Raw genomic sequence first — 143,693 nt, forward strand, 5'->3', positions numbered from 1 at the left:
CCATCGTCGTCAGAGTTTCAAGGGGATTCCGTTTCCATCGTGTCGTCGATATCCAATTCGAACAAAAGACTCAAATATTCACGTGGCCACTCCATGTGTTAATAACGTCGTGAAACTCGCGGCAACGGAGTACAATTCGACTCTTCGAGTGCACGCGAAACAATGAATCGACGATGGCTTTTACCGTCGCGATCTGTTACGCCAATCGAACGAAGGGGATCCGCGTAGAAAGAAAGGACGATCTCGCGCGTCCTTTTCTTCGTGTTTCGTTAAAAAACTCGAAACGTTCTTAATTTCCAAGCGCCCAGTGCCCGATATTCGATAGTCCCGTGATCGGGATCGACTCGGCGGATCTGGATCGGTATGGAACGTCGCGCACATGGGCATCCAGCGATCGCATTTAGACAGCATTTCCCAAGGCGTTGATCTCACGAGAGGAAAAGAAAAAAGAAACGGCGCGTAAAAACACCGTATTGTACATATTGTAAATAGTCGTTTAACCGCGATAAACCGTGAAGTGTACGTATGTATATACACGCGTAGTACAGGAGGCTCGCGATTTCCGTGCAAAAACCAGGGAAACCGAGGAATCAAACGACTGAAAGGCGCGGAAGAAAAAGGGAGAGACGATCGATCTCGAACGGCCGCGCACGGCCCCGGGTTGCAACCCGAGCGACTCGGCATTTCAATTGACCCGATCCTCGTTCGGCTCGTTTATCCTCGGGGAAATTTATGGGTGAGATAATTGACTGGCTCGAAAGAAATATCCCCGCTGCATAACCGATGATTTCTCTGAAACCGATCCGCTAGAAAACCCGCTACCCTCAACTCGCTCAACCTTCACTCCTTCCCCCCCCCCCAAAATCATTCTTTAAGGGGTATATACCTTTGAGCTGTTACATAAGAGAAAAAATTAAAAAATTTCTTTGTATATGCAGAAGTATTGTTCGTTAAAAATTCAATATACATATATGTAACCCCTTAACGAGTCGGTGATCTTGATTCTGATCGGTTTGCTCGCGCCCTGAAACTTATGTCTTTAACGCGTCACCCACGATTACGAAATTATTATGAAAGGTTTTGTCGACCATCGAGGAATTATTTTGACCGCAGTCTAGATGGTCCGATTGGACGCGGAAATTCGCGCGTCCTCGGGAGTGAACGCGACTATGTCGCATAGCTGGTCGTGGTTTTATTTTTAAGATATATTTATATATATATGGAAAACGATACGAAAGTCGAGGAAATCGTGTACATACGCGCGCGCGCACGCGTGCCTGCGGGCAAGAAATGAAATGTAAATTCTGTACGTATACGTGTAACCCACCGATCGATCGACGGGGAATGGTGTGGCCCCGTCAGGCAACCACCATGGGAGGAAACGCGTGATACGCGAACCGGGCCCCCGGATGTACCTAAACGCCCTGTATAAATGTAACATGATTATAATTTATCCATGGAAGTATACCATAGCGAAATAAAAGTGATTTCAGTATTTATGTCGACACGTTTACCGATTCTTGAAACCAGGCACCGCGGAAGTTCCCTCTTCGTAGTTGCCTTTACGTCCTTTTTCGTGATTGAAAACTTTATCAACGTCACACGCGAGATTTACTAGCAGAGAAATTGAATTCCCATAGGTACAGTGCAACATTGGTGAACATATTTAACAGGAAAAGAAATCCTTTTCGTTTCACTGGCATAACATTAATCCTACTGTCAAGCGATGCATCCACTAAGGATGAATCTTTTTTGAACCCTTTTGGATGAATCTAAGTAGGACTCACGAATCGACAGGAGAAGTGAAGACAGGAGGAGGTAAGTTTACTGTCATCGAACCCGAATCGTCTACGAACGATCATCATCGCTGAATCGATTTCTGGGATGAAAAAGGAAAGGAAACAATAATCCCTTGGTCGACCTGTGTGTTTCGTGGGTAACGACCTTTTCTCAGCGGAGCGTGATCCCTCTACCTTCCAAGACGTATTATGTCCCACGGAACGAAAGACTGGTGGGTTTGGAGAAAAAGAACGAGATAGAAGGAAGAGTTTCATTGGTCGAGGCAAACGAAATGTATCGCAAAGTCATCGGCGAGGTAAGCTGCCACCCGTCGTATATGGGCAAGTAGTCGAGGTACCAGTATAGGGCGGCCGAAAGTGTCCGGCCGGATAATTAGAAATATGGTAATCCAGCGCAGCCGCTAATTGGTTTTTCACTAAATTTTTAATTAAGTCTTAAGCCCGAGCGGTGAGCTGATTTATCGAACCGGAGCGCCCCTGAGAACTAATTATAAAATATACAGGGTGTTAAAAAAAACCATTCAATATTTATATGGTACATAGAACACACTGTACTAAGTACAAAAACCTTAGTAAACATAGGTCAAAAGGTCAACCGCTTCTGAGGTGTAAAGTTTTTGTTGTCAAAACATCATGATTGAGTTATTGGCTTTTCGATATTTACAGAAAGTGTTCAACTTTACTTCACTTTTTTTTTTTCTCGAATCGATCTTTTATAGCAAAATCAAGGTGTCGTACAAATGCATAGGATTTAAGAGACCGTATCAACTCTACTGAATTGGCGAGTGTAATCTTATAGAAGGCATTTCAAAATTTCTGAATTGCTGTATCTAAACTTGTGGAAGCTGAATTGTTTCCACATTTTATAGTAACAGGGAGGGCCCACGATGAAAATTGAAACGGTGGTCAACAGAAGTAGAGATCGAACTGAATGTGGTTCCATCGAAACAGGTGGAAGGCCGACGCCAATGCAAGGATTCACGTATATTCTTACGCGGTTCCACCTTCCGTATCTGCAAGAACAGGGTAGCCGGACAGGAGAGAGCTAGCCACCAGTTCTCGGGCTAAAACGAGAAGGCCGGGGGATCCGTTCCACTGGCACGTCCGATCAAAGCGCCTCGCCGCCTTCTTTGAATCTCATCGGCCGCTCGTAACTGTCGTCCCATCGGTCTGAGACCAGTAGCCTAATTGTTGGTACCGAAAAGCTTCTGATATATCCACAGGTTATTAGAAAACGGGCCGGATCGCCGGAAGTTGTTCGTGATTTTACGACCCACCTCTCAAGAGTCACGGAACTTAATCTTTCAGGTCTTCCAATATCACCGCCGCATTTTCGCGCGGTTAAAGAACCATCGAACCGACGATTGGCTGAACGGACAACTACCCACGAATAGAGTTTCGTCAGTGGCGTGACTGGAGGCCACAAACTGCGAGACCTGGGCCCAGCGAACCGACTTTCCCCTCTTTATACGGAACTCCATCTTGCCTGGCGATCACCTACGTGAGCATCGAGCAGAAATATAGAGGAAACGAGGAAGAGAAGAGAGATACACAAGCAAAGAAATGAGAGGGAGAGAGAGTAAACGCGCAAAAGGGACCCTTTAGAGCGACGATTTACCGTTAAAGGGTTTACAAACAGGCGCCAGGTATTTGCTACCTCCGCGGATCGGAAGCTCTTCTCCGACTCTCTTTATTCCTCTCCTCGTCTATCTATCTCTCTCTCTCTCTCTCTCTCTCTCTCTCTCTCTCTCTCTCTCTCTCTCTCTCTCTCTCTCTTCTTCACCGACGATTCCCTCTATGCCCCGAGAGCCCGCTCTTACACGCGCTCGCCTCGCCGCTCCCATATAGATGAAATTTATGTACGAGGCCGACCGATCCTACGCATGCGGCCACATTGAGCGCTGACAATTAATTAAAGAATAATTTCTTGTCTTCGCGATACCCGGAGGAGCGTCGCCAGTTGGCGGCCAATTATGCCCCCGGACGGGAACGGAATACCAAGCAGGCCCTGTCGTCGACGCGACATCGAGAGAGGCCCCTTCGATGTCTGCTTCGTGCTGCTACCGCTTGCTACTCCTCACCGGTCTCTCCACGCTCTTAACTGTCGTCGTTGGTCCCGCCGCCGCACCAACCGTCTTCTTTCTCTGCGCGCGCGCGCGGTAGTTTTACGCTCAGAACGTGTGTGCGACAATGAGAAGAGCCGCTGATTTTCTAAACGGACCGGGAGGAGAGGTATGTATTCTCTCTATACGACACCACGTCCGTATCGGTTAACACCGTCGCCAGAAGGCAGGGGGGGGGGCTCTGTGTGTGATCGGTATCGACGAAAGAACCGGTGTGTGATTCTCGCGACAGTGTAACAAGACCGCGGTACCAACGACGGAATTATGAGGGGGATGGGCAAAAAAAGAACCTGGTTCGCCAGGGATCGCTTTCTCGATCGCGGTTCTACTCCAATTACCCGGTGGGAGAGACAACACACACACACACACACTGATCGTTGGTTGTTCGTGGTCCGTTGAAATTCGGTTTCCTTAAGCAACCGGTCGTCGTAGTCGTCGTCGCTTATCGACGATCAAGTCGTACACTCTCGACGACCGGAGAAATTACAACCGTGTCATCGGGGTCCGATCATACGGACGGCGGCGGTGCTGTTTTCACCCGGGGGCATCCAACAACCTGGTGATGTGCCCCCGTTGGTCCCGAAATGGTTCAGAACGGGTCCCCGAATGCGCTCGCCTCGCCGCTGGACCGGAAGGTTGACCAGGGTAGGGGCCAGGAGGTATGGGTGTGGGGAGATGGAGAGGTAGGAGGAAAAAAATTCACGGTTAACGCGTGCATCGAAAGCAGAGCTCCCCTCATTCAGTTTATCCAAATTAATTGGTCGTAAATTAAGCGGCCCGGTCTGACGAGTGCGCGGCGAGACCGAGCGAGAGGGAAACGGTGTGTTGGGATCTCTCGGGTGGAGAGGGTCCTCCGAGCGAGCTGGATAAGGAGGAGAGGATTGTCCTTAAATAGGTGGAACGAGGATGAAGCGAGGAGAAAGGCCGGCCGAAGAGGAAGACGTAGATAGAACAGAGAAAGAGGTACGAGAGTAAGAGAGAGAGAGAGAGAGAGGGGGGTCGGGGACGGCGACAGAGGGAGTTACCTGAGCACGAGGGGAAAAAGAGAATTAAAAAGGCTAGCCGGGGGACAGTAGCGCATCGACACGCCATTATGTGGCGGCTGGGACTAATTTATACAAGAGAAAGACGAGGATGCCGCGGAAAGTCAATCGTGCCAGTGGCCCGGCCGAACAGAGACCGAGACAGGTAGGTGCCACTCGCCCGGGCCGTGAAAGAAGAAGAGAAGGAGCGAAAGAGAGAGAGAGGGGGAAAGAGAGGGAGAGAGATGAAGCCAAGATCGCGGGCATTACTTAAAAGAGGGTTCCTAATTGGGAGCCAGCCACTGTTTCGACGGGTGTACCGATGCTCGGATTCGTGTCCTCTAGAAGGGAATTAAGGAGGAAGAAGAAAAAGGGACCGTGGATTCGGGGAAGGAAAGCTTCCTTTCTAGCCCCCGGCCCCTATATGTATAGCCGATACCTCGGTCGGAATACCAACGTCAAACGACGGCCGAGCCGTATCTTCCACTTGGCTCGATGGACTCGAAAATTGATGCTCCGAATCAATAACTCGAACGTTAAATAAGAAATATATATTGAGATCGTTGACTCTGAAATCTTGTAAAACCTTCTTCCTCGAAGTACAATAAATTGAACGTTCAGCGTATACTATGACGCTAACTCGCTATTTGCATACAATTGCACCAGACGTATAATATATCTGAAAGAAGTGTTGATACTCCTGATCGGAATACCAATATGGCCGTCGAGTGTTCCTTTGAATTGGTCTAGAGAACCCACAGAATCGACTATACGGTATTATTTCACAAGATAAATGTATTAACCCATTGACAATCTAATTTTTATGTTCTAAATCACTTTTATGTATTATTAGAAACCGTTTGAAACTAGTGAAGTCCCGAACAGAAATAGGTCTTGTGTGATCGGTATGAAAATTTGCATCATTATTAATTTCAAAAAACCAAATCACTTTTTCTCTTTCGAATGTTGGTACAGAATGCATTCAAGGCGCAATAAAATCGCAAAACTCCACCGAAACCCGGATAACCGAAGCACCCTTACGGACCCGCGCTGTCTCCTTTGCACACAATTATATCATTTTCTAGTCGAAATATATCTGAAAAGACGCCGCCGCGTCTGCAACTCCAGCACGTACTCGCCGACCGCGCGGGATAAGGACGAAGAGGAGGAGGATGAGAAGGAGGAGGAGAGAAAAAAAGAGTGAAACGGCAGAGGTATCGATCGTACGGCAACGATCGCCATGTCAAGTTCGGCTTTCGAGGGAAGCGGGCGCGCAAGTAAAGTAATCGTTTCGCCCGAAGCTTACACGCGTTTCCCCATAAATCGAGCGCATCGACGGAGGCAAGGTACGCGGATCATGTGCCGTTGCCGGTAATTGCCGGCAAGATGAATCGAGACGAAATCCCGTTTCCGACTTCGTAGGAAATTTACGAAGCCGACGGTGAGGCCCCACGGCCGCCACGCCGCATCGCGGAGAGCGTTTACGGCGAGGAAGTTCCGCGAGCAAGAAAAGGTTCGATGCAAACGGCGCGGCGCGGGCGCTTCAAAAAGCACGCGCGGGGATACCACCGTGCGCCTAATTAGGTACCAGACGCCCGATGGCTGTTCTTACGCGCACGAAAACGATAGAACCAGATCGTGGTTCGAGCCACCACCTAACCGAGAGACATCGTGATTAATTCCTCGCTCCGACGTGTCGATACGCGGACGACCACTGATTGCGAGATACTTAGCTGGACACACGCCTTGATTTCGCCGTTGGGCAGCTTGAACGTTAATTCGAGGTTTCGTTTGAAACAAGGCCAACAGCCTCTATTAATTAAACGTATACATTTTTGACAATTTTTTACATAGAAAATAAAATAACGCGTGTCTGGCTACGTACAGCCTTTTTCACTGTGGCAGTCAACGTGTTAAACTAAACGTGTCATTATTACGTTCCTTCAGAAAAATGTACAAAAATTTAGATTGTTAATAAAACAATTAGTGTGGCCTTTTGTCAACCGGGGGGTATTACCTAGTTTTACCCTGTACAGAATTTCATTATGTTTCAATTGCATTGGTACGACCATTTGGCGATGCTTCCCGGCGACAGGGCACGCTATTAATAGCAAGTTTATATACACAGGCAAGAAGAACCATAAAGTTTGATTAATTGAATGATCTCGGAAGTTAACACTCCATATAAATCGAGAAGATAAAGTAGCCAACGATCCTCTCCGCCTTTTTAACAACAGCCATAACCATGACCGATCCACAGATAACGGTTTACCCACTTAGTAGGCAATCGTTCATAAAATCTTATATTAAACATGCACTTGTAGCCGATTAATGTCAACCGATGACGAATATAAACTCGACGATTCGACCAATAATATGAATATTCAACGTTTCGAACCGTGCATGTCCTCTCCATCTCTCGTGCGTCGAAACGGATACTATCCAGGGATCTCTGAATTTACAAACCATAGCGATAAAATATCCCCGAAGCTGGCCATTCGAGTTCGTAATTTCGGGAAGTAAGCCTCTCTGTGGTCTTTGAGAAACATCGGGAAATCAAGATCACCGCGGTCGATAACGCACGGTTGTTTCTCTCGTTTTATCGTCGCGTCCGTTGGAGCGTTGAGCGACGAAGACGAATATCGTTCGCATCGATAAGACCCAGTACGGGGGGTGAAGGGGCAAGACGGAATTTGAAGAATTCTCCCGAAATTTCTCCATCTGCCCTGCACGTCGGATTCCTCGCGGCCGAACTACGTCGAATGGCGGTCCCACGTAATAAAAACTTTTATTATACGCTCGCGGACGGGATCGCGTTAAAGATCGTCGTCGGTGTGTCCACCCCGGGGACTACACTCGTAGCCGATGAAATTTATTCAAGCCGCGGGAATCCGATGTCGAACGTTAATATACCGGGCATAAAATTAAAAATTATCTCCGTATAATGCAATTGGCGGAGGGGGAGGGAGTAAGAGGGGGAAGGGGAGGTTAACTCGTTAACTAAATTACAATTTTCTAACTGCCCATAAAACGGCCCCCTAAAAAGTTATAAATTTCGGATCAGCGAGCCCCAGCCGCCATAGGGAATCGGTGGAGATCTTTCGTGCCGCCTTTCGGACCGACAATTTGTCACGATTCCGGTTTATCCTTTCTTCCCTCCACCGTACTCCACTCTTCTTGTTTTTCTCTGTTCCGTCGACGTTAACGTATTATCTCCGGCTATAATCATCCTGTAATCCCCGAACCCGTGATTACAAGAGTATCCATGTCAATCATCATTAATATCGTCACGCTATACGTATGTGTGTCGTGTGTATACATATATCACGTGCATACCGTCGTTAAAGGTAGAAATGGTTCCGTTTTTGTTGTAAAATGTCATTGTTTTAAAAAAAGTCGACTTAATACACTTTAGCTCTGGGATCCAGACATGTAATAGTATAAACATTTAAATCTAAATTAAATATTCTAACCAACATTCTCTTCGATTTAATTATATACAATAACAATATCTTCAACACCTTCCGCCTAGAACGTCACAAACAATTCCATCCGATAGACATAATAAGATTCTTCCACAGAAACCCTCGTTTCCACTCTACGGCAGAGTTCTCGCACACTATCGCCTCGTGTGTCGCGTCACTCCGAATTTCGTTTCCACGCCCGAATGAAATTGCTTCTGGGAACCGGAGGGAGGATTCGTGAGCCACTGTCGCAAACGATCAGACCCTATCGCCGCCGTCTGATATCAGCGAGGAGGCGAAACGACCAGCCGCATTACAAAATCTGCCGCCGAAGAGAGAGTCCCCGTGGATTGCACGGGCGAAAATTAGAGAGATTCGCGAGGCTCGTTCGACGAAAGAGGATTCGTCGGGGATCGGCAATAATTTGTCAGATATCGCTAGCCGATCGTGGTCGCCATTTCAATTATTGTCGCAGCGAGGACGGTTCGGCGGCCTCTTTTTACTCGAACGCGCGTTACGACGATCGTCGCGGAGAATGCCTAGTTTAAATAGGTGTTTCCCCACGAACAACTCCCGGCATTCGAGAGGCAATTAGCCGGCTGGGACCTCTTGGTGCACCTTAACACAAATTGAACTGGTCGTCTCGATGCTACTCGCCACCGACCGATAGGCACTCGTGAACACCGGTCGCAGGTAAAAAGGCGTGTCACCTAATGCGCGAGGTACTACTAGGGTTCAAGGAGCTGTTCCCGATCGGAATTTCACTTGGACGATTGTCCAACTGTATGGAGAGATGTAAGAAACGTATACGACACCGCGGATGTTACGATGGGATTCTTCAACTGGTCGATCGAGGATAGAATGGCACTTCTGCTCGTACGGAGAGACCGTTTTCTGCTGTCGGTAGGATTTTACTGAACAGCAGTTGTTCACTTGACAGGTTTGGCGAATTCATTGCTTAGATAAAATAACGAATCAACGAAGAACTCTTTTTAGGAATCGAAGTTCAATGCTTAATTCGACAACAGTACGTTATTTTGGAAGATTCTGAACTTTTTCTTGGGCTCGAATTGGAGTATCTAGTTTGGAGAAGGTGTGCGATTAATTTGTGGAACGTATCACCTGTACAATTCCAACGTGTGCTTTCGAATCAAATGAACGAGCATTATTCGCGCGTGAATTCACATAGAAAGCAGTTCGTTTGCTGTTCACACACACTGGCCGATATATCATTCAATTTGGGGTCGTTACCGGGGAAGTTTACCTACGAAGACCTTAATTCCCCAAACACCTGTTCAATCGGAGCGGGTGTTTGTTTTTAATTCGAGTAAATGAAAGTCAGCCGAGCGTAAAATTCCAGCTTCGCTTCTGTAACTATGCACGGACCACGTTCTATTGGCAATTGGTGGAAATCATCGATGTTTGTTCTTTTCAAGTAACAGGCAATTGCGATACCGAAATATCACGTCAATTTTGAGATTCGTTTCTTATAAAATAGACATTTCGGGGCAAAATATGGGTAAACTCGTACTTCCACATTTGGAAAAATAAATAAAGCTATGTACAATGTTACAGAAATATCTTTACCCTTTTCATTGCAATCGCATGAGCTTCGAGAATACAGTTCTTAAATCTTCACTCTCATAACATTAAAAACTTGAATTTCTCAAGATATTGATCTTCAAAGCTAGATCATCGAGGCTGAGTTATAAAGCTTCGAGAACTCGAGCTAGACAACTCACAAGAAGCTCGAAAATGGCACTACTATTAGTTCCACCATAACGTATCCACGCGAATTCCCGCGATCGGTCGTCTATACGTCGCCGCGTCGCGTCGAGACGCGACAAAATGTCGTCTCCCCTGGAATTCCTTTTAACGAAGCGAATCGACGTGGAATCCGAGCAGACGCGAGACAGATACGCGTGTCCCCCATCGTACGAGGTTACGTTTTAAGAGGTCTTACCAAAAAATGGCAATTTTTCAGGGCTTCACAGTCGCAAGACCTCTTAAGGGACGCACGACGGCTAGAATCGTTCGTTTTTCGATCGCACGGGACCGGTTTCTAAATAGGAACATAATGTCGATCGCGCTGTTATGAATTGTCCGCGGGGCAGCACGGTTTTCATCCCGCGATCCTGTTCCCTCGTCTGAGTCGCGAGGAAAAAGGGATCGCGATCAGTTATGAAATCGGCATTAATTGGCGGTCGCGTTTGAAAAGCCACAAAACGCAGGCGTATTTCTTAATCATCTGCGACCGGATTCCACGGATGACGAACATTTTTCGGACGCGGCACACCACGGAAACGGGTATGGTAATGCGTCTCCTTCGTCTCTACCACAAATCTGCTCGATCGGCCGGATTGTTTTACGGTGTGTTTTCGAGAGATTGTCCCCAAGGTTTCTGGGCTCATAATACGGGTGGAACTCTCGTGTCGCATGTTTACGGACCGATGGAAGCTTCCGTACCGTGAACTATTCGAGATTGTACACTACCGGTCAAACCGAATTATTATATTAGTCCTATTATACGAAGATTCTTTGTGACGGTTGAATGAAAGAAGAAACATTTAGTAAACATGGATCAATCAATAAAAAGGAATTGGATTAATTCTATTCGATGTAAATTAACAAACGGTCGTGTAAGAGGAAAAAGGTAAGCTGTCTCGGAAGGCCCGAAAACTCCCTGGAATTCGACAACCTCGTTAAATTCGAACGGCGTGGATCCAATCGGAATTATCATCTCCAACGAGAAAACATGCCATCGGCGCATGGCGACGACGGATCAACGGATTAAATAACGCGTCGCTCGTTAACTCGTTATTGAACTTAACGAACGAGAGAGTCATGATTAAAATTCTAGTCCCAGAAGGTGAACAGAGTACGTGTAATACCAAAATATACTACTACTCCTATAGATCATTATAAAATATAAAGAAAAGTATTTCCGCTGTATTTCTACTATTGGTGATGAAGTTCGTCATCAATTGGTCACTATTTACCGTACGATATATGTATCCCTCGTAGAACGTCCCAAATTTCTCATTTTCCAATCAGCGCTGTTAACCACTGCACACTATGTGATGACACGCACAAGACTAAACTACAATTCTAAAGGAAAAGCATCATCAGGTCACCTTAGAAACCGAAAGATACACCGTTTCGCGACGAATGACAGACGACTTCGTGATTTCGGGAATATTCGGTCGGCCGATCACGTCCGACAGGGCCAAGGATACGCGCACGAGGAGGGGGAGAGGGGGAAGGGTGGCAAAAACGTCGCCAGAATCCTGGGGCAATTAGTCGATATTTTAATGCGCAAAAAGCCGGGCCCTCGTTAGATCCACGCTGCGAAGGGCCGGGGATCCAGCACTTCCCAAAGGGCCATTGATAAAAACGGACTCGGTTACTCGACCGGTGCGGCACCTTGTTAGCGCAAGGATTCTCGGGTTGACAGCTCGCAGCAAAAATAACACGGACGTTAACCCGATTCCGAGGCGAACGCTGAAAGACCGCTTCGGATCGGCTCCGCTTCGGTGATGCTGTTCGTCGAACGGTCGAGATCTTCCGACCGGTATCGGTCGAGACTTCTCGTAATCTCTTCTTCCCCCTCCCTCGTTTCTCGCTTCTTCGGTCCATCTTCCTCTTGTTTCTTTTTTTTTTTTTTTTTTTTTTTTTTTTTTTTTTTTTTTTTTTTTTTACATTAATTTGTTCGACACACCGTCCCGTAAATCTTCATCCTCTACCGGGGCCGTTAATTCCCATATGTAACCGTTTAGCGTTACACTCGCTCTCTCCGCTTTATTCGGCTGTTTATGACCCTTTGCCTATGAATATTCAAAGCGGTTCGGACCCGCACTAGAGAAGAGGCGAACGAGCCCCCCCTTGTCCGCATTTTTACGGGGAACCTTCGAAATACTGTTTTGCGTGAATTGAATCAGCGCCTGTAAACAATCCTCCAGATCGTATCGTCGACGTGTCTTCGAGACGCCGATCTAACTTGGAGCCCAAATCGTTCGTATTCTTCTCTTTTACGATTTCCAGTACATTAATGCGTTTCCTCGTTCGCTAAAGTAACGAGTGTCGCGAGCGCTATCGGGATCAGACGTAAAGATTCTAGCGGTTTCCCGTAATTACCGCGACGTTACACACCGCGAAGGTTATCGTCTCTACGGTGACCGTACAGTTTTAAGTTTCTACCCCCCTGGTACCTCCCCCCTCCCACTCCTGTGGTGATAACGCGTTATTAAGCAACCGGGACGTTAACCCGGTCGAGGAGCTTTCAGCCTTCCTAGCGGACACTTCTGCGGCGGCGAACATTTGTATACAAAATGCACACGAACAGGAGAAGGAGGACCAGAGAACTCGACGTCCAGGCGGCGTAATCGCAGGCCCCCCTAACTGTTTCAACGATATTAAACGTACTTTATCTCCTTTATGCCGCATTACCCTCGAGAGCGCTCTCAATTCCGCCAGTTTTTGCCTCTACCCGGCGAGGGAGAGGGAGAGAGACTTTATAAAACGCCGCGAAACCCTCTCCTAAATCTTCCCGCCGCCAATTTAACGTCTCCTTCCACCTCCTACACTTCCGTTCCGCGTGTTCAATGAATCCCGCGAACGGTTCTTGCCCCTGTTTCGCGGATTTTCCGCGCGATATAGTTACCTACCTACCTACCTACCCCGTCCGTTACATCCGTTAACGAGCCCCTGACGAGAGTCGGGCGTTAATTTCACGTTTCACAGGTAACACGAGCTATCGGCCGCGCGAATCGAGTTGTCGACGCGGTGAACTACACGCGTCCGCTGCCCTCCAATTAGATACGCGGCCTACCGTTTCCATGCCACGATTAATTGCACGAGCGGTTTCGCTGTTCGCGAACCGAGCAGAGACCCAGAGATACGCGGGTCTCGATCTCGGAGCACACGGATCCACCCCTCCCTTCTTGTGTTCTCCTTGGACTGGCGAGGCGTGACAATAAAATTGTGAGAATAATTCGATTCAAATATTTTATTTTTACAATTAGGTAGACATGAGCCCATGGCCTTTTAAGTCAACGTACACTAATACCCGCGTTAGATTACAAGGCGTGACAATAAAGTTTCGCGAATAACTTTGCTTCAGAGTTAACGGAATCATTCTCGAAACTTTATTGTCACGCCTCGTATCTCGCCAGGTGAAACTATCTCGCGAATCTGGCTACGTTCACACGTCCGTAGAAGCAGACAGGCACCGGTCATACGCGGCGTTCGAAGATTTACGAGCCCCGGGCGATTTGCTAGGAGCGTAAGAAACAGTGCTGCGCTAGTATTTTAATTGCTCGAAAGTCGGTTAAGTTCCGCGAATATTTCCCAGCTGTCTTCTCTTCTAATGTTACGGTGCTAAATCGTTTGTTGGACGTTACACCGCTGAACGATCAACACATTCCTGTGCTTTAGGAAAATTCTCATCGAACGTTTCGAGATCCCAGCTACCAGTAGAAAGTTAAAGACTTGGATTGAAGATCGTATAAAATAAAACTCAAAATGTAAACGTCTTTCTCTTTGTTACTATTGTTAGAGAAGATGTAGAGTGAGATCTTGAATAGAACTACATATGTATCCGTATCCTATTAAAAATTTACTTTGCAATCACTCTATATCGTTCTCAGCAACTGTATGTCCAGAAGCGTTTAAGACACGTGTATTTCAGTTCGCGTTACACGAAAAGATGACTGTTCCGTGAACGTCGCGAATGGCACGGGACGGTCATTAGTCATTCAACGACGAGTCAGATCGGAAGCGGACACGGAATAAAGGCAAATCGAGCGTCTGGTCCGCAAGAAAATCGTCGGTGGTTCGTGTCGGATGCGAGGCACGATTCACACTTTCGTTTCGCACGGACATACCGGTTCCGAGTTATCGTTTTCTCGAGTGAGCCCCACGGCTTAGTGGCGGCGACGCGACGTATACATATACGCAAACAGCCAGCCCCCGTACGTGTAAGCAGAGGTCATTAAGGGACTTCCTACATTCACCGGCTACCCCGTCGCCGCCGCCGCTACTGCCGCCGTTGGGGCCGAAAGCTCTAATTATTTCTTGCTCGCCGGGATCGCTTCCGCGCGCGGCCAAGTACGACTACAGGTGTAACCGTTTACGGGAAGAACGGGAAGATCGCACGGTTAATTGGAATCCGATAAGCGTATGCCGGGACGTTTCAAGAACCGTTCGCTTCGATCGAGAGACATCTAAATAGTCGTACTATCGAGCTAGCCATGAGACTGGCTGTGTTCCACGGTGTTGAAAGAAACAGTAACTTCTTGCTGGTATGGACGATCTATACGGCCCAGAAGGAAATTACGACTTACCGTGCGATGCATCGTTATCGGTTAACACCGATCGTACAAATATTAGGCAATTTGTATGGACTGCATACGTATAGCTGAATCATCCTTTAAGAGCATATCGAAGAACAGGACGGTTCAAGCAGTTCTGATTGATTGTAGCCGGAAAGTGCTGGATCTGAACAGCAAGAATCACTATCGTTCATGGTTATGCAATTACTGAATGATTTTTGGGGTCTCTAGATACTATAGAATTACTTTTTTATTTTGTGTAAATAGTAAATATCCAGGACAATGACAATGAAATTTTCCCCAGAATCGTCGCTTTCGATAAACATCGACACGGAATAACGAACGGCGCGTTCGTTGGTTCATTTCACGCGGCGATACGTCATACGTTCTTTACCGCGTTCAGTGAAAATTAAACCCGAGAGATCGCACGATTAAGGCCCGGTAATTGCGAACGGGTCGATTAATTTGCCGAATAAACGTCGTTATGTGTCGGCGTGAGATAATTAAAACGGGAAATAATTAAACCGGGGCAAACTCTTCTGTAATAATAATCGACGGGGCACGGCCGTACGGGATGACGAGAAAATGATTAAGCCGATTAATTAATAGAGAAATTTCACCGGTAGCCGTACCCCTCCAACAAATCAGCCGTCGGCCTCGTGTCTTCTCAGTTTTTCATTCGCTCGTTAAATACGAATCCTCGTAAAATCCAGCCATATCTGACTCGTCTGTCGAGAATCAAGCAAAATAAGAATCACAGACATCCTCTGCAAAATCTCTTTAGAAAATGGGAATTCCCAATCGACCAAAACACTTTTCTAATCGTTTTCAGAAAAAAATGGTGTCTACCGAGGCTCGTCCAAAGATCAACTTGTTAATTTAGTTTATTATAATTCCATTAACTTGTTCAAATTTTGCAAACTCCAAGCAAAGTTCATATCATTCCCAGCTTCTACACCTACGCAGTTGTATAATTTCCATCATAACGACACGGTTGTCACCGCAGTTATCGCCTCTCTCCGTCCACGAATTTCTCCTGTCCGATTTCAAAAAAAAGAACGTCTCGCCTACTTCAAATGTAAATCGAGTCACAATCCGTATGTTAAACACATCGCGAAAAGGCTTCCGTCCCATCAAAATCGCCGCTCGAACGCCATAATTAAAAAAAAAGAACAGAAAAGAAAAGAAAAAAAGGAAACGAAAATGATGTTATCGAACTCGGGATCGTTAATTTTACGTCCGATAATAAAGTTCCCGTCCGCGTAGAAGAAGGTGGACACGTCCAGTGGCCACGATCGGTTGGTCGAACGTGGCGGCGACTGCGGCGGCGGCGTCGGCGTCATTCGGTAGACGCGATGACAATCTCTACCGCGGCCAGGACCGGCTAGGTGTGGTCCTACGTTCGAGCCACAGCGGGTTTCCAGGAACGTGAGCCATTAGACCGTCCCGGCTGGTGTTATAAATTGTACATCGTTTAATTAGGCCCTCTTTCCCGCCCGTGTCCCGGGGACGGCTCAGTTATTTACCATTTACTACCGTGTGCCCCTTACGCCCGGCTATCTCCGTGCGAGAGGCTACTGTGCATCAAATTGGATCGGGATTGGGGGTTACCAGAGGCGAAGCTCCGTTCTAGGAGAGACGATCACGGGCGTCTTTAAACGGCGAAAGAAGCGAAGGTCGGAGGGACTCCTCGCGTTCACTAGGCTGACATTATACATACAGTCACCGAGTAGTATCCACCAAGGCGGGAAAGTCGGCCCTTTTTTTTTTCGTTTTTCCTTGCTAGGTGAAACCGTTGGAAGATCGGGGGAGACTAGGAGTTGTTTGAAGATTCCTCGGCCGGCGGAACATCGATCCCGGGTATCTCTACCGGACGATAAAGTAACAGGGAACAAGCGTTCGAGCGTCAAGCGAGAGTGTTTTCGGCCCCGGGGACGATTAGGACAGAATTATTAGACCTGCCCCCCTCTACAGGGTACTTTCACGCCGTTTCGAACCGTTTGAAGATTGTCTACTGGTTCTAGTTTTTTGTAGCCTAATATGGTGTTCCAAAGCTGTACAGAGATTCTGTGATTTTCGACGGAGTTCACTGGTCCTATCAGAAAGTTTTTGGACTCTCTAATGTCTATTGGAGATATATTACAAATCCTCCAGGTGTTATGTTGTCACACGATTAACATATTCGCTACCAGACTTCACATACAATAACGGGCAAAAAAGTTATCATTTGTCTGACTCTTTATATTTCCATTATTTCTTAACATCAACTTAAAACCTTAATATAGTGGGTTTTATATAACGTTTCCGTTTCCAGATCGTTTTCACAACAATGTGGTGCATATTCGTTACATGTTAATTTCGTTTCTGTACAGCAAAACTTCCTACTTAAAAATGAAGATTTTTTTTAATCGAAGTGAGATCCACCTGAATCGACACACGTGTGCGATGAGAAACACCGGCCCGACGAGCCCCAGTTTTACGAAACGGTAAACGAAGTATCAAACGAAGCGCGCCGAACAACATTTATTACGCCTGTGTGTCGCGATAATAAAGAAATCTGATTCAACCGGATGAGACACGCGAGGCATTTTTATCTCTCATTAGCATACTACATTTTTATCAATATCGCGTTCACCGACGTAATCAGAGATACCGCGTGGCTCGCTAATTTCGCGTTATGTACAAGCGCACGACGAGCACAGGTATAGCGGCTGCGGTATAAAACTGCGGCCTAATGATTATCCCCTTCTTCCCACTGTCCCCTGGTTGGAATTTCCACTCACGAGGCCCCGTGGTCGTCGCGAAAATGAAGAAGTCCCCGCGCGATTCGAAGGCGGCTACCGGCCGCGGGACTGGCAAAAATTCCGAGCTTATCTTCATCGATGGCATCGAAATTAGTAGCTCAGACGATCGGACGCGCGCGGTTAGCGAGAGCCCAGCCGTCCCGCGTAGACCGAATAAAAACCGGAAATTATGCTCGCAATTATAGGGGATACTTCAATGGGAAGAAAGAGAGAGAGATAGAAAGAAGGAAAGAAGGTGGGCTCCGGTGGCGAAGCGATAAAATAATCAAATTTAATACGTTCATTTATTTTTTGCCCGGCGCCGACGCCGCTTAAATTATCGCTAGTTAGGCCCGGCTCCTTTTTCGATCGCGTCGCTTTACCTTCCACGGTTGACAAAACGAATCGCGCGATTATCATGCCTCCTCGTCCCTCCCAACCAACTACGTGTGTCTCCTCTGTCGCTCGGGGCGAATAAAAAATTTCGAAGATGTCAATTAACCACCCCTTTAACCGAGTGTCCCACGCTCGATCAAGATCTCTCTTTCTCTCTTTCTCTCTCTCCCTCTATCTCTCTTTCGTCGAGGCACGAGGAAAGGTTAACGATCTCGAGCGATATATTAATTTTCACTCTTCCACCCGAATCCTCATCCTCCTGTCGGCGCCTCGTTAACGTTCCGCCCCGCGTTACCACGAATTTTCATAACGACATCTCGTTAAACCACGGACGTGCTAAGATTTACACGATACAGCGGAAATTCGAGGGCCAATCAGAAGCTGTTGCTACAAGATCTTCGAAAAATCCTCTTTCTTCCAAGGAACACTATTACTCCCCTCTTCCGTATAGGAATTCAAAATTTAGGAACTACCAATTATCCCTCTTCTCCTGTCAATCGTTTAATTAAACGATCTTTGTATAATATTAATTTTGACTACGCCACTCGAACTCCTGCCCATCCACTTCTCATTAACGTTCCACCCGGTGTTACCACAAATCTTCGTAACCGAGTCTTCGACTTCTCGTTAAACTTCATCCAAAAGACTACCTGGCACGGTGATAAATTCATTCGAAAACGAAAAAAATAAATTCGACGGGGCAGCCGGTGTATTCCTTTAATAACTTCATAGGTTCTCGCGCTTCTTTCGGATGCTCGGATCCAGATACGATACAGAAATAGAATCTACTAATTACCGTGGACCCCTGAATGGACGACGCCACGATTCCTCTCGTGGAAACAAGCAGCAGCAGCAGCAACAAAATTAAGGAGTCCAGAGGCCCCGTGTTAGCGCCGGCTTCCCTTGGATCGCAGTGGCAAAAATTCCGGCCTTATCTCGGCCGATGAAGTCGAAATTAGTAGCTGGCTACCGTACACGGCCCCGGGCGGTGCGGTTGCCCGGCGAGCTGGTGAGAATCGGTGACAGGCCGGTTCGCCACGATCCTGTGGTAGTGAGAAAGAGAAAGAAGAGAGAAACAGGGAAAGGGAGGCTTGCGGTGGCGAGCGTAGCACGGGCCGAGAATGTGTCGCATCGGTGAACGTGACAATATTAATAGCCGGTATGCCAATAGCGGGGTGGTGTGCTGCTGTTCCGTGGTAACATCAACGGCGAAGTTCCGGTAATAGCGATCGTTCCATGGGGGAACGAGATCCCCTGAATTAATTGTCCTTAAAAATTTCACGATAACGAGGACCCGTTCTCCGCAGATCGGTACAACCACGTTTACGGGAACGAATTTAATGGAGTTCGTTTTGATAGATTTTCGTTGTAGATAATGTTGGGCGTGAATTCGATTCAGAGGGAGGGTCGTTTATTTGTGTAATTTTTTGCTGTGTCTGGATTAACCACTTTACGACTGTTTTTAACGACTGCACACTCTCGAGAATTACTTTATCGTTAATTAATTTCTATTCTTATGGCAAGTGTAACATTCAACTGTGAATCTTAACACTAGGACTACCAGCGTTGAACAGGTAGTAAATTAAATTGTATAATACAGTGATATATAATGTGAAATGTATAAAAAATCAAAAGTAAACATAAGTTTTACCAAAAATCTGGTTAAATCTGGTAGAACATAAGTGTTAAGATTGATTAAGATTAATTCTTCTATATGTTTAAAGAAGTTTGGCAAACCTACAACGAGTTATTGTTAGACATAAAATAAGGTATATACGTACTAACAGAAGCTTCCACCTGAACGAACCTCGTGTTAAAACAGGTTTAGATCCCAATTAAGCTGGATCGAGGACACAGTCAGATCCGACTCGTGTACAGAAGCAATTTACTAGTTTTCTGCCTGGATGTGCCATAATTCTAACGCTCGCGGAAAAACACGGCCCAGTGAGGTGCCTGAAAAATGTCACCGAAATTCGACCTGTAAATTACGCCCCTAATTCGAGTCGCGATCGGAGTTCCACACGGACAGGCGAACAATGCTACGGACGGCGGAGCAGCGAAGCGAGACCGCATTGTTAATAGCGGGGTAATAACAGTTACAGGCGACGTCAGTAGCGAGCGACGATCGGTCCCCGGTTGCTGGTGGTTGTAATCTCGGTGGTAATGGCGCTGGTCGAACCCACACAAATTTACCCCCTACGATGTAACATACACACAGGACGGCCAGCCGGTGTGAGAGTGGTGCGCGCTCGCGTTCGCGCACACGTGGACATCCGTAAGTGTTGGATTCTCGGCCGTTGTTAAGTAAATTGGGTCCCAACCGGTTTCTTATTTCGTGGCCACTGTCTTACTCTCCACGCTCGTACCTCGAGCACTCACGAGCAAGAACCGCTCGCTCTCGGCCCGATCGGTTCCTTTCTTCGGGTTCTGTTCAGGGCCGTACGATGGTACCCTCCTTTCTGTTTTCGATCCGCGACATCTTTAGTCGATGATTTTCAACATTTTTCTACGACGATTCTTCCTTGAATCGAAATCAAATGGTAACTTCAATTGATCAGAATTTATTTTCGTCGGTTAAGGTTTCTACTGTCCGAACATATGGAAGACGTTGTTCCAACATTAGGGGTTAAGATGATGGTCTAAGTAGCTTGGGGGTAACTGAAAATTCCCATATATCACTTGAACACGTGTGTAGTGTTCACAACTTATCTTTGAACCTGGCCCTTTATGCTACTACTATTGAATTTTCTTCCCCTTGTCCTACATTCTCTTCATGATTGTTGGCCCATGTTGCAGCAGTTGTAATAAAATCGTACCATTATTACGTGCTCCCTCGTATAGAATGAAACTACGTTTGGCCTCCGACTTTGTGCAACGAACAAGAGTCAACAGTGTCATTATCTTCCATTCGTAACACTAAACATGTTATAAACAGTTATACTTTGTACCACTGGCTCGTAACTGTTCATCCTATAAAGAACGTTAGCAGCGGGTAACAATCGCAACATAGGGAATTCTCCATCCGTTTCGAATTGTCTCTCCTCCAGCTCGGGTAACTCCGTGGAAAGAACAGTTCCACTTTGAAGCATTTCTTTCCTCGCATAAATTGCGGAAAGCAGCCAGATGTGTTCGTAAAGCATCAGAAATCCTCCTGCCGTCATCCAACCGGAGGTCGAGCAACGACGCTTATTATACGAAAAGAGCTCTCTCCACGCTGTACTTCCCCTCGACTATTCCCGTTTGAGGGACTCCCAGCGTGGAACGATCAGCGAAATGAAAACATCGTCGAGGCAACGGGTACGTGACGCCCGTGAAATCTCTCTCTTCCCCGGAAGCATATCGATCATAACATTCTCCCCCTGGGACGGCCATCCGTATCTACGAAAAGCATCGGTGATATCTCACTTAATAACGCGAACCCTTTCACCAAGCTGAGACAGCGAACGTGGAACACCGTAACCGGGCACCATCGCACCGGTCTCATTCGCCATTCCTAGAAGGCTCTGCCCCGCGAAAACTCGTTAATTGTTCGTGGTTCGTTAACCGACCGAGGAAAAATCCTTGGTGAACGTTAAAGTGTATCATGTTAATAGGGACACGCGGACGATACGGGGATGTACGAGAAAAAAAACGTCCCTGAGAAAAAACGGAACACTGGATGGTTGGTACCTATCCACATCAACCGTGCAATATTCGTTTCACCGCGAAGTGAAATCACAGAGTTACCATTACGCACCTATTCCTGGGATTTTATTTTGCAGTGACAGTAAAACGTACATTAACACACCATCGCGGGTCGGTATCGAAAACTTTTGTTCGACGATGCACAAGTTGCGCACGAACGTTGAAAACGAGAGAACACGCGTCTGTATGTGTCCCAGCGTGCGTGTGCCCAGAAGTATGTGCGCCGCGAGGTGGGTCGCCTTTTGTTTTAGCATGGGCACAGGCACAGCTAAAGGAGCCCCTCGAGTGGGTTACCACGAGATCTCGCCAGCTGATATCCCCGCTTTTTTGTCAATTTATAAGGATTTATACCAGCGACCCGCGGATACGCTGCCCCTTCCCCACTGTCGCTGCGGAGGAGGCCAACGTTTTACCAAGGGGTGGTCCTCGTGGCCGAGGATCGACGAGAACGGCCCGGGAAAAGGGAGAATAAAGCTTCTTGGAGAGGAGGACAAGCCAACAGGGAGGTGGAGGGTTGCCTCCCGACAAAAGGCACGCCGGTCGTCGTTAGCTTCGATTTTCGGGTTGTTGGTAATGCAGAGGACGACGACGACCGGGCACGATTTCGAAATGCAACAGGAGCTGGATTAATCGCTGTTCCGATCACGTGGTATCTCAAGATCTTCATTAGTCGGCGGATCAAGAACAAATGGTGGGGCTGCGGGAAAATCGAAAGATCTAGTTATCGGATAATTCGTGATAACTGTCGTGTAGTTTCTACCAGATTCTCAATTTTTCATGAGGTGTCTTCTCATTAGTGAACTTCGAATTGACTTCAGACTAGTATTCGTATAATTGTGGTTTCTTTCTTAATTAATTTTAGTACCTCCGTCAGGACGAAATAATCAGTTTCAGATCGGTTTCACGATCATTACTCAGGCCAGTAAGGTATAGAACCAAATTTAATGAGGTTCTTCGTGGTAGAACCTTTAATAAAGTAAACAGATTCTTTCGTGGATTACAGTTTCTATAAATTACTCCGTAATTACTGCACACTGATTACTACGAGTCTACATTCGCACCGACATCCGTAGTCGAATCACGACATACATAGCATTTTTAAAACTTAGACCGTAGCAATCCGAATCTGAATTGAAAAAACCAAATCAGATTCCCGCCATCTTCCCGCAGCAATTAATTACACGTAGCTGGCCGTCTGCTCCGCTTTACGCGATTAATCCAAAGCGAAATGAAGCTAAGGGAACCCGCAAAGTGTAAGGGGGAAAGGGGCTGGAAGGGGCTAAGTAGACGACGCGACCAGTTCTGGGAGAGCGTGATTCGCGAAACGAGTGGCCCGGGGACCGGGGGTTGACAATTAAGCAATTATCTTCGTCGGTGTGTTCCTGCAGAGAGCTTCTATCTCTCTCCCCCTCTCTCTCTCTAGTGTCCCATCCCCGTATCGCCAGCGGTTGAGGGAGCAAGCAGGAAGGCGACAAGAGGGAAAGTGTCGGACGAGAAGGAGAGAACGGAAGCGAGAGGAAAGGCGAATCGGTGGCGCAAAAAGGGGAAAAACGAGCGTCGAGAGAAGCCTCCTCATCGTCGTCGTCGTCGAGGCGGTGGTAGCAGCGATGGAAGAAAGAGGGAGAACGAAGAGTAGCTCGAGCGAGGGGAGGGACCGTATCTTAATGATATTGTAGCCGGTGTGCACACGCGCAGGCTTCCTCTAATTGCGCCACTGAAAGCGGCCATGTTACCTAGCCCCGACGGGGGTGCAACGAGGAGGGAAGACCCCGGAGGACCGCGATCACCCACGTGCGCACACGTTCGCCCACCACCAGACGACGAACCTACACACGTGAGTCGAACAAGGACAGAACACGGCGGAAGAGTCCCAATGAAAGAAAAGGACGCAAATCGAATAGGGGATGTACATTAGACGAGGACACAAACCGCCTAGGGGGGTGGGCGAGATTCGTTGCGTGGAGGGGCAGAAAGGGGAAAAGAGGAAGTGGGATAGAGGTGAATAGACGAGATGTTCCCGCAAAGAAAAGGACGGCTCGGGCGGCACGGTGAAAAGGAAACGCGACGGTGCACCTAGTTGCTGAAGGGCGAGAGAAAGAGGAACACGCGTTGGTTAGAGGGGAATGAGGCAGAGGGAGGGAAGGGGGAATGGAGGCGACACACGAACGGGGAGAACAGTTGGACAGAGGGAGATCACGGCCGAACGAGCGAAAAGGAGAGAAGGAAGGATCGGGAGGGAGCGAGCAGACCGACGAAGGTGGGGATCCGACGAGGTAAAAAGCTGGAAATGCAGCATGGCGGTTGGGAATCGGTAGCAATTATTACGAAAGGACGACAGTTGAATGCGAATACCACGGGACAGGAGGGAGGGGGAAAACCGAGAATTTCGGGGCCACCTCGTTGGACGCGGGTGGCGGGACGACGTTACAATTGCACGCGGAAAACTCGATCGGGTTGCCCGTTACCTTCTAATTGGCCTCGCAAATGAGCCTGGAGGTGTATTATACGGGAGCAACCACTGGGTTTTTTTCTGCAGTTCCTCCAGGAAATGTATTATGGGGTCTACATCCGTAACCCAATTGCTTGAGAAACTCTATTGGATATGTGTATGGATATGTTGTAAATTTATGCTCCTAAACATGTAGTACTTCGAAAGTAGAAAGTATTATTCAACTTCCTGAAATACCGAAGCCTCCCAAAATACTACATACATATGTATATGTACATCTATTAGCGATATATAGATTCGCTTATCAAAAATTCGCCGAACAATGGAAGGAAAGTTTAGTATTTCAGTTTGTCAGTGAAAAAATCCACATCCCCGATCCGTTATCAATCGTTAGAATAGAATTCCCATCATCCGGAGGCGCGGGATTCATAAACCTCTTCTCTGCATGCAAACACAGGTGAAGAGTGGTGCACGCGAAACGTTCGGTTCGTGCCTAGGAGGAGAGAAGCGGCGGCTTCTCGTGGATGGTTTTTTATTAGGTGCCATTTTACAACCGGTGCCTTTTCGCCCGTACAAATGTTGCCTTTCGAAATAGGAGAGCAACTTAATCTCACATTAGCCCGACCATATCTCACGTTTAAGGCGAGAGCGCGCGGGCAAACGTGACTGCACTTCTGACATTTCGAATATCGTTGTATTCACCCGAGCACGTATCCCCGCGTTACAAATGCCCGCGCCACCGCCGCCGCCGCCGCCTCAAACTTATCTGCCGCATGCCTATCTGTCTGTGATTGCCTGGCCCCGACCCCTGAACGGGGAAACAATGCAAAGTAATGAGAATTTATTCTACCCTCCTCCCCCGCTCCACCCCTCCCACTCGTTCCTTGGAGTCGTGCCGCGATTATTTACGCCGCGATGAAATAAAACCACCGACGGGATCGCCGTTAATTCAACGGAACGCTGTTAACACGACCGGGCGAGAAATAAAATCGTAAAGAATATACATATCTGTTGGCTTCGATTCTCTCGACGAGTACATGCTCACGGAGATAGGATCGTTGCTAATTGTGAAATTTATTCGGAAATAAGGATGAGTTGCTAATTGTTAAATTCATTCGGAGTGAGTTTTCGAAAGAAAAGTGAAAAATTTCAGCGTGAACCACTCGCGCAGGCGCTATGCCAGCGGCAGTCATCGCAATTGCTTGGGTGCTTATCGTGACACTAACTGGGGAGCGGAGGCTTCTCTCCATTTGAACTTCGGCGAACGTTGGCTACAACCTGGCCGAGTTTGGAACCGGGACGTGCTTGAGATAACAGGATTGTTTAGACATGCTGCTACTTTGGAACACTTGCACATTGCCGGTTAATTGTGCCGCGGGAGAACGGTAACTTCGTATTCGTCCGGAACACCGGATAGATACGACAACGGGGGAGTGTTGTATAATTGTGCGGACTGGTCTAGCGTAAATTGATACAGTGATCGTACTGTGTCGTTAAACAAATTAGAATCGAACGAGAACGAACGACGAAATAATCGTATAATTCACGGTCGTCTTTTGTAGACACAAAAAGGATGGGTAAGATGTGTTCAATCGTCATACCTTGAATATTATACAAAGTTTGCGTCATTATGTTCATTGTGATATAAAAGACGGAAGGAACAGCGTAAAAAGTAAATCACAGCAAAAACACGTATATTGCAATAGGTAGGTGGAAAAGCACGCGCCATGAGCATCGGAAGACCGGCTGGTGGGGTGGTCGAGGTTTCAGGGGATGCGAGTTAAAATGGGAGGGTTGTTCGGGCAAGCAACCACTTTGGCGCACGCGTAACCGCTGCCAGTCAATATTAACCGACGAGTCAGCCCTCGGGGCTTCGGTGTCACCGGCGTAAAAACTGCCCCCACCGAAATGGATTTTATTGCACCGAACCGTTAAACCTCACGGGTGATGTCGTATTAGAAAAAAAGTATCATTCGCGGCTAAATAGATTCTAATACCTCTTTGTAACTAATATGAAATATCATTTAAACGATTGAGTTTCACGAGAAACGGAATTTTTAGTAATACGAGACGTTTACTCGAGATTAAGAACAAAAACAAGGGGTTAAAATCGACGTCGACAAAAAAATAATATTATAAAAAATATTGTAATAACAGAGGGATGAATCTTGTTGCTAAAACTAATATAATAATAAAGAAATAGAAAATAGAAAGGTCTAGAGGAACCATCCCCAAAACGCCAAACAACTACAGCCCACGAACCAAGTATCGTAGAGCAAAAGGATGGCAGAGGGATGTGTGCGCGCTCGATGTCGCAAATAATTGGTCAATAATACTCTCGCGGCTGACGAAAAGCACGCTGCTCGAGGGACAAAACGTCGTCGGGGGCGTTATCGTGCGCAGCTATAGCCGTGTTCAACGAATAGCCGCGCCATTGCTACAGAACTCCGTGTTACCGATAACTGCGGCCTGCGCTGCCTGCCGTGTATCGAGCCGTGTGCGCGCGCGCGCGCCCGCGTATTTTCTACGCGCGGATTTTCTCCCCCACGCGCGACCAGACGCGTTTCATCCAACCGTCGCTAATCACGCGGCAGTTTAATCACAAGAGCGAATTAACGCGTCGTCTGCAGCCACGATGGAATGCGCAACTGAGTGCTACGCCACATTTTTACCCTTCTTTCGCGACTGACGAGTTCACCCCTTCCTTGAGTACTCGGGGGTAGTTTCTGACGAGAAGTAATAGATTGTTGGCAATGATTGAAGACCGAAATGACGGAGAAAATAATTGTTGCAATAATTTTAAGGGTAAAAAAATTAATTGTCGCGACAATTCTGAGCCTATCGTTTTCTTAAATCAACTTCTGTTACAACGAACGGAGGATGATCCCTCTGTTCGAGATCGGCGCCTCAAAGAAGAGGGTCTTCTTGTGTACCGCGGTAACAAGGAACCGTATATTACGGCGGCGAGATCGCGATGTCCGTCCTAATTCTCACGATCGGGCGTCCCGATGCTCCGTAAGCGACCCATAAAACGCAGGAAATTACCGGGTAGGTACGACGTGACGTTCTTCCCGATACGGACGTTATCGTAAGCGAGGCGGCATCGCTTCGAACCGGATCGCGAGGGCTGCGGCGGTGGTGGATCGAACGAGGGGAGGGAGGGTGGAGGGCGAAAAGGCGCGAGATAGAGGGTAGTTTCTTCGGCCCTTTCAGGGAACCATCTCACGTGCAACGATTCTCTATTGTGTGTCGCAGCTAACGCGGCCTTTTCTGGACCCGGGAATCTTCGGGCTCCTAATTTCGGAGTCAGGGAATGGAAAGAAATATCGTGGCGTCGAGTGGATATAAAAGGACGGTATAAACTCGCCTCGCTGAATGATTCCCGGACTTCGTTCTCCCCTGCCCGTTTTCTATCGGGGGCGAAAACGGCTTTTCGAAACTTCTCGCCAACAGTATCTCACGGCAGCCAACTGACGTCCAGAACTTTACGGACCTCCTTGCTCTGTTGGATACATTGACGATATATGTGGCGAACGAATGTCCCCGGGATCAGGATTTGCGGCAATCGATCCTCGTAAAACGTGCGGATGCGACTGTTTTTCAATCGACTTCACTGAGATACCCTTTAACAGTGATTTTAATATCCTGGTCTGTGGTATCAATTCATCTACTTAGTACGCCTTGAGGTTCATCAGTTTACCGTCCAAGCGATTGTGTTGGCCTGAAAATCATACAAGCTCAGCTCGCAACGCTGCACTGCTCGATACAAATGCACATAAGTTCGATACCTAGCATACAATTCTGCAAAAAGTGTGATGCTACTGTTCCCAGATCTACCATACTCAACAATCATATTAAGGATAATCATATAAGAGTATATGATTCCTCACTCAGCTTCGATGGTACTTAAATACAACGCGAATAGGTTAAAGAACCCCCGTAAATTGGTAGAGGACCATTTGATCCTCCTCTATCGACCAGAATCCCTACCAATCATCCTCCACAAGTCTTCGAACCCTTCCAAAGAAAAGCCTGAAAACCTAAGCGAAGTTCTCCGAGAAACCACCTAAGGATCCAACCGTTCAAGAATCCCCGGGTCCCCAGTGGCCTGTTGTTCGAAGAAACGCGAACGTGGAGCGAAACGTTCGAAGAATCCGGATCCGCGACATTCGTGCAAATTAGCAGCGGCTGGTGACAGTATCCATGATCACCGTGACACCGAGTAACCACTCGTCGCTCCGTACATTCCTATCTGCGATCCTTCGGGTGTCCGTGACAGCCACGGGATGGCTGTCCTGGCGATCTCGTGGAGGAGGCGAAACTCGAAGAGAGTCGTCGTACGGTGTCCTCCGGAGGAGGCTGGGGAACGAGAGAGGTCGCTAGCTAGTAGCTCGCCTGGTAACGTTCTTCCTGCCTCTTCTCTCCCTCTATCAACGTCTCCCTCTTTCTGCCTCTCTCTCCGCGCCTTTTGTCTCCTTTCGCGGCAGCCGCAAACCCCGCATCGTTCGTATTCGCGTCTCGTTCGCCGTTCCTGGTCCTCCATCTCTCTCGTTCCCGTGAAACAGACGTATCTCTCCTCTCTGTTCTGCTCCTTTCCTCTCTCGCACCCGCTTCAGGTTCTCCTTCTCTTTCCTTTTCGTCCTGCGTCTGCGAACGATAGTCGAGCCCAGAGGCGGTAGAGTGGAGTAGTGGCTACCAAGTTCTCTCTCTCTCTCTCGCTCTCTCACTCTGGAGCCCCCGACAATACCCAGGAAATTACATAACTGTTGGAAATATCAACCAATACCAGTGCTCTGGCAGAGCCGCGAGAGCCGACGGCGGTAGCGGCGGCGTCGGTGGTGGCGTCGGTGGTGTCGGTGCCAACCCCTCCGTGCCATTATTATAACTGGGTAGGTGGCGTATTATACGCGGCCGTCGGGGGAACTCAGGCGGGCGAACGAGATAGCACCGTGCTTGGAGAATGAAACGAGAAATTGAGTTGTGCTGAAACGGTGGGAAGGGGTGCCTGCTGCACACCACGGGAAAAGGGGGACGGTGGAGACGCGACGGGGGCGCGAGAGCACCTCGGCGTACGGCGTCGCGATGGACACGAGCACCGTCATGACACGAACAAATTTTCCCCACTGGTTTCTCGTTCGATGGTTTCCTGTTTCCTTTTTTCGAAATGGGGTTAGTAGCGATACGATGATCCCTGGCAGTAATGTTTAGTCCTTGACCCGGCAATCGCTGTTATTTGTAGGATCGTGAGGCTAATAGTAACACGAAACACGAAGAAGCACTATAAATGACCACTGTGATTGTTATGATGCAGATAATGCTAAGATGAACGATTGTTATTAAACGAGTTTAACGATTCAGTTAAAGCCCTTGAGAATACTGAATGAATGTGACGTGAATCCCAAATGACTCGTGGAACGCTAATGCCTCGAATCCATCGCTATTTAAGAGAGACGAGCAACGAGAACGAGGAAAGATAGTGCTCCAGTTGCACGTATACCGGTGGCAGCACGTCTACTGCCGAGTAATTCGCAAAAATTAATTACTAACTTGTTCCACGGCGAGAAAGGATCCCCCCTCCGCGCCGGCTGTTTACTCGGAGACAATGGAAAAAGGAGTTACCCTCAGGAATCGTCGCACAATGGAACGGGAACGCGAACCGTTCCTACGAGAAAACAAGTTTTACAAACCACCGTGCGTTCCCAACGCACTTGATATTAACTTTCGACGCGCCACCACGCCGGCACCGTTCCGTCGAGCTTTAGAAGAAAAACGAATGCATATTATGTATCAGTGACGAACAATGCGGTAAAAGAAAAATGTTCGACGTTAGATAAAGAGGGTGTCGTAGAAGCGATAAAAAGTAACGCAAATACATACAACACGAGGCGTTAGGTTAGAGCCCACTTGAAAAACACGCCGCGGCCGATCAAGCACGTACTATATGCACGCCGATAACACCAACCCCTCCAAGACATTTCAATTCGTAGATACAGGAGGGTCCATAAAAACTGGTCGACGATATAAATAAGCGTTTAATGTTGCACGCTCCTAAATTGAATCTCGGCCACCCAACGATCTGTGGACAAGATCCTTAGGGGTGAAATCCCCGAGAATCTATTGACCGACCCGCGCCGCTTAAATGGATAGCACATAGACACTGGGCTGCGGGCCATATCTTTCCCGGCCGTTTATGCACCCCATAAAAGCTAGCATTACATACGAAAAGTCAAGCGCCGCGACGATGGACCCCATACGTTCTCTGTTTGCCTATTATGTATGGTTTACCGTGGTTTAACCAGGGGAAATCTGGTCGTGGCGGAGGGTCCAGAGGGGGAGGGGTTGCGCCCGGAGGGACTTATGACTGTGATTAAGTGTGATGTATCGAGAAATGGATATCAGGAATCAGGGGTGGATTTCTACCCTCCCCCGTGGGCATTTTTTCGTCCCGCGAAAAGGAATCGTGGAATAATGTTTTTCTCACGGTAAAACCACTTTATCAAGGGATTGAGATATTGTTAACTATAAACACGAGGAAATTATCCAGAAATTCTGAAATGCTCTTTGACTGTCCGTCATCGAAGCGCAGTCACGCGAGACAGAGACTACCGGTCGACTTTCGAGCTAAACGCTTTCTTATCACCGCCACGTGAGAAACTGCATACGTCGAGGAACGCGACATTTAAACGTGCAACAACTAATGAGGAATGTTCCCGGCGAGACGGAAATGAGCTGCGAGCGTATCTGCGCTCAGCCGGGGCTGCATTATACGCGCTTTTATTCATTACGGGACACAATCGGCCACGTAGAGACGGGGGATTGTTAAAAAGTCTCCGTGAAACGGGGAAATTCAGGCGTCTGCTCGTAACACGGTGGTATTCAATTATCACCGTTTAGAGACGATTCATTTCTCAATGCTTCAGACGGCCTCTGTGCTTCGCAGAAAGCGCCGTGACATTTGACATTTTAAAAAGAACAAGACGTATCGATTCTAATAATTCTGTACACTAGACATCGAAAATATTAATTTCATTCGACGTGAAAATGCCTAAAAAAAAGGGTGAGACAATAGGAAAAGCAGAACCGCTTATGCCTAACAACCTTAGAAAATGGCAGATCTAATCAACAACGCCAGTGCTTTATTGATCTTCATTAAAACATTATCTGTGGACTACGAATATCCATACAAAGACTAGACATAAAAGCATATTAATCCCTTAAATATAACGCATCTATAAATATCTTTCCCACCCTCTACATTAAATACACTACCGACCAAAAGTACGAAATCAGATCTGATTACTACATTACTTCACGATTCCCAAAAAAATCCAACTGCAATCTGTGCCACCGCCTCGTGGCCCCAAAACAGAGTGTAGAATGCTCGCCGCCTACAAAAGGCGTGTAGCACAACACGACGAAGTTCGACGACGGAATGATAAAGCGCGTACGCAGGGAAAAGACATCGGAGGGCGTAATGTCCCGCAGAAAGCGAATATTGTGCCGTGTAGCAAAAGGGGTAATTCCGCAGTAGGAAGCCTTATTGGAAAAGGGTAGATAAGGGGTGTGTGGGGGAAATGGCGGAAGGTTGGAGGGATGTCGCGGGTAGGTGTGAATGGGCGTGCAAGCGTGCCGGTCTCTACGAGCACACGAACTCTGGTGGACGTGTGCGTGATCGTGTGTCGGTGTGTGGGGTGCGAGCGGGTGTTGCGGCAGCGTTGAACGGAAATTAAATATGCCTCACTCGATAAGTCAGAGAGTAGCATAGGAGGGCTCCGTATCAACGCCGGGAGATGAGCTATTGTGCTATTTTCGAGCGAAATCTCGGCGAGGCCATCCCCTCGAGGTTCTGTCTCTGTAAAACGCTTTTCGCTTATTCCATCGGCCAGAGTCGGCCGGATATCGGTATGGCCGCTGGTTCGACCGTATTCGACGAATATTTTTCTTCTCGTTCCTCTACATTCTTTTTTTTTTATTTTCCAGGTGAGAAAAATTGGGGGTGGGGTGCGCACAGATACGGAGAATCGCGGGGATTGCGATAGAAACTACTCCAGCAAGAATAGTTCGTGTCGATATTAGTCGTCGTCGTTAAAGGGTATCGTTAATTTTAATTATTAACTCTTTTCACAGTTGGGGAGTAAGAATAAACGTTATTCTATTCTAAATCTATCTACTTAATTTGTTAAGAAAAATTAGTTTTCCCCATAGTAAACGTTCTCTGGTATATTCAATGAAACATAGACAATTTGGGTGAAGAATGGATGAAGACCTGATGAATTCTATGAAACATTCTTGACTCTACTCTATGTTAATCGTCACTTGGAAAGCTGGAATTTCCACTGGTTACACCTAACTTTTCAGTGACGATCGATTTCTTTGGTCCCTATTTCTATGCAATTTAACCGTAATCAACCCCTTACTTTTAATTAAGGAAGGGTAGAATCAAGCAAAAGAGTAGATCCCACTCGGAATCAAGGCAGATGTATTCTGTTCGCGCACAGTAACGAGAGGAAGAAAGGGGTTAATTTAAGCGTGGACAGTAAAGTTTGTGACGCGAACGAAATAATTATATCGGATTTATTATCAAACTCCGCGCAAACGCCGCGAGCCCTTAGATAATAGGCTTTTTACGGCTCCGCCGCACGAACCGGACGATTCGAAAGTTACGATACTGTAAAGCCCTCTTTACGAGGCCATTACCGGGCGCTGTTACTCATATTTTTTCCTCAAACGAGTCAAGAGACACTTCGACGGTAATACCGTGAATGGGAATCGTAACAAAAATCGAATATTGATTCTGGACGTCCCTCCATTGAATATCAGATGCGAGTAATGGGAATCCGGGAGAATTTTGGGGATGATGTATTTCATTACTAGGAGTATGAAATCAGATTCGTATTGTTTTGATTGTCAACCGTGTCTGAAAAAAATGGAGAATTTTTCAGAGTTAGTAGAAACAAGTATACCAAAACAATGCTATACTTTTCACGCAATATTGTACCTTGAAAAGTCACGGAATAAGCCAACACGCACGCTCGCCTTCCCGTCTTTAATTGTAAACGTTGGACTACCCGTCGAAAGGGGGAAGATATGTAAAAAAAAAAGAAAACGAAGAACAGGATAAAGAGAAGGAGACACGTGGAACAATGGGAAATTACCAATTTTAATTCCCCCGATAAGAGATGGAAATCGCATTCAACATGGAAGAATTTATTAAACTGTGAACCGCGCTGGTTCGATCTCGGTGATTCTATGTAAAGGGACAAATAGCGACGATATCGTTTTCTAAACCGACGCCGTATCATGCATATGCATGGGGGATACACGAGTTAAGGAGAACGCAGGAGTCGCGTCTCGTCCCTCCCGTATCGACGCAACGATCGCGAAATTTAATAAATATTCAACGTGGGGAAGTGCTTGGCAATCGTTAGACCCCTGAATTTGAACCAAACTCGTTCGCCCGGATCCACATCGGCCTGGTTCGTCATTAGCGTGTTAATTGCGCTTAACCGTTCCCGAATAATTTCCCCCCAGGAACTGATTATGAACTCGAACTCTGTCGTCTATCTTTGATTCTACTTACAGAAGAACAGAGAAAGAGATAGGACGTAGAATAAATCAACTCGTGTTTTCGTCGACAACTACTTCTTCCACCCAAAACCATACTTTCATTAGTATTATCAATTTAAAAAAATTACTATTTGATGGTTATTCTTTTCCATCCGTAACGACCAAACGATGATCCAAGTTAGAAAAAGAGGAGGGTGGGGGAAGTACACGAGAATGGAAAATTCATTTCTGGAACATAAATCGCGGCTGCTTATTTCCGATGACTCGCCCCGACGATCCATCATATTTCGTCTAGAAATTGCAGGTGCGTACGCCCCTATCCTCCCTTCCCCTGGCTTCCATCGGCGGCTCGTGCCCAGGATTACGCAAGATAAACGCTTTTAATTATTTTTCCCTCCCCCTCACGTCGAACCCCCCAAAATCCCTTTGGCAAACACGAGTAATACGAATCAGCCTCCCCTTCCCTGGCTGGATGCAGTTCTTCACCCCAATGACTAGCCGCGTCTCTCTCTCTCGCGCGCGCGCGCGTGTAACTGCGTTTCGGGGGGCTTTGTGCGAGTACACGCGCGCGCGTGTAATATCTGCAGCGGCGTAGACGGCTCCATTTGAAGGGGATGAATACGAGGAGCGTGCATTTTTTCGGTGAGTTTAACGGTCGTTTCGGTTCCCAGGGACGAATTCTGAGTTTCTAGTGGACAATAACTTTTTCCGTTTGTTGTAAAATCTGGATTATTGGAACGATTTTATTCAGGATTAGTGTGAGTTAAACTATCATTTCAACTTCGTTAAGCTGATCTGGACCTAACAGAATTTTAGGAATTGAGTATCGAGTATTAAACTCTTATTCTGAAATGAATAGATATTCTATTAAACAGAATATAGAACCATCTGCAACAAAATTAATATACATCTACCTATTTTATACTAATATCGATAAAACAAGTGATGAGATCCACGTTACCAAATTCCCACCCCAAAATTTGGAAATCCACTGTATACAATTGCACTTTGTTCTAACACGAAAATTAAACTTGTCGACTTCAATCGTTTATACTGTTAATCAGATATCAATCTGCGCAAATTCCCGTGGCAATCATCGAACTACGCCATTGCTTCCGGCGTTGTGGCGGATGTCAAGAAGGAGAAGAAGAAGAGAACAAGCAGACAAGGGGAAGCTGAGAGGTGGACAGAAAGGTGCACACGTGGCGGAAGAGTAAGAGGGAGAGAGAAAGTGGCTCTTTTAACAGGCCATTATTGTGTCCCGGGGACATTTTCCCGGGCCATTATTGTAGCTGACGATAAGTCGGGAGATAACCGAGCCGAAGCGGGCGTCCCGACGTCCCCCGTCGTCGTTCGCCTCCGCAGGCCGCGTGCGCCAGAAAATCGGAATCGCTATCAAGGCTCGATCGATGACTAAGCGTTGTTTGTTAAGTGAATCCTGTATTGGCGTTACTCGATCTGGTCGGTCTTCCTTTTTTCGAAACGTCGAAGCAGATGCTGTAGGTATATTGTCGGATGACCAACCTATACATGTAGGTATGTACCTACACAATAAATCCTCGATGAGTGTTCAAAGGCTCCCGGGAACTGAATACGAAATATTTCATAAACTAGTGGCCACACGTGGCTGAAACAAATATCATTAGCTTCGGAATTCCAAGCTTTATCACTATGCTAAACCTCATTAAAAAGTCAATGTTACACCTGGCGACCTCTCTTTACCGTCTCCTTTCGAACACGTGTCGAGGATTCACTGTATTAATTTTCGTAATTTTGGCATACCAAACAAAATCCACTAGAACAATCTTCAGAAACAGGTTCAGAACGAGCAAAATGTATAATACTCGGATTCAGACGACCCAAGCAGGTCGTCGTCCAAGAATCGCGAGGTTCAATTAGACCCAGCATCCCCGTAATCCACGATCTTAATTAGCCCACGGTCTACGGTGGTCCAAGCTGACCGTAGATTAGGAAACGTCGATAGGGGACCCTGTAATGACAAGCGGCATTATCCCGGAGACTCATAATTCCAGTGGCTACCGGGTAGAGCCAACGAAGCCAGAAGGCGAAAAAAAAAAAGGACGGAAAGAAAAGAGGAACACAAGCCGAAGAGAAGGTAGGGTGGAGGGGGATTCACGGGGGCAGCCCTCTTCAATTATCGAGCGCGCGGCCTCGGCTCGCGGCGGCCATGTTGCACGATCCGATGTCCAAGGGGTTCGGTGTCCATTCTGGACACTCGTTTAGCAGGGAGCGCTTCGTAGAGGCCCGACTACTCCGCCACCGGACTACTTCTCCGCGGGACTATTGCATATGTATTATATGCGATTGTGTTCCGAGAAACTTCTGGCCGACATACGAGAGGACTCTGTTCGGCCGTCTCTCCTTCCTGCTCGGGCCAGTTCCACGTTGCTCGCCTCTTGCTCTGTCTTCAGGGAACTCTACCAGGAGTCACTTTGCACCTGGCCCGTGTTCTGCCTCGTCGCTGCCACCTCTCGTTTCGAGCGAACTCGTACCCGCGATATCGTCTCTATCCCCCGCCCCCACCTCCTTTTACTCTCGCTCTTTTTCCGTCCCGTCTCGTTCAGACGCGGTCCTCTTCTTCTGCAACGCACCCGCGGCCCAACGTGGCCAGGCTTGCTGTTTATCGAGGGGATGAAACGAGCAACAAGAGAACAGAACGATGCGCTCGTCCATCTTGCCATATGATCGTGCGACCGCTGTCGACACCAACCACGGCAAATTCGACTCGGTATGGTTTTTTCCGCTCGACGATGATTGGGTCCGACGATCCGGCCCAACCGTGTTCCTACCGGGGGTGGGTGGCTGTAACTGTGTTCCTTCTACCGTCCTCCCTTTTAAACTGAGCATAATCGGTATTCGGTTCGCGAATTACATTCTGATACCCCGATACTTGATCGATGAATCTTCCTTTTCTTTTTGCTTGTGAGTTTAAGGTCGCATTAACTTCTTGGTTATTAGCGACCACAATCAGTGGTTCTATATTTCACAGTACAGGTTTATTTTACAGATAAATTAGATTGCTTTTAGTCTCTTTATCTATACTTTTTCTGGAAATGTATCTAGTCCTTTTGTAGGTATAATCAGGCTCAACTGGATTTGTAAAATCATTACTAGCTTTTTCACCGCCGTTGAAATCGTTTCGAGACGCAACGGGATCGCGTCCTTCTGCCAATTGACGCATATAAGTCTGACGTGTAAATGTCAATGCCTGCCCCGGGATTTGCCCAAAGCATTGACCCTCGGCCCGTGCGTTTAAATGATTGTATTCCAATTATATTCATTATACCGTGATTCTAATCAAATCGGTAATCGGTCGACAATCGCCGGAAGTATTACGCATCGACCGTCGAGAAAACACGTATCGGAAATCGTCTGCACATAAAATTAAACCTAATCCGTGACATTTAATAGTCTATCCTCGATGACTCCTTATCGACAACTTTCAACAATAATTACCCGAATACATAAATTCCATGGTTGAATGAAAATGCAAAGTTACGTAGGGATTTCCCTCGAATTTAAATTTTTAATTTTCTCTTGCAACCGCATTGACGGCAAAGGAATGTAAAAACGCAGTCGGTTATTTTTTCACTACGTTTATTTTATTGGATATGCCATTTGCATGCCACCCATTGTTATCGTGTCTGTCCGTGTTCGGCTTGTTTGCGCGAAATTAAGCAACTACAAGTGGCTCGCATCGGTAATGGCCCCGGTCTCGATAGGTGACCTCATTAACGTCCCCGTGGAAAATATTTAATGCGGCCGGAATTAATGGCCGTTCATCCATGCTAATACAATTCGTAACCGTTTTGCATACGTTTAACAGGCCGGCGCGCGAAGCTGTTACCTTGTCCGTCAACCTATCGTCGCAATCGTCGCCGTGATAAAAATAGAGGGTTGCGTCTCCGATATTGTAATCGGCCAGACCCTCGTTTCTCAATCGATTAACGCGTTTCACCACCCTCCCTACTACACTTAACAATATAACAAACGCATATTCTGGTAGATAGGAATACTTTCGTTAGTCACTACACGTTTAATAACTAGCCCTTTAGTAACGTGCTCCTTCTCCGCCATATTTGTTTCTTGTGCACCAAATTTCCTCGAAACTAACGTATCGGAAAATCAAAAAGAACACGTCGAAAGATTCATATTTACCGAAAAGAAATAAACTGAATGATGATCCGAAGCACATGGGAATCATCCCTTATCAGCGTGCCGAAACGCGCAAAGGGAACGCGCAGGAATCTCACAGAGTCGTTCCCCGTGAAAAATCCCCCCTCGCAGAAAACACCTGAGTCGGTTTCGTGGTATCGAGCGGATCCGGACAAAGGGAAAGTCGTAAGTCAAAGACGGCACAGACGGTTCCCGCGTCATTTGTCATCGGTCCACGGCCGCGATTGTTCGCCCGGCTGCGGCCGCCATCTTGCCGGCCACCCTCCCCGATACCTAATAGACCATCCTACGCATTCACTGGACCTCCGCCGCCTGAGGTGATAAATCGTGAAATAATCTCGTTCGGCCCGTATTATGTCGGATTTATAAACGGGCCGAAGGAGCTCGCAAGCTCACTGGCCCGTGAGGCTGTTTCATTTTTCGCCTCGACCTCTCTCGCCCGGGATACTGCCGCCGCCTCCATCGTCTCGATCGAAAGAAAGAGAGAGCCCGCCACGGATTCGATCCTAATGACGACTTTATGGGGAGTAATATGCAGGTAATATATAGATCGACAGGGGGAACTGGCTTTTCACCTTGAAAACTTTGTTGTCCCGATTAGGCGTCCATCGGACTGGATGAAAATATAGGAAAACCATCGTAAAATTAGCTTAGATCCCAGAGATCCCAAGTTTAGTTTTAAGAACTCGCGATGGAGGCATTAGAGGGTAAATTGGCTCCAGTTGCAATCATTTCAATTGTAGAATAGTAGAATATTTGGAATTTTACCGACTCCGCCATGATCTCTACAGTTCCATAGGTTATTCAAGATTCTTCGTACAAATTCGTGTCCCTAACACCCAAAACTAGTGAACTCGAACGTACCTATAATAGCAAAGAATTTCTTTAAAAATGGTTCTCCTCGAATCTCGAGTATCTTCCTCCAAAGAGATCGCTTGTTCTGTCAAACTAACTGTTGGAAATCAGCCAATGTCAACAACCCATTGCGATTCAAGATATGTACTGTGAAGGAGTTCTCCAGAGACTCTAGACGCGGTGATCATTCAGTGTCACCAACGGATCTTCTTCATTCACAACTGTGTGTTGCTCCTCTTCAATGAACATTGCAGTCACTTTACAGAATCCTTTGCAATGCACGAATCTCTTAAGATCCCGTTCGGTAGCCAGAAAGCGCCAACGATGTTCAATTCGTTCGAGCGGAAGAAAGAGTTGTTGGCGTAGTCACGAGTGCGTTCGACGGCGATGACTGGCATTTTCAGCGATGAGTTCATTAACTGGGGCCTGGTAAGAATGAACCGGTCGAGGACTTCCACAGTATAGACGAGTCCTTTCAGCTTGTCGGAGATATTTTGGAAAATCATTTCGGGGATGAAGACGATGCTGGGTCGTGTGAAGCAGAGTGGCTTTGTCGGGGATTTCACGGGACGAATTCATTCACTGGAGAGTTTTTCGCCCCCGTGAATGGCCCCGCGGCATATGATTCTCGAGAGGGACGATTCTGCAGCTCGAGTGGACGGTTTGTGTTCCGAAGTGTCCCCGTGAACAAACGATTCCCGGCGAACCGATACATTTATGTGGAATCGTCACTGGAGGCGATCGTCTTCCTTCGGTTCGGGACACCGTTGCGCCCCGGATGATATCGCGGGCACAATGCGATTCAGTCGAGCAAAAGACGATAGATTATTTTCTGTCAAATCGTTTCGAGCCACGATTTCAAGTCTGTTAAGCACGAGGCACTGGAAAATCTGTGGCCGTCTGAAATCTGCGCGGATTTCTATTACCGTCGCTGCTGTGGCTGAAAGTGTTACGTTCCCTCCGGTGTCACTGATACAATATTTACGATTAGGGAATAAGTGAGTTGTAACTGATGTTAATTTCATCAATCAACTTGCATCAAGAATGTTCTTAACCCGTTCTGGTACGTCGTTGTTGCATTGCACTCGTGACATTCCCACGAGCCGAATTCCATCCATTGCACGGACCCCTGTACGATCATTTAAATGCACTCGTGCACTAAATACAGCTATGAAAAATCTTTCAAAATTTGATTCATCGATAGACTATAATAATGCATGTCACGCGACATACCGTATTTCGAACGAGAAGAAACGGAAGAACGTCATCCCCGAAGTGTTAATTCTCAACAATCTAATAGTAATGTATTGATTGCTGATCAAATACCAGTCTCTATAAAACACGTTCTATTATCTCACAAATTAAACGTAAAAATGTGTTGTTGAACACCGATAACGTTTCAAGTTTATTACGTTTCGCATGTCCCGCGAGCGTATAAAGCTGCGCGCGGCTCAAGACCGTCGTATTTCTCTGCGAACCGGCAGCCAGTTCGTAATTGGGCAATTACTATCCCGAAATTTGACAGTCGGCTGGTGTTTAACCACGAGCGTGTGTGTCAAGAAATGGGTTAGGGCCCCCGAGCCCTCAGTCAAACAGCGGACGGTGAATGGTACACGGAGAAGTTATACCGCTCTACAAATACAAATTTAACCGTGGCCCAGCGTTTTACGACCGAGACATAGTGTTCCAAACCCGTATCCGCTCTCTGCACCTTCTTCCAACGTTCCACGGGGGTATCCTCGAGCTCAAGATGTTCAGAGACAGTGCGTGTACGTATTTACGGAGTGCGAATTCGAGTCGAGACGCTGCTGCTACGGGGATTAAAATATTTTCCCGTACAGAAAATTTACATGACTCGTATTGCAAGTCGAGAGAGATTGTTGGAGTGTTCATTCGGGAAAATACGTGGATTCCATACCATGACGATGAAATTATTAATAGAAACCATTGGATCGAGCATATCGAAACACAATATAATCAGCTTCATTAATTTGTTATCGTGAGCAACGTTAATATTGAGCTCGTCGTAACTAGCAGCAACAGTGAACTGTCGTGCGGATCGTAAATCGGTGCCGATTGATTCGGTTCATTCGCCGGCAATGAAATGAAAATCAGGATTTCAATGCGTCCGCCATTACGGGCGACTTTCACTCGCCATTGACTATGACTACTTAATTTCACGCGTCGCTTTGCTAGGAAATCTCTGTTACTTTCGTGAGTGAAAAGGAAAAGTAATGCATAAAGACACGAAAGAATAACTAAGGTTTTCGTTAGTAATACTGTCAAATTTGGGTTTAAAAACGGAATTGCAAAGTAGTTAAAAGTTCGTCGCAAATGTCAACTGTCTTCTTTTCAACTAAATTTCCGCGATAGTTCCCTATTTCTTAACAGTATAATTCTTAAGACAAAAAAAATAGAAAATAATATACAATATAGATTATCTGAGAGTTATCATATCTTTGTACTGGTTAATAAACACATAACTAAGATGTTAACGAAATCGTAGGCACAATTTTGGCGAAAGATGTTTCAGAAATTTCGTGCAAGAATAGGGATTAAACGGCTAATAAACGAAATTGCCTCGCCTCATTGTCTCCCTTTAATTTCGTTAGCCCGGCGAGGCTCAAGGTTTCGACGCGTTAATCGGCAATTTCACGGGCGGCGTGGCGAAAGAAAAAAAAAGATAGAGAGTGTGTGTGTGTGTTGACGATGTTACCGCGAACTAATAACGCAAATACAGGTCGGGGGGAATATATAGGTGTAAGGTAAAGTAAAGCTGCTTCAGCATGGCGGACAGTTAATGGGACCACCCGTGGCCATGCTCTAATACCGGTACGATTAAATGCAGACAGGATATTAAACTAGGCTCTATACACACCGCGGCTATAACACATTTTGACAATGCATCGTCCCGGGCAATAAAGTAAAATCGTAAACCTCTTGCGACGCTTATCCGCCGACTACGGGGATCTCCGATGGCGTCGTATAAGTCGACGGCAATGGCCGCGACTCGAATAACTTATAAACAACACTTTTTATCCTGTCTTTCTCTATTGCAAACCAGACGAACACACGCGTCACATGAAAACTGGAGATTTCGAAATGTATACGGATAATATAAGTACCTCCGGTGGATCTAACAGATTAGCTCTTATTGTACATAGGTACTGTAGAGCTTCATTCACTCACAACAGAATGCCAGGTCGTAATACACTAGAAAAGAAAAGTAAAAAAATAAAAACGTGAAGAACAAATATTTACGAACTTTTAGACTTGATCCTCCACCTCACCCGAAGACTTAGAAATAGGTTAACAAAAGTACAAGAAATTTCACTAGTACGCATCCAATTCCATTAAACCGATCGAAACTCTTTCACCCAATTAATGACAAAATATAGAGTTTTCGAGCGAACCACAAACAATCGACGAACGAAATTACACGCGTGTATGCCTGCGAATCTCGGGAGCCGAGATTATGATTTTCGAGGGCTGAATCGGCGAGAGAATTCGAGCGTGGAACGGTACAGGGTACGGTAACCGGCGTTGTTCATTTCCCAGCGGTACAACTGAAATTCGAGTCGGCAGATCTAATGGCGGCGGAGGCGAGTCATCACGTTCAGCGAGCAGAGAAGGGCCGAGATGAGGGGAAGGGTGGCCGTTTGAGACGACTGAGGGAGATGAAATGGAACTGACGGGCACGCGAAAGGACCCGCGTGTCGTGTTCCGAGCATTAGTTAACGCGCGTGTCATCGCGCCACGCGGATCGAACCGGGTCGCGACGACGAACACGCGAGAATTCGCGGAAAGAAATCGTTTCGACGGGAACACACGGCGATTCCGTGCAACGAGCCACACGTCCATTCCAGTTACTGGAGCGAAATTGGCGAACCTTGGTATTCGGTGGAATGCCCTGAAGAAATCGTTGAAGTTCACCGTCTGGAATCCGGTACAATCGAATTATAGTGGCTTCGCGTTATAATTTACTTTCGTGGGGCCAGTTTCAGCGTTACGGGATGTTAGAAGCGTAGTTCAACGACTGTCGAATGGATACATTGGCTTCTTCGATTGACTTTGTTTTTCAACCAGAAGATTTACTTATTAATAATAATTAATAAGTCCCACGGGGGACCCCAGTGGTGGAAATAAAGTCTAAACACTCACAATCAGTGCCGAGGAGCCTTTGAACTGTACACGATACAAAAATGGGACTGAAACCGTATTCGATACCAGGGACACATGTCAGTTTTGGTAACATCAACCTCTTTTCGCTATCGTGAAGTCAACTTTACGCTACATCTCCACGGAAGAGCCACTATCGAGGGTAGCTCCTTCGTTCGTCTCCACTGGAAAATAGACTCCAGTATATCAAATTCCTATATATTCGACACTATGAATCCAAGATTTCTGCCAGGAATCGGATACTTCGTTAACAATCCTTTCATCTAACAGCTCCGAAAACCAACAATTAATCAACAACCGCGACGCAATTCAATGAAGCAAATAACGAGGGCATAAATTCCCTCCAGAGGTCTCAAAAACGAAGAGTCACGTGTCCAGTAATTGTGACCCATCAATTAACGCACAAAGGATAAGCAGCGTCGCGATTTATCAAACCGCGATGGAGCTGTTAACGATACCGACATTTCTAAAGTACCGAGAGGAAGAGTTCACGAGACACGGCCACTCGTATTCCCGGCTCGGTTGATTCACGACTGTCTTAAAGTGTTTCGGTACGTAAAGAAGGATCCGCGAGGCGAGCGGCTGCAGGCGTCCTTAAAATGAAATATCGTTATCAGGAGTGCCCCGGCGGGGGCCACCAGGAAGTTGGGCAGAAAATCCAAGGTGGAGGGGACGGGGCAAGGAGACGAAAACGCTCCCGCGAATTCGACGTAATTGTTTTCCACGTTGACGAATATATTTCGCATAATATCCGGCCTGTTTGCGGCCGTTCCACGCCGCGCCGCGCATTTTTCATTTCCACAATATAGCCCAGGGGGCAGGGAGGCGAGATCAAGCATAATAACATCGCGATAGCCTCGGGCCAAGGTTCTCTCTCCCTCTCTCTCTTTCCTGCTTTCCCGTTCATTTCTCACAATTTGCATTTTCATTCGTTTGGGGAAACGGAAGCCGGGCGTACGGCCTCGGGAAATAAAGATTCGAGGATATTAATTCCTTAATACCCGACGGACTGCAATGGCGAGACCTAAAATGGGTTTCCTAGTATGTATCCCCAATGGGAATTGTTGAAATTCAATGAACACGATTCTACGGTTTTAGGGGAGAAGACAATAATTAATCATAGGATGTGCAAAAGGTTTTAGTAAAGTTTTCGGCAAAACCAATAATATTGTCATACCTTGTTCTTCTACTTTAACAAATTCGCCAAAAACCCTCTCGAAAAAACGATAGAGGCGTAACGTGCTTCGAAAATCGATTTTTAGGCCAAGTTTTGTACGCCCACGCGTCTGTTAATTTGGACCTTGGCTGCTGAAAGAGCACCGGACCGATGAAGTACACGATTCCACGTGGATATTTACGAGTGCCCGTGACGCGACACAAAAGATCCTAACAATTATCGCGAAAATACGGATCGGCCGACTGTGATGGTCGAAAATTTATCGCATCGGCACTCGGAGCGCTCGAGGCCCCTTGGTTATCGGCCGGCGGTGATCTCGATGCTCGCCGATAAAATATCTTCGTCGTCCTCGTTTGCTCGCGGGTCTCGCGTCGTCGTTCTGTCCGGGACTTGATTGGTGCATTAAATACGCGAACGTATGCGTAGCTCGGCTCACGGGGATCATGAAAGAGGACAAGCGTAAAGTCCTCGAATATACTGTGCGCGCCACGAGAGCTCGACTCGTGGCGAGCTCGGCGCGAAGAAAATTAATGCGCCGTCTCCGAGGCGAGAAACAGAAGCGATCGATGATGAAATCGCCATGATTTTAAAGACGCGATTAAACGTTTCACGATATCGAAATGGGATATTTTAATTGCAGTGTTTATCCGCGATCGGATCGAGTCGAGCCGAAAGCGACGACTCGACCTATTCTAGTAATCCTAATTAATTTGTCAGTAATTTTTAGTTTCGATATAGACTGAGGACTTCGTAAATGATGATTAAAGAAAACTAACCCTGGGGAATTCCGAAGAGACACTGTCGGGAACAGTGGGTGTATCGCGAATATTATCCGAGGCACCGTTCAAAATTAGACCTCTGGGGCGCGTGTATACCCTTCGACTGGAAAGTCCACCTATGAGTCTAAAAGGTCCGGCGGTGGCACCGGTGGAGAGAAGGTAAGCCGGAGGTTGATTTATCGGCCAATTAGTCCACCGTACCGGGTGCGCTTCTCTGGTGCGTCTCACCTTCCAGATGATATCCCGGCGGAGAGCCGCGCACGAGTTGAAACGTCGCCGGGGAAAGAGGGAAGAGAAGAGCAGTGCCGTACCTATGGGAACCTTCGAAACGGAACAGTTTGTCTAGATTCTTCTGAAAATCACCTAACAATTCTTTGAACCTCAATATATTATATATTCTCGTTGAAATATTCCGAGTATTCCGTCGACTCCAACTGCAAGATGTTAAACTCGATTGAGAATTTTGTTCAAATAACTAAGTAGCTGATCATCTATATCCCAATTCGAAAATGATCCTACGAGCAAACTCGAGTTACCTTCAAAAGCGTGTCGTTTCAACGACAACGTTGAGCCAAACATGCTAAAAGCACGAGTCTTGCTACTCTAAACCGCGTGATGAGCAATTACAGCAGCGATTTACAACGGGTCAATATGAATTGCAAACGTTCCGAAGAAAAACAGATGATGCACCGTTCACGTTGTATCGTGGGAACGAGGATATTTGTTTGACACGAGATACGAGATCCCGTTCCTTCCTTCTTTTTTTTTCTCTCTTGCTCTCTCCTCCGCTCGGTCGAGCCGCTTACAACGACTCCATTAGGCCTCGGATCTATCCCAATCTGTGGTCTGCGGTTAATGGTACAAGCATCCGTTCGAGTTGCGTCGCGAGCCGCCTATCCGCCCGTGGCGTTTGTCACCGTTGGGGCCGTTTAACGTTTAGCCTCGTCGTCGCTCGGGGGCGAAAATAGACGGGCTGGCCGGGGCTGTCTCCTGCGCGCGAGACCCGTTCCCAGAAAAATGCCTGACGCTCGGGGAAACAAGATCAAAAGGCGCTCGGCGACCAGGAGCGTGGACGCAGGAATCGAGATTCCGGAAAGAGAATTCTCTTCCTTTCGTGTTGTTGGTATAAGAATCGATATACTTAAATCGACCACGATAATTGAAGTCTACAGATCCAAGTGTTAGAATAGCATGTCGATGAATTAATCAGAACTATGTTATGCGAACCCTTGAATCACAGACACGACCAAACGAAGGGAACATTTTCAAAACTTCATGTTCAAGGTCATGATTTTTATTAACAAGAAAGTGAGCTTGAGATAGGATATCTCTGTGTAGATATACAAAGCGAAGATTACCATCTATCCGTATACCCCATACCGCCACCGTTAGCTAGAATCGCGTCTCCAGTCCCCGAGCGTCTATACAGAGGGAACGACAGCGTTCCTCCGCGTGGGTCCGATCAGACGCGAAAAAGGGATTCTCCGTATCGGGTCGAATCCACGGTGGACGGGCGTTTAATAATCTCCCGTCGACCACCCGAGAGGTCCAGCCGGAGAGATTATCGTCCCGAGACGATCGGCGCTCGGTGCTCCCGTAATTTGTGTTTTCGTTATTGCGTCCGATTCCTGTTCCCCCGAAGCCACGGTGGAAGAGAACAACGATGACGGTATCTGGTGTCGCGGGAGCAGCCGAGAATGCGAGAAGCCTCCACCGCGTGTGGAACAGGTTCTTCGTTTTCCGGGGGCAGATCAGGGGGCCCGTCCCCTCAGTCTCCGCTTGTTACCGCTGAACGAACGAGAGGGGAAAAGAGAGAAATAGATAGAGGAAAGAGAAGAGCGATAGAGAGAAAGAGAGAGAAAGGAGAAGAGCGAGAGGCACGCGTGTGTGCGCGCACACCACCACCACCACCACCACCACGTATACGCGCACTAATCGCACCGAGCGAACTTGTTGGAATTAATTGGTCCGGCCAATTAACGCTCACGGCCTGAAACGCGTCGAAGGCAATGAAGGCGCACGATTGGCCTCGTCCCCGCCACCCTCCCGACGCCCGATATCCTTCGCCGAGCGAGAGCTCTTCCTGCGAAGGACCTAATTAATTTCGACTCGCGGCCGTTCGGAGAAAATTGAACGCCCTTCCATCCGCTGTAAAACGCCGCTACCGATTGGACCGTCAACTATTCCGGCCTTTCTCAGCTTCTCTTTTCGGCCACACGGGCGAACGGGATTTTTTTTAATCTGTCTGGACTCTCTCTGGAGCGACTGAATTAGGTTGGTGTACGAGATAACACGTTTGATTCAAGGTGGAGAATGGTTGTGAATGAAAATTTTTAATTGTGGTACAATTAGATATTGAAGATATAACATTATGGAGGGATGATGACATGTTTCTGATGATTCAGAATCTTGTATTCGGTAATTGGAAGAATTAGTGCTGAACGAAAGGGTGTTTCATCTTTCAAGGGTTTCGTTGAATTAACGATCAAAGAAAACTACCTTATTTTTTATTTATAAGGATCGTTATCATTCTACTCTTCTGTAATCCATTCACTGAATAGATGATCGTTGTTCCAAATGAAGTCTATTTTGGGAAATCACTATCGCTATTCTCAACTAAAATTAATTGAAACTAATTAACTAGTGCTGCGACCGACGACAAGCGATCCAAAAAACGGCGCTAACATAAACTAGCGAAGTTAACCAATTCAAACAATCTTCTGTTCCTGCTAAGACTTTTTCTAAGTGAAACCTCAGTAAGATCTCGTCACGAGAAGCTCCTTAACGACTTGTTTTGTAAGTCAAAATTTAGAAATAGATCGATAAAGGCTGCAGGGGTCTATACAACTACGAAGTGAAAAGTGACCTGAAAGTAAATGGATCCAGCGTATCCTCTCAATAAAAAAAAGTCTGTTTCAAGATATCTCCTGGACAGGGGGGACAAACTCGTTCATGCAGCATTTCTCCCTCTTTCTCTATCCCCCTCTCTCTCAACAGAAGGAAACGTTACATCCCGCGATAACTCGATTATTACAGAACATATTGATTCATGTACGCCGCGCGAGCCAACGAGCAAAAAGCGAATTTGAATCGGTCGGTAAAACAATGAAATAACGATGTAATCTTTGACAATGGATGGCATAACCGATGGGGTCCGAGTCGCGCGCGCGCGCGTTTGTCCGCTTGTTAGCGATGAAATATTACGTATGTACGGCAGCTGTCATCTTACTTGTCCTTTGACGGCATATTTATACCGGTTTCACCCTGGTTCCACAGCGACCGATCGCCGATAACGGATGCCCCCCTAGCTAATGTAGCTTGCTCGCGAGACGCCTGTGACGCTTCTGAATTCGTTATTACGTCTCGCCCGACGCGTCAACCGTACACTCATAACACTTTCTCCCGGCAACTTCCGCTCCAATATCACAAAATATCAAAGTTGAGAGACAGTTGATCCAAATTGTATATCCATCGAAGGGATCCTAACCAAACCTCGTATCCTTTGATCTACGATAGCATCTTCCACCGACTCGTATTACACCAATCAAAAGTCGCGAAAGATATTTCCGTCCAATCGTAACAGGATGGATAAGTATTGTATCGAACGGTGTACGTTTAGCCAATCGATTTATGTCCCACCACGGATCCATATCCTGTCGAGTCGCAGAAAAAAGGATCGAACCGTGTGCGTGTGGCGGGCAATTCGAAGCGTTTAAAGGGCAATTTTTCTGAAAGGTGAGCCAATGGGAAAGCCTTGAAATAATGGTAAGCCAGACGAGGAGGCATATCGATCGACGTGTATCGAAATCCTTCGCGAATCGGCCGGCATCTCTCGACTGCCTTTCGTTGTGGCGTATTTATGCCGGGTACGCCGCTGCGCGTACATGACGGCCGATGGTCGATAAACGGCGCGCGCACTAATGCCCTCAATCAGGATCCGTAATCAGGATCGACGGGCCACGTACACTCGGGGGCCCATTACTCAAAGATCCGATACGCCGGCGAAAATGTACGTCACGTGACGATTAAACGCGTGTCAACGGAGAGCTGAGATTTCTCGTTAAACTATCTACGCGGTTGGTGGGTTTCGGTGAAGGCGAAAACGATTGCAGTAGAACATTTTTAGAAAAGTGTCACTTGTGTGAGAGTCGAGGATACTTATCCCCATTGTCAACTGCAACCGCGCTGATCTGTCCGAAACAACTTAATTCACCCTTATTTTGCCCACAGACCGAACTCCTACTTACTCACCCTATAATAAGGCCCAGAAACATTCTCCTTACCACAGAGCGATAGTATATGGCCTTATATGCAATTTCATAAAGAGTTCAGGCCTAATTCAGACAGATACCCAAGAACTCCAAAACGTTTAGCTGACTATTAAACTTTTATGACACTCTATTACGTTTAATTGAATGAACTTCTTCAAGGTTTTATTTAAAAGTGTTGCACTCCATTCCGCGATTCGGAATCCAACAAGACGAGTCTTTTATAATTATTCGAAAGTCAGAGTAAACTACGCATTTCGGGAGAAAAAAAACCTAAAGAAAAAACACAAGCGTTAACGAAAAGAGAGACGGAACGTAGGTGCTGTTACGGTAGTGTCGAGTTTTCGATCGCGAGCGGCGGCGGCGGCGATCCCCGTGTGGAAAAACACGAAGTGAGAAGAAGAAATGGCGGATCCGTTTAACAAGGTGCTTCGCCTACCGGATAATACATAAGGGGTATTAAGGCCGCTACTCAATTGGGTATGAGCTCACCGAGAGGTGGACGTCTCAATTTTCTTCGCGACTTAATGACCGATCGTTAAAACCCGGCTTCGCCTCGAACCGGCTCCGCGGGCGCACGAGAAAGACCAAGGGAAGGAAGGAACGAGACGAAGACACTCCTCGGGGCTCCTCTCTCATCGTGCCACCCGTTCTACCCACACCCCTGCTACACGCGGCCCCCGTCGTTCTAACGTAATCACGGTCCCTCTGTCGTAATGACGCTTATAAGTATCGTAGAACCTGCCGATTCTTCGCCACGGTCCTGTAACTTTTAACGGATATCGATGAGGAGTCGCGAACGCCGGTAATTGGGACTACCGCGTGTTTCTTTTCGACGGGACGAACATGTACTTACAGTCTTCGTGTAACAGGGTATTCAATTTCTCCTGATGTTTTCGGGGATTCGAAGAAATAAATTTCACGCCACGTTATTTCGAATATTTTTCATTCTTGTATGACGCGTTGATAATGAAAATAGATGTAATCTTGGGTTCACGCGAATGGGATTTAACATGGTCTTAAGACAAGAAACCAATTCTCTTTCACATAAACACTGGGTTAGGTGTAACGAATCGGAAGATACGGAACGGACAGTATTTAAAAAAAGAATTACTTCTCGTTCTATAGTAACTCGATTTATTGCGGATGAAACCCCGCATGGAACAACCTGTGGCGCGATCTACGGCAAAGTGCCCAAACTACTAGACATTCGTGCCATTTTTATTCCTGTAGGTGGCGTCTACAAGGTACATGTATATTGCAGAGCCCTCGAGAGATGGCGACACAAGTCACTCCTACCTAATCTGTAACGCCATCATAGATGAAATACAAGGAAGCGCCTAATATGAAGTGCATATTGGTGACACGATTTTGTGGGGTCCTAGATGCGTGCTTCGCCGGTAACGTCGGGTATGCAGTGAAATGGTAATGGGGCTCAAGAGCCCCGAAAACTCACGGACACAAGAATACATTATGCATTGCAAGTAATATCTATTCTTATTGTACCTCGCCACCGGTAAAGAAACTAGCAACACGATCAGTTGAGCAAAATGAACAAGCTTAGAACGATTTTTGAAGCAGAAACTGGGAGGATTAGGACATAACGTTTTTTTAAATTGTAAATAATTCCTTCAAATGAACTTGACTCTAGGATAATCCCTGAAAGAAAAAGTCAGCACCTTATGGGGCTGTAGTGAACCACTCTTTGCTGAAACTTCTGGTTCTGATGTGGTTTCAGCCTTGTTTTGGGCATTTTATCGATCGCAACACTAAAAGCAAACGCGATCAATCAATATCGCAACACTAATTCAACAAAGAAAAAGGACTATTTGAATCAATCAACATTATGACTTTAATTAAAATAACAAGTACATATAAGCAATCGCGCTCAGTCATTACCGCAACACTATCCTTTAAGCAATTAATAAGATCAATATTTCGAATTTACAAGACTAATGCAACCCGTGATCTAGTCTCATTCGCAACACTAATTCAACCCGCGGTTTTGCCCAATATTGCTGATCGTTGGGCCGATATAACGACCAATATACATACTACTACTACAACTACAGGCGAGTACAGTGAAAAAATAGTAATGACTCCACATCCGAAGATGCAGAGCCATTCGTTGCTGCCCTCTTCGATACACAGTTTGTGCTGGGCCTCTTCTTTTCTTCGGCCATTCGCCCACCTGGAACCCTCAAACTGCTCGGTTGTGGACGATCAACAACTCCAAGAGTCTGTGTGATCGTACCACGAGTGCAATCGAGCAGGTCGTTCGTTTCGACAATCCTATTTTTCCGACCGCGATCGCGACGACAACCCTCTAGGGCTCTAGAGCCCACTAGGGGTTTGCCGAATTTGAAGAATCGAAATCGAAATCGGCAGCAGACGGCATACTCCGTCTGGACCAGTTTCGAATCGACACTACAAATTATCCCGGTAGCAGGACTATCACGCGAAATAGCCTGCCCCGGCCCCTACCTACTTACAGTGTAATCACACATTCACACACAAGAAAGTATGCTACCTACCTAAGTGGCCCTATATTTAAAAAGAATTTGGAAAAAAGACAGATTCTCACCAACACACAACACTCCACGGTTCTCAAGCATACGCCCGGGTGCAAATAAACCTAACACCTAGGGAGGACGTCCCGGGACACCTCCGACACCCGAACGTGATATTCAACTTGCACACTCTAATAGGTACGTACCATTTTCCTGAAATCGACTGGCAAAGACTAGCATCCATTGCGAGAATAGAAACATTCTTTAAACAATATACGTATACTTGGTATACTTTATATCGATTACGCGTTAATTTTCTCGTCTGATAGCGAGGTACTTTAAACCGGTACATATTCCATGAAAATTTAATTATAGACATTGTATAAAGTAATGGAATATGTACGACCGATACCGGAAATTGTGAGAAATTGTTCCAAGGAACAATTACAGATGAAATATTAATTGATAAAAATCTAGCCGACGCAATTCCACTGCCTAACCACACACGCACACATAAGTGGAAAATACGTCGTGCACGGTAAGCTAACGCATTGCCAGTCGCATAGACATGTTATTATTATATGAAATGAAGTCATCGTTCCCCGTTGCTCTCGCCCAACCAAGTAGCACCTGGGCACGTGACAGGGTTCGAGCAACGAACACGGAATAATTATCCTGAAAATCCTGATTAAAACAATTATTACTTTTTGCTCTTATAACGGGCTACTCCTCTTTGATTCTTCTTCATTTCATTTTGCAATAAAAGTGACTCGACTTTGTATTAATAGAAATTAAAAATCAAAGATTGACTATTTATTAATATTGTAAAATTTCGTTATCAAGACTCTAAGCAAGACTCTGCAATAAGATAAATGACTCTACGTAATTTATAACCCTCGGGCGATCCCGTCGTCAAAGCCAACGTAAGACATAACATAAGTATAACAGACATGTCACTTTGACGCAGAAATCTACCCGTCGCGAAATACTTTCTTGTACATGGTCTGTAATATCAAATTTATCCAGAACGTTACGATCAAGCTTAATCTGTGTGTATCAAAATACACTGCTTAATTTTTATTTCTGTCTACAAGCAACGTGGTAGTACGTATTTCTGACATAATTCAGTACAAATTGGTAATCTACAATTGCATATTGACAATGATACTTCACGAATATTCGTATTTATATTAAAAATATCAATGAAGACAAATATTAATCTTAGACTACTCCACAGTAAACTGATATATTATACATATACCGTATTCAAATAGTAAATAAATTTAAGTCATTTTCATTTCTCGATTTGTCCATAAATGACGGTATAACTGTTGAAAATAATAATTAACACACTAACGGGTGAAATAACATTTTATTAACGTACTAACTATCATAAAAATGAACTCTAATACCAAAGGTGTCCAAATGCCATTCACAAGCTACAAGCAATTACAAGCTCCCCCTCGTAGGTTTCCCCTACTACCGACCTCAGATTGACTCGAACGAGTCAATCCAAATCCCATAGTGAAGATACCCCTGGATGGGAAGAATACTGCTCGTAAGTAGTAGATGAACACCTCTGGGCCTGCCCTTTTTAATGGACAGAATACAAATACTCATTCCTTCTGAGTATGTACGTCTACCATACCAAATATGTTTATGGAACACTGTACATGCTGGTGAAACACAGTAGTATCTTCCCTGCATTTAACGCTCACACTCCATTAAAATGGTCGTGAGTACACGCCAGTACGTCTCGGTACTCTACCCGTGTACGTAACCGAATGCGTTCTTTGCCATTGGCAACGAAAGCACCGGTCACGATAACTGGAAATCGCAATGCACTTTTCAACGGTTATACATGCACAACGTGCTAAATTGTTCCATAACACGCGGTTTTTCACTAGGGCGTGCATATCGATGCACAGGTGACATAACTTAATACGTCTTTTTTTTATGCACCGATACTTTATTGCGATTCCCAGTACACGTGTTCCACTATTCATGGAACTTGCAAACACGAATGATACCTTTGTGTCTCATGACACTGGTTCCGGTATTTGAAACGTGCTGTCGCGTCTCGTGGTATTGCGCTAACTGCTATAACATTCTCATCTGAGAAGGTACCACCATGTTTTCCCCCCTATTTTAAACATACAGGTGTGGTTTCCGTTCTTTCTACTCTATATTCGAATCTACCGTCCACATTTAATTCACACATTATGAGTTTATTATTATTTGTTAAAACAGCTGCCGTATTTACAGACCATTGTGAATTTATTGTATTCTCTCAATTATGTAATTTTCCTTATGTAAATCCTATATCATTCTATGTTCATACATAATATCAGTATCGACTGTATTGAAATGACTACAATGAAATTATTACACACATCGTCATCAAAGTACTGCATTTTCTAGTGAAATGAATAACATACTGCCACGTTCTCGATATATACTCAATCGAAAAATACCAATTGTTTAAAAAATAGAATGCTTTGTCTTAAAATATTCAAAATTGAACAAAATTGAACAGTTAAAGGAACTATATTATGAACAATGTAATTTCGTCTGCATCATGTTCGTCTCTATACTGAACAGTGAAAATTTAACTCATAAACATACTTTTAATACAAAATATTTATAAATAATAAGCGCGGCGTACAAGAAGAGCCTAACCTAGCTAAGAAACACAACAGATCAAACACTATTCGTTCACTGTACTCGCCAAAAGCACGTATACAACCAGTCGCCCGTGCCGCTTCGGACCAATCGTCCTACGACATGATTGGGGACTGGAGGAATAAAAACATGCACTCACCCGATGACTGAAGACCTCCCCGTAAGACTCGAAGAATCTCAAAAAATGATGTAGCTTCGCCCGTGGACATCCTCTACAGTGGTCGTTAAGAAGCATCTGATTAATCTGAAAAAAGGAACAGAACTCGTTATAACCTCTTCTCAAAATACTCTAACTGTCTCAGGTGAAATGAGTAAATAATTAGACATAAAAAGATACTTACAAACTCTGTTGGTAGAACTTCGCCCAAAAACGTCCTCTTTGGTGATGCACTGAATCTACCATCGCGAACGAGTACTATTAAATAGAATACAATTTTTAAATAAACGACTATCGCCCCAGAAGATCCCAACAGGCAAACAAATGACTCTAGTTTCATGACTCAAAATGCAAAGAGTATCCCGAAACTCTGAAAGTAATTGATTATACGCAACAAACACTGATTCTACTTTCGCGAGGACCTAACATCTCCGTTGAGATTCTAATCGGAGCCAGTTCGCTCCGCGTAAACAGAAAAAACTTCTACGATGTAAACACTGACTCGACTGGACCGCATTGCGCGCGGTCACCAAACACACTGAAAAAAAAACCGTAAAATTATTAAAATTGAAACAATTTCGCGACCGGAATGTAGTAAAGTACGGAAGTTTTCAATTTGAACGTCTGAAAGTATCTTCGTTTAAATTTCCTAACGGTAAGGGAAGCCATATTCAATGCTTCAATAACGCGTTTGAATGTAAAATATTTTTGGAAAGAATTTTTGTTCGATGATAACGCAGTACATCCCGAAATCGCGATTATGCTTACGATCAAAACAATCAAAATACGATGAAATGAAAATATGCAGTGAAGTGTAATCTATTTGTTACAATACGTCACCAGAATTCACCAATTTCCCGCCAAATTGCATCCAATGGGTGAGTTCACAGTCATGCCATCAGTGGCGCGTTCTTTCTAGCCGGAATTCTGAAACAGAAAATAAACGTTAATACCAAGTAATTGTACTAAATTAACGATGATTGAGTCACAACGAAACAATTATTGACTCGATGTGTCGTCAAAGATTGCAAATGTAACAAAAACTGCGTAAATACTAATTGGTATCGTGGGGGGAACAGAAATCGTGAGAAGTTCACTTTATCCAGCAATACCAAGTTAATTTACGATTATGTACACTGAGTTGAATAGATATTAAATGAAAACAACGATAGAGTGCTAACGAAGATACTAATAGCATAAATGATTTAAAGTGAAAGGTAATAATACTTACTTCGCCACGAGTGAGATCACTTTACGTCTAATCACTCCAGCTTCCCCGAGACGAATGACCGTTAGGCTGCTATGACTGGCTGTGATTGGTTTATTCAGTTATCTTACAGGGCCGTGATTGGTGGATCAGTATGTGAGGAATATTTCTTTCTATTTGAACGAGGTAGAATATGCACCATCGTATTATATTCTAATATATTTTTCTTGTGTGTACCCGACATTAAATCAGAAGGAAATAACTTATAAAACGGAAAAACACAGGCACACACTATCCCTGACAATTTGATATTGCAATGCGTTTTAGATGGAAAATATTAATTTTGCTGCCGTCTTCTCGAAATTTTAAATCCTGCAGTGGTACCCTAACGCCATCTATGTCTAGAAATGGCGCCAAAGTTTATGAAGTACAATCTGACAGATATTACCAATTAAATAATAGATAAAAGATTTTCTTTATGAAGAAAATGCAACTTGACAATACTATAGACGTTTGGCTAGCTGAACTCGAGGTGGATCGAATGAACTCCAGATAACGGTCATTAGATAAAAAAAATGTATAAAAACAAATAAAAAGGGAACGTGTAAAAAGTAACATTACTAAAATGTCCATTAACGATGCATGTAAAATAAGTTATTTTCTAGATAAGTGACAAAATACATATATTTTATTGGCGTCATGTTTCATAAGTATTACATTCATCCTTTAAACTAGAGCAGTGCATATGTTTTTTCCTGCCAAATCATATTAGATACACGTACCTAATATGAACTTTATTGGTAACATTGAACCTGACACTAAAATAGTAATTTCTCTAAGGTCCCAAAGACTCGGAACACGAAACAAGTGATACAAGAAGCTGTACTTTCTATAGTCAATACATAATATTTTTATCAACACAAATATTAAGACACATTTTTTACATTTGTACAAAGACGTTTCAAATAATTTTTCTCAGGTATTCGTGGAGGCATCGCGAAAGTCAGTGAAAGAATCCGTTTGAACAAGCGTCAACGATGTTTCTTCACCTCTTGTTCGTACGATTTCCGGAGCGCTCCGAGAACGTTCTGTCCGAAAGTCCCTTGTTTCATCGGTTTGAATTTCATGTACTGCAGTGTTTACATGTTTCCTCTGGGCTGATCGTATTTTTGATACAAATTTGCTGTGTGTAGAATAATCAACAGAATTCTGGTGATTTGAAGAGTCGGTAAGAGACCGACTCTTTTCTATATCTTCTACTTTCGGTCTAAAAATAATGGATTAAATAAATAAATTTCTCTTACGGTTGTAAAAAGTAGAAAACCGGAGATTTTTTCCTACTGAAATGGCAGCCATTTTGTTGATTTGTTGCTACATTTTTTTACATTTTGTTTAGCCAATTTGGCGATAATTGCAGCGTCTACATTGATTAGTTTAGGCTTCTGTGTACCACTCTTTAGTTTATCTATATTCAATGTCAGATGCTGTATCTGCACCCTGAGCATCGCGTTTTCATAAACCAACCTAGCATTTCTCTGTACTACCTAAGAGAGTATAAATAATACTTTAATCATTATGTTGCAATTGTAAAAATTGATTCATAATATACTCAGCTTACTATTTCTGAAGGAAATTCACCTGCAAACATTTAGCTTTACTTAAAGGCAAAGGCTCTTGAAACTTGTCTGACACAATAATGTTTAGTTCTCCCCTTCCTTCGTCTAACTTCTCCATCATGTCCGTCATTACTTGTAGATGCTCTTTCCAGAGCTGATCGAATTTCTGCCTCAACAAATCTTTGGCATACTTCATTCGTAAAAACTTTATACATAAATTATACGTCGTCTGAACTTTCTCGTTTAATTCCTCCCTGAGAGTCTTGTTCTCCTCTTCCAGTGAATTTCGCGCCCTTTCAAGTTCCGTCCTTTCTTGTTGCAACCTCGACGTCCCACTAACCGATCTCGTCTTCTGCCGCTGTAATTCATCGTTGAAATAATCCTTTTCTCTTTGGTAAAAAAACCTTTCGTCGTCCAACTGCTCTAAAATTAGTTCGGTAGACTTAAGGGTTACAATAAAATTATCAGAAAACTGTCTGCAAGCCTTACGTTTGATATTCCTGACGGATCTCTGTTGCTTTTTCAAGTCGGCCGATAATCGTTCGTTATCTCGTTTCATATTTTGCAGCTGCATATCCTTCAGTTTTATAGTGTTTTCTAAGGACACAATCGTTTCTTTCAGATTCGTTACCTTTTAAAAAAGAATTAAGATTCGATAATTATATATAGAGAAAGAAACAATAAAATATTCTACCTGCTGGCGCAAATCCACTAGTTCTTCATTGGTAATTTGACATTCTGCATGCGTACAAAAAATCGTCACGTCTGTACATTTACTCAAACTACTTTTTGAACTAGTATTCTGCATATCATAATAGCGATTACGTTCTAGTGACGAGGAGTCTGAAGATTAATTACTCAATTTTCTTAAATATACTATCATATTTGTAATTCTAGTAACACGGAATAGCTTACCTTAATTTAGAAATAAGATTGAAGTATCAAATTTACAAATTTGTTAGGTTGTGTTTATTTGCAGACAGATTCAGGATCTTTATTGCAAGGTACATACATACAAGGCATGTACTTTTTATAATCTGAAAATCATTGTCATGTTCCATATCAGTACTTCGAGAATCGTACAAACGGCCAATTTCTTCTGATCACATAATGACGAATGATTATTTTCATTGAATTATCAGTAGTGCGCAATTACGTTAACAAAAAAGAAGCGCCTATGTTACCAAATTCTTTCAACCTACATTGACCTACATGCAATATCTTAATATCAATCCATTATTTCACGAAACGGTGGGGGAAACTAGAAGAAAAATTACATCGTGCAATACTGATTAAAAGTTGTGAAATTTTTTATTGTATCGTATATGTACAAAATAGGTGTACAGACTACTTATCAATCGTACGGGCGCGTTTTATACACGCTTCACATATGCTTTTACCGCATATAACACTGATTTAAGAGCATCACATTGTGTAGTACACCTGTAACCCCCTCTTCTGTAATCTTTCATCAAATGGAATGAATGTCGAGATGACACGTAAATGTTTCTTTCTTTTCTTTTAATTCTGACCTTATCATTTTTCCCCTCTTTACAGTCGTTAATAACATTCTGGTGTAAGGGTTTTTGTGACTATTACCCTTTCCCCCATCTTGTACACACGAAAATAATAAATTACACTGGAACGTTGTCTTCGCAATTGTTGTTACATTTTCTCTTGTTGTAAAGGGCATAGTAATTCGTTTTCTGAATCGCGTTTACATGACTACATTAGAATTTAAGTGTACCTTCGCACATCACTGGAAGTGTCGCTGTGTGAACACGGCATTGAAGAAGACGGAAAAGGAAACAATATTGTTACACCTCACTGTGTGTCCATTCGCGCTTTCCACTGATTTTATTAACAACTGGACCAAATGTTATTCTTCCTTACATAGTTATGTTCTTTCGATATTTTACAGACATATCTCTTCCTTTGAAACATCTTTTTTTGTTTATTCCATTGCAACAAGCTGGAACAAGCTACTATGTGCGATCAGCTCTCAGAAGAATGCCCCCCGAACTTCCAACTCCATAAAATTTTGTCAAAAAAATAATTTTTGATTCACATTGCGTAATACCCCATAGAGTTTGTCTAATACTTTTTTCAAGGCCATTCTTCTAAGGCATGTCAAGAGATGTTTGATTAAACAGGGTCTTGTAGACTAAAAACAGTGATAGAGTTAAAACAGATACGAATTTCTTTCTTGATAAAAGTTATGTTACTACTCAATTAAAATGTAGTGTCCATAGACCAATCAAACGTGATCGTATTTCGATCAAGCTATGTGATGTAAGAATTCTTATAGCTTTTTATTGGTCCAGTTGTGTCGTAGAAACGTGGAAGGCAACGCTTTCGTCTGATAATCTGATGAAACGATACTAGATTCGCATAAATGCGGATGATAATGATGGACTTACGCTTATTATCCTAACTTAAAAGTTTGTTGTATTTCCGTAATATTAAGGCTCGTGCTTATTTTTTCTTGTTCTTATTAGCTTGATTTTTGTATTTGGCTGCAGTTGTTAATTTGGCAACCTTCTTCTTGGGTTCATCTTCGTCATCTTCTTCGTCTTCTGGCTCCTAATATATTGAAATCAGAAAGATAATGTAGGTTTGCAGAAACTAATTATTAATCAATTGTGCAGAAACAATTTTACAAGTAAAACTGTGACTTAAGAAGTAGGATATTTTCGTTTTTGAAAATAAAAGATTGTATTACTGACATCCTGAAGTATTTCTTTCTATGGAGTAATTTAAACATGAAAATGGAAAAAGAGGAACCAAGATGAATAAAGAATAAAAGCAAGTGTTTGAAAATGGGATGATTTATTATGCAAAAAGGAAATAAAACAGACACATGGAATGAGAACACAAACGCAGAAAGTATATCCACGACTCTTATTTATTCCTTAGACAATCTTCTGAGCCCTCCCTCCCCCGAATCATAATGTTAAAGTAACGCACTTCAAAATATTCTTGATAAAATTCAGATTTTTTTGGAGGATGTTTGTATAGCAGCATTCTAATATTAGCATTCTATTTGTCTACAGCTTCATCCATCCTAGCACGTTTGGTGCCATTTTTTTTACCCTCTGCAGAATGCTTTCTTTTCTTATGTGGTGCCTGAAATTCGTATTCCTAGTATGTAGAAAATGATATACTATTGCTTCTGACAACATACACAATAAAAGTATAATAAGAACTATTAATTGTAAATGTTCGCATGTCTGTACACGTTTGGATATAATTTTCATTGAAAATATTCTGCATTTCTACATCTCAAATCTTATGATTTTCATATAACTTATTCAGAATGTCAGTTACAAATACAATCTTTTTGGTACTAGCAAATTTTAAAAGAACTTTTAATATGTACATGTATCAAATTTCATGCATCTCTTTAATTAAATTCTTGTCATTATATAGTAAGTAGTATATACCTTGTCATCATCATCATCTTCAATGTTCTCCTCCTCCATTTCATCATCCATATCATCAAACTCTTCCATATGTGTACCTAAAAAAATAATGTTGGCACGATATTAATTTATTTTCAATTTGAAAATATTTAAGTTCCTCAAATCAAATATCAAAATGATACTAACAAACTATGAAAGTCTCTATAACAGTATGTTGCTTTTTAAATTAAACATGAATTAAAATCCTCCTATTTTTACAAAAAATGCTCTACAAGTGTGATCTTCTGGTAACTGGCATTCAAAATTATGAAGGTTTGTGGTGACTTTAAATAAAAGGCGCCCAGTTATAATTATCGCCCTTCCGAATGACTTGTCATTCAAATGCAACAAAGTAATCAATTTAAAGAAACAGCTTTATATAGAAAATACCCTAACATGCTTCACATTCATTATAGCATAATGAAAACCATTGCATGTAGTTTTTGTTATTCATTAGAATTTAATGTAACAGTAACATATATGTACTATATAAATCCTTACCAAGAAGATTATGTCCTACTATGTGAACAGGGCCACTGCCTTTAACCAAAGTGAATGTGACTGGAGGGTCAGGAAAACTGAGATCTAGAATAATCTGTGCTGTTTTTCCCATTTCCAACAGAGCAATTGGTGTTTTAATCGGTCCCTTCAGTCCCATTGCTTCAACCTGTAGTACATTGAGTTCTCCGGGTTTAGCCTCTGGTCCTAAAAGTGCCTATAAAAAAGAAGAGAAAGAATGTTCTATTCCTTCAGTAACTCATGGGGAACAATTAGCATGTTACGAAAGTACCAATGAATTTCTTTAAAGATGTGAATATTTATGTTTTAAGTAAGTATAAAGTATCTTAAAATCAAGTAACTGAAAGCAAACTATCAACTGAAACATATTTAATTTACATACGATTATAAACGTTGTACTATTCACATATACTTAGAGATCATATTCATACACAAATACATCGAAATTTTTAATCAATGGACGTATTTCCAATGCATTCCATGATGAAAACGTAACATCACAAATTTCTATACATATATGTTCTCGTTTCTGGAAAATTCGACGAATAAAGTGGGGTTAACTACGCTCGTGGAGCCGAAAAAGTAAAGGTTATAATAGTGTCCAATTTGTCGGTTTACTATCGCAGTTAAAAGTTCGCGCGCAAACATAACGATAGGTAATGAAAGCACTAAAAAAAATCGGGATTACCAGCGACGCCAAATATTGGTCATCTATTCGTACACAATTAATAGGACTGCTCGCAGAGTAATGGAGTGCTGATCGTTAAAATCAGAGAATGGTAGGATGAGCTAAATCGAACGTCTACATCACGGATCGAGAATGAAAACTACTGCCGACGAAATCGCGCGTCAATGAGTATCTGCCGCTTATAACGGTAAAGTGCCTAAAGTCTGAACAATATACACATGCGGCGCGTCGAATAGCGTCAGTGTACAATGCAGTTTCTGAATATTCGATACATTTCATAAATACCTTCGACTTACCATTTTTATAATAAGCTTCTGATCGGCCCCAAAATGTTGGTTCGTGCCGTCTGCGTCGTCGTTCTTGTGCTCTGGATCCCATACCTCGCTGGAGTTGGCTCCTTCGAGAGTGATTCCTGGACACACAAATCACAAGAGTACGCACACGGAATATCGTAAATGCTTGCCGATACGATCTACTTAGGGAAACAGCCGGCGTCCCGACTGTAATACCGCTCGTGTTGAACGATCAACAACGTCGAAAGTATCTGCGTGCGGCACAAAATAATCCTGCCACGATGCTCACGATATCACGGTTTCTGATATTTACCGTAAAGATATTCCTCTGCCATGACGATCGGTCTGATATTAAAAGATTCCCGTTAGTGGACTTGTAGAGGGACCCCGTTGTAGAGTGCGTGCCGAACGAGAGTGGAGAAGCTAAAGACGCCGCGCGCACAACGGTCACTGCGCGAGAACAGTGGTCGCACGTGTTAGACGAACGCGTAGCAAATGATTTTCGCGTACTCGGCCTTGCGCGCCTAGAATACGTTCTTCGGTTTGATTGGTCGATGCACTTTCGACTAGCGTATGCGATGTTGCCAATCCTATCATTAAATAACACTGAGGGCTTTACTCGGGGGTGTTTTTTACCCCTTCCGGTGATGTCGGTTACAAAGAATGAATATGTATATAATTCCATACTTCCAAACTGTTCCAAACTACAATCTTATAAATTGTAAACAATAATCACGGATCGAGATTATTTACATCGATCATTTTACATCTGAATGGAGAATCTATATCGTGAAACATACACGTATATATTAATATATTAATCGATTCAGTAACTATATATATAATATTATGATTGCGGAGAATCTTTTAGACGGCGATATATCTTGTAAAAACAATATTAATTTTCACATTACTTTTTTATGTTTGAAATGGAGAAATATATGCTTAAAAAATTACGACCTAAAATATATATTTTTGTGAAACAATACGTACTGTAAATGTTAAATGCTTTATCTAACTAAATGTTGAATAATTTATCTGTACATTTATAATTTTTCAATGATATAAGTTTACAGTTAGTTCTTTCATACAATGTATGAGTACTTAATTATTACATATTTAAATGAGTGTTTAATGAATAATGATACAATTTAAATAAAACATTTGGCAACGTTGTGTTAAGCGTTCATTGGTCTGGAGAAACCCTAGCGGTGATATCATGAAACAATCATCGACACATTGACTGCATAAATATCGGGCGCAACACGTGAATATTACTTAAATTGAACAAAAGCGCGATGAAAGAGTATTGTAGAAAAATCAAGGATTCGTTACGGTACGGCTGATGCAATTTCTGTAAAGAATTCAAACGATTTGACGAAAAATAGTCATTAGCGTATCTCGTGATAAGATATAGCCCTTGGCCAGCGACAGGAACTCGTCAGAATGCGACTCCTAATTATTCTAACTTGTTTATATTTGTCGCCGGTAATTCTCGGCAATGATGAAAAAAACGAGACAACATTTGTGGCGACCCACGAATGGCAAGTCGTCAAAAAAGGTGAGTATACATTCATCCAATACTCTGGTGTTTGTATGTTTTGGGACTACTTTTTTACGCAACTGATCGTGCTCTTCCTAAGACCACGTCAGTCAAATTTGACGTCGCGCGTTACTTTAAGAAAACCGATTATTGTTATGCTTAGTCATTCGAATGCAACACGACTGTTTGAATTAAAAAAGTTTCTCGAACGTTTTTTAATTTTCTGTTTACTGAAATATACCGAATATATTAAAACACGATGTATCGGAAATTGCATAGAACAGTGACGTATATAGAACATTACTTAAAGGGCACTAATGAATTCGTCTATAATATAATGTTGTAATTTAATAAGATGATTTTCTTTTATGAAAAATTTAATTTACATTATTGTACTAGCTTTATGTTTCATCTTTTACCAGGAACACCTATTCCTAAGGGATTACATGTGCGGCACAACTTTCAAACTGGGGTAACAGAAGCCAAATTAATAGACAATGAAGATATAGAAGAAAAAGAATCCAGCGAAAAATCTCATTCAAATTCTTTGGCATTGCATCCTGAGAAGACGATACCTGAAGATCTAGATCCTCCAGTCTTTTCAGAAAAATCAAACTTGTTTGACTATCCATTAGAAGAATTAAAAGCTAGATTGAAGAAGATTAAACAAGATGAACCAGAGTCACCTCCAGAATTAAGTGTAAATTTAAGTGATTAATTGTCTTCTATCATTGTGGATATATAATATATAAAAAATATTTTATTTTGTTTGTATTTTAGGATGAACATGCCAAAAAAGTAAAACAAAAGTTTCGGGACTATGAAACTTTGAAGAAAGAGCTGAAAGCTCTGGAAATCAATATTACAACTGATTCAGAATTACTGGGTAATTACTTTCAGAAGTTTCAGAATCACAAAAATGCCATTACCATGGGTACTTTGATGCCTTTAGAAGTAGAAGAAGTCTTGGATATCCTTTATAATTTGGAATATTTGCTTCACCACATTGATAACGCCAAAGTATTTACAGATATGCAAGGGTATGTATAAAAACAATTTCTTCTTTATTGGAAAGTCATTACTGGAAGAACATCTAGCTATTTTGTTTTAACCGTAGTATGGTGAAAATCATATCTCCATGTCTCAATGGAACGAACAATGAAATAAAGGCAGAAGCATTGCGACTTTTGGGTACTGCAGTACAATCAAATCCTAAAGTCCAACTGAAAGCATTGGAAAATGATTTTGTTCAAAAACTTCTGCATATATTGTCTACAAATACTCAGATAGAAGTGAGGAGCAGGTGTCTCTTTGCTCTTAGCGCCTTAATTAGACAATTTCCAGCAGCTCAGAAAGTTTGGATCAATCATGGTGGACTGGAAATATTTGGAAAGATTTTAGTCCATGATCAGTTACAAATACAAATGAAAGTCATGAAACTCATCAGTGATTTAATTATTGAAAGGCAAGACTTACAAGAAGTTGCTAACACTGAACAATCTCAATTGAAAACAAAGGCATATTTAAGTGTAGATCTAGAGCAAAAAATATTAACAAACGAGTACTGCAAACATTTAGGTAATTTAATGACAAAAAGTTTCAAAGATGAAATCGGTAATCAGTTTAAAGCAAGTAACTACGAATTCCTTGAAACCATTTCCGAAAGTATGATCACTATTTTTCCTGTTTGTAAATACGAATTTAAAAGTAGCGAAGATTCACTTCTACACACGATACAGCATTTGCTGAGTTTTTATCAGAATTTGAATACCAATTTAGAACAAAATGATAACGACATTTTGAAGAATCTTACCTTGTTAATTCAAAAACTTCAAGCCCCTCATGACGAATTATGAAGCAGAAAAATTCAGTGGAATTAAAACAATTGCAAGGAAGTAGCTCCAGTATGTTAATTTAAATTGTGAAGTTACAATATACAAAGTTTTATATACAATGAAAACCTTCCTTGCATGGATACAAAAAATATCCGTTGTTGATGTTCCATAAAAATTGTTACTAAATCTACATTTCATATTGTTATCCTTTCGAAAATTATTGAAACGTCTTACGGTCATAATGTTTACGGAGACGGTACTCAGTCACTTGTAAATAGGTTGCTGCAAAGTATAACAGACTTTTGTAAGGAATGCATGATGTGCACGATGTACCATAAAACGAGTGTATGTGAATTGAAGCGTAATTTTTGTACATATGTAACATGTAAGGTGTATTTGATACACCAATTTGTAATGAAATAGCAAATAATTGTTGTGTTTCTTGTGTTCTGAAGCGTGATTATTTAATAAATTATTTTGTACTGTTCACGAGTTTACTTTTCTCAATTTATCCTAAAATCTAAAAAGCAACAAGACATAGGCCATACATTACAGAATAACATACTTTATTTACAAATCATAGTGATTACATATGAACAATCTGTTCGTTTAGTCATAGTTCATAGAAAATATGTCGCTGACAGAACAGCTTTGCAAGATTAGGATTTGTATATACATGTGATTGAAAAAAAATTTGCTCATGTAATTACCAAGTGTTTCTTTTTTAGTAGAGGAAGAATACCTTGTTTTCCTTTAAGTACAAGAATTGCGTTTATTTTTGTGCGACATTAGAAAACATGCACTTTTTAAACGATACATGAGCCAATAGGATAAACAAAATGGATTTCTCGCGTCTAATAAACTAAAGCACAACCTTACAACGATTCTAGAATTCATAAATTTTACATGACCTCTTTAAAGTTTTATTAAATACTGCAAATCTATATCTATATACCAATATTATAGACTGTTTGTGAAATGTTTTTGCCAATCGTTTCTTTTTTAACCTGCTGTATAAATTTCTTTCTTTTTCTTTTACATTCTGTAGTAATCTCCTTTTCTGTTGCAACTACGGCAAAACGAATAAGTTTTATAACGTTATTTACAATAACCTTCTAGGAACTTAAAACATATTTTTCGGGGCACGCACGTCGAATATACAAATTCTTGTACGAATTTTTAACTTTTTTCTTTCTTTATACAGTAAACAAGGAAGCATAAACATTATGTACAGGATAGTTAATTTCACAACGCGATAGTCATACGTCAAGTACTAGTTCCGTGCGTGTAACTCCCATGTCACGAAAACTTTAAGTGCGTCGGTAATCTCAGAGATGGAATGATGTTTCTTATGGCAAACTTGTTTGACCGATACTTCACAAAAGAACATACGTACATTCGTGTGTATAAACTATGTCAAGTTTTTAACAATCACTCTAAAAGTATTAATGTAAATTGATAATCCTGGACTGCCAGTAATACAACTTCCTCAATAAACGATCGAAAAATATAAAAGTAACTCGCACAATTACTCCTTTCCAATTTTTTTTCTCTCCTTTTTTTTTTGTTATTTTCTGGTCTTTCATTTTATTCTCAAAGAAATGTGAACAGTCTATCGAAAAAAAGAAGAAAGATCGAATATCGAAAGCACACAGTATATCGGAGTAAAAATAAAATAATTGTTCAACATGATCACAGTGAAACTCAATATCAACAGGAAATAGAGTGAAAAAATAACAATAGTGTATATTATATTCTTGAACTGAAACAACGGCGAACTCCTATTCCAAATTAAGTATTCAGTACACAAATATACGTAATTTAGTTATACATTTGATCAGTTCTTAACCATTGTTCCTCATTTCTCCGCTGTCACTAGACGTAGACTCATCTCTATTGAGCAACCAGTATTACAAGGAATAACGTTCTTATATGGCATATGGCAACTCGAACTACCGTTCTGACACGTACCGAGTACTAGCATACAAAAAAACGAACTAATTTCAGTATGCGCAAAACAGTGTATATCGATCGCTAAACTCAACGGTATTTAAAAAAAAAAAAAGAAAGAAAACGGAATCCTTCTAGTCGCAAAGGATCGTCAGAACAGCCATCAGGACGATACCCAAAAGTAGCGCAGCAAGTTGCTTCAACGATTCTTTGGGATTAGATTCTTTAAGCAGTTCAGGCAAGATGGTGACCATGCCAATATGAAGGAAACCACCCGCCGTGAATGGTAATATCCAACTTGTTTTCACTCCTAAAAAAAAAATAATCATCGTTAATGTAATGTATCACAAATCATGCATGTGTTACCTGAGCATCCAGTTGAAATAACTATACAATAAACACATGGGCCAGCACAAAACAGAACGTACCTACTTCACCGCCAGAAAAGAACACCGCCGACATGGCGCCAAAAATGCCACCGCTAGCAGTGATAAGCTGCGCCCGCGCTGCATCCCAACGGGTGAATCCACTGCGTAGCAGTATAGCGAAATCCCCAACCTCGTGTGGTATCTCGTGTATGAGGATAGCGAATGTGGTAAGCATTCCCAAACGGAGGGAGACGAGGAATGAACCACCCACCGCGAGACCGTGAGTGAAGTTGTCGATGATGTTGGCCATCAGGTTCAGGTAGCCAGTTATATGTTTCGATTTTTCTTTCTTAACAGTCTTTTTAATGCTAACAGCATCAGCCACGAGCAATTTCTTCTCTTCGGAGCAGCCACCCTTCGACCGTTCAGAAGAGAAGCCGTTGATCTGTGTCAGCTTCTTCAGGCAATTCTTCGCCTCGTCTATCGAGAGGCCTCCCAGTGTATTGGAGAACTCATTGCACATCAGTACCGGTTTGATACCGTTGCCGACGAAACCGTTTTTCTTGTGGGAATTCTTGTACCCGTTCTGTAGGTGGGAGTAGCCGTTTTTATTCTCCAAAAATGGCTGGATCTGTAGGAAAAATGTTCATTGTACTTCCAAACAGACAAAAGTGATTGAAAAAAAGGCTTCTTAGCAGCAGTTTTCATTACCTCGTCGATAGATTTTTGGTAGTCCGTCTTAGCGTACCGCTTCGAAATCTCGTTTTTCGGGTCGCCGTTGATCAGCGTAATACAATTATTGTTCTCCATTTCTTTCTCCGCTTGTATACCGCCATTGCAACGTGGTTCTTCTTTCTTCGACATCACGGATTCATCGTCAATTTCGGTTTCCTGTTCGAAGTTGAACAATTTCTCCGCTATGACGAATATCAGAAAACCACTGAGCACCCAGAGGCCGCAGGCTATCGACGGATGACCAGCATCTTTTGCTGAAACAGAAAGGATTTCGTTTAATTCCAACGACATTACGTTTGTTTCCTAATTCGCAACGTTCCAATGGATTTTAAAGCTATCCATGAGAGAGGGGAACGAATTATTCGACCGCGAGAGGAGGGTAACTCGAAAATCGTAGGTGGACGACCTGGTCCGAGTCGGTTTAATTCAGGAGAGGACAGCTGGCAATTGAAATCCGCAACTGAAGCACAATAGCGGTTTCTGACCGTTGCTTAAATCGTTCACAAAGCGGACGACCGACCGTCTGTGGATCAACTCCTCGCTTAGCTTATGGTAAAGATAGATCTAATACGATGAATTGCCGTGTTGCTTAAACGGCGAACAATCTAGATCCACGGGACTTCGATTGGAAAGCAATTCGATCGCCGTGTGCTGTCTGACTGAGAAAAATGATTACGCGTTGCTACTATATCCGCCGAAAGTAAGGGTAGATAGATACAGTTCAAAGCTATTAAAACGATTAGAAAACAGCCTCGTCTTGGTCGCGGTGTGAAATGCATATTGCATGGTCAAACGATTCAGAGAAGTCATGTGCGCGCTGGACAGATAGAATTGCGTTAATCGGTCCACGGTCTATGCAACCTCTGAACCTCCTCTTCTTTTATTGTTTTTTCAACGCTCAGTTTCCTCTTGGTGGCGAAGATCAATAAACAATCGTTCGAGGCTACAGTTACCCTGTGACGTCCATATCCTTGTGTACCACACTTCGCGATCTATTGTTATATAATTTGTAACCAGTAGATAAACAGATAAGCGTAGCTTATGTACTAGTGTTTGCAAGACTGAATATTTTGACTCTTCATTAGGTGTTCAATAAACTGTTTTTAATATAGAAAGTCTGTTACATCAATCAATAAAAACACTTGGACTGACTTTTCAGAAAGAATTCCACCCCCATTAATCATCCCCAAAGTTCAAAAGGAGGACGGACATGAACACACAGGATATCCTTCGAAGTTCGTTCACGCAGTGACTGGTTCATACGTTATCGTTCGTGACTCATGGTCCCAATGAATCGTGGAACGCCGCTGTTGCCATTTTGTGTCACGATATTGCCGGCAAGGCCGAGACAGCCAGCTATTAGCACATGACCGTTTAAATGGGATCTATTAGATGCTTCTTTACATTTGCATCAATGAAACTTTTTTTCCCGGATGTAAAATCCGTCGCCCTTCTATCAACGAAGAACCTTCTCTCACCTGTTTGAAACGTGCTGTTACCCCATGCTTCCGGCAGCAGATGCAGGAAAACGTCACCGAGAAGGCCGCCGACCGCGAAACTCAACAGTATTTTCAGCGTACCAGCGCTGTCTGAAACAGAAATACACATAGAACCTATTACAACGGATCGGTGGATGTTACATAATACAGGGGGAAATTGGGTAACCAGGATTTGCATTGTCGAGTCAAATGGATTAACGAAAGTAAAAGTTAGACATCCTTAGAGACCCCTTCAGAATCACCAGACTGTAGCAGTTCTTTAATGTAAGAATCATTCTGAGGCAAGGGTATCGAGAACCACTTACCTTGAGGATTCATTCAAAATCTCTTTTAAGTCAAATTATCAATAGAAAAACCTATTTTCGATTGCCTAGATTAAAAACTGGGAATAAAAGACGTATCAGAGAAGCACTAAACCTAAAGTACCCGATGAACTGTCCAACTTTTCTCGGGAGAGAATAGAACAAGGATTCGATGCCGAAGTTATCGGGTGAATACGATTTTAAAAAGGTCAAGGATGTGGGTGGCGAACGCATTGAACGAGTTACTAATCGGTTCAGGCGAGAATTTCATCGAAAATTCCTGTTTCCCAGGTCTCGTCCCACGCGGACTCTTACGCACGGTCCGGGGACGATAACAAAAAAATTCGAGGCGATAGATTTCTCCCCGCATGCCGATAAATTTCGTGCGCGACAGCGAACAATTTCACTGTCGGTCGATTTCTTTGCCGAGAGGCCAGGGGGATCACCGACCACGTTAAAGTACGATCAAGTCGGTCCCGATATCTTTGGCTCGCACTCGAGTCGTATTTCATTCAGAGTGGCTTACGGCCGGAAAAACGCGTTTCTGCTTTTCCGGATGATCGGTGGTCGTTTGACGGATCGATATTACATTACGATTAAATCGGAACATTAATTTTCCAGGGTCGATCTCGTGCACAAGTCGAAAAGTTCCGAAAGATCTGTGAGATCGCGTGAACATTCTGACAGGGATAAAGGGTGCAATTCTGGGTGATTACCTTGATACAAGTTCTACGAATATATCTCCGCTTCGCTTTTAAGAGACTGCAGAAGTTCTTGTGAAGAAATATGCTCTATTGGGCTGTAATTTCTTATTGTGTAGGGTCCACGGAAAAGTTATCGATACGTTCTGTACGATCATCTGGACTAGATTTTATCTAGCTGCGCCACAAATCAGTGCGCGACAAGCAGCTTACAGCTTAAAGTCTGATGATTACTCCGATCGTTGTGTTTCAAGTTACGTAAACTTTCCGTTATCGTTAAAAATGAACGGAGCGTGATTATTTCGCTGCGATCCTTCGAGATCGTGAATCACAAGATTGTTCTTGGATATTAAATGTTCAGAGAACTTTTGTGAATGACCGATGTTTCGGTCATCGATACGCTGATCTTTTTTTTTACAAGTGAACATAAGAAGCGAATGATCGAAAAACATCATTTTTATGGAAAATTAAATCGAGGAACGATGCCGCTGCTGAGGACGAGATAGTTACTTCACAGTTCACAGACCTTGTTCCACTTTTTACGGAATTGATTATTAAGTGGACGATATTAACAAGTTTATGACATCTGACATTCTCCGATTTACTTGACTGTTCTACAGACCGATGGTGCAATCTGGGATGATATTTTATTCCATCGAGTTTCCATCAATATTTCAATTTAATAAATTTTACTTCTGTAAATTACTAAACTTTTTCCCTATTACCTAACTATGAACTATTATTTCTGCAGCACTGAGAAAGAAATGTTTTTGTATATTTTCTTTAAAAAAATATAGTGCATTGGAATACCTTTCTTTCGACACATTTGCATACAAAACGATTGGAGTCTAGTGGAAATCTAGTGGAGTCTATAGGAAACTAGTGGATTAATCTATTTATTCACTTGTTCGTCGAATGCAAGGAGATCGAGGACAATTTCTGAAGAACGTGAAATAATTGCCTAGTGATCGTCATCCAAGCGAATCAACGGACACTTAATTATTATGTTTATACGCGCACACCATAAACGTCTAGTTATTATGGTAATTACTTGCTCTGATAAATATCCATTTGCTTCCATCCGTTCAATAGTCCCGTGAAGGCGATCCCGGCGCAACGACCTATCGCGACTCGCGAGAAGAAACCTATTTCTTCGCTTCCAGAACAATATTTACGACACAAAAAAACCGTCGACACTCAAGGTTTTCCTTGTTCTGCCGACGATTAATCATCCACCAGATAGTTATGGAAAGCAAATCACGAGATACTCGCGATCGTCACCGCGTAAATATTCAAGAAAATTGAAATAAATAGAACTCGTCCGTCAGTTGAGTTCCTCATGGGAGCCGTTTAAGCTGTTTCTGTTCGTTGAAACGAACATTTCAGCGAAAAAAAAGAATGATTTTCTAATTAGTTATCTCCGTGTTCTCTTGTAAACGCTGCAATTGCATTTGTCATTATCGAATATATTCATCCTTTGAAATATATTTGTTTCTATTACCACTGTTTTAAACGTAACGGGAAAACATGGTCGTTCCACGTACGACGATGTTATTTAATCGGTAATAACCGATAAATGCCATAACACAAACGAATTTATCTGGAAACATAACCGGGTCAAGGGTTAATAAAAGCGGCGACACAATTCAACTTGAGTGTCCGAACAGTAAATTAATTCGTCTTTGCTGTATTTTCTCCCATTGGCGAACTTTGCATCGCCGAGAGCTCGCGATCCGTACGTCAGATCAATAAATCTCGTATCCTTCTGAAACCAATGTCAAGCGCGCTCCAGACACGTCCAAAGTATTTTCGGAATAGATAAATTCATCCACGGATAATATTGCATTAGCAAAGAAAGCTAGACGCGTGTATGGGATCGTACGTACTTTCCAGATCATCGTTCATGATGTAACGTGAATATGGAAATGATTCCTGCACAGATTGCAAACGCGTCCTGTGACGCCTCCGGGAACGGACAATAAGTCGTTAGCAATAAAATTAACGATGACAGATCGGCGATAAGCGTTCGCTGCAACGGGAAATCCATTTCCCTCCAGTTTCGTTTACAATCGCGATCGACCGTAACGTATCCCGGTTGCGCAAAACTTTTTCGCATATTACGAAAGTCATGCATCGTTAAATACTTGCCTGATAACGAAACGGAAATTATTTACGGTCAAACGTGTAAATTTTATTAATACATTTCGATCTCTGATTTTGGATCACGCAACCACTGAGAATCGTAATTCGGATGCACCGCGAGGGAAGAGTCACTTGTAAACAACCGGTTGGAGGAAAAAGAGCGTGTTTCCCGACGCATGAACAATGATAAATCTGTGTTATTATCGTGAACTGGCTTCCAAGCTGCAGAACACGATGATAAGTGAGCGAGCATCGTTAACAGCCGCCACGTTCCGCCGTTGAATTTTCGTTTCCGTGTCATATACATCGCCCAGTTTTCTTAGGAATCAGCGCGTGCCTGCCTACTTTGCTATTCCTCGAACTATTTACGGGATCGCTCTTTGTTTCCTGGTTTTTTTATCCACCGTACTTTCATGATGAAACATCGTGACACTATTGCAAGAAATGATATCTTGGAATCGAGTCTGTAATTGAACGTGATTAACATGGCTGCATAGATCAACGTTGTGTATCGAGAATATTCAGTTTCTGCATGAGAATAACTCGGAATTGCAGATGCTTAGAGTTCTTAGAAACATTAGAAAATAACAATTTTGGCTAGGTTGCAGAGTGCTTCTTCGTTTCAGAAGAGCATCCGCCAGTTATATTACAATCTTTTTCGAGCGTTATTGTACAATGCATAAGAGATCAATGTCCATTGTTAATCGGTAGCTTGCATAAACTTTGACATGTCTTGGACGTTCAGTGGTATCGAAGATAATATTATCGTAAGGTAAAATAAACACGCGCTAGTGAACGTTTATAAGTGGACGAAATTACGCAGAAACGTATTCTTTTATCTCGACGGGAATACCGGCTGTTGCAAGAAAAAAAAAAAACGATGACTCGCATAAAAAAGCAGCAAAATGTTTTCTAGCACGAACGTGTGATCTGTACAATGTTATCAACAACTCTGATACAGTTTCGATGGCCATTGTTTCATTTATTTTTAATTGTTCTTTATCGCGGACGTCATATCAGGTAGTTGCGCAAGATTGTCGATGGGCTGATTAATTTTTCGAAACGCAAAAACATATTTCTCTGCCACGATCGAAAGAAACGTAGACGTATAAGCAGAAAAAGTATCGGTGAAATTACGAATACAACTACAGTTTCTACGCCCTCGTTACAAGATGGCAGCTGCCATTGTTCTTCGTGGGCGGCAAACGATGAATCCGCTCGCGAATCTATTTCGAGCATCGCGCTTACCAGTTTAATGGAAAGCAACTATCTCGCGATGCACACGCGTGAATTAGTTCGTTATCTAGTTATTTGCTGCAATATAACAATTGCCTAGAATTTTCTAAAAACGATCTACAAGTACCTGATAACTCGAAAGATTGCCATCACGATTACCCTTTTTCCCCGGTGCTCGTCCAAATCTTTACGCACTACACTTCTGAACCACTCGAAACGAAAAATTTCACGATAAGCATAAGTAACCTTCCACGATGGATTAAGATTACGTCATCATTAATTACGTTATCATTTAATAATGTTGAATAAAAAAACAAAATTCCCGGAATACCGTGCACGAGAAATTAGTTACGAAAAGGCCGCCGGGTTACCCGGTTCTAAAAGTAGAAAAAATCGATCGGGTGGCGCGTGTGTGTCCGAGTGCACTCGAAGAAACCGTTTAGATGCAGGTTTCGGAGGCAACTGGCGCGACCTAAGGATCATAAATGACGAGGTGCTAAAAAGACCGAACACACGCAGTCGTAATGGAATCAAACGAAAACGAAATAGAGAATGCATCTCCGCGCGACGATGTTCGTGGGCGGGCATGCCGGGCTTCATAATAGATTCATTCCAGAACAGTCGTTGGCGTGATAGGCCAGCTGAACCCGTAATTTCATGCGCCGACTGCATCGTTTCCAGAATTTTTCCGGTCAAACCGTTTTCGCGGTTAAACGAGACCTTTGCACGACACAGTACATTTCTAAAAATAGTTTCCCAGAATCTGTTCACTCCGAGAGGAGAACCAAAATGTCTAAAAAGAGAAGCACGAAAGAACTGAAGCAGATGAATGAAAGAATTGATTGAATGGTATAAGGACGGACAAGCACTGAGCCTTAATCATAAGTAAGTTTACTCGAAGACTTATCGACAACTGAAACATAAAGTTTAGTATCACAAAAGCTACCATCCTAAAGGAACATTTGCAAATCTCTGTCTATTGACTAGGCCAATAATCTATCAGACTGATACTTCAAAACGAAATCTATCTCGTCGCGTGGTTACACTCATGGTACCAAAGTAGAACAAAAGAACGTAGTTCAGATAAAAGATCGAAGAGAAACTGGCATCGATATATGCAAACAACACGAGTGCAGGGCTTGTTGCATCGTGGCGGATAATCTTGCGTAATCTTGCATCACCGATATTGGGTATTTCGCAACGAAAACGGAACACTTTTTGGTTCCCCTGTTCTTCGTACGCGAGTGAAGCACGGACGAAGGCGAAAGAGAAGAGCGAAAAAGCCTGTTCTCGAAGAAGGTCGACGACCAACACAGGCGCCGCTACCTACTGTCGAAGAAGAATAAGCAAACGAATGATTCACATGGCCCCGTGGAGGGCTCTCGTTTGACTTGCAAAACCGAGGAGAAAAAATTAATGGAACGCGGTACAAACGAGAAAAGGGAATCGCTATTTGGAGAATTAAGGCGGTAGGTTTAAATCGGATCTAGACGGCTGCGCTTCGAACGCAATTTACCATTTAAATTGCCTCGTCCGATATCGATTGTACTTCCCAGACGTGAATTCCAGAACGCTAGACCCACGAAGATCACTGGGTTCTCTCTGAACACACTGTCGAATAACGGCTCATCCAGGGTACAAAACTGAAAATCGCCCTGAGCGTGTCGTTATGCGAACTTTCAACATAATAGGCGTATTGATTCGCTTGCGAGTTTTTCCGCTTCGACTCCAGGTGTAATCGTGTGAATCGGCCAGGTGAACCGTCTGCGCCCTTGGATGAAAATTTCGGAGCATTCCGCGGGTAGGGGATTCCACAGAATTCTTATAGGAATCCCGTCCGTTGGGATGTCCCGATAAAAGAAAGAAGGATGGGAGCTATTGTAAGATCCCAGGCCCTTCTCGCCCTTCTTGGTAGCGATCTATACTTCACACGCTTTCTGTCCTCGCCAGCTATCATCTTGCCGTAAGATCCGACACTGTCCCCTTTTCGTATGCATATCGCATTAATAAGAAGACTTATACATCGCTATATAATTCAGTGCAACATCTGCATGTTACAAGACAATTAACAGAACGATAAAAAGTTTCCATGTTTCGTGTAGTGTTCCATAATCCATTAACCACCCACTATTCGTGTTCTTGTGTATAAATGGTTACGAACAAGTTATTCCGCCAAACGTTTGATATCTTGCGACCGGACTTTATCTATTACTTTGTCTACAATGAATAATGCAAAATTATGCCGATGGTAAAATCTAGTAGCGTCGCGGAATGCAACGACGCCCTTGAATTCGCGAGTACCGTACAAAACGACATCACGAATATACGTGGTGGTATGTCCCACCCACGGAGCAACTGGGTTCGTTTCATTCGTATTCGCCATTGTGTCCAACAAGTTCCACGACCTTCGGCGTTCCGTATGTCGCGACGCACAGTATCGACACGCGTGAACTCGGTGGACTTTCATAGTTCCTCGAGCAATTATTTAGCTCGATGGAAAAGTTCCTAACGAGTGAGTGACGTCCGACAATTATTTGTCTTTTTCATTCTGCTGTGTACCGGATGTTGTGATCGATTGTTCCGTAAAATCGATTCTTAAAGTATAAATGAGCCTTTTCATGTTCCTTAACGTCCTCTGTCTCTTGCGCGGAATTTGACAACATAGAAGACAGATGTCCCGTATTTTACTTATCTCAAGATCAATGAAAAACAGAATCAGTTGTTATGTTGTGATCTGTTCCAAATGAGGTTACTTCAGGGCACCTTGTGTATATGTTTTACCGCATTCAAACCCAGATTCAAACAACCCATGCACAGAGAATTACATTTGCATTTTCGCCTGTTTCCACGAATTCCATTGTTGCGCCGCGTCCGTCGAGAACAAGTTCCACGACCTTGCTTACTCGCATTGGCGTGGAACGAGCATCAACGAGGACCGTAGAAAGCGTGCGTCGGACATGTTTTCAGAAATAAACGAGCGACAGAACGATGGAGGGGTAAACGGACGATGTGTAGTGAGGGTAACTTCTCATCAGTGGCCTTTAGGATCCAAGAGATCACGTTTTTACACGGGAATAATTCACTTTCTTGAAGAACATTGATCTTCACAATTAGATAATTAGACACTGCAATTACTCTTCCCTCTTCTCGGTACGATTGTTCTGAAACATCGATTAACTGTCCTGTATCTGTTTTAAGAAATTCTTCTTATCTATCTCATAGTCGAAAATAAAGATGAATAAGAAGTATATTGAATAGTATAAATACCCTACCTCGATTCAGAGTATTTCTCTACAGACAATAAGAATATGCTTACGGAGAAGAGGTTGGCAACAGTTTGCGACGCGGCCGAGCAATGTGCGCAGTAGAATCATTCTACGTGGCCGATTGCGTTTCTTGTTAAGCGGTCCCAAGATCCTATCTGACGTAATGTAACACATCATTATTTTTATTTGGATTTGCATCTGACTACCGTGGTACTTGAACAATCGGGAAACCTATATATAAAACGTTAAAAATGAAAAAAACATGAAAAGACAAGGAGACATGTACAGTGCGTATAACAAGGTGAGTAAAAATATGTCCTTTGGAAGAGATCGAACATGGTCCGAAAGTATTCGAAGAATGTTGTGAATACTAGTAACAACAATCGAAGAAGAAAGTCGCGCGAGTATTGCGATAATTCGAACCTTTTTCTTCTAGGAAAAAGGGACCGACACCATCGACCGCAGATTTCTAGTGAAATCGTGATCCACGATCGTATTCTATTGCGCAAGGTCCGCGTTGAGAATTAGTGTTGAACTACTATAGCGTTCTAACTCAACGTCGAGACGGTTTAACTTGGAATTTTATTATAAATATTACGCAATTTTCAAAATACACACGAGAATTGAAAATGTGTTTCGAATTCTTATTTTAAATCAGAGTTGGTCCTCATTAAAGAGATTAGCACTCCTATTGTGACTGCGTAATGAATACGTGGGTAATAGAAGCTTCAAAAAAAGGGGAAAAAGGGGTAACAGCAAGTGAGTGTGTAACAACAACCAATACGCTGTATTCAAATGGTGAAAAAATGCATTCGGACATCTTTCAAATAATAAAAATGTAAGTGAACACATACGATATGCACGAAGAAAAAGTAAAACTAAAGAATCGCGAAACGTACGTTGTTGGTCAATGTCATTATCGATTAATGTCGTTGTCGGTCAAACCCGGTGTCGATGAATTGTTGAATAATAACAATAAGCTAATAAATATTTCTGTCATATTGCCGGTTTGTTATAGCAGTATCATACTATATTAGAATTGTAGGATTTAGAATCGTTCAAGAAAAATGAGAAAAGAGACTTTTAGTAACGCAAGACCTTAGAACTAGAAAATTATAGTGCCACTTCTCTTGACAATATTTACATCGATAACCTCGTGTTTCAGGTGACTTTCTACGCAGAATTTTGACGACCTCAGTAATAATTCATAGAGAAGTTGAAATAGGTAATAGGTTTTCGACTGTTAGAAAAACTTGACCGTCCTCGACGAGTGTAACTATTTGTACAAAAGATGAACTGAATCTTATCACTCTCTTATCGCGAAGAAATACATTCTCATGTGATTACTATTCCAAAAGAATATTGATATCTTTTGACTCAAATATACAATTCCATTCAAACGATAGACCTTCCATTTTGTTAAAATAATTTTTCACTGTAAGTTAAAGATTTAAAAATTGAAGCGAGAGAATGTAGGTCTGTTAAAGGTAAACACGCCATAATCGTGACACAACAAATCATTTGATTGGTTCACCTGTACTAACCTATTGCGAACAATTTCCCGCGTGCGCGATAGAACGTACACAGAACCTTCCCCTCGCCAAAGCATCAGAATCCCACGCAGCTATAAACACCATATGATTCCGCTCGAATCATGTAGGTTCACGCTGACAGTTGACAAATACAAAACGATAGAAATACAGTCGTTAGGCGGCAATGTTTGTAAACAAATGTGTTACCTCCCCCTGTCTTCAAAGCGGCAGCTTCATCGATGTGGATGATGAATAGCGGGAAGATACCGGTCAGTCCGATCATGGTGCTTCCTAGCAGAGAAAACACCCATGGTGTGTACTCAAAATAATCCAACGCGGATTCCCAAGATCCCCACAAGTCCTCCGTGACCATATCGTAAAGAAATCCGGAGGATTCTATGCTCATGTTTGCCGCCATGTTTGTGCGTCTCGTGTATCGAACACTTTGCTTGTCAAAATCCTTCTCCCAAACGTTCCTTTCCGTCTTCCTTAATGATTTATGCCGATTTGATTATCGTTGTCAAGATCGACCAGGATTCAATGAACAAAAATCACAGTAAACCAGTATATAGATCTGAAATACGTATATTTGTTGCTTTCTCGACGGTCTGTTTATACGAATATAACCTCTTTCGTCCAACACCCTCGGGAACCGTTAACCGTATACCGTTCACAGTTTCAGAATTATTTTCGCGCGTCAAGTGTCTCTTGAGGTAGAACAATGTCGCTTTAAGGATTATGTTCGGGTGACAAAAAAACAAGTGTCGCGTAGATATTGTCCAGACAACGACTACCGTGCGCCCGACTAGCCTACACTGAGGACTGAGTACGGACACTACGAATCAGGCGGTCGCCGCCTCTAACGTCGCCGGTTTTGTCGATCAAATCAAGCCCCTTGTTATTTCATACCGCCGCAATGCGGGGACAAGAGCACCGGGATCGGACCTACAATGATAAATACGCGGGCAACGATCGTCGGGCTACGCGTTTCAATCTTGGAAGATGACCGTCTAACTCTCCCGCTTCTTCTTGTTCTTTCTATTCTTTCTCTTCTTTTTCGCAACGTGACTTCTCTCTTTGGTCGTTTGAATCGCTTTCGACACGATGATATCTCATGCCAGCCGAAATAAGGATACAATGGAAAGTGACAACGGCGTCAACCCAACGATTTTTCAGACTTTCACCGTTACTGTTTCTTTGTTTTTGATTCTGTAAAAGATTGATCACTGATGAATCAAAGCGAATACGTTTACCGCCAGAAATAATAAACACGATTGCACAACGACGCACAGGATAGAATGCACTTCACGCTTCTGCGTCTCTGATGTTCTTCTTCCTCGTGTTTTTGGTTATGTTCACCTTGCATTTACCGCTTCTTCGAGCGGATAAAGATACACTCTTCTTGACGTCTAGAATCGCACTTGATCGCACTGTTGTTAGTAAGTTATTATCTTTCCTTCTGTTTTTTTACTTTATGTATTTTTATCGGTTCGAAAAGAATACGAAATGGGATCCTCTCATCGTACCGACGCAACGGATAATGCGCGTTACGGCTAAAGCGGCCTCTTTTATAGCTACCGAGGCGCTACGCGTGGATAGTAAGCGAAAGAGACACGGAACATCGCAAATTCTTACGAGAAAGAGAGATGAAATTTAGAAGAGGGAAAGAATAAAAATGGAAGATAATAGCGATGAACTCGAAGTGCAGCAACGTATAATTCGATGTTGAGATTATAAATTATTTATTTAAAGAAAAGAACAGAGATATTTTGGTTCCTGAAGAAGAATGAATTCAATTTCCATCGTTCAACGTGAAAATCGATAGAGGCGCTACTGTAGTTCCACGGTTTCACGCAAATATTCGCAGTTATTCTCAAATTAAATAGGGGATCGAATTGAAATTCAAAATTGGTGTAGTAGCTGTAATTTTACAATAAAATTTGTTATTAAAAACTTTCCACTATTGACAATCTTTTCCCCAACAATGTGAACTTTAATCGCAGTACTTGTACAAATATTATCTGACAACATCTTCTGGTGACTACGTCAGACAGATAAAAAAATACATTAATATCGCTCAAGCTACAAATGATTGAAAATCATAACGAATTTATTCGACGATTCGCGGTTATACAGATTGAAAACGCGCATGAGAAACGAACGTAGCAGCAAGATTTTTTTTTGTTATTGTCGGCGAGCTTCATGGCATTGTGTACATCGCGAAACTACGTTTTCTGCGGCCGCCATTTTGATGATACAATATTAACAGACTTATTTAGATAACAATCGTCAATCAATACATATATATGGTGCTCACCGGTTGTCGATTCGTTATTATAGATACATAACACCAAAAGACATTCAATTTCGAAACAGTAAAATTTACAATCTCCTAAATACTATTAGTAGTGGAATAATGATCGAAACAAAAGAGTAGACAATGCAAAGCATAAATATTTATACAGCTGTATTATACAACGATATTGTCACAATATAGTAGAAACGTGGACAATAAACGTGCTGACAAAAACGCAAGACAAAGAGCGAAAAGAATGAACTGTACTGATAACATGTTACGATTGTATTTCCTTGCACGGAGTTCAGATTGAATGGAGTGCAAGATTTCCATCCGGCTAAATATTTAATAATGAAAAATTACACGTTCAAATCTTGTCCTTTTTAAATTATTACTGATATACTGTACAATAAGCTTTGAAAGGATAATAGAAAATGTAAAAATGTAAATGTACATTTGGAACTTACGTTTAATGTTTTCCTGCCTGATCTGTACACCCACTGTTGGTAATGTGGAACCAATAACGCCATCTTCCACAATAATTGGTAAACACGATTTATACATATGTATGTATAAATTTTCATATTGTTTTATAATACTGCATAATAACTAGAAATTAGAATAGATGGAAATACTGTTATAAATTTCTGTCAGGTACATTTACACGTCCTGGATTCACTGTTTCGACATATTCTCGTTGGTGGATACATTTAACAAGTTGATTATACAGTTGTAAACAATATATATACAGTAAATTTACGTCGTGCAAGATTCTGTAAGCCTCGGCCGTCACTGTGACCACATTATGTGTGGCCTTAATTAATCAAATTGCTAATGGCGCTGAGCCAAATGGTACCTATCTATTTGGCCTGCAATCAAAAGGATATTCAACAACTGTCATGCGTACGGGGCGCTTGTCATTTGCAAAATTTTTATGGCTGATCCTAAAAAACTCCAAATTTCCTCGAACTATCGTTTATTTTGCTCTAAAATTAGAGAAGTTTATTCTCTTCTGGTTTAAAATAGAGAATCATTCATAAGTAAGACATCGCTGTACTGGTTACCAGTACACCAGGCTTTAACTTCGTAGCTTTTCTCAAGAAACATATGTATGTTTAAATTTACCTATTCTAAACTCTACGTTAAGATCTGAATTTCGGATATATATGATCAAATGTCAAGAAAATGTCTTAATATTACATGTTTGTTATTTGAACGAGATACCAAATAATGCGGAAGTCCATCGATGGCTTCTTGTTTCGATGCGATGAAATGTCCCAGTATATTTTTATAATTATATAAGTCACTATAAGTAATTATGGCACAAGGATCATTTTAATCGTTCGAAACGCAATCGAATATATCTTTTTGCCGTCGAATTTTCAAAAAGTCGCGGAATATAACGTGACGGCCCTCTGTTGGCTGTGCATCCTTGCGTGGCGGAGCACTCCAGCGGCTCTATTTTAGGAATCGACAGAAAGTTAAGATTATTTTAGTTACATTTTTTACCTCCGAACCAGAACGCAGGGTGCTTAGCACAAGAACGTCACGATGGCGGAGTAGGTCGTTTATTACGTCGGACAACGGGGATTGCATACATTCCGTTTACGCGGAAACATTAAAAAGGAAACGCACACGCACACGAGCAATTACGTAACTATTGCACCGATTCACGATTCTCCAAAAAAAATTCGTGAAGCGAATTTCGACGAGACGTGTTTCATTCATTGCCAGAAGAGTTGAATTGCCCGCGAAGAACGTACGCAATCTCGATCTTCCCGCTGCACGATAAATCGGGCTTTTTTTGTGTCTACGGGACACATAGATCATTTCCGTGAAATATTCTACGATCGTTTACTTTTCGCTCAAGTGCGATTGTGTGTCTAAAATTGCATCAGCAATATCGTGGAAGTGTCTTCGAAATTTTTCTTCCCTTCCAAACCGAACAGTGTTACGTCAGTGCGCAATTTTAACCGGTGTTCCATTCGCGGAGGAATACGTCAATGTCTTCCGCTTCAGACGAACATTTCTATATCCAAGTTTTAGTCTTCTGATGTTCGAATCCGTTCCGGATCGTACCCCAACGTCTTCGTCATGGATATACGAAGAATGTCCAATTGGAACGTCCTGAGCGTGGAGGCAGCCCTTCAACAGCTTAACAATTTTGAGGACGGCAACGGCGAGATCATCAGACGACCAAACACGGTAAATTGCTTAGAATTTATTTATAGTCCCATTTCGAAGAACAAGTCACAATTTCACTGGACAAACAAATTACAATTACACTGCACATTCATTTACCAGAATATTCGACGCGAAATGCTTGAAACACCACTAGTGAGTGACGTGACAGGGTTAGACTTCTTTCCTAGCTCCTGTCGCTGGGGTATACTAATGGGTTCTACCTATTCTTATCTCGTCTGCTTGCCTGACTGCTTGTCTTTATTTATAACTAATTAAGCTAGACACTGTACGAAGTGTGTCCTAGTATGGTCCAGTTAACCACGGGTCTTCTGACAAATTGCTGTACGGTCCAGACTTTGCGTTCAACTTTATCGTGTCCTGTGAATTCCATAAAAGTACAAGCTGAAATGAATAAAAGGACGTTGTGACTCGAGGACACGGTGACCGCGTTGTTCAGTTCGAAGCGATTCATTGTGGATGGAATTCGAAAAACTGTAGTGAGGTTTGAATTATCGTAACAATGAGCATCTGGCATCATTTGAACGTGGAACATGCTACGAGCGCTATATCCAGGGAGGATCTCGGAACCCATGTTCATCGATACAGAATTGTGTCGACTGCGGTAATTGTTTAACGAGAATAATGCAATTGATAATTAAACCCCATTAAAACAAAGGAATTGGTTATTACTACTCTTTAGTTGAAGCTGAAATTGTATCTGATATCGTAAATACTTCGGTAAGACATTACCGTTCGGTAATAAAAAATAATTAATATTCGACAGGGATTTACTGTCACCTTACAATTCTGTGTGGTTAACTTTTAACTTTGAAATAGACTTCTTAGTCATTTTGTTAGAGTGTAATAATATTTTGCTCCGTATTGCGTAACGATGCTGTAAGTATTACAAAAGTTAAGTGCAATCCGATTGGTAATGGTGGAAACCGTCTAAGTGTTCGTGTTATCGATTTCATCTGACGGTGGTTACTATCATTACATGTTACACATGAACTTCGTTACAAGAATCTTATATATATATATATAAAAAGTGAACATCAAGGAAGTATGCAAATGGTTTAATAAAAGGTGGCTTATAGAGTGATTAACTGCCAGGGTCACAGACATTCTTATTCATTTTATTGTTTGATCAGAACACTCGAGACCATTTGTATCTCCAAACAATAATATCGACAGCTAATACATATAATGTATCGGTAGGGTTTGCTTTCTCCAAGGAACATTTTTTCGTTTGCATATACCGTGCAATTCCCACGTGCATAGCTTCGCCTCGTCGTCAGTCGCGTGTCGGACATGTTCCAAGTCTTAAATCAACCGATTCCTTGGCAGATTTTTAGAGTATCTCGGAACCTCGTAAAACTTTATAACGTTGTATAAACGACCCCAATTATCCATACAAAAAAAACTAACACTTGATATCCAAAAAAATAAACCTTAAAAAATCTTGTCCATCGGCTACAAGAAGAGAGAGGAATTGAGTTTCTCGATTTTCGCTCCCGAATTTTTCCACACAATGTCTCAAAGAAGTTTAACAAACGCTTCCTCAATTCCAGTTGAAAAGTTCAGAATGGCTATCAAGAGCAAGGCAATAATTCCGGAACATTCGGAAAACTTCATCGCGAATTTTGACGTTTCACGGGGGAAACACAAGGAAATGCACCTTGGCTGCATGTGACGAGTTTAAAATTAAAGCACAGACGGGTCTTCCAAGGCTTATATTTAGGACGGTGGCGCAGGCGCGATCCGATTAGAAATGCCGTGAAGACTTAGAACTTCTGGATCCCCGAATTCCGACGTTGCGCCGCGCGATTTTCACGAAAACGGAGGAGTCCGTTCTTGGGAACCCCGCGAATCCGACGTTCACCATCTTTTTACCATCGTTGCGAGAATCGCGGGCCCATCGTCGAAAGTTCGGTTTCCGCGAGGTGGGGACCAATAAGACCGATTCCGTAGAGCTCGAGAATCACATCGAAAATAGAATCCAATAGCGTCTGTGTCGATCGTTCGAAGAACGTGGTTCTGTGATATCGTTCGTCGAAAAATCATCTGTGTGTCTCCAGACTTGTCTCCGATTAAAACAGCAAGATGGATCTCGGGGGTGTGGATGTCTGGGGGCAGATCGCCGTGGAAACGTCTCAAATGTTCGTTTCCGAGGGCGGTGTGGTTAAGAGTCGCTTCGCGGGGACAGTAAGTGACGCAAGACACCTCCAATAAAAGACATAGGGAATCGCTTGTTCGCTGGAAAAATGTTGCAACCCCGTTTTTAAGATCTCTCGACGGTCGTCGTGTTGACGTCTCGTGAACAGAATATTTCACCTACGCTTCTTTTCAGACGATCGAGAAGCTTCCCGACAAGGTGATTCTGCACGTCTTCAGCTACCTCTCGCACCGTGAAATATGCAGGGTCGCACGTGTCTGCAAAAGGTGGCGTCAAATCGCATACGACACGCGTCTGTGGAAACACGTATCGCTGCGCCCGGAGATCAGCGGCTTGCACGTCAGCTCGTTGGACAATCTGCTTCATTTGATCAGGTAGACGATGCTTTCGACTGGTAGCGAAAAGAGGCAAAAAAGAAGTGTAGAGAATTTCTGGCAGATAATGCTTGTTCCCGAAATATATGTTCGAGAGGTGTTCCACTTGCCAAGATAGTTTGTAAACACCCGGCGATAATATGTATTTCAAAGAATGTCACGAAACAAAAAAGCAAAGAGAACAATTGTTGATTAGTTTTATGGTTTAAAGACGTAAGTTGATCGATGGATGAATTGTATGCGACAGCACACGTTTCGGCGCCTCGTTGAGGTACATCGAGCTGCCGATCGAACTCATCACGCACACGGTCCTCCACGAATTAGCGAATAAGTGTCCGAATCTGACGCACATGCTGCTCGACTTCTCGACCGCCATGCAGCTACACGATTTCTCGGAGATGCAGGCTTTCCCCACCAAACTGAAATACATGTGCATCTGTCTGTCGGAGGTGATTTTCATGGAAGGCTTCATGAGGAAAATTTACAACTTTATCAACGGATTGGAAATCCTTCATCTCATAGGTTCGTATTTCTTTTAACGTTCAATTAAACCATCACAGTAATACCGCCAAGATAAATTCATTTGTTGGGCCGTTCTACCTCGATTACACAGGCACGTACGAAAAAGTGGAGGAAGAAGAGGAAGAAATTTATGAAGTCATAAACGTGCACAAACTGAAATCCGCGACTCCTAACCTGAGGGCGATCAATCTCTACGGGATCAATTTCGTCGACGATTCGCACATCGACGCTTTCTCGTCTAACTGCATTCAGCTGGAGTGTTTAGCGGTGAATTTCTGCTCGAAGGTCACCGGCTCGACAATGAAGACTCTGTTCCAGAGGAGTAGAAGATTGAAGTGTCTTCTGATGCAGGGAACAAGTATCTACGTTCACTGAAATACAGTTAGACGTGTTCTTGCCACTTCTATAGCTCGATAGAGACATATTATATATACATGTCGTAAATTTTCTTACAGACCTTCAAAGCGAGTACGTGATGCAAGTGGAATGGGAGAAGTCCAGTATCCAGGAGTTAGACGTCACTGCTACGGACTTATCCACGGAATGTCTGATCGACATGCTTTCCAGGATCCCGGGACTTCGTTTCCTAAGCGCTGGACAATTGAACGGCTTCAACGACAGCGTCCTGAAAGCCTGGGCAGAGCTTGGTAATCCTCGAAACCTGATCGCCTTGGACCTGGACAGTTCGGATAACCTCACCGACGATGCTTTGTACAAGTTTTTGTCGAGATACGGCCATCAGCTATGGGGTCTTGCTTTGTCCGGGATGCCTCATATCACTGATCAACTGTGGCAGAGCGTGCTACCGATATTAACTAACGCCAAGTGAGTTTTGCTGATCGATATTGGGTTTTTGCCGTGGAAGGTTGAAATTCGATCTTTAGCTGATTCGTAGGGAACGATGAGGGTAGATGATTAGGGATCTTCTTCCATGGCATGCTTTCCTCTCGTTAGACGAAATATTTTAATTTGTTGTTTTCGAATGTATCTAGGATTCTTGTGATGGGAACGCAAGAGAGACTGGGCGTGAACATCCACGTGGATCAATTAATGGATGGCATCGCGAACAATTGTCCGAACTTGGAACGACTAGAACTGCGTTGGGATCCAGAGAACTTGCGGTTCTCCGACAAGAGTCAGAAGGCCATCGATATACTACGCGTAAAGTGTATCAAGTTACGGTGTCTGAGTTTAAGGTAGCACTTCGTGATTTTTGATCGATAGCAGATAAATCAATGCCGTGTGCTGTGATCAGTTTGATGTGTTCCAGCGATGGACGGTATTACGAGATCGTGAAGGCGAATTTCGAGCGAGCCGATCGACTGACCGTCGTACGAACGACGACGTGTTGCAGAGTGTCGAACTACTACCTCTTAGCCAATTACAAGGATTTAGTCTTCAATTAAACAAATTCTTTTCTATTATAATTGTGATTATTTGTATATACACCGCGATGGGATTCATGTACAAAGTGTTCCATATAAATGCATTACCGTGGAGGATAAATCCATTAACGAGGTAACGTTTAAATATAAATACATAATTCAGTCCTCATAGCTGATGTTACCAATAACAAATGTTTGTTCCAGATCTTGGACACGGAGCAACGACCGATACAGGATCATCCATTATTCCGAGTATTAAGACAGCGAGCAAAATACCAGATATATATTTTTATACACCACTTTTGAGTCCGTGCATACGCGACTAAATCGCCGAAAGATTTGTAAAACGATTTGAAATGTAAGGTTTTTGTCTTTCGAATGTGCAATTTGGAATTGGATAATCTCAATGTTCTAACTGTACTTATACAAGAAAACGAAGAAAAAAAAGAATAGTTTGACACAGACAAATAAAAGGGTACGATTTATTGCCGTTGATTGTTGTTCATGATTAATTCGTAGAAGAGAAAAAAAGGTTTCCACGAGCAATAGTGACAAGTCAGACACGCACAACGGTGTTCGTGAATATCGATTATTCGCTAATTTATTCATGCACCTGTGTAGACGACGACGACGACGACGACGTCGCACTGGCCACGGCCGGTCGGTCGATTCGCTCGATTTCATTCTCTAGCCACATGCCAGACCCTTCGTTTATATGTTCCATTATAGTCGACGTAGAACCGTCGTGGCCACCACGACTTTTCGCATGATTCCCGGAAGTTTCGCGGCGGAGCCTCATCCTATCGCTTTCCCCGGTCCCCCGATCTTCCCCAATGTCCGCGGTTGAGGAGGATTTGGCCGCGAAGAGGCTGAAAATCGTCCTGGTCGGTGACACTGCATCCGGAAAAGTGAGTTTCGGACTGTTTTGTTCGACAGTGCGTACAGATTTTTACACCCTGGGATCTTCTGTTCTCTTCGTTTTTTCTTCGTATTTCCATCGAACGGAAAACAGATCGATTGTCAAGGGTAAATTTTCGGTATGGCTTAAAAATTGTTCATTGAATACAGCGTCGAATTGTCTAGTTTGAGTTCAGTGTGTTTCAGCTTCGAGGAACAGGGCAGCGTATCGATTTATTTCTTTCGTGCTTCCTGAAGTGGTCAGTGTCACGACTTTTAAGCACGTACCTACAACTACCGCCCAGTTTTATCCAATAAAACATAAAAGTTCTTTTCTTTTTGGGATTTCTACGAGGTAGTCCTCTTTCTTTTTTCCATCGCTGAGAATACGTGTATGATAGAACAATAAGATTTTAATTGGGAAAGTATAGTTTTGTATATAAAATTACACGTTCGTGACACAAGTGATTGCATATCGGTAATTGTTTCTCTTGTCAACGGGCGGTTCACTCATCAATTTAATAAGCTAGCTGGTTCTTGGATTGGCTCGAAGAACTACGATGTGCATAGTTAATTGGATAGCGGACGTGATACGCGAGTTTCGAATGACAGAGAAATTCCGCTCAACGATTTTCCATTGTGATGTGTGAACATTGTCGATATCCAACAGGTCACACGTAAATCGAAAAGAAATTCGGATGAATATTTTGATTATTGTTAATCCGTCTTCGTGTATGTGTTTCGATTCACGATAACTGAAATGCAGGGATCCCTGTTTAGACCAGCATCGCCCAAAAGTTTTGCCACAACGACTTCAACAGACAGTACACGCCCACGTCTGGGATTGACTTTTACCTGAAGAATCTCAGCATTGGTGCTTACAAAAATGTGAACTTACACCTGTGGGACGTTGGTGGCCTCGCGCTTCATGGAAATATGTTGGACAAATACGTATTCGGTGCTCATGTAAGAAGAAGCAAAACAATTTGACAAACAGATTCGTGATTACAATAAAGTTCAGAAGAAATCGAATTATTCTCTTACGAAAGAGTTGATTCTTTCAGATCGTGCTCTTGGTCTACGATGTCACGAACAGTTGCAGCTTCGAGGTTCTAGAAGAATGGATCGACAAGATCAGGAGAGTGAACAACAACTACGAGGAAGCACCTCTGATGGCCGTGGTCGGTAATAAATGCGACATGGAACACCAGAGATCGGTGAAAAGGGATCGAAGCCATAAATTCGCCGCGGAGAATGGGTTTCCATCTCACGATGTGTCCGCGAGAACCGGTGAAGCGGTAAAAACTCATCAGATAATTACGTTCTTTAATGTTTTTCGTGTCGACTTTAATAGGACGGCTTCGGTTCCAGGTGTCTCTGTGTATAGTGACTTTGGCGGCGCAAATTTTGGGCGTACGACTAACGAAAACCGATCAGGACTTTCACAAGCCCATAATTATCGCGGAGATAGGTGACACTGTCGACATGAGCACTGTTCAGAAAATCGTGAAAAGGATTCCAACCAAGAGACAAACACAGCTACCCTTTTACCCTCATTTACCCACGTCGAAGTCGGCGGTGTGTGTGTTGCAGTGAGAAATTCGATCGTTAAATAATTCATAATGAAATTATTTCCACGCATAGGGACATATATTAGGAGCATTAACGTTGTACATAAGATATTGAAATATTTTTCGTAAAAATTCCGATCGGGACCTGATTGTTCACTTATACATATTTCGAGGGGCCAACGCAATAAACCGGTGTCTTCGCAGTAGATTTAGAAACAGATTTATTTATTTAATAGAATCTTACTACTCATGGCAATTAATGTTAATAATGGGTCGACGTAACAGCGTTAAAAATAAGTAATATCAGTTAATAGTAGTATCATACATGTAGCAACGTACATAGAGCATCGTGTGATCGACTACATGCTACGACCTCGATCTTCGATTTCGGTGATTTCAATGCTCCTGGAAAGATCGTACGGCGCGACGAATGTTTGTCGATCGTTCGCGAGACGAACTTAAAAAGAGCGCTGTGTCAGGTTTTACATACCAGACAATTAAATAAAATTGAACGATCGAATAAACAGAATTGTCGCTCGCGAAAAACATAACAAAAGGTCTATCGAACGTCTTACTTTTTTATAAATCGCTCGCTCGCGAGAAGAACTTTCTCTATAATCTATTTATTAATGGCACTAATCATGCAAACGTTACATATACGAGAACAGAAACTTACACGACAAACATAAACGCATTCAACAAGAGAACAATTGTTGTTAACAAGGGAGAATTGGGTAAAGGCGCAGATGTGTGCGTGTATTCGGAGACAATTGGTTTCGTAAAGTACATGTAAAACGCAAGTTTGGAAGCATTCGAAGGGTACAAATATGGTAATAAATAGCGAATAAATTAGTTGGCGCTTTCATTGCATTCGGTAGGAATCAGGTAAAACAGGTATAATTCGCAAAAACGGTATAGACAATCGTGAACGTGGCTATCGACGCAGCAGTCAAATCGTAAGACCGTCTTTCGAAACAGCGCTTCGTGAAGCAAGAATGGTATAATCTGTATCGATATACACAAACTTGACACTTTAATTCCTGATGTGGAAGCGCCATTTGAAAAACTCTATTGCTCCGGAACTATAAGTGAACAAACGTTTATAATTATTTACGGGCGATGCTGCAGTCGATAGATTGAATCACCCGTTTGAATCGAAATATAGAGTAGAATCCTATACATTAAACGTACAAGGTGCAAAATTATAGTTTCGGTAGATTTATACACCATCGATTGTTGCTCGTTCTTTTCTTTTTGTTCTTAGAAAAACTGGAACTCTAAACGTATCTCATTTCATTTCCTGACTTACTCTAATATGGTCTTCAGTCTCTTATTATACAGAGTGTCCCATTTTAATATTTTCACGTGTCTATCTTTGAATTCCATGTTTTATGCCAAATATAATTTGTATTGCTTTATATTGCGGCGATTCACCGCTAGAATTGAAGACAATTCCGTGGAATCATTCAAATAGAACACTCTGTATGTATGGTACCTATTCTTTCTCAATAATATCATATATCTTACTATAATTCCGATTTCTTCAACGGTCTTCTTGGCCATACATTTTTTTCTAATATCTTTTCTTTAGCGTCCCACAATTCAGTGAATTTGTCATTTAAAGGAGCAAGGTATGTCTCTATCCACTCCTGTATAGTATGATCGTCATATATATCTTCCATAGCTGATCTCATGTCTTTCTCAATGTACATTAATTCCATTTTATGCCTGTCCAGATCAACGACCGCGCGCTCTACGTGACTAGGACTCGAAAAAGAATACTTTATGTTGTACGGTTTCAACCATCCCTTGAACGTGTTATCCTGCTCCATTTTGGTAACTTCTTGGGTCAAGGAAAACAGTCGAAAAATAGCAGCATAGATCGATACTCCTTGGTAACTGCATTTGGTCCAACTATATTGAGGTTCTGGAGTCCTTAAAGAAATGCTACCCTCGCATTGTAGAGCTTGCATTATAGGAGTAGGTATATCCATGGGAAAACCACTTAAATCTGGAGCTTGCAAAATAGCTAAATTTACAGCAAGAGATGGCAAAGCAGAGGGTAACAGTTCACAGAGTACACTGAAGTGATCGTATCTTTGCCATCCTGTTAGGATCACACCTTTGAATGTAATCTGAGTAGAGTATTTCTTGATAATTTCTAACCAACGCTGATGATTCTCCATATGATACGCAACATCGGTATAATACTTATCCGGTGCAGTGGCACCTTTGAAAGCAGTAGCAACCCATACATGTTTCCAAACTGCTGCATAGTTTTCCCACAACTGGTCGGTTAAATATGTTCCCGGATCTGTAGTATACTTCCAAACAACTGGTTCCACTATTAAATGCAATCCTCTGTCTATTATTTCTTGTGGGGAAATGTCTCTGAACTCATCATCCCACATGAGAACTGTAAGCTCTGGATACTTATCCTTAACATATCTTGCTACTTTTGAAGTGTGATCTAAGAATAATTGTTTCTTACCCCATTGTTTTTTAACCATTGCATCCAAACACCTGGAGCATTCTCCTATCTGATACACTTCGTCGGCCCCTATGTGCAAGTGTTTTGCTTCAGGATGTGCAGCCACTACTTGGTCTATCATTTCATAAATTAATGGAAGTGTTTTGTTATGAGTGGGGCATAAAGCTTGAGGATAATGTGGCACTTCTCGATAATCTTTATATTTGTCTAATTTAAGTACAAACTCCATGTGACCAAAGGTTTGTACCAATGGTATGACAATGAGCTTATTTTCATTTGCTATCTCTTGAATGTTTTCAATATCTCTTTTAGTGTAACAATTTCCTGCACTGATATCCTGAATTTTTCCTTCGAAAGGAAACATGTCTTCGTATTCAATGAGTATACCAGTAGCACCTAATTTTTTGAGCAATTTTAACAGGTACTTGTAATAACTCACTTTGGGAGGAGCACCTTTTAAATCAAGGTGGACAATCTTATGGCCCTTGAACAAGGGAGCATTGTCTGTGTATGATCTACCATAATTGAGGTCACCAAATAACATTCCTCCTCCACTTTTCAATTTTCCCATTATGTGGGACTCTATTTGCAGTTTTTTGGCAATACTACGAGGACTCTCTGTGAGATCGCTTAAAGGATAGACATCTTCTATTTTTAATCGAGGATTTAGCTTATTGGAGGAGATGTCCTCGACCTCATTACTCAGAATGTGATAAATAACAATCAGCAAAGTGAAACTGATCATTATAATAACTATTAAAGAGGCTCTGCCTCTTAACCGCATCATGATTGTCAGCCAAGTGTAACATGAAGCTCAAATCACTTTCTTATTACTCCGGTTTGGTCAAAGCTCTCGTTACTTCCGACACGATTTGATTGTTCCCTTTCACTGAATGATGGCACTCGTGGAAAACAACGCGAAAGATTCCGTAGCTCGTGATTTATTTAAACTTTGTTCAATCTAGTTACGTCATTGTACAACAATTTAATATTCTTTAAATAATTATTACTTCGAGGAGACAACACGAGCTTTTCCCTTATCACAGTTTAATGACAGAAATAGCAGACTGTTCTCACCGCTGTATAGTGATAAAATGCTATCGAGAATCAGGCTGAGCAACCATAGCCACCATAGCTACATACTGCGGAATTAAACACGCTTTCTAACCTTGATTTCGCAAGATGTTTGTTAGTTAACTGTTGTTTAAATCTTTAGATTGATTCGATAAGCGGGTATATATCTTTAAAATAAATGCTATGAATATTATGCGAACACCTTAAACTCAAAAACATTTATCGTTTTATTTATGAATAATCCAGGAACATGAACTTCACAGGAATAATCCTCAAATAATTTACAACCATCAACAATAATCAACAACGATAATTTGCATCGAATGGAATATATATATATCATTTTCCATTTATTCTAGATTTAGAAATAGTAAGTTGTTTGCCTTTTTGCTTCTATCATGTATTTCCTCAATGATGCTTTCATTTACATTATTAAAATCGTGTTCTAATGCTGTAACTCTATTATTTAAGGATTTTAAGGTAGTAATTGAATCATTGAAGAGCTGAAGACTCGATTGGAGTACTTTTAATTCATTTTCCAATTTAGACAGTTCGGAATTGAGTAGCTTGCTGATTTTGTCCAGGAGTGAATTACTATTGTCAACTAGTATTGATGTTGGTGACAATAGTGCTACAGTGATTGAATAATCCTTGCAGTCAAGCAGCCTACTGTGAATCCATGGGTGAACACAACGAGATAGACATATTGCGTCTGGATGAGAAAATATTCCACATATTGAGCAGTTGAATGGATTGATCACAGGGGCATAGCAACCGTTGCAAACTACTTTTTTTTATGGAGGCATGGTAATAGTGTAGTTGTAGTTCAAAATATATTTAGAGTGATAGATACTGAGACGCAATAACACTAACATACTTTCACAATATACAGATACTTACCAACACAACTGAAACACAATAACAGAATCAGGCAGGTATAGGAGACAATTAGGTATGAAATTTATGATTCGAAACTAGTAAATAAACGCCGATAAAAATCACATTCAGATCACAAAATCACCAGCAGCGAGAGAGCACAAGTTCACGGTGGGCAATACCAGATTAAAAACAATTGTGTTTTATCTCTACAGTGTTTTTACCTTCTGTAACACGACTGTTATTATCAGTTGCTTTGTTTCATTTTGAAGAGCAGTACTTTAAAGGCACAACCGCGTGACAGATTTAATACCGGTGGTACAGCAAAAGACGATCCGATTTATAACTTTTTACATGGATATAAGATCAAAAGGATCTAATACTAGATTACCGACTATCGTATCGGATTGGGCGCAGAAATACATTCTACAAACCAAAATGAAATAAATACTAGAATATAAATTAACATTCCTTTGTATGTTATTTTACATTTGATGATAAATTTTCTGTTTCCTTTTTCGATTCTTCCTTCTGGTAATTAGTTTATGAAAAAAAAGGAAAAAAATCTGAACAAACCCCCCGTATAATTAATAATTCATAATACATTTTACTATATTTAATAAAAAAAATGCATTAACGAAGCCAGAATTGTCAAGGTCACGTGCTTGACCCACAAATAACGAAACGTCGTTCTGCATCGAATTTGCTTAATAAGATCCATCGGCGGCATGCTAATTTTCCGACGATCTTGAATTAAGATCCGTTTTAAATTCGCGCCGTGATCCAGCTCTATTTCCTCAAAGATCCTTCTGTTATCCACCATCGTCCAGCTATTCACGTTAGAATAAAATAAGACGAAACAAAACGTTCCCAGTGTTCGCCAATTTACGCCTGAAATACGTATCGATTAAGGGCATAAAATCGAAGAACGAAAGGGGATGTTTAAAGAATAGAGACCGTTTTCGCCGCGGTCTAACGAGGAAAAGAATCGAAGACGAGCGAAACCGGAGGAGGCTCGCTCGTGTAATGGAATCCGCCGCAGCGAAATCTTAAATCCTATTCCTTTATCTCGTTTCCAGTATCCGCAAACCGTACAGCCACCCGTTACATAGTTAATGAACGTGACTCACGTCTCTTTAGTTATGATGAGAGTAGGGGAATAATTCTACACAATAAAGCTATTTAATGATGTCACTCCACGGGAGTTTAAACCACGCGCGTCTTTCGGACGTTTCGCGATCTCTCTCGCCGGGAATTTCGTAAAAAAAAAAAAGAAACTTTCTTACTACTTTTCTTTTAATTCGCCCGATTATTATTTCTTTCAAGTGCTGTGATTCAATCCAGATATCCACGAAGAAGACGGTTCGTCATCGAAAGTGAAAGAACAGGCATTCGTAAAAAAAAGCGTCACCATACACAACCGAGGACTTCTTTCCGCTGAACAAGGAATTCCCGAGGCAAACAATATCGTTTAACATCTCCTATAACACAACACCTATGACCGTCAAGAGGGGAAAAATATTTGTCTTCCAAGGAAATATTGTTCACGGGTGTTTAAGGAGAAAGCCAGATTTTGAACCGCCACGTTCTCCGCGCGCGCAGTAGATCCCACACTGCGCAGTTGCTCGATCAATTGTAGATATGCATGGAGTAATGGCAAGCCATATCGTTGTCGATCATCGTTCAACATTCTAGGTATGGAAATGGGGAGATGTGTTACAATTCGTAACGAGTTTCGAGTACTCTGGCAGTCCGATCCCATTCGTCGAAATTCAAGCGATAAGAACGGGTTCTCGAAACACACGGCGGGAGGATGATTCTTTTGAGTTATTATTATCGGTGACAAGAGAAACAACGTCAGGCCCTGGGTCTGGCCTCGGTGAACGAAACTATTCAATTCTCTCTGTACATATCTACATACTACGGGCGTGCGAACGCGAACCGCAGAAAACGCGTCAACGTGCTTCCGTGGCAACCGAACCGGGGGACAAAGACATTCGGTTCGACACGATTATTCAGAAATCATGACTCAAGCCCGCACATGTAGACGGCGTATCTACGTTTGTTCAGTTTTTTCTTCTCGCGAATCTGTAGAGACAGCTGCGTAACAGAGGGAACAATTGTATAGAGGGGGGAGAGAACTGCGGAGAGCAATGTTTCCGCGAGAGAATGTAGCAGAACGATTAAAACACCTGATCCCTATTACGCGTTCGTTGATAATTGGGGTATAATAGAAACTTGGCGTATGTTGTATATATTCTACTAAACAATTGGGGAATTTTGAGATTTAAAAAAAATCCATTGATCTTCAAAAAGATGTATTATATTAGTTTGAAAACGCAAATTCCCTATGTTTATTGAACGAAAGATGGACAACCAGTTTCTTATCTTCAATTCGATATTTGAACTTTCTATCTCATAGATAACGAATTTGTCCACGCTTGTGTAGTAGCTTCGCTCGGTGAAAAAAAAATTGGAAAACAAACTTCTGTCGTTTACCATGGAATGCGTAAGACACACACGGTAATGTTTGTCAACGTTGATAACCACCAAATCCCGGTGAAGGGTATTTCGACGATTGTCTGGATTTGGCAATGTTACGCGTCGAAGTTTGCCGCATGGTAAATCGTATGCATCGTGCGTTCTCCGTTCGAAACACTCGATCGGCGAGTATATGAACACACTTTCGTTACTATGCCGGTACACATACATATCCTCGAGAGTGTCTTTCACGGCTGATAGAATCGATGATAACGTGTTATTAAACTGAACTGCGCCAATGCGCGGCGCAAGAAACCTCTCCAATTGCAGCCGTGTCTGAAATCGTTTTCAACGGCGGTTGTCCTCGTCGATCGAGCGACAAAGACCAGAGAAAATTTAATATTCGAATCGACGGAATATAATCTTTAACAATGCAATTCTTACATAACACATTGGTACTACGTCATCCGACATCAACGTTGATAACAATTTCTGTCTGGCCCACGAACAAACGAAACGGAATAGTCGATTGACTCCAATCGAATTAATTGGCAGCGCGACGACGTTGTTTCCTTCGCAAACACCCACGAAATAAGTCCGTAAACAAAAGACACGAACTGACGCGTGCGCGCGCGCGCGGTGGCGATTTTTGCTGACAATGAGGAAACCTTGCCCCGTCCACGCACTCACACATACACGGACGGGTTTCATTAAAGGAAGGGCACGCACTCGCGGGCCTCTTTCGACTCGTCGTCTGGAACCTCCTGGAGATAACGTGACATTACGGTCAAGCCCCGTGCGAGCCAGTATGCGCGCGAACGTCGTTGAATGCGCACCTTCTTCCCGCTTCACCGCGAGCCTTTGTTTCGTTCTTTCCCTCGAGTATTGTTTCTACGGTCTATTATCTCCGTAAAAGATAGTTTCACGGTGAATCTCTCCGAGAATCTCATCGAGAGTCTCGTCCATTACTCTCGTCAACGAAAAAATGCAGTGACCATTATCCCTCCACAAAGTGATTTTGGTGTTGATCATCCAAACAACCGAGCGATCCGTAAGTTCTCAGTGGGTCATTTTCTTCGTTCCGTTCTACAAATCCAGAGTTAGTTTTGCCTTATTCATCATCGACCAACGCGTACTCCAGAACGTTTCGCCCCGGGAGGGGATAAAAGAATGCGGGAAATCGTGTTGAACGAAAGTTTACGAAGTTAAAGAACGGACCGATTACGAGAACCGTTTGACAACGGTGTTCGAGATCCAACCAGCAGTCGCGCGGCGAAACAGGAAAAGTGAAAGGACTTTCCGCGGAGGCGATCCAGCACGTGATTCCGTAGTTCCTTGCATGTGTGCACTCGCGAAACTCCCCCGAGTAGTATATTTTCTCAGATCGGCGCCTGCGGGAAGATCGATCGACCGATCGCCTCTGTGAATTACCCGCGTACATACAGATCGGTGTTAGGATCGCGCCGTTGCTCGTTTCGAGTCGGAGAACGTAAATGGTGAAACGAGTGGCGAACAAGGTGATCGATTGAATCGCCAAGTGGGCGATTGGTTACGCGCGGAAAAGTGCAACGATCTTATACGTGACCGTCGACCTGCACGCCACGCACACATATGTATACACACGTATTGTCCGTTCTCGTTGCACATGACACGGGCACGTTCGAAATTATCATATATCTAGCTCTTCCTGAACCGTGTTGTACATCCGTCGTCGGACGGGATTCACTGCGTGGCCGTCGTGTGAATTAAAAATAGTTGGACGCGGGTGAAAACGACCCCGGAATCCTTGGTATGTATTCCCCCGTGAACCCTGGCCGTGTCTCGGGGAACTCGCTCGATTCCGTGGATGGGTATACGTACATCGAAATTGCGGTGATAAAATGAACGGAGTGGAGTTGCTGTGTGTACGTGCAAACACCGATTACCCGGAATCACTATGAATCGTATGAGTCGAGTAATAACGATTAGAGCTGTTAATTATAAGATACTGGAGTACCCGGGTAACCCGTGAGATGTCCGGGTAAACAAAAATTAGCCGGCTACCGGGGTATCTCATGAGATACTCAAAGATATGAGACAGTCGAAAATCTCGATACGGGAGCCGATATAGCCCTAATAACGATACGAAAATAAATCTCCTAAAACAGCTGTTTGCTTATAATTAATAAGTATCCGGAAATGGAATAGAATGCATTAAACTAATTGTAATCAGATTCTAAATTCTAATGATAATGCACTGCGTGGAATTTTGAATTGGGAAACATTGTTGAACCGTTGTACTGTCGTTAATTTACTAGTAGAATAAAATTCGAATAAAGGTAGGAATGGTCGAGAGTATTTAAGAGAGGGTAGAACGACCATAACCGGATTGGGACCATAGGCACAAGTGACATTTGAACGACTAATGACATATTAACTAGGGTACGTAGAATTTAAGATCAATATTCCAGTTAGAACTAGGCGATAACAACTCGGGAGTAGGTATAACGCAAGTGTTGATGGTTTCCTTGGCAGACTTACCAAGTAGGAGGGCCTCCTCTATCCGCATTGTAGTCGTTACCCCTGGCCCTTATCCAACAGCCTATCGTGATTGTGGCGTCGAAACGTCAGACTTTCCAGAATGACGTCTCGCCGTTGGGTTCCGTTAACGATCATTCTACGGGGGACAGTGACGCACACATTCCGGCGAATTAGCCTCCGAAGTGTTTGCGGGAGATCTCTCTTGGCCAACTCCCACGGAGACCAACCACGTGTGTAGTTCTCCGACGACGATCTTACGCGTGTGCTTCTTCTTTTTCGGGACGCTGTAAACAGTCGCGAGGATGACAGTGTAGAATCTCGTGGTGATTGGTGGTGACATAGGAACGCGAGCGTTTGTTCCACAGAAATAGTCTCTGGGTGGTTCGTGGTAATTTAAAACGATCCAAGTATGATACACGCGAAAATATTATTTGAATTTCGAGAAGATATCATATATGTTTGATAAGCGTTAAAGTGTTAACACGATGTCGGATTGGTGTTGAATATCCGCACCGAATGGCCGGTATCGTTTTGATATTTATAGTATAGTTCGAATCAGGGATCGGAGACTGGAATTGGCGGTAACCCGACGCGAGAGACGTTGACTTCGAGTAACGCGTATCGTTTCCTGGTAAGTTCGGGTGACTCCGAAGACTACGGCTTATCGCGGTTGTTGTACCAGGTACTTCGAGATTCATGGAATCGAGATTAGTCACGGAATAGGTTTTCGACAGCGAGGCTATTTCTAAACTCGACTTGGCTGCAGGGGGTGGCGACCAATAAGCTTATTTTTAGGGAACCGCCGATGTTATTAACCCTCTTGCCGTTCGGGTACACTTCAATAGAAATATCCCTTTCTTGGCTAAATATAGCCACCGCTCGGACCATTCACCGAGAATATTCTCATTATACGTTGTCCGAGGGACACTGCGCAAACTTGAAAGTGCCGGTCGTGCCTGTACCTCCGTAACGCGCCAATAAAAAGTCCACCTAGACATTTATGAATTTAAATATGCCGGCAGAGAAATTCTAGAAACACGCCCGACTAATTATCTCCTCTATTGTACTCGCGACAAAGTCAACTGACCACAACGAAACCATCACGATCCCGCTATAGAGCTAATCCGTTAATCCCTTCGCCTTCCTCGAAAATCTATAGACAGGAATTATAAGTATAATAACCAGGTATAGATGTATAAGAGCGTTGTTCATCGGTGAGAATTGTCATTCGTATAGCCTGTATATATACTAGAGACCTTCAACCAGACTAGCCAGGCTAGTTCGAATAATAGGGCACACTTGTGTTCGCAGGAACGACATGAACAAAACGGAACTGAAGATCGTTCTGAACACCGAGCCGCCGAGGACATCCTCGAATATGATACACTCGCACATACCGGTGCCGAGGATAACTAATGCGGTTAAGGCCCAAGAAAGATGTCCTCCGCCCAGGCGGGGATCCTTCGAGAAACTGTCCAGAGGCGTCTCGGTGGCCGCTCAAAGGGCGTCCTTCGAGAGGCTCGACGCTTCCGTTCAGCTACGGCCAAGGAACAACAATTTATCGGCCTCGAGTATCGAGGTACGAAGCACCGAGGAGAAACTTGGCACGCCGCCGTTCTGCGTCAACTGGAAAACGAACACGAACAACGAGCCGACTAGCGGTGTCGCGAGATTGAATCGTAGCAACAGCCTGGAGAGCAAGTGGAAGAGTAAATATGAGGAGTCGGAGAAAAGACGGAAATTGTTGCTGCAGAAGAGCGAAGCTGGTAATTAATAATTAGTAATAAGTTCCACGAGAGGGGCGTAATGAGCGTTTGTTTGGAGACTAACTACTTAAAGTCGTTTCGGAACTTTATTACGATTCCATTAGTCATCATTAACGTAGTGACGAAACACGACCTCCTACCCAGCCCCTCCACCGACGACGACGAGCATTAAATTCGATTAAACAGCTGCGTGATATGGAGCCCCGAGTAAATATGGAACGACCACGCTTTTCCGTTGATCCGGCTTTCGAAGAAATTTTACGACAACGAAATTAATCGTTTTCTTCGATGGTTTTTTTTTCTCTGGAAGTACGTCTCCCGTGGATCTGCGTATTACAGAATACACGAAAGTAGATTGAGTACACTACCTTGACCCTGATCTTCGACGATCAGAGGAGGACATTAGAAATTTTAATCGCGATTGTTCGAGCCAGTTCTCCAGAATTAGTTTCTCAGACGAGATACAATCTATCGATTTGTTGTTGTAAGGACGATCGTAGTGTCTGTGACAGACTTACGTAAAAAGACATAGGCGTTGACGAAGATACACGTCGAAAGGGAAGTGGTCGATGCGTGATTATAGTTCACGGCCAATCATCTGTAATGTAACTTAACCATTATTCGGTCGTGATTCACAGCCTGCATGCAAAACGAACGCTGTGACGTTTCTTTTTATTAGTCAGCGCGCGTACGCGAGAGTATTATAAATCGTGCGGAATTACATATCGGGAAGTTCGTTACGTGTCACGTATCTAAGCTGCAATTTCCAATCAGGAATTTGATCGAATGAAATTCCTAAATTTACAGCTACTAAGGATCATGTCGATTTGGAGAGGAAATACCAACAATTGCAGAGACAGAATGGTACTCTGCAGTCGCAGTCGCAGGAAAAAGAACAGGAGCTTCAAAAATTACGGACGGGTAATTTGCTTTAATTGGTTCTTTTATATTATATTTCACGAATTTATCTCATTGATCGGTGATACATTTATTCAGTAATGTACTTTTTATCCAGTTTCCGAGGCAGTGTGCAAAGAATACGAACGACTGAAGCATCAATACGATGTAGAAACAGGCGCAATGCACAAAGCAATGCAACAGGCGTCACAGGTAAAACCGTACCAACTGTGATTGTATTCCTCCTACACAATCACGATCGCGATTTATCAACGACTGAATATATATCTTTTCAGTGGTACAGACAAAACCGTGAACTGAAACGAAGATCGCAGATCATATCGCAAAAGCTACTGCAAGCCAATCCCGAGGGATCGTTGGATATTGAAATATCGGACGAGGTCGACTCGAACTTCGAGGATCTCGAGCAGCTGAGGGAAACGGTGAAAGGTACAGGAAGATTTACACGTAATACTTTCATTGTTGTTATCAGAGATTTCGAACGAAATTGTGTGTTTTTTTTAGAATTGAGTAAAGATATTGCCAGGCTTCAGACGGAACTACATTCCGCTAGGCTTCAAGAATTCGAAGCCCAGGAGCAAGTGACGCACCTGACTACACAGTTGGACGAAGAAAGGACTCTCAGGCAAAAATGTATCTCATCACGTTTTCACTATGTTACTTACGATGTTTATACAAATAAGAGGAAATTTGTTAATGAACTTTGTTCATACAGACGAGGAGAAGGTAAACGAGATGAAGGTGCACCAGGAGAACATGGAAAGGGTCACGAAAATGGTCGCGGAGGAGGTGCAGGCGTTGAAGGCACAATGCGACCGTGAAAGGGAGAACGCGAAAATTATGAAAATAGAAGCGGAAAGGGTAGGTGGCCACTGGCGTAAGAAATTTTGTGGGTCTAGATTCTAAGATACGCTATTGATCGAGTGATGATATCGGTTTTTAACAGGTACAAAAAGAGAGAAACGTATTGGCTCATCAGAGCGCGCTCCTGATGGCCGAAGTTGGCGATGATCCCAATGATAGACTGTTGACCGTTCTCCAAGAAGTAGAATCGTTAAAGAGACTGCTAGAAGAAGAACAACAGAGTCACGCTTCTCATATACAAATGCTGGAAGAGAAACTGGAGGAGAAAGAATCGAACGTGGAGTTCGAGATAGTGGAGGAGAAGCTGAAGCTGGCAGAATCCGAACTAGACGTGGCGACGCAGAGGGCCGACAGGGCGGAAAAATTGGCGGAAAGTCTGGAGGCCTTGATTCAAAGTCTAAAGACGAAAATTGGCGAACTGGAGGAGAAGCTTTCTAGGCCACCACCTCCACCTCTGCCTCCACCACCACCACCACCGATGTTCAACAACGGCGGACAATCGTCGATCAAATTGCTGACGAAAGAAAAAATGAATTCGGAACGCAACGCGGTTATCGACATGGAGAACATGCTTGGAATCACAAAGAAAACACCAACCGTTGCTCAACAACCGGGTAAATTAAGTTCTCGATTTCGTGGCACAACGGGCAAAAGTGTGTCAAGTGTCTTGTGTGTAACTTTATCTTCTGAAATCGTTTCAGCCATCGATGATATTATCAACCAGATAAAAGGAGGACGGTTTACATTGAAGCAGACAGACGTGAGTATGGTATTTCTGAGAGTTTCTTGTGGCTAGAGGAAGATTTGTTAAATATCGTGAATTCCATTGCAGAAACAAAGGGAGGAGGAGAGAAGAAGACGACAGGAAGCGGAAAACGCACCACCTGCGGTCTCTGAAATGTTAAACATTTTAGGTACCATGAGAAGAAGAGCGAAGCCGATAAAACAATCCTTCCAGTCTACAGGCGGGCCTACATAAAAATAGATATTGTTAGTAATGTGCAAATACCATCTTTTAAAGCCTCAGGCACGCGCTACATATCGCTGTCGATTTACCAATTGCATTTTGTTTATCAAATATCTGTTCTACGAAGTTACGGTTTAATATTACGTTATTTATTTAATCGTAAAATAAATTTTGTACCATTGAATAAAGTATGTAGGTTTACGTATTTTTATATTATGTGTAAAGCAAAGTGAATAAAAGATGGTTAAGGGAGAAGTGATGGAAACAGATTGCAGTAAGCATTGTGAAAAAAGGTGTATTATAAAAAGCTGGTTACATGTACCGTATATATATATGATACAGTTCATTGTACAAAAAATATCAAAGATGTTACTCTTTATCAAGCATACGCACTTCCTTTAATACATCAAAGGAAGGCTTCTCGAGGAATATTAGACAAATCATTGTTAGTCCTTTGGGTTGACTTTTCTTTATTTTATAAAAACGAAACATGTACTTTTATTTTATCAATAATTTGTTGTAGTTTGGTAGCTTCGAACAAGAGAACCCTCCTGTACGGGACCATCTCATTATCGGTTTCAGTCCACGTGCCCGACAAGCCACTGTCTGATTCCTTTTCAACGGAAAATTCAAAACTAAATGTTGCTTCCTCCGCGAAGATTTCTTCTTCGGGATTGCTCCATAAAATGGTCGGTTCTTCAGCATTATCCTTTTTCTTATTTTTCGATTTCTTACCGACCTTTTGGTCTTCCGTTTTATACAGTTTGCAAATCAGTACATAGTAAGAGAAGTTAAATGGCATCCTCTTACTGGTTGCCCTTTTTATTTCAGATGTCAAGTTCTCCAGAAGCGGTACCGAAATTTGTGCTGGAATGTTAACGAATCTTTCATTAATTAATAAGCCTAAGGCTTCAGAGTCATTCTCAAGAACATGTTTTATCATTGTGTTAGTTGCATCTGTTGCATGCTCATTGGCCAGTTGCCGTAACAGATCTCTAAGTTGCTGAATGCAAAGGTGGTTCTGAAATAAAGATTTTATGGATTAAAGTGAACTGAATGAGCCTCAAAAGTATTGTTTGTATCACTTACCTGTCCACTGGATAAATTAATTACCGTAGTGATACCAAACACATCATTGATGTCATTGTCTTCATCATCCGAGTCTTCTAGATCATCTGACTGTTTAACAACTGAACCCACATAATTTTGAGAAATAATTAAGTCAGTGAGACCACCTAAGTCAAGATGTGCTTTCAGAAACAGCTGCTGTAAAAGTGTCTTAATGCCATGAAAGTCTGGATCTAAGGGACTCCTTCCCTCAAAGTCTACTTGTATTTCCATTCCCTAATTAGAAAAGTTCTACATTCAAACCATATAAATATATATTGAACATACAGTTCTCTACAAATTGACTAATTATAATTACTCTTTACATGTACTTAACTCCATTGAAAAGTATGACTCAAAACAAGTGACCCATTTTCTGTCTTATTTCACTAAAGGATTGCATGATAAATTTTCAACAAACACTTCTAACACGAATTGTGAAAAAGAAAAATTTGTTTCTATCATAGAAAAACTGTTCAAGGCAGCCCATGCAGGATGACGACCACGTTGAATATAATGACAGTTCAGTAAATGATTTTACAAGTTCATAGCATTTTTAAACTTCAATAGCATTTTAGATCATTGTAATCCATGTAAAGCGACTTTAATTGTTATAAATGATCATCAAAAACAAAACCGCATCGGTGACCGCGTGTTTGAAAGTAAGGTTAAACACAACAGTGATGTTCTATGATGGCATAAATAATTTAATTATGTCTTACCTGTTCCCCCACCGCATTGTGCTCGTTATCCTCACTGTTCGATGAATTGTGATCATCGTCGTCACTACTTCTGTCTTCGGTGCTTCGGTGAATATCACGTTTCTTCATTGGAGCAGCCATCGTCACCACACGATCTGACGGTTCAGCCGGATTCTAACCACGTGACATGCCGTCAGATTCTTGAGTCATTTAAAAACAACAATCGAGAAATCAATAAGAAACAGCAGAAATTTTCCACTTAAACACATTGTCAAACTTGTATATTATTGAAAGGACAGTATTTTAATGTCACCATTAAAAATAGTACGTTCTTTAGTCGAACGTAAACATTTAAATCTTTCCTCTTGTCGAATATTTATACAGTGGATAACTAGGAAAGCTGCCATTGTAACATTAAGTTCAATTTTCTTTCTCCAGATGACGCTCCCTACACATTTTCCCGGACCCACCAATCAGTCGCGGCTCATTACCCGCCCAACCGTTTACCGCTTAGTGTCCTGCTAATCTATTCAACTCTTTTTCCTCAAAAGAAGAAGTATCTCCTCAAGACAGCAAAACGTGAGTCAATTTACTAAAGTTCTTTGGAAACTCTGTAAAAATCTGCTTAAATTCAAATTAAGAAACACTTCTGCTGAATGCAATTAACGGTCACCAATTTCGCATTCAGCGGTGTCGAAAGCGTCCGCCATTTGCCATGTGCTTTGAACGTTCGCGCGTTGGTACATTTATGCAAACAACAAACAGTTATAGTTAGTATTGTGCTCGAATGAACTGATTAAGCAAAATAAACGAATGCTGTTATGTTAACAAAAAAAAATAAGAATTTTGATGGGTGACGGTATGCGCGGGAGAGTGTTAAGTCGCGGAAAATTTGAATTTTAAATGGCAGGGCCGTGCGCGGTACAACGAGTAGAACGAAGGTCCTTCGTCGTTGTCGGCACTGCGACGCGAAAATTCGATTAAAGTTGACGCGCATGGGCCGAAGGAAATCCTGTTTTCTCAAATTTCCCGGAGTCTGTCAGGTGGCACCACGGCGTTCACCTGTCCGCATACGGAGCAGTGCGATCGGTTTTTTAGGTTATAGAAAAACACGGAAGGCCCAGACTCCGTACCCCCGCGTATAGATAGCTATCTTGTCAGACGAGAAAGACAACGGTGGTTCCCTTTTGTCGTGTCTACCCTCGTGAGATTTCGTGAGTGCTTTGAGCTGTGGCGGGCGGTGAGATGGCTGTCTCTTTCTATTCTTCTTTTTTACTGTCTCTCTTTCTATATCCCTCTGTCTCTGTTTCCTTTTCTCTTTATCTGGTGTTTTTTCTCCCTAGATGTTCCGCTGAATAGATGTTCCACAAACGCTGTACACGATTAATCGTACCGGTGATTAACTTGCCTCGCGATATGCGTACTACGTGTTGTACATATCGTGTCTCGATGTACACAATACCCCTGATGCATCGAGGATCAGCTCGATTATCCGGAACTGGAACCGGAAATAATCCAAAAGGTGCACAACTTTTGTGTTATTTATCCTTCTACTTTGCTAAGCCAAATATTTATCGACGATAATCTTGTACATTCGTTGGTCATTAGATAATTCTTGATAAAGATCAGAGTTTTCCGAAGGATCTTATCCATGATATAACGGACTTTACCTACAATCTTTGATCTCTCATTCCAAATTTCATATAATGAATTATATGAACGTATAATCAGAATTATTCCATAAACCGGAAGTCGAGCTACCCTTCGCCGTCCTCCTATATACACACAAAACACGTACAATTGGAATGTTTTTCATTTTGGCTGTTAGCGGTGTCTTTTAGCGCTGATCCATAGCATAGCTGTCTCACCTGCCTTGGTCTGTTCTTTCCTGCGTTTCGTTTTCTGTTCGTTGCCAAAACCCCTCGCCGGATGTTTTACGGTTGTTCGTTGTGGACTACCAATTCATCAAATGTTTCTGTTGCTGTCGGGACAAACGTCGCCAGGAAGTGAACTCTTCCCGGACGAGAAAGCGATCGAACGCGGATTTGCCGATTAATTGCGCCCCGTTACGCTTCTGCTCTTTGACTCGATGGCCTGCTACCAATAACACGTAACCATTGAATCTGATTTGTTACGCGACATTGAAGGTAGAACTCGTAGCATCCGTGTATTCGCGATCGTACGGTACAGGATGATGTTATGGTCTCGGATTTTCAGCTCCCCGAGAGGGAGTTTGGTTTATTGATTTCTCCTCGCTGTTTTCTTAGATGCTCTTGTTACGCTCCACGTGGAATTAGGCCAAGATCGAGTCCCTCTCGGGGAGGGGGGGTAGGGGTGACAGATAGAGAGGTCCTGACGTGGAGATATTCCACGGAGGCATCGGGGCAAAAATTCGCGCAAACACTGCGGGGAGGGGGGGAGGTTCCGTAAGAGTTAATCGTTTATTGATTCCGCGCGATTTCGAATGTGCTGCCCTAGACTGTTCTATACCGTCCGTGCCTATTTGACGCCGTATTTCGCGCTGGGGATCAGTATGCAAGCGACCGTGTTCTCTGGCCGTTTTGGTGTGCGTATATTATGATGCAACGAATATGTAGCGGGTAGATGTTTATGTACTGTGTACCGTTCAGAATTAGTCGAACCACACATTTATACAATACAAATTGTGTACTTTGAATATTATGTACGATAATCTGTATATTTACGTTACTACTATACAGATGGAATTTATTTATCTATTTTCATATCCATCATTATGTGAATAATTATGAACGGTACTGTAAAACTCTATGTTTACACACACATACTACATAATGCAGAACATTACATATTACAGTAAGTAGATTAATACACAGGTAGTGTTTCAGTATAAAGAATATCGATTATTTTCATTTTAATTGAAAGGGTTAAAGAAGCAATAGTAACGGGATAAAGAGCAAAAACAGATGATCGCATAACGATGTATCCGCGTAGGCTCGAATCGGAGAAGCTCACGGGGTCACGCGGTAGGCGGTTCTTTTTTTCAGAACGGGGGTGGGAATTACAGGGCGAGACGAATGAAATTAAGCCATATGGTTATATCGCAGGGGTGTGTGCGCGCCCGGACCCGATGCGCGGCGCAACTGGTTGATTTATCGGTGCTTTCGCGTAGCGAAAACTAGCAAGAAGGTCGAATTGGATTACGCTGCGTGCACAAATTGCTTTATTCAAATGCAATTTAGGGGTCGCGCGCGTCTTTCGCAGACTGCAAAGGAGAGTTTAAAGAGGCCATTGTGTTAGGCACCGTTTCCCACGTATACACACGCTTCCGATCTATTGATTTTCTTTACGTTTACTGTTAACTGTTAAATTGAACGGACTAGTGGGACAGACATTTTGCTTATTACCTTTGGTGGTCGACAAATAACACAATAAGCTCTTACAAAAATAAGTTTTACAGTTATGGTGCACTGATCTTACCACAAGAAAACAGTGACAAAAAATTGTAGTTGATCGTTCGGAAATCATCACGAATTTACCCGCCGTGACCTCCTTGGGTCTTTTACGGCATAAGCGGAATTTCACGCCTAAAAGTCTTCGAAGCTAAGGAATTGTTGTTAACAAAACTTTTTAACATTCAAGTTTAAAAACTATTGGGTTGTGTAGTAGAGACCCTGAGAAGTATGCCTGAATTTTTTTTAGATGTTTTGGAAGCCTATAGGATAAGAAAAATAAGTCTAAAGATATAAAAGACACAATGAGTGAGGTCAGCATTAAAGATAATGGGGGTTACGGGGGAGTTAAATGGGTGTAAAATCGTTAGCGGGTTAATTGACTTTCGTCAAAGTCGGTGCGTCAGTGCTTCTGTCTATGAAATCCTTTTCACGTTGACCTTTCGAACGTGTACGTAGGTGGACATTAAAATTATCTTAGCTCGATGTATATTCCCGAAGTCGGTGCTCCTTCACGGAAAAAGAGGGTGGGGGTTGGGAAGAAGAATGCTCCGGGCTGATTACGTCGCAATATGTCACGAGATGTCACGATCGAACGCGTGGGCGAAGCTTTACTCCTATCGAAAGGGAATTTTTCTATCCGTTGAAACAAGTCGCTCGTCAAACGGATCGTGCGGGCAAACGAATTTCAGCTGATATTTCCGGGGGAGCTTTTTGATAACTTTTTGAACCGCCACGCGTGGGAAGCACGCGAACTATTTAGTCAGTATCTCCGTGAAAAATGGCATTAAGCGGAGTTATCCGAGGGGGGAGTCAAAGGTAGAGATTCACCCTCGTATTTCCAAACGTTAAGAAACACTTTAGCAAATCACTAGTCACGGCGTTACCCCAACGATAGAAACCTTCCAGCCTCTGGCCTCGACTGGCACGACTGCCCTATCGAAAGGGCCAGACTTTATCCGCGATTTATTTAAACGGCGATCACCCTCGGTCATAATATCGAAGCGTGAGTCCATACTTTCCGCTTCGTCCGCTCGGACTTCGATAATCCTAAACTGTTTGCGGAAGTCGACAGAGAGAGAGAGAGAGAGAGAGAGAGATCGTGGAGGGTCGAAGTCGAATAATTCCACGATCAAGTATTCGAGGAAGTTCAGGAAATTAAAAGAACGTTATTATCATGGGAATATGTTGGAAATGTTCTTCTCGATTCGATACTTTCAATTATTAACCCTAGATCGTTTCAATATTCTCTTACTTTAAATAATTGATAATGAACCTCTAGCTAACCTTCTTTTTGCCATTCAGACAAAAGGATCGTCGGAATATTCGAGTAACAGCACTTACTCAGCATCCAATAAGAATTCGATAGATAAAACTTACGTGTCTGCCCCTTGATATAATACAACTTTTCACTAGATTTCACTTTTGCCAACTGTTACTTAGCCGTAGCACGATATTATACGCCCGTTTTGTATCACCGTGGAAACTTCGCCCATTTCCCGCGCCACAAATCATTTCAATACGCGGGCCACCCCCGGTTTAATGGCAGGCAGCCCTTAAAGCGCGGCGAAAAGCTATCGCCGGTGGATTCTCTGTCGCGGATAAAGAGATGTATAGCCGGCGGCTGTATCGCGGACGAACCCCCTTCCCCCCGGATAAACAGTAAATTCATTTCGATCGGAGTCGGTGAACGCGTCATTTTCAACTGAGGCTTCGCCGCGCTGCGTTCCTTTACGGTTGCGTTGAGAAAAACAAGACGAAAAATTAAATATAGGGCGAAAAATTTGTTAACAAAAAAACTTTGAAATCCATAAATATAACATAAATTGTAACATTTTCATCATCATTACAAGAGTATGCTAACTTAGTCATTTTGACTGCTTCGATAGTTTTAGCGTTAAAGTGGAACACGTTTAAGGATTGGAACACCCTTGTACGTAGCCCTGGACAAAGATCTTATTTTATTATCAAAAAAATTTCCAGATGTACGTTTATTCGACCGTATTTTATTTATCCCACCACATAAGATGTTTCTCCAAAAAATTTTCCTCAGTTTTCTCCTCACCCCATAGGAAGACCAGGATTAATTGTATCCGTGAGCTCTCCTTTATCTCGTCTCGAAAGCTTCCACGGTGTATTGGGAATATTACGTTACCGGTTGGCGTCGTCGTCGTCGTTGCGGGCTCTTTATCTTCATCCTTCCTGGCCCCATTTTTCCCTTCGGTAAGGTAAACGTCGTTTCCGGTTGTACCGTTTTCTGGCCCCCCTCGCCTCCGTTCGGATGGGAGAGTCTTACTACTCGTCGAGGGTCGCCATTACTATTCATGGCGACGTCGTCGTCGCGAGTGCAAGTAAGAAGCGTAAACAGCGCTGTAGGTACAGTAAGTACCTACATCGCGTTCAGTGATATTTACGAGAGTGAAAATTACGACTAGTGGGAACACGGTCGTTATTAAATCTGGTCGTGGTGAAAATCGTTAATCAAACTGCGCTTGAAATGGAACGAATGATGAGGGACGGGAGGGAGGGAGATGGTCTAATAACTCGGTTCTCTTGGAAGACAGAATAGGCCGCGCGAGCACGGTGAATGGGGGTGGTAAGGCGTCGTATTACGACGATGTCCCGAAAGAGAAATCTTCCTTATAACGTTGGAGTGTTATGCGAGGACGGCTCCGAGCTGTATAATGCCATTGTATCGTCAGGATAATAGGGCTATTAAATTCCCTATGCGAATATCGTCGAACGATAGAAGTATCTGCCGATCGCTTATTAAAGTTCTCCCCTCCCTACCGCGGATTCACGAAATCGGGAATCCCTTCGAGTGTAGAGAAGAAAAGAATTCGGGTGGCTCTACGACGTGGCGTATCACGACGAGAGCCAAGATAAATCGACCATTTGTGGAACGACAGAAATGATGCAAGAGAGACTCGGTACAATTTAAATCAAAAGATATACCTCTGTCTCTTGTTATAGATTCGATTAACCACCCCTAGATCCCCGGACAGAAACATCGGGTACCTTCAATAGACGCTAACGATTCCCAGATAGACAATGTCTTCAACACTGATAAAAATAATCACCCATAAGAAACCCATACTCAGCCTGTTCGAGGTAAAAAAAATGTAGATCAGATGCTAAAGCTGGTTCGAAATCAGGGCACTAGCGATTGTGCGATACGCGTGGGTAAAAGTAAGGTACCAAACGCGAGGTGTTCGAATACGTTAAAGTCCGATTCTTCTCGCCCCTCGAAACGTTTTACGATACGTTACTCAGGACACGTTTGATCCCATCGCTGAGGAGGACCACACCAGCGATACAGAGGAACTAATTCGATAGCGTTTTGGGTCATCCTGGGCCGTACTGGAAAGGAAAGAGCCAGTCCTCCAACCCTTCTCGCCCACCCCTCACCTCTCGAAGGTTGCGTCCTACTTCCAACGTCGCGATGCTTGGGGTGGGAGTGCAACAGAAAGCAACGGGTAGGATAAGGACTGGGTGGATCTACTGGGTGGGAGCGGGGAAAAAAAGCTCTACCGCGAGAGAAAACCGAATCAATAAACCTACGATCTCGCCTCGAGCCGGTGGCGGCATAGCCTTCTACTGCCTTGCCACCTACTTATGTAACTGGTGCGAGCAGTTACGACCCTTCGAACTGCACGCTTGCATTAATGGGCCGACCGAGCCACCCCCGCGAATCACCCTGCCGCCCGTTCGGATAATTAATTAGCCGCGGGGAGGGGGGTGTTTTGGCTTCGAATGTTGATACGGAATAGCTCTGTCTCTCTCTTTTTCCTTCTCGTTCCCTTGTTCTCCGTTTCTCCGACGGTTCTATAATTATTCTTTGTAAATTCATTACGCCTTCCCATTCGTGGCCGTGGGATTGTTTATTGGTTGCAGACCGCGAGGAAAGGTACGATGAGTTTTTTTTTCGTTTCTTTAGCGTACACTCTGCTGAGTTTCACGGGTATTTCAATTTCTGTTCACCTCGCGATACTAAAAACGAAATATATAATTTGATGTCTCTGTGTGTTACCTACTTGCTTAGTGTTTCGAATTTAATATCTGTTGAGAAATATACAGGGTGAAACAAAAAGTGGTTCATAATTTCTGGGGTAGATATTACTTGCTAAACGACGAAGAAAAGTCCTAAGAAGCAAAGTTATAAACAATTTTTGGTCTCGATTAAAGCAAGTGACATTCTCGCTTCGGTTTTTTATGTGTGCGTTTATCAAATATAGTAATTGTATAGATAGTGTGATCATAGGATATCATAGTAACAAATAAAACTGGTTTTGTAACAACTGTTTTAGAACATTCCCGTGTATTGAGGAGCATATTTGAAAAAATGGCTGGTGGTTGAAAACTTTTTGCCGGCAGTGTATTCAGGGTATATAACGTGGAGTTTAGAATCTTTTTTTTCAACTCGACACTCTATCTAATTATTTCTTATGTAGCATCGTCGCGTTTTAACGAGGGGTTGGATTGGCAGCTTGTTAGGGGTCTAGATGTTTCCAATGAATTTTATGATCGTGTTAGGGGTTGCACTCACGTCCAACGGCGTTCTTTCTCGAAATCAAATGGGAACAAGGGACCGCTCGTAGCCCCGAGCGGCAATCTGATTATGGTATCGTTTATGATCTTGTGTGTACGATGATGAACAGTTAGGAACATAGTAGTACCTACTACTTTTCATTCATCGAGCCCTGCTTGTTGAAATCATGCCTCGACTCTCTTCATACGAACAATTAGGATTATTCATCATGGAACAGGTACGGAGGAGACAAAGTAGCAAAATTCGTGCTCGGGATTTAAGCTGAAATTCGATCGAAGCCCCTACGTTACCTTCATTCTTCTGTACCCCCGGACAATTACTGTAATTCGCGCGCGCTCGCGCGTAGCCAGACACCGTGGGCAATTGTTACTCCTCTTTGTTCCCCCCCGAGACATTGTTCTCTCATTACGACAGGATGTCACCGCGCCGGGGGAAGGTTTCGATTTCCGCAGTACAATTTAAATCCTTCTACTTCACGTTCGATGGCCTGTTGGCTTTAGCTCTCTCCTCTCGCCCGCGGCCTAAGTAATTATCGAACGGCGGCGGACCTCGGTACCAGGTTCCCCGAATTATTTTCGAAGATAAATCCACGGGAGGAGTAATTGCGCGGCATGCCGCTTGGAACAATATTTGCGGTCGGATTAATAATTCCCAAAGAACCGGTGGGGGTGGATCAATTAATTCGAAGATCACCAGTCTCGATTTCAGGATCGTTGTCGAGCTTCAACGGACACGAAAATGTTGTTCGCTCCCTATCGTATCGGGGATCTTATGAAAATTCGAATGAACTCCGTCGATGATATCGTGGACCCACAAAAAAAAAACAATCAAATCCCTGGGTACCTTAATGGCGAGAGAAATACACACTCATTTACGACGAGGAGGACGAGAGAAAAGGAAAAGGGAACGGAGGTACAAGGCCGTGGCACAATGCTGTCTGCCTTGAATTTTGATTGGAACGTCCATTGTCTCCTCGCCTTTTAATTATCTTTTTAATACAGGGTAGGTACCATTCGTCTCCCGTCGTACGTGCATGTCCCTTTACGTCCACGTATGTACGAATGTAGTATATCTCTCGGATCTACGGTTATTCTTGCTAATGGCTAGCAATTAAGAATAATGAATGGGGATCGATGGGCAGCCACGCGATTGACATAACGATTTTCATTGAAGTACTATGGCTTCTCTGCAGTATTATAGTTAAAAAATAACGATTCAAGGGAAACTAAAATTTACATTTTTTAAGTTGTGCCACTATCAATGCCAAGCAGCAGTAAGTACTTTTGTCAATTTCAATCAGATAAAGGTTAAATGAACACGGTGGAACAGTTAATGGGAACAGAATCGTGGAGCAGACCCCAAATTTCTTCCTCGATCGAATGAAACATTTGGTTAGCTATATTGTCTGCAGTCTGTTACACAAATACAGTGGCCACGTGCCGCGCGCGATCAACTTCAAAAGGCCGCCTACGAAACGGACAATATTAAACTTCTGACATAATGCACCGCTCCCTCCGTCCGACTGGGGAGTGTGTAACCAACTGAAACTTCAGGAAAGAATGAGAAAATTGCGCCTCAATTTTCCCTTTATCGTCCGATTGTCTCGTGCTTGTCGTGCATTCTAGACTATCGACTCGATCAAGTATACATTCGAGACAACTGCATCGTTCGATCCAACGTTCCCCATTTCCGTTTCACTGCTAAAAATGCACAGACACCGTGGTAGGTCGCTAAACCCTCGACTGTTTAGGCAACGGTCCCTTTCGAAATGCTCTTCCTCTCGCGGCAGAGATACCAAGAAAAATGCCAGACAACCTCCGTGCCTCCACCTACGGTCGATTCCGCGGAACGTAAACCAGGCACAAAGGTCGCCTCATTTCCTCCAGCGCGGAAATATCATTTTTGGATCGTTCTCTCGCGCGCGCGAGCGGTTCGGAAATCGCGAGACGGAACGGGAGATACGCGGTCGTCGTCGACTGGAACGGTGTGTGGATGGTGGAGAAAAAAAAGGACAGACCGCCAGGCAGAAGTAAATAAGACAAAGGGTGGTTGGGGAGGTTGACGAACGTGTGTGTGTGGGGGAGGGGGAGGAGAGTGAGAGAGGAACTTTTCAAGGGAGGGATGTGGGCGCATCGCGGGAAACGCGAGAGAGAGCCTCGTGTGCCGGCTGGCTTGCGGACAAAAGCGTGGCTCGAGCTTTTTTAATTGTGTCCCTCCTACACCTGCTTCCCCCGGCCAGACGCCCCATTCAGTCCCCTCCCCTCCCACATCACCCCTCTCCCCTCCCTACAAGCGACACCTTCCACGTGGCCCCATTATTTTTTTGCCGTCCTTCCTGAATCGGCTCGGTTTTATCGGAGTATCGCTCGACTTACCCCCAAGGGCGGCCGTATCGTCCGTGAAACCGAGACGTTTCTACGGATTTCACTGCCGATCATGGGGGGTGGGGGGTGAAAGGGAGATACGGGGTGATGGCACGGGGACGCGTGAATCGTAGAGATAGAATTTTATTTTCCGTAGACGCGCGATATTTGTGGCTCGGCGCGTTTCGAATTGTGCTGAAAGATAACGATACTGTTTCATGACTTGGAGGGTGGAAGTGTCTATTGGAACGGTGGGGGTAACTTCATGGAGGATCTGTTCGTCGTTGTGTTTTGTTTAAATGCAATTACACATACACTGTGTGGTGATACATTATAATTTGGCTAATAATTCGTTTTCTAAGACTAAGAGTTTTTAGAAATCTTCACTATCGAAAAGAGGGCCTTACTATAACTTTGGCCACCTTCGGAGGATCCCAAGAACTTTTCGATTATTTCTAACTAATTCTACTTTCGAACAATCTCATCGAGGATTGATGAACATTTTTCCGGACTCGTGTGAGCCTTCCAAATGCGTCCGATGAGTGCGTCTTTTGTTTCACGGTGGGCTTATCCTTGGGAAAAATCGCAGCCCCGGTGGTCAATTTAAAATTCAGCCTTGTCCTTTCTTATGTCGCACGAACGAATTTACTTGTCGTTGAAGGGATGAGAACGAGAAAGAGATAGACGGACAGCAATCGTGCACAGAAGAGGGAGAAGCGATAGAGGACAGAGCGCTGGAGGGGGGATTGGGTAGGTACGTTATTACTTTTTTCCGCGCGAAACCGATACGGACAGCAGGGGAGATGATGATGCGATTTCCTCCTGGCGGAAACGAATTTACGAAACCTCGAATAACCGGCTCGCGGGAATCGTGGAACTCCGCTGGTTTTATCGATGTATACGGTCGGTCGTGCGAGAATTTCCTGTGTTTCGAGCGCGAGAGGAACGGGGGTGGAGAAGGTAGCCCCGGACAGGAAAGTTGCTACGATCGCGGGAGCAGTTTCTGATCGTAATGAAATTATGTGAAAGGACGAAGGAACTTTGAAGAAGGAGATTTCATCTCATTTGAATTCAATCGGTGTCCTTTATACTTGGCCCGATACCGAATATAAATACATCAGAGGGAGAACAGTCTGTTGTAGTAAAATTGATATACTTAACCGTGACATTGAGCGAAAGCTGTTGCCATGTTGGTGTCTTTAAGACATTTCGTGGATTGCTACCGTCGACTAAACGAGACCCGTGAAGAAAAGCACGATAAATTTGAAACGCCGTGTAGGTTCGTGTATTCACTAATAACTAATTGACTGCTTAATATCTCCGAGCAATCTTTCCTAGGTATGTACCTATGGTCAATGTGCTGTTCTTCGGGGCTTCATTAGCACGCTCGTGTCCATTAAATCCCGTCCGACAAAAACCGTCCGCTCGCAGTTTCAACTCGCTCCACCAGATCTCTGATACTCGATACTATCCACGGTTGCTCGAATGTAACCAGCTGGGGGATCCCTTTGGCGAGTGCTGAATTCAAGTAGTCAAAGTGCAAAAGCTCCGAAAGGACGCCCGATGGTGCGCGAAGCTTCGCGAAACTACAACCTCGGAGGTCTCTATGAAAGTACGAATTGCACGGCAGGCAGGCCCACGCAAATGCAGGAAAGCTTGCAAAGCTGCTCGCAGGAATGAATCGGATAGAACCGTCGAGACGCTCGTATACAAGGTGTATTGTGAAACATAAGCTAGCTTTATGATTCTCCATTTCAAAATACGTTAATAACGTCGAATAACATTTTCTGATCCGAGCTCTCGTCTGTAAGAGATTCATCTTCAAAGATGTTGTAGTTAAATGTAATAGTGATCTTCAAATATACTTTAATGAATTATGTAACATTTTAAAGGATTCATCGGTTAGATAAAATTTGTTTTTTTATATCTTATTTTTTCCTACTGACTCACCCTATACATTTATTAATGTGTATTTTCGATGTCGTTTTTGAAAGAAATTCGTCTGGTGAGATTATGCTTCGCGAGACACACCCCGTATATCACGGTCTAGAGCAGGAATTTCATTTCTCATTGAAATACCGCCATATTTCCGACTATGGCAATGCGTTACGTGCACAGAGCTGACTAAGATCTACAATTCAGCTCGGTCCCGCTAAGAAGCAAATCGTGCGGCGCAACTTTCTGTGAGTCGAATTGGAAATAATGCGAGAAATGAGACCCGTCGCGCCAGGAAAGGGGGTGGGCCATTTTATCGTCGGTTTTAACATTCCGATCGCTGACAAATTTCTCGCGTTCCCGCATGAGTTCGTAAGTATGTAATTTTTTCGATTCTTACATTTCCTCGTCATATGCACTACTGGCTAATAGTATTGGTATCGGCTGGTTCGGTTTTCAATGGAATATTATCGTTGAAGTTAAGTTTAATGGAAGCATACGCATACTTCTCGCCACTGGCAGTTTTCGATGATCGAATAGGCGACGGTATTTGGGTTTAGATAGACCTCTACTCATTTGTCTTGAGATCTTTTGAAACGAATTTCTTCAAAATATATTGATCTTTTTTAAAATTGTATTGTAAACAACTGTACGCTTCAATTACATTATGTAGGCTGGTATGGGGTGCTGAATTTCTAAAATCTTGGATCCAGATGGATCCAGTCATCGTCGTTCAAGGGTTAATCAAGGGTTTTCAAGGCTCGAAGTTAATTTTCTACTCGATACTTTGCCCGAGATCATTGACTTCACACTCGAATGAATATAAATATTTACGGTTACTTCATTGTGTGTGTATAATTTCTTTTAAAGAATCGGGACTACGTGTAGGACTTGTTTCACAGAATACGCTGTATCGGAAGAGACAGTCGATAGTCGAAACGCGATCAGTTAAGGATCTTTTTTCGTTCAACTAAACCCGAGAAATGGATTGACCAAACGGTTGGCTCGTGAAAAGCGCATGGGATACTAATAGAGCATGTGTCCTGAAAATGAAATTAAATCAGGCGGCTCGCCGTCAATCAATCTTGACCCACTCGGTAGATATTTGACGTCGACCCGCGAAAATACGCATCGTCGAGTCCTTCCAGAAATTTCGTTACCCGCTTATTACCTGTCGTTGCTCAATAACGGAATACATTTAATTAAATCGCGCGCGGCGTGATTGAAAAGCAGATGGACCGCGCTCGATTTTAACGAACCTGTCAACGTCAACGGTTCCGACGAAGGCAAAACCATTCGGTATCTCGTTTCTCGTTCAATCGCCGTTGTTTCATCTTGTAGTTTTACACGAGAGAATATTGTATCGTGAACTGTTTCGATAGTAATCTACCATATTCGTCGCATGTTGCAGGAGACAAAGATCTTTCCGAAGTGGTATATCGTTCTCCTGTAGCAACAATTTAGGAACAGCTCATCGAAATGTTGTCGCGCGATATCAGACCATGTTTAACACATTCGGTATGGATGGGAACTGCAGTTCCCAATATGGGCGAATCTCGCAGCCGCCTTGGGAACTACAATGTCCAGGCCCTTCCAATCGAATGCCTGTCTTTGGGACATTTTTGGAGGACGTGTGACATTGTATGAGAACGGCCGGGTTAACAAAAAAAAACTTTATATTACTAATTATTAGAATAAGCGATTGAAAGTACAAGGGTAACTCGAACATATCGTTTAAACATTTAAATGGCAAGTATGCAAAAAAACATACAATACATTGTAACGCATTTATCCATTCGTGCACGCTACTTCCGGTAGTCCTGTCCGCAAGAGTCCTCCAGCTGGATCGAATCGTTGCGACGATCGAAGCGTCACGATGTCAACGCTCGGTCGTTATCGTCGTTCTTTTTTTTCTGTTTGCACCGACGTGCATCGAGAGTGAAAATCCAGGGTTTCTACGGCCCACGGCAGAGGGGTAGAAAAGGGGGAACGAGATTTTTATCGGAAACGAAAATTGCAAGAGGGATGGGAGGGGGTTGCGTTTGAAGGGCGATTAAGCGATCGAAAGGGCTATCGCTCGCGGTGGTCGTCACGGCGCGAGCATTCAGCACCCACCACGGCCAACTCGCTTGTTTGTATCGCCGTTATCCGATGAAGCTCTGCCCAGACACGCCCCATTCGAAACGAGCTTTCTTCGTTCGTCTACCGTGTCACCCTGAACTTTCCTCGTCCCTTTAAATCTCTTTGTCCTTGCCGTCTCCGTCAGAATACCCCCCCCCCCCCCCCCCCACTTTTATTCCTCTACTCCGTTGCACGTAATTCCCCGCTTTTGATTCTATATTTTCTTCTCTAGCCCTTTAAGGGTTACTTTCATCCCTCTTCGGAGGACCACTAGACGTGCTCACGATCAATGTTCGTTTTTCTTTGTTGTACCGAACGCAATTACAATTTTCCACTCGACCTTCCGTGTTCCTCGTCCATCTCGCCCGTTGCGACGGTTTTGTTCCTTTAAATTTCTACCCACCTCCCTCCCACTCATCCCTCCAACGCTTCGCGCTTTCTCCTCCACCTCCAACGCCTCCGCGTAAACCGACGCAACCGGGGAAAACAGGTAAAGCCGTTGAGCTGATTTCGAATTCTTTGCCCAGGACAACGAAATCGTATTAGATTCATTAAAGGCTACCAGCCCAAGGGGTAAAGACAACAAAACACCGGTCTAGCGAGGGCTAGGAAAAATGGACCTGCACCTCGAGGGATGAAGAGCTCCGCAACCGGTTGAAACGACCGGAAGGAGAGCAAAACGCTCGACCCGCGGTTTGCTACAAGAAGGCACACGGAGCTGCAGCTGCAAAAGGCTTGCCCTCCCCTCGCCCACCCCCTTCTGCCTGACCTCCTCTTCCGGTTACCCTGGCAAAATCCTCGACGAGCTTGCGGTCCGTTCCCCTTAGTCCGAATTTCGTCTACGTCCACCTAGCGATAGCGTCGATCTTCTTAGAAGGGGGGGATTCAACTATCCAGCCAACTCCTCGAACTACATTTCCTACCCCACGTGAACACGTTCGAAACGTCCCTTTCGAGGCTACGAGGCTCCTTTTAATCATACGAGGAACCTCCTTCGACCTCTTCCTGAACTCTGACCTATCAGCAGGGAACGTAGGTGGGCAATATTCGGCGTTCCATGACGTAGATACATCGAACCTACGTTCTCTCAGTGACTACGGTATTTTAAACACTGCGTGGGGTGTGCGCCCACGAAGGTCCTACCCGAATGCAAAATCTATCGCTTGTACGATGTCGTCGAATATCCAGATTCTTGGTACCAGTGAGGACAGTGATCAAAGGAAAACCTCTTATAATACATGACAAGTATTTTCCTCATCTACTACCAATTACTTTCATCGAACATCGATAAGCTATCTATTTTACGAAGACCAATGTTCCAGGAGACATGCAAAGACAAACCACACAGCATTCATACAGACTCCTCGTCAGAATTCCTTAAGCCTGTCCATCTCTGGTCACGTTAGCCACGATTAACCATTCAAAGTTTTGTCACCCAGTCAGCGCCGTCCGAGTACACGTTCCAGAGCACGTTGCTGCGATAACAATCGACAGTGTACCCTCGAAGGTATCGATAAGTCAACGCGAGGGTATTGGTCCCATCGCTAGCACGGTGGTAGCCCAGCGTTATACGGGAGGTAGGGAGCTCTTCAGGTATCTAGGGGGTGGGGTGGGGATTGGGCGCAGAACCGGCGTCGGTAATGGTGACTACGTCGAGCGGTGGGTTCCAGAGGGGCAGGGGGTGGGCTTGGATGGACGAGGAGGGGAAGGGGGTCCCGGCGGGGGGTGCACCGCAAGCTTGAAAGTTGGGAAAAAGCCAAGGAAGGGGGTTGGGGTTGCTCGAGCGGAGGAGCGCCTGGGCGAGGGCGCAAGCTCGAGGTCGTCCCTGTGCCCTCCCACTCTGGCACGCGATAGGTGGAGCCTCTCTGGCCGCCAATACATGCCCCCCCTCTTACCTACCCTCCCCACCCCCGCAAAGCCTCCTGTGTACGGGCTACGTGCGTAACCCCCAGTCGTCAGTCCTTCCACGTCCGAAAACCGCGCGCTCCACGCACCCGGTGCGAGCGAGCGAGCTTAGCGCGGGCTCACCCTGCTCTCTCTGCCGCGCTGCGCTCTCTGCGGCCAGCGTAGCTGAAAAGGTTAGCGTTTTTCACGAAGTGATCATATATACGACGGGGCCAATTGTCCATCTTGTATCGCGTTACTGTCTGCCTCTTCGCGAACGATTCCATCTTGCTCGTTATATCCGATGTGGATCGGGGGTGGTTACTAACGTTTGGGTTACTAGTAAATATTTCCATGCGTCTTTCGTTGCGTCTGGTTGTTACGAGCTTTCCATTTGGTTGTCATATTCTCTGGATCGAGTCGTATCCCAATTTTCTGTCGGATGCAACGATTGCATCAAGTTGCCTCGGGGGTTGTAGAAGTCTTGCGGTACCAAGTAGTGAAGCTTTCGGGGGTGTTGTAAACTGCTCGACGCTGTGCGACTCGTACGGTTCGGCCTGTATTGTTGGAGGAATTATTGAGGAAGCTAGGTGGATACAGAATGAGGGATGAAGCGGGAAGTGAAGGTGAAAGGTAATTGAAGGGTATATGAGTGTACACTGAGAACGTTTCTTGTTGAATCTTATAGTGGATTTGGTTTAGGAGATACGGAACGAATGGGAGTATTTAATATTGTAAATTCATTGTTTTCGAATGATTATGCTCGTTGAAACGACATTTGACGGATAGCCTCAGGAATAATAAGTATTACTGTTCGGCCAACTGAACCGAATATCGTGGTCCCTCATTGAAATTGTTCCTCCGGCCGATTTGTGGTAACCATCCGCTCGATTCTCGCCCGATAGAAAGAAATTTCCAGTGGTAACCGAACAGGAAATATGGAATGATGTGCGCCCGTTATATCGTAGATAGATTACCGAAGATCCTCGGTGGAAAGTGACGTCAAAGTGAAAGCGTGGAAAACGTGGAATATTAAACGGTCGGGTCTAGCGATTTCAACATCGGTACGTACGGTAACGGACATATTTTCATTATTAATTTTACGATGGATATGATTCTTCGATAGTGGACCGTCTTGTAAATTTAATTACACCAACAACAACAATTGCATTTTGCTGAAAATCGCGCACGAGTGGAACAGTCAGAGGTCTTTAATGTTCATAGAAGATGGCGCGTTCGGTTCGACCCAGCACGATCCATTTCTACTTTCCCGCAACCATCGGGGACACGTTACATCGTACGCAAAATTTCTTAACGGATCGTCGTGTTTGTTGAGATCTGCTGATCCTTTGAAAATATAACAGGCATTATTAAATAAGCGACACTATTGTCTAATATGTAACTGAAATGTTGCAAGTCGAATCTTTACCTTTACAGTTCTGTTACGGTCAAATTAATATTATTCGGTGTTGCGTTCATTATGGGATCACGCATTCTCAATTTAATATTGTTTCGTAAATACTGCGGAAATGATTTTTCCAAATACTATTTACAAAGTAAAAGAATCAGCAGACACGCGTTAACTTTGTCGGATCGAAGTCTCTGGTAAAAAAACTAAAAATAAATATTTACAATAAAACGTTGAACAAAATAAATTTGGTGAAGGTACACGAGGTATATGGAAGAACATTCGATTAATCGGGAGCTCCTATAGGTAATGGCCTGGCTGTCAAAGTGGGCGAATAGTAACAAGATACACAGCAAAACGAACTCGAATAAAAATCAAATTTAACAAAGCTCTGTTCACGTGAAATAATCGAATCACCGGTCTCACAAATGAAACGAGTCATTGATCGTGCAATACAGGTATCCACGTTCCATACACACGTGCACGATTCCAACGGACGTTGCAGTTTGCTTGCAGTCTATCGGTTTCTGGTCGTGGAACGGGGCAATTAAAGACGCGCGGTCGTAGTCAATGAACCCCCGTCACGATCGCGGCCCGATGGCATTTTAATTGTTCGTACGATTGCATTGCGCTTTACTCTCACCTCCGTTCGTTCTGCTTCGCCACGTTACCGGCACCATAATACGTGCGGAGCGCGTTCGAGCGGTGAAACTTTCGTGGCTCGCGCCGCCAGGTTAGCTCCCGTCAATTTATTATCGCCTCAGGTCCCCCTGATCTGCTCGTATTCACCGTTTCGTCACCGAGTCTGTAGGTTGTTTCCCAAAACGCGCTGGATTCAACGATTCTGTAAGAACTTGGGTGCACACGTTGCTTTCTTTAAAAGTAAATGTGCAATTTTTCCGAAATTACTAAGGAAATAACATAGAACAATAATTCTACATATACAACAAAATTTTTTAATTTTCCTTCTTATTTAGCAGCTCAAAGGTATGTAACTCATTAATTTGTTCTGCAGCAACCAGTCCATCGATATTGCAAAGATAAACCGAAGGATCGTTGCTTCAATTCATTATATTACTTTCTCAAGGATCATACGGTTCAAGTGTCGATATAAAATGGACTTCCTCGATGGAAAAGGTTCGTGTATCGCGGATAGAAAGTACAAGGCGCGACTCGTGAACGCTCGAGGTCGCGTTGATCGTACCCCGCGAGCGTCTTTCAAAGCCGCCAGAGGAAAGGTGTGCCGCACACGGTGGTAAATTTTCTGTTCAGTCGACGTTGTCTCGGTCAATAGTCAACACGCTTCTTCCATCCGACATACACCGGCCGTTTTCTTCAGGAGCTTCCTTGGTCCGGTCGATTCCAGTGTTAACACAATTCGCTTGGGTTAGTTCCCTCGACTGCTCGTATACGAGATTTTATTTACCGATAAATATTGGCTCTGCACTTTCTCCCGTGTGTTTTGCGCGTTTCATCCGAAACGGTCTTCCGTGAATACACCAACGCTTTATTCAACGTGGAATTATTGTGACGATTCTGTTTTCACGTATTCTAACTTGTTTTTCGGTATTTCGGACGGATGTGGGCGTAATTTTATTCAAATTATTCATGGTACAGAGAAACAGTTTTATAGGAGCTTTTTTTCTTAGAGAATCTTTTACGTTAGGAAATTTTCTTGTCTGGGTACAGTCACTGTTCAATCTCTCGAAGACGATATATTAGTATTTATTCGTGAAATTTTAACATAGGTTCGAAATTTTTCAAGGTAATCCAAAATGGATTCCAGCGTTGTCCGTCGTATCCCCTTTCCTATTTAATATTCAGCATCGTCTCCATGTGAACTTAAATAATTTCCAATTTTAACTTCAAAGATCAAGAAGGCAGCCATAAATCACGCGGAAAATTCTTCCTTTAGGATTAATTTTCCGAAATTTCCGGGAACATTTTCAAGGTTGACTCGACCGTTTACAAAACAATATTTTCTGACCTGCTACAGCTCGAATCACAACGAAAATAAAAGGGGTGGGGGTAGAGGACTGGGCCAGCCGTGGATACCTTGGCGGTGAGATCGTCGATCGTTCACAGTGTTCCTTTCGGATTCCAGATCGAACATAAGTGCGCGCGTGTGGTTCGTGTGTGTATACATGTGCCATCCCCCGCGTCGACGACGGTAAGAGGGCGAGAAGAGGACACTGGCCAAACGGGAGCCGGAACCGAAAAATGGATGCGACGTCACTGCGGCTCATTTCCGGACTGCTTTTGTTCGCCTACACCTCGTCACACTTCAGTAAGTCATTTTGCTTAATAAACCTACTCTGGCTGGTTACTGGCCAAACGAAACACAGTCTGCCTTCTCGGACACATAGACAGCCGGTTAACGTGGAATTACGCTTTTTTATGCATTTAATGCTTTCGTTCTAGTATAATAATTGTAAATAATAATAATACTTAACCTGCTCAGATTATCTAAAAGTTAGCTTCCTGGATACACGATATTAAAATACTTGGATAAAGGGTGTAACGCTCGGGTAATCGTCGAGAGACTGTCCGGAATAACACCCAGTAGTGTTCATCGATTAAACTGTCGCGAATTGTCGGGAAATAATGTCCACGTATCGGCGGGCAGACGGCGGCGGTTATGGTAATTCGAAAACTTTGAACGATTTAGAAGGTAAATTGCTAAGGGAAACGAGGACGTGCCTCGGTCTGGACGAGCCACCGCACAGCTCGGAAAGACGGCAGCAAATGCGTCGCCGTAATTGCATAATGGCCCTGGTGTGTTCCCGTCGAGATACGAAGCCCTGGCCTGGTTTTTGCTTGAGGACTTTCACTCCGCATCACTGACTCTTCGCTCTGTCTTCCTCCATTCCCCTCAGTCCCTGCAAATTCTCTGTTTCCCTTCCTTATTTTATTCCTCGCTACCTTTGTTATTCCCTTGTCGTCGTGACGCCTGCATTTTATATTTCCTCCATCCGTTTCTCTCTGATCGCTCTACTGTGTCCTCTGTTGCCGTCGGTGTTCCTGCCACGTATTATGTTTCTCTGGTGACTTCAAGGATATCTCCACAGAACTCTCGGAAATTTTGCTAAAAATCCTGATTTGTTGTGAAAAAATTCGTTTGAACCCTTCAAAAAGTATTATATTACTTTTTCTGTAATAGATGGTCTGCAAATCAAATGGTAGGAAATCGTTTCAACATCTCAGTGACTACCACTGTTTAAACAATCTCAATCGTTGTACCTAATTTAATGCCTATCATCTGCATATTAGGGGCAGCAGTGATCGCTCGAAACGTTGTTTTTGCAATGAATTAAGCAAGATCACGAAGCTCGGTAATCCTCGTGTATTCAAGACGAGCCTTGAATGGCCGTTTCTCGAGCGGTTACATTGAAGGCGATTTAGTTTGAGCACCCGGTATAAGGAACTCCCCGGGGCTGTTAGCCGGCATTAGTCGGTTTCAAGTACGGAATATTGTTTCTGGAGATCCTGCCGCTCAAATTGCTAGCATTTAGCGGCTTATCTGGATTATCGTTTCCCCGCGGCCATCCAGGGGGAGGAAGCGTTTCCATGGGGGGAGGGGGAGATAAAAACGCGAGGCGAACGTCCCCGTGCTTTTCGAAACTCAATGTTTTCTCCCGCTCTGCCCCGAGAGCGAATTCATCGTTTCATTTTCTCTCCCTCTCTCCCGACGCGAGGAAAAGGATTAAACGGTGGAAGGGATTAGAGACGATTTTTTTTCCCTCCGTTTCCACCTTTCTGTCTCCCTCGCATCCGTGGAGACTGTAGGAGAAATAATTTCGACGGAGGAAACGCGCATTCGAACGAAGAGAAACTATATTCGAAGAGTTAACACGAATTTTGATTTTTATACACCGGTGTTTACGATGAATATCGTAGATGGAAGTCAAGATTTTTAATGTTCTAGAATTTGATGTTCCTGGTGGAATCGATCTTGTTTAGAATCTCACGCACCGGTTCGAAGTGGTTGTTGATCGATCCCAGGAGAGAGGTGTTTGCTCCATTTCGTTACGTACTGGTACACGTGAGCCATCGTTTTACGATTGACCTACTTGTCGAATAATTTGAAAGGCTTCCCACGTGCTCCAAGGTCGATGGTGGCGGTGTTCGACTAAATTTTACCTTGGGATTAGAGGACCGATCGGAAGTTAGAACAAGGACCAAATTATGCTTCGCGTGTTCGATGTTTCACGTTTATAAGAATATTTCGCGAATAATGCAGACTGATTTCCGGATTCGTGAATTAGCCACGATGGGAACGAAGCGTAAGAAAAGGAATTATTCGGTCGAAGACGCGTTCGCGGAACAGCAGAAGCAATTCGTTACGACGGATCAGCTACTAATGAAGTTCTATGACCGCCGTCGACGCTGTCTTTCCCGTTTTATTTCTGTCCCAGATGTTTCTTTCGCGAAGTTACCAGTCCACCCCCTCCCCCTCGTATCTTTCCTCCATTGTCTGGAATTGCTAGACTTTGGGAAACGTTTCATTGAGTCGCGCAGAATTCGACGAAAGAAAGAAAAATCCAGTTCCTTGTGAAACGAATCATTTTTCGCAGATCTCCTTGCGGACGATTCTCGCTAATAGTTCGGTTCCACTCGAAGTCTCTTTCTCTTCTACTTCGTTAAGAACTTGTACAGTGTTCCGTGATAAGAAGTAATATTAACCATTTGAGTACATTTAACGACTGAGACTCGTCGTGCACTTGTCTTGCCTAAGTGCAAGATGACGAGTCTAACTCGTCATTCGAGTTGAAACAATATTTAACATATACGTTTTTGTTCATTTCAATTTTTGTTTTTCCAAAATTTGCTTTGCAATTCTGATTACCTAAAATCATCTTAAAACTATACACGTCACTGATTTTTCTAGAAAAAAATGAATTTTTACTTAAAATCTATTTCTTTTATACACTACTCCAAGCATCGAAAAGTTAAATCTGTTCCATATGCAAAATTTTTACATAGGGAGAGGAGAGAGAGAGAGAGAGAGAGAGAGAGAGAGAGAGAGAGAACTGACCGGCAAATGTAGCCTCCAATAAAGCTCCGCTCGAGTGTTCGATCGGCACTCGACGAATCTCGAATCGGACAATACCCTCATGGCATGTCCATCTGAAATAACCCCCTAAGGTCCCTCGAGTGTACATCTGTGTAGAAAGGGGGGAAGGCGGTAATGCCTCGTGGCTCGGTTACGAGTAGCAAAGCTACGTTTTTTCCCCTTTTTTTTTATCTCCTTTGCAGGGATCACTTCCGGGTCAGCAGTCGAGCTCGATTGTATCCAATCCGCAAGCTTACAGATTACCGGACACTTGTCGCTCGGTTACGTGACGCGTTCCACTGTGTAATCCGTCGATTTTTCCGCAGCGATTCGCCTCGAGATCCCTTCTTACGAGACTAAATAAATCCCACGTTCTATGCATATTCTCAACAAGCTGTCCCGTTTAACAACGTGATTTAAATCTGTAGTTCTAGTGTTAAAATAAATGAAAGTGTCGAAAATATTACCCGACGCACCCCAATACCTTCCTACCCCTATTATTTGGTCCATCAGAGATTTCCATCGCTAATCTACACCAACAATACCACGAATACTGTTCGACATCCCTCAATTGCCAAGGGACAATCATCTTCTGTCAAAGAATCCACACTTCACGGATCCCGATCGAAATACATATCGTGTCCGATGAATGATCCCATACAAGACAAGCATAAGCCGCGAGCAAGATCTGACGTTTGTCTGACATAGTGATCACGGAAGATTCCACGTTCGTCTGTTCGTTGCGAAAGTAATCGAGCAATTTTTCCCTCCCTCGTTTCTTTTTTCTCTCTCCCGCTTTCCCGTGGGATTACTTCCGGTTGAACGAGTCTCGCTCAGTCGGGTTCAATCTCCGTGCTCTGTGTCAGATTACAGAGTACTCGCCGTAGTAACATCTATAGTAACACGTGTGTAGTATGTAAACTCGTGATACGCGTGCGCGCGTCCACCGACCGGTCTGTCTACCGTAATGCAACGCGGCGACGGCATGGCTGCATGTGCAGTGTGCACACGATCGAAAAAACTCAGTTGCGTCGGTGTGCGGCGCACAGTGGTACATAATGACCTATTTTTTCAAATCAGTCTACAGGTCGTAAATTTTGAGTAAAGTAATTTTTAATTTTTCGTTGTTCATTTGTTTATGGACAACTACTTAGTTTTTGACCCCTCTCTTGAACACCTTGTATATTAATTCAGTCGTATTTCATTTCTGAATAGGCTATTCAAGTTTCGGTCATATTTCGTGTGGTTCTGTGATGCTGTTAAATTATCTTATTGGGCGATAACTCTTCATACATTTTTATTCTACAAGAAACAAATTTAAACATTTTAATCCAGGAACTATGAGAATGAATGATTAAATATTTATGTGTCTCGGAGTGATTCGGAATATCTAAGAATCTATTATATGGGCCCAGGGATCGTCGTCTGTAAAGTCGTCAGAAAACTCGACCCCCCAAGGGTTAAAAAGAACAGGTTAAGGGTGAAGAAGAAATTTTGAAAAGAAATAGACTGATCTCTCCCGGTGGAGGATCCGAACGAGAATGAGTTTGGGGTAGCATCGTGCACCAGACGAAGCTTAAACTAGCCCCCACAGAACGCTGGTCAGTGGAGGGGTATGTCGTCCAAGCGTTTGCATCTAGCGTAGCCCCCACCACAGATACGCCGATAGTAGAGGGGCGTCGTTTTAGCTCTCAGTTATCCTACCCCCACTGATTCGCGTACTAGAGACCACCCCACCACCCCGAGCCACTATGGAAGTGGAATAGGTCAGCCGGACACACTGAATCAACCTTGCAGTTACTATTATTCGTGTACGTTTCGAAATTTTCAACCCTTCCGCGTAGTTCTCCCTCTGGGGCTGGTTCGTGTACCACCTGTACCCGTGAAGATATTACTTTAGCATGCTGGAGTATCTCTGCGCTATGATCTCTAGTGGTACGGTCCTGGAAAGTCTAGTAGCTCGATTATATACATTAAGTATCTCTTTTTCGATTTTTATATTTTTCCCAATAACGCAGTAGTGGACTGTTTCGTCGAGTAGAATTTAGTGCAATTATGCCCTCGATACAATTCTTCTCGCGTTCGCCACACCTTGACACGAATGCTCACATAGTATCTTAACTTGGAACCCAGGAATTCCATGTAACGTCATTCTGGCGTCCGTGATCTGGATCGTGTTTAGAGTTACGCAATCGGAACGAGTGGTGTAATCTCTCGTCATAATATTCAATCGGACGTAAATCTTAGGGAATTACCAGTGCCAATTAAGTTCAGTCGAGTATCCATTTCTAGTATTAGCTGTATTGTTGTAACAGTCCAGGATCTACATAAAAGGCACGCAAGCTTTCTCAAAGTGGCGAATTTGTACGACAGAATATGTATAACACGACAGTCTCATTTCCGTCGCTAATGACCTCGTAGTCAATGCCACGTAAACACACACATGAACAACAACAAAAGCTGTACCTAATTCGTTCCCTAGGTTCCTCATTGTCAAGAAACATTCCCAAAAAAAGTTGATGATCGACATTGTCACCAATTTATGATACTCGTCATAAAGTTGTCCTCTAACTTCTCCAGGCAATCGTCGTACAATTGCATGTTGAACAACGTTCGAACTAAATTTCTTTTCATCCATTCGTGTGAAGTGCCCCGCATTTAGGTGCCCGCAGTCAATGGGGCCGCGAATGATATTAAAATTGCGTCGGAAATGAAAGCCGAATGTATCAAAACCGCCTGGGCAAGGATGAGGACCGCATGTGCACGTGCGATCGCGGCGCAGGAGACAGGGTACTCCGAGTAATTGGAGTCGGTGACGGGTGTACATTTAATGCGTGTACTTGTTGCTTGTCCGCCAGATGTGCGGCTCCCAGCGGAGCGTGCACGGCGTGGCGGCGGCGGTTCGAGTAGACGACGACCACCCCCGAACTTCGTGGTTTACTGTTAATAGATGTAAACGACCAATTCGGGACTTCTCTCGATCGGCCGTTTCTCTAATCGATTAACAATCCCACCTGTGGCCGGCCGCTTACCCTAATGACGTGCTCGCAAATTAACACCGTCGACCCTCGGAAAAATTTTCGAAACAGTTAATAAAAAATAAAAGTTGTCCATGTACCCAATACGTGCGCAAAGTGCTCCCAGAATCTGTATGTCTCGTTCAAAGTTCCCTGTAAGAGTAAGAAAAGATAGACCCAGCTGTCATCCTCTTTACTTATACGCTTTCAGGCCTGCCTCCCATTCGATCATAAAAAAAAGTCCAATTCCATCCTCCGATCGTTATCGCGCATCGACTTCCTGGGCCAATACAAAACGTTCGGTTTACATTGTCGGGCGCGTACAACCAACCCCTCTGTACCTTAATCTATCCGCAATCAAATGATCACCCGTCTCCCCACGGGAGATCCCTTTCTCTCTTTTCATGCTATTTTCTTATCGGCTCCTCAGGGGCAGGGAGGAGGAGAGGATAGCCCCTGGAATTGCATCGTTCCGTTAGGCTATACCCCCAGCAGCAAAGTGAAATGAAAGCCTCGGGAGTCAAAGAGCGCGCGCGGACGTATCAGGGGAAACAATTTAACTAATGGAACGGTATTGCCTGGTCGAGATCTATGATCGCGTTCGCACGGATGCACCGCGGTCCCTGTCACATTATACGCGTCTATTCGGTGTCTCGTTCGTTTTCTCGTTTATCGACACTGGTTTTCCAATTTCTGGGGCTGCTGTCGACATCGATCGCCAATCGGGGGCGTGTGCGTCTTCGAGGAAGATGTGTTGGGACCCCCTTTGAATCGATCTCTGATACGTTAAGTGATCGGGCACGTCGCGATACCAAGATTTTTTTTAAGATCAGGTAATCTTTGATTTCAGACACTAGTGGTTCTATCTTCAACCCCTTTGATCCGTTGACAACAGCATTCACACAGACTGCTAAGAATTCTATCATGTGCCAAATATTATCGCCGGTTAATATCTAACTTTTGTCAGCAGGGATCCGTAGTCTCACTGATGTAAACTAGATCTCCACGTTTTCAGTTAAGAAATTCAAGTATTCTCTCCAAAAATAAATAAAAAATGGAAACAAGATAAAAAAAAATATTTTTGACTTCAAAATAACAGGATACAATATGTATATCAATCTCATAATTTTGAAATAAAGGTTTAAGGGTCTGAGCGTTAAAGGGTGAAATAGAAAATAATATGCACGAGTTGCGTTACGTTCGAGTAACTCTTGTCTATCTCTAAAGTGCCTGGAAAGAACAGGCGCGACGCGTTAACCGCTCTACCACGCCGTATTTGATTGGCTTCCCCCTTGTCGTACGTATGTATTGGATCCGAGTACAATTTGTGCACGTCTTCGGGCTGCATAATGCGTTATTAGATGAACGGGTGACACGTGTCGTGACATAGTGCGATTATCGACCGTTCTTGTGCGTTTCTCATTGTCGCAATCATCCCTCGTGTGCCCTCTACCATTAGGATTTCATAAATCACTATATCCCTCAACAGCTTACCAATTGAAATTGCGCTATTATTCTTATTATTATTATTATATATATATACATTATTCATTTCAGATATTCCAATAGTAAATTCTTATATAAACATACATTCAATTTAAAAGTTTCGAACGGAACCAGGATCGAAATCACAAAATCGAATCGTAATCGGTGGAATCGGTGGTGACACCGGTAGTTATAGCTGGGTACCGTCTAGATAGGAGACTGCTCGAGATGCTGGTCGAAATTGGCAGGCAAATGTTCCGATATCGATGAAACAGAGATCAGGCTGGCCGAAGGGGGACGATATTACAGCCCCCGACGTGTCTCTGGCTTCGTGTTTGAGTTCCACTGCGATATGAATGTTTCCCCATGGGGGTGTCGTCGCATATCGATTGGAATGAGGTACCGGAGCTACGCGTGCACGTATGCATATACCATATCTATCTATGCATGTATGTATGTATGTGTGTGTGTTCGTGTGTCGTGTCCCGTACCAAGCAGCCCTGTATTCCGTAACGCGAATTTCGTGGGAACTATAGTCGTCGAAAAGGGGATGAGGGGGACGGCCGTCCGATCGTGTGGATCGTGTTCTGGACGATGACACGGTCACCGCCCCGGTTCTGGACGATAATGGTATCGGTCTGGAACATTTGTCACGTGCTGGCATTAGAACGCGTCACGCTTTTGGGCGACACGCAAACGCCAGCCGAGTCGTCGCGTCGGGGACAAGCTTACCATTCGCGATTAATTAACAATCGTTTCGGTTAAGGGCGAGGTACCATACCAGTAAAATTCCCACAACGATGAATCGAGCCCGTTACACGCTGACCAATTTATAATTTATGTACTATAATTTATATAGACACGGTGGTGACTTTTATTGCTTGATCGAAGTTTTTCACGGGTTCAATGATGTATAGGAAAAGAAATGTTCACCGTTGGGATTTCTTGGATAACGTACCGTGTCTACGTGTTGGTAAACAGACCCGGTTATCAAGTTACCTGTTCACCCCACCGAGTGTCCCCTAGCCTGGTGTGGAGTCACTTAAAAGCCCGGTGCCTCGATACCATCTAAAAGATAGTGGACCCTTCCGAGTCGCCATTACCCTAAGCTGGCTTTTAACGAGCAGTCGGTTGATCAAAGATAGGTTTCCGTCGTTACTATGCATAAATAAGTGTAAACAGAATCAGATCCCTCTGGTTCAATTATTAATGAAACTGCGGTTCAAAGTGGATCCTGCTCTTCCCATTGTTTCCTTCTCGACGTTCTGTGCCCGTATTAATTATGGCCCGTATTAATTAGATCAGAATTTTCTATAATTTCTATTGCCACATATTTTATATGTATGTCAAAGCTGAGGTAGATTGGTTACCTCATTATTAAGATATCGTGGCAACTAATTTGGAAAACATGGTTTCGAGAAAAATGCGTTTACTCGTGCAGCGGTACACCGTTTTCCGTATATATCGTTCTCTTAAAATCCTTATAACGTCATTTCAATGAATTGAAGCATAATCACTTTGGGAACACATTTTCAAGGTGTTATACCTTAAGAAAATGTAATAAAAGAAAATTTATTTCTTCACCCCTCCGAATGGCAACCGACAAATCGCACCAGTGAATACACTAAAGAACCACGTGGTCCACGACAATGGAATTCCAAAACTGAACTGGGACAAAAATCGACAAAACAGGATCGCTGTGTAAAGCAGAGAAAATCAAGGCAAAGTGCGGTCTCCTCGAGCAGTCCACCACCCTCTTTATTTCGTGCGTTCGAGCGTCTTGTTTGTCGAGCACCTTGAGCCACGCGGACCGACCTCCTGGCACGAGTTCTATTTCCCTGGAATCCCATTTCTTTCACGAACGCCGCACCACCTCTCGCCCCCTCCCCTCCCCTCCCTTCCGGAACGGGTCCCGGGTGTTTTCTGCCTCTCGTGTATCGGGAGATCGTGAAAGTGCCTGGAGACCGCGGGCACGTTACACTCGCCGGCAAACGAGACGCGAGAAACGCGTTGTATCCCCGCGTTGTTGCGATGGAACCGAGGTCGCGGCAGTCAGTTCGATATTGCCAGGGGGTGGGTGGCGGAACAGGGGGAGGGAGGACGGGGAGGGGGTGGTCTTAATGCATTTGCCGAGGTAGCTGCGGTACGCATCACCAGCCACCCTTTCTGCAAGCTCAGCATGCCCTCTCCCTTCGCCAACCCCTGTTCTCCTCGGCCCTTTCTTCGTCTCTCTTCGTCTCCTCTTTTCACCTCGTCTCCCTCCCTGCCCCTCTCCTCTTCCACGATTCTCTGTTCTCTTCCCTTCTTTCGCCTCCTTTTCCATTCACTCGCCTGATCCGACTGTCGCTGTATCTCCGAACCTTTATCATCCGTCCCTCTCTTTCTTCTCTTTGTTTACACGGGGCGACAACGAATGGATGGGCGCGGCAATCGAAGAGAGGAGGATTCTTCGCGAAGTGATAAGTGTAAAGCGTGGAATCATTTTTTATTTTTTATGCAATAGTTTTTAGTTGCAAGTAGTTTTTGGAAATACGTCGAGAAACGATACTAGGTTGTATTTATTACTTTGTTGTTAATAATAATTTTTTGTCGATAAACGCTGGTGACAAGGCATCTGTTACTTTGACCTAGGCGGAGAAAGTACTAAAAAATTTCGATATTTATCACTTGCTATAGGATCATTTCCTTTGGAGTTGCACCATTGGTTCAACGACACCCTGTATCTTCCCAGTGTTGTAGCTTCTACTGCGCCCCGATCTTCCCTCGTTCTCGAATTTTTCTTCTTCATCTGCTCCGCGAGGAACGTCTTCCGTTCACCTGTCCCTCTTCGTTTTCGTGTCTGCTCCTCTCTCTTTCACCTTCCCGCGCTAGTGTCCCCTCTCTCGGGAGTATAATGGATCTAAAACGAACCGGGCCGACCCCTTGGTTTTAATCTCTTAACGGGCAAACGACAAAAAAATATCATTCGTATTCTTCTTGGAAGACGTACAGACGAGACGCTGTCTGGTTCGATCAATTAAGAGATTGCCTTGTCTACGACAATTATCCGGATTAACCGGTCGCAGGACGATTTAATGCACGGATTAGAAGGGGTTCGACCGGTCGGAGAAACCTGATTGTTCTCGAGGATTTTGTCGGCCAATACGGAACATCCTTATGGCATTCGAAAAATCTCTGAAAAAAAAAGGGAAGTAAACTTGTCCATGTGGTGGAGTGACATAATCGTTGAATATAAAAATTCGATTACGTAATGGTACATTGTTTAAAACACGAACGGTTAGTTACACAACCGACGCGACGCCCGCTGTCAGCGGTTTCTATTTCACCCGATAAACCCGTTCGATTTTTCTTTCTCGGCGATACGCGAAACGGGTCAAACCTCTCCCAACGTGGATTCCATGTTTGCTCTTTCCTTCGAACATGTTAAAAGCATTGAAAGTCTAAGTCAATTTACTGGCCAGTTTAAGACTTTTACTCAAGATCTTTCACCAAAAATTGTTTCTTAGAATTTCGGTCCAACGTCTTAAATCAAAATCAAATACAAAAAGTCTGTGTACAAACAGAATTGGGTGTAAACTAAAGACCTTACGAAAGTTTATCAATATTGGTAATAACCTTATTATATTCTGCACATTTATTTCACGTACGTACCTACTAAAAATACAGATTCAGTCAATTGTTTAGGCAATTTTTTAATATTGCGACTGGAAGAGGTGATATTTCAAACTGGTACAACTGCTACCCGAATAATCGAATGACGGTGGCGGGACTGTGGACGTCTGGAGTCGAATATTCTCCAGTATCCTCGGACGTCCGGTTGTTCCATCATTGGATGCATCCACCGTAGTCCTCTAGTTTCGTCACTTTCGAGTTCTCTCTCGGGTACCTAGTGTCGCAGCGACGCCCGCCCGCCGCCGGTCGGGAGCACTTAGAAAATCGATAAGCCCCTGGCTCACTTGATCCGCCGTTGGCTGCTGCCAGGCCATATCTTGATTAAAATCAGTGCCCGCCCGGCACTCTCCTTTCTTCACCCTTCTCGCCGCCAACGTTCCCAACCCCTCCCTGCACCCCGCGATGAATCCGGTTAGTCTCGTTAACGTCTTAAGTCACCGGTCCTCTCTCCTCCAGCCACCTTCTCAACCGTCCTCCACCACCTCCTCCACCTCCTCCACGCCACTTTCTCCTCTCGAGGACAATAGAGCCTCGGGGTGCTTCCTCGCAAACTTGCGCTGGCACTTGTGCTCTAACGCGTGTCCGATAAAATCGGCCCTGCTTCGGCCTGATTAAACGATCTCGTCGATGCAACGGGAGCGTAAGCTTACGGCTCTGCGATCGTGTCTGCATGGATTACTTTTCGGTGTTGTGCTCTTCTTTTTCTTTCTGGAGTTTATTCTTTTCTTCTTGTTCCGTCGTGACTTCGCTTGTTATTGGGGATTTTTAGATTAAAGGATGTACTCCGCTCGCGATCGATTTCCCCCCCCCCCCCCCCCATCATGTATTGTTCTGTCTCTACTCGGTATATTTTCTAGCTCATTATCAACGACGTATTGTCTAGGTCTGTCTGTACCTTCCTTGTGAAATACATCGAAATTCACGTCTTTACCTCCTTTAAAAGTAATGTCTGCTTTTATCCTCTTCCTTTCTTGATTGTTTCCTTTACTTTGTTTACAACCCATCCCTTCTTCCTTCGTTCAACCCCGATTGTACATAATTCTACAGTAAATGAAATAAGAACATGTTACTATGTACCTATGAATAATATTTTTCAAAATTATTATGAATAAGTAAGTATATACATATGTATACACTTGTATATATACAATTATTTAAACTGGTAACTAGTTCAATCGGAACCTTTATATAACAGTTTGAAACAGTTATATTTTTGGAACTGTTTCAAGCTCTGTTCATAACGATTCCACCGGGTTTCGAAACACCGATGCACTTTCATCAAGATCGGTAAACCGAATCGTTCCCTGATCTCACGGTGTCGCGTTTGTTGCCGAACGAAAACCGGCCGGCTCGGCGGCAGCAGGACGAAAGTGAAAGTGCACGCGTTTGTAGGTCTAGCCGGTCACGTACCGATCCGGCAAGGAAATGGCTCGCTAGCTCGCGTGTTATACTCGGATCGCATTCAATTTTCTTTTTGTGGCCTGATTATCCGACGCTATTCACGGAGACGGGTTAAATCGGTCCCACGGGCCGAATCGAGGCGTTACAAAACCGACGGGAGTGTTTTCCTTGACGATCTGAACGAGCTGTAATGGAAAGTTTACGTTCGAATTAATTACGAACGGCGAGTCACTGTTAGAATCGTCGATTGTATAAAACATGGAACTAAAGGTAGAAACACATTAAGATCACGTGTCAGATGAAATTACACGCTATTACGTGGATTTCACGCGACATTAGTACAGTGTAGGCCGATGTGTTCGTTCAACAACAAGTTTCTGGCGAAAGGCTATCACTTCTATTTCACCAAGTTATTCAATGAGATGCGAAAATTATTTCAAATTTTAGGAAAGTTGATCACAAAGTAATGGTAAGAAAACTATGGAAATGGAACTTGCATAAAAGTTTTGACACCTAATTGTTATTTCAGAAGTATGTGAACAAATGTGTGAGCCACTGTATGTATTCGCCTAAATGGAAAGTAAAACAAAGTTAGCTCCGCGTTTAACGTGTTAAATGTAAACGAATATTATCCCAGTCGGGGATCGAATTCGCGGAAACTAGACACGGCTTCGTCGAGAGAGCGAGAGGTAACAAGAGAAATTCTCCAAGACTTTTCTCGTTAAATGCCCGGAGGCGCGTAAAAGCGGGATCGAAGCCATAAAAACCATCGGAGTTTCCGCCACGGCGAAAAAGAAAAAACATTTACTTCCAATTAATTCACTTGGAACCCGACCTGAAACGGTCTATAGTCAGACGTAGCCAAGAAACGAATCAGTGTGAACAAAATATAAAACAAATCAAACAGAATCTACACCGTCTGAACAGTACAATTCTTCAGCCATTGGAAAACACTTTCTACAAACGGAACCAAACGCCTGCACACCCTCAGAAAACACCGTTCTCAATTTTGCTCCAGGTTTGCAATTTCTCCTCTGATGCAGAGGGCCAAGAAACGTTAATTCTTTAATTTCATCAACGCTCCCGTTTCGCCAAGCGTCACGTGCACGGTGTCTGTCGTCTCACGCCTGGACGAAGATAACGAGTGAATTTTTCCATGGACTATCCTCATTAAAACGGGGATGCCCCGAGGCACCAGAACGGGAGAATCCGAGTTTGAATCCGATCGAAAGAGCAAAGACCATCGACGCCAGAGAAGGTAACGAACCCTGACGTCTCTTCTCTCTCCCTCTTCCCGGTTGCAATTGTGTGTTTGGATCACATGCAATATGCTTTGTGCCAGGCTAGACGCCCGAGGGCTAAGGTATTCCCTTCGTAGCTCGGCCAAGCCACCATGTGTCGGGGAAAGAGAGACAGACTGTTCGAAGGACGGTTGGGAAACGCGGTTTCGGAGTCTCATCATCCATGATCGCGCGTGGATCACCAAGGGGGATGAAGGGAAGAAGCTCTGGTCGGGAAGAGGGGTCGATGTTTACTCGAGTCAAATGTTGACCGAGCTACCCCCCTCACCACTCCGGGATCATATCCTGCTTTCAGACGAACCTCTCCGGGATATACGGCGGACCTGGTCCCTCGTGCTAAGACGTCCGTCACGATCTCGAGTCGGGTGCTCGACGAAGTACACGCGACGAACATACAGGGCTACGTCGAGATCGAGACTCATCGGAGGGTGGCTTCTCTGCTATATAAGATCTCGAGGAATTTGATTGGTCTGAAGGACAGGTTGGGAGGACGAAAAAGATGGTGTCGAGTTGGTTGTGATCATAGACATCAAAATATCGACTACGCATCTCGCTGAAAACGGACGCCCCAAATTTAGAAAGATGTAGATAGATTAGAATGTGCACCTCCTGAAACCATTCAACTCTATACGAATCATTTTTCGCTACGAGTAATATCAGTCACGTAAATCGAAGTGGTAATATCTGGTAAACCACCCTCAATATTCTAGGCTGCATTTATTAATTCATAGTAGTATAATTGTAGTCAATTGATCGTCCACCACGTAATTCCCAGAACTTTGGAAACACCCCTCGTAAATATCGTTAATGAGATATTAAACGATTTGCATCATTAGCGAATATGAATAGATTTGTGAAGTCTTAAAACGACTGTTTCGAAGAGGACTCGAGTATCAAACTCTAATGGGGTCTTTACTGTACTTCTAAACAGTAATGTACGCTTAACCCAAGTCTCCGAATCGCATAGAGACACGTCAGGCCACCTCCCCCAAAGTGTAAGGTCGTTGTCGCGTTACCCGGGGGTGGGGGGATAGGGTCTGTGTTTAAAGTAGCGCCCCGTCGGCGTCGTCGTCGTCGCGTTCCGTTAATTTGTCCCGGTGATTATGGATCCATTAGTGTGGCAGCCAACAAATAGCACGGTACAATCCAATAACCGTCGCGGCCCATAATAAAAGGGGCGGCAGTTTAAGCACCAGTCGAGGGTAGTTTAGCTACCGTGACGCCGTACACGCACGCACCACTACATGAACGCGCGCGCTAGCAAGCGTGGTGTTTACCAGCAGATATTCTGCTCTCTCGGTTCTTCCCTCTGTTCACGATCCCAGTCTCTTGCTCCTTCCCTTATCCCCACCCTCTCCCCCGTTCTCAGTTCTTTCCGTTTCATTCACCGTGGTCTCCTCGTCTGCTCGGAATCCCCAACACTCTCCCACTATATGTATATATCGCCATCCGATTTTTGTTACGCGCTGGTACGATCACGCATAGTGTAGAAAGGGGTAGACAGAGAAGGGTGACATCTCCCCAATACCAGGCCAGATACCGATCACTACGTTCATTGTCGCATCACCGTAATATCCTGCTATACCCAGGCTTTAGAGGGGTGTATAGACGGCTACGATGACGACGACCACGACGAGAAGGACGGAACCCCGGCTTGGGTGTGTTCGTTCACCAATACACCCGCCCCTGTAGTGAACGGGGTGAATGGGGAACGACGGACAGAGAGAGAGGGAATACCGCGAAGGGTGGACTAAAAGCCTCGACTCTGCGTTTCGGACGAGCACCGGCCAGACCGCGCAGGCGACGTGTTAATTATCCTGGTGTTTCGCATCGAACAAAAATCGCGGGTACCACCACCACCACCACCACCGCTGAGTAGTCCAGGGGGGACCGTTCAATGGAAATTAATTGGAAATGGACTTTGAACGTGGCGCCCTCGTGGGAATCCTGTCCTCGTGATCGTCGGCTGATGGTTCCGCTTCCTAGATCCACGGAAAATACAATTTAATCGAGGACTCTTCTCGCTCTTTAACCGATGTATTACGTTGACTGGACGGTTGATGGTCGACGCTTGAACGTTCATTTCGATGTCTCGTTCTGATATACGGAATGTGGATAGTATCGACGCGCACTGCGAAAAGTAGCATGGTTCGTGTGTAACGCACAATATTTCTATGAACACGAATGCCCACCATGATCGATGGCAAAGAAACGAGTAATCCCCGTCGTTTTTTAGAATCGTATTCGGTTATTTAAAATATAACAAATTGTTTAGTATTTTTCGGCGTAAATCCTCGCGTTGGTCGGATATATATCCCGGGCTAGCTACAAAATCTACCTACACATCACCCACTGGTACAGTCGAACGTCCGTATATATGTCCCAAATCCAAAAATTCCGATCGAGCCATTAAGCCGATTCCGACGAATTTCGAAGGGGAAATTCATGCGTTCCCTCTGCGCGAAATACATACGAAGATTTACGGGATATATCACTTTTTCCACCTGACAAACAATATACATTTATACAGGGTGTCGTGTAACTGGTAGTACAACTGGGTAGGGGGTGATTCTGCATGAAAAAATAAGTCGAAAATATACAATAACATTTTTTCACCGAAGATTTCGTTTTCGGGAAAATGTACCTTGAAAATTGCCTGGATACGCGTGCAATTGTACAATATTGGCTACCATGTCTGCCCTTTGCATTCCGTTTCTACTTATTGCTATGGCACGAATACACGCGTATTCAGGTGCATATCCATTTGTCGCGTATCCGCGTATCGTTTCATCATACGAATTTTTATACCAAACTATGCAACGCTTGCCTGTATACATTGATACACAACAGGTGATACAATACGACGGTACGCGACAAGTGGGTACACATCTTAACAGATGAATCTTCAAATCCTGATTTTCTCTAGAACATCTTAAATGAAATAATTTTATTCTATATTTTTGATCTATTTTTTCTGTGCTTTTTTCAAATGTCAAGAAACATGTATGAAAAACTACAAGTTCCTTGGTCCATTAATTCTTAGTTCTAAAAAGTGCTTAAAAATGACGTCTCCGAGTAGGAATACCCCTTTAAAACGCGAACCGCTAATCTCGGGGCGAAACATTTCAAGGCGATCGACTGCGGGGCGATTGAGAATCCGAACGTTCGTATAAACGCTCGATGATCTTAACCGCTTTTGTATCGGGGCGGCGATGCGTCCAACCTATATCACGAGGGTTGAAACCGTACTTCCCCCTTTGCCAGCCACGAAGCCTCTCGCTCGAATCAAGCTCCGGCCGCTGTCGCGTCTTTTCGTGGTCGCGAACGTTTTCGGGTCGATTTTGTCCGTTGGTTGTCGAGCTGCAATTCTGTCGTTCAACCCAGTTGGTTAATTCGACATACATGTATTGGGTTTGACAAAAAAATTCGTGCGGTTCTCACGTTGGCTAAGCATAGCCCAAGTTAATTGCAAACCGGTTTTCTATGTTTGATTTCGATAGTTGAAGAATTTGTGCAATTACCTGCGTTGCATAATTGAGGATTAACATCTTGGATCGTTAATATAAAAAAATATTAAATTAAATAAACAT

At 43.5% G+C, this 143,693-nt stretch overlaps 10 protein-coding genes across 13 annotated transcripts in view; 5 read left to right on the plus strand and 5 right to left on the minus strand.

Annotated features, from left to right (window-relative positions):
• Positions 1–56,964: 56,964 nt before the first annotated feature.
• LOC107189099 (trichohyalin-like) lies at positions 56,965–58,051 on the minus strand. Its single transcript, XM_015577533.1, has 4 exons — positions 57,938–58,051; positions 57,733–57,874; positions 57,266–57,666; positions 56,965–57,171 (listed from the first exon to the last, which is right to left on the minus strand). The coding sequence occupies exons 1-4, from the start codon at positions 58,049–58,051 to the stop codon at positions 56,965–56,967; spliced, it is 864 nt and encodes a 287-aa protein (XP_015433019.1).
• Positions 58,052–58,531: 480 nt separating this feature from the next.
• Positions 58,532–62,685, minus strand: LOC107188983 (nucleoplasmin-like protein). 2 transcript variants are annotated; one of them, XM_015577395.1, is made up of 5 exons: positions 62,518–62,685; positions 62,208–62,323; positions 61,206–61,419; positions 60,687–60,763; positions 58,532–59,826 (listed from the first exon to the last, which is right to left on the minus strand). In XM_015577395.1, exons 1-5 carry the CDS (start codon positions 62,537–62,539, stop codon positions 59,719–59,721), a joined length of 537 nt encoding a protein of 178 aa, XP_015432881.1. In that variant the 5' UTR covers positions 62,540–62,685; the 3' UTR covers positions 58,532–59,718. The 2 variants fall into 2 exon arrangements, with proteins under 2 accessions (XP_015432881.1, XP_015432882.1); XM_015577396.1 differs by lacking the exon at positions 58,532–59,826 and adding an exon at positions 60,079–60,369.
• Positions 62,686–63,449: 764 nt separating this feature from the next.
• On the plus strand, positions 63,450–65,603 carry LOC107188981 (nucleotide exchange factor SIL1). The gene is made up of 4 exons (XM_015577394.1): positions 63,450–63,765; positions 64,170–64,447; positions 64,528–64,787; positions 64,865–65,603. The coding sequence occupies exons 1-4, from the start codon at positions 63,651–63,653 to the stop codon at positions 65,601–65,603; spliced, it is 1,392 nt and encodes a 463-aa protein (XP_015432880.1). The 5' UTR covers positions 63,450–63,650.
• Positions 65,604–67,437: 1,834 nt separating this feature from the next.
• Positions 67,438–80,837, minus strand: LOC107188985 (zinc transporter ZIP13 homolog). Of its 2 annotated transcripts, none has more exons than XM_015577400.1 (6): positions 80,673–80,837; positions 79,521–80,522; positions 70,114–70,224; positions 68,612–68,889; positions 67,961–68,531; positions 67,438–67,842 (listed from the first exon to the last, which is right to left on the minus strand). In XM_015577400.1, exons 2-6 carry the CDS (start codon positions 79,729–79,731, stop codon positions 67,667–67,669), a joined length of 1,347 nt encoding a protein of 448 aa, XP_015432886.1. In that variant the 5' UTR covers positions 79,732–80,522; positions 80,673–80,837; the 3' UTR covers positions 67,438–67,666. The 2 variants fall into 2 exon arrangements, with proteins under 2 accessions (XP_015432886.1, XP_015432885.1); XM_015577399.1 differs by having other exon boundaries at positions 80,604–80,837.
• Positions 80,838–83,703: 2,866 nt separating this feature from the next.
• Positions 83,704–88,725, plus strand: LOC107189040 (F-box/LRR-repeat protein 7). Of its 2 annotated transcripts, none has more exons than XM_015577472.1 (8): positions 83,704–83,814; positions 86,144–86,343; positions 86,591–86,865; positions 86,957–87,223; positions 87,321–87,690; positions 87,858–88,061; positions 88,136–88,383; positions 88,455–88,725. In XM_015577472.1, the coding sequence occupies exons 1-7, from the start codon at positions 83,704–83,706 to the stop codon at positions 88,269–88,271; spliced, it is 1,563 nt and encodes a 520-aa protein (XP_015432958.1). In that variant the 3' UTR covers positions 88,272–88,383; positions 88,455–88,725. The 2 variants fall into 2 exon arrangements, with proteins under 2 accessions (XP_015432958.1, XP_015432959.1); XM_015577473.1 differs by lacking the exon at positions 83,704–83,814 and adding an exon at positions 85,800–85,998.
• Positions 88,726–89,083: 358 nt separating this feature from the next.
• Positions 89,084–90,890, plus strand: LOC107189091 (ras-related protein Rab-28-like). The gene is made up of 4 exons (XM_015577525.1): positions 89,084–89,158; positions 89,928–90,113; positions 90,212–90,445; positions 90,519–90,890. Exons 1-4 carry the CDS (start codon positions 89,084–89,086, stop codon positions 90,741–90,743), a joined length of 720 nt encoding a protein of 239 aa, XP_015433011.1. The 3' UTR covers positions 90,744–90,890.
• A 1,354-nt stretch (positions 90,891–92,244) lies between these two features.
• On the minus strand, positions 92,245–93,996 carry LOC107189052 (hexosaminidase D-like). Its single transcript, XM_015577484.1, has one exon. It carries the CDS (start codon positions 93,994–93,996, stop codon positions 92,245–92,247), a length of 1,752 nt encoding a protein of 583 aa, XP_015432970.1.
• A 4,466-nt stretch (positions 93,997–98,462) lies between these two features.
• LOC107189016 (shootin-1) lies at positions 98,463–104,911 on the plus strand. The gene is made up of 10 exons (XM_015577443.1): positions 98,463–98,691; positions 101,472–101,926; positions 102,734–102,847; positions 102,942–103,036; positions 103,120–103,273; positions 103,349–103,477; positions 103,560–103,705; positions 103,791–104,322; positions 104,410–104,468; positions 104,541–104,911. The coding sequence occupies exons 2-10, from the start codon at positions 101,479–101,481 to the stop codon at positions 104,685–104,687; spliced, it is 1,824 nt and encodes a 607-aa protein (XP_015432929.1). The 5' UTR covers positions 98,463–98,691; positions 101,472–101,478; the 3' UTR covers positions 104,688–104,911.
• A 45-nt stretch (positions 104,912–104,956) lies between these two features.
• LOC107189055 (protein BCCIP homolog) lies at positions 104,957–106,683 on the minus strand. Its single transcript, XM_015577488.1, has 3 exons — positions 106,505–106,683; positions 105,765–106,019; positions 104,957–105,696 (listed from the first exon to the last, which is right to left on the minus strand). The coding sequence occupies exons 1-3, from the start codon at positions 106,622–106,624 to the stop codon at positions 105,151–105,153; spliced, it is 921 nt and encodes a 306-aa protein (XP_015432974.1). The 5' UTR covers positions 106,625–106,683; the 3' UTR covers positions 104,957–105,150.
• Positions 106,684–126,282: 19,599 nt separating this feature from the next.
• LOC107188956 (protein Skeletor, isoforms B/C) overlaps positions 126,283–143,693 on the plus strand; it is a 39,481-nt gene continuing 22,070 nt past the window's right edge. Inside the window, exon 1 of the mRNA XM_015577359.1 lies at positions 126,283–126,461. Coding sequence (XP_015432845.1) covers positions 126,395–126,461 — 67 coding nt within the window. The 5' untranslated portion in view covers positions 126,283–126,394. The remainder of the gene's footprint in view (positions 126,462–143,693) is intronic.

The sequence above is a fragment of the Dufourea novaeangliae genome, unplaced genomic scaffold (assembly GCF_001272555.1).
Source record: "Dufourea novaeangliae isolate 0120121106 unplaced genomic scaffold, ASM127255v1 scaffold125, whole genome shotgun sequence".
Lineage (NCBI taxonomy): Eukaryota > Metazoa > Arthropoda > Insecta > Hymenoptera > Halictidae > Dufourea > Dufourea novaeangliae.

Bases quoted from the DNA above. Each gene is read 5' to 3' on its own strand.
- LOC107189099 (XM_015577533.1), bottom strand. From the start codon at position 58,051: ATGCAGAATACTAGTTCAAAAAGTAGTTTGAGTAAATGTACAGACGTG. The intron at 57,875-57,937 runs GTAGAATATTTT...CTTTTTTAAAAG, and splicing joins TAGTGGATTTGCGCCAGCAG to GTAACGAATCTGAAAGAAAC. The intron at 57,172-57,265 runs GTGAATTTCCTT...ATACTCTCTTAG, and splicing joins GTAAAGCTAAATGTTTGCAG to GTAGTACAGAGAAATGCTAG.
- LOC107188983 (XM_015577395.1), bottom strand. From the start codon at position 62,539: ATGGCAGAGGAATATCTTTACG. The intron at 60,764-61,205 runs GTAAGGATTTAT...TTATTTTTTTAG, and splicing joins AGTAGGACATAATCTTCTTG to GTACACATATGGAAGAGTTT. The intron at 59,827-60,686 runs GTATATACTACT...TCAATATATTAG, and splicing joins AAGATGATGATGATGACAAG to GAGCCAGAAGACGAAGAAGA.
- LOC107188981 (XM_015577394.1), top strand. From the start codon at position 63,651: ATGCGACTCCTAATTATTCTAACTTGTTTATATTTGTCGCCGGTAATT. The intron at 63,766-64,169 runs GTGAGTATACAT...ATCTTTTACCAG, and splicing joins ATGGCAAGTCGTCAAAAAAG to GAACACCTATTCCTAAGGGA. The intron at 64,788-64,864 runs GTATGTATAAAA...TTTTAACCGTAG, and splicing joins GTATTTACAGATATGCAAGG to TATGGTGAAAATCATATCTC.
- LOC107188985 (XM_015577400.1), bottom strand. From the start codon at position 79,731: ATGGCGGCAAACATGAGCATAGAATCCTCCGGATTTCTTTACGATATG. The intron at 68,890-70,113 runs GTGAGAGAAGGT...TTTCTGTTTCAG, and splicing joins TAACAGCACGTTTCAAACAG to CAAAAGATGCTGGTCATCCG. The intron at 67,843-67,960 runs GTACGTTCTGTT...TTTTTTTTTTAG, and splicing joins CTTTTCTGGCGGTGAAGTAG to GAGTGAAAACAAGTTGGATA.
- LOC107189040 (XM_015577472.1), top strand. From the start codon at position 83,704: ATGGATATACGAAGAATGTCCAATTGGAACGTCCTGAGCGTGGAGGCA. The intron at 87,691-87,857 runs GTGAGTTTTGCT...GAATGTATCTAG, and splicing joins CCGATATTAACTAACGCCAA to GATTCTTGTGATGGGAACGC. The intron at 88,062-88,135 runs GTAGCACTTCGT...GATGTGTTCCAG, and splicing joins TTACGGTGTCTGAGTTTAAG to CGATGGACGGTATTACGAGA.
- LOC107189091 (XM_015577525.1), top strand. From the start codon at position 89,084: ATGTCCGCGGTTGAGGAGGATTTGGCCGCGAAGAGGCTGAAAATCGTC. The intron at 89,159-89,927 runs GTGAGTTTCGGA...ATCCCTGTTTAG, and splicing joins GTGACACTGCATCCGGAAAA to ACCAGCATCGCCCAAAAGTT. The intron at 90,114-90,211 runs GTAAGAAGAAGC...TGATTCTTTCAG, and splicing joins AATACGTATTCGGTGCTCAT to ATCGTGCTCTTGGTCTACGA.
- LOC107189052 (XM_015577484.1), bottom strand. From the start codon at position 93,996: ATGATGCGGTTAAGAGGCAGAGCCTCTTTAATAGTTATTATAATGATC.
- LOC107189016 (XM_015577443.1), top strand. From the start codon at position 101,479: ATGAACAAAACGGAACTGAAGATCGTTCTGAACACCGAGCCGCCGAGG. The intron at 102,848-102,941 runs GTAATTTGCTTT...CTTTTTATCCAG, and splicing joins GCTTCAAAAATTACGGACGG to TTTCCGAGGCAGTGTGCAAA. The intron at 103,478-103,559 runs GTATCTCATCAC...TTGTTCATACAG, and splicing joins AAGGACTCTCAGGCAAAAAT to ACGAGGAGAAGGTAAACGAG.
- LOC107189055 (XM_015577488.1), bottom strand. From the start codon at position 106,624: ATGGCTGCTCCAATGAAGAAACGTGATATTCACCGAAGCACCGAAGAC. The intron at 106,020-106,504 runs GTAAGACATAAT...TTTTCTAATTAG, and splicing joins ACAATGCGGTGGGGGAACAG to GGAATGGAAATACAAGTAGA. The intron at 105,697-105,764 runs GTAAGTGATACA...TCTTTATTTCAG, and splicing joins TTAATTTATCCAGTGGACAG to AACCACCTTTGCATTCAGCA.